At 40.5% G+C, this 144,179-nt stretch overlaps 1 protein-coding gene and 1 pseudogene across 7 annotated transcripts; one reads left to right on the forward strand and one right to left on the reverse strand.

The window, feature by feature from the left end:
- Positions 1-23,473: 23,473 nt before the first annotated feature.
- Positions 23,474-62,969, reverse strand: FAM204A (family with sequence similarity 204 member A). 6 transcript variants are annotated; one of them, XM_020786519.3, is made up of 8 exons: positions 62,855-62,969; positions 56,534-56,796; positions 48,341-48,434; positions 46,644-46,680; positions 45,855-45,954; positions 42,508-42,597; positions 26,829-26,935; positions 23,474-26,514 (listed from the first exon to the last, which is right to left on the reverse strand). In XM_020786519.3, the coding sequence occupies exons 2-8, from the start codon at positions 56,792-56,794 to the stop codon at positions 26,463-26,465; spliced, it is 741 nt and encodes a 246-aa protein (XP_020642178.3). In that variant the 5' UTR covers positions 56,795-56,796; positions 62,855-62,969; the 3' UTR covers positions 23,474-26,462. The 6 variants fall into 6 exon arrangements, with proteins under 6 accessions (XP_020642178.3, XP_020642177.3, XP_020642180.3 ...); XM_020786518.3 differs by having other exon boundaries at positions 62,830-62,965; XM_020786521.3 differs by having other exon boundaries at positions 62,847-62,905.
- A 24,279-nt stretch (positions 62,970-87,248) lies between these two features.
- Positions 87,249-88,444, forward strand: LOC144588116 (uncharacterized; annotated as a pseudogene). Its single transcript, XR_013543466.1, has one exon. The product of XR_013543466.1 is annotated as an uncharacterized LOC144588116 (transcript).
- Positions 88,445-144,179: the final 55,735 nt, after the last annotated feature.

The raw sequence follows: 144,179 nt of genomic DNA on the forward strand, positions 1-144,179 counted from the left end.
AGTTTAGCCAGAGTGAACAGGACCAAATATAAACAGTATGTGTGTGTTGATAGCTATAGGATTCCATGCTGCCATGAGATTCTGATGAAAGACTAACAGTTGTGTTCTGCTCTGGTATACTCTTTATGTTTGTATTGTGCCGGGGATAGCAGAGAGGTAAACGATAATTTTTTCCATGCAAGAGGTCAGAGGTTCAGTCCCAGAAATCTGCAGACAGGACTAGAAAACAGTATAAATGCCAGTGAATTGCTTCCCAATCTTGGGTCCCCAGGTGTTCTTGAACTAAAACTCCCACAAATCCTGGCAAGTGCAGGTAGTGATGAAGGCTTCTGGGAGTGTTAGCCCAAGAACATCTGGGGTCCCAAGGTTGGGAACCATTGTGCCAGAGCAGTGGTTCTTAAAATTGGGTCCCCAGATGTTCTTGGATTACAATTCTCAGAAGCCTTCACCACTTGTTGTGCTGGCCAGGATTTCTGGGAGTTGTAGTCCAAGAACATCTGAGGACCCAAGTTTGAGAACCACTAGAGCACTTGCCAGCCATTGAGACATTGAGAAGTGGCCTTTTAGAAGTTGCTGAACTGTAATTCTCCTTAATCCCAAATGGTGTAGCTAGTGGTTGGACACAAAAGACAAAGGAATCCAGTAACATCTGGAGGTTGTAGAGCTAGGTGCCATCAGCCAGCTGTATATGTTCCTATGAGAATAATTTGGGGCTCTTACACATGAAGCAAAGTTTACACACACACAAACACCGCTTTGTATCAATTCTTTGCAGAGGGTGATGGGGCTTGCTGAGAATCATGTCCAAACTTCTTTTAAAAGCTACTTAACTTCTCTTAAAGAAAACCTCTCTTTAGAACATTTTAAACGATTATTTTAAACATAGTAAAACATCAAAAACAACCATCTTCCTTTTCTCTGTTGGAGCCTTCTTTCTGGAATATTCCCTCCTACTTCCTTTTTTCTTTTGCTGTTTTGCCAAATTGAAAACATCAACTAGAAAGCTCTCACCAGATCGACTTTAAATGAACTGGGGGATGGAGGGGGAACCACCTTCCAGTTGGGACAGAAATTCTGGAAAGTCAAGGGAAAAGCCATTAGGCAAATTCTGAGAAATGTTACTTTGGCTGAAATTTTGTTGTCTAATGTAAGTCAAATTGTAACTTTCAGTCCATTTCTCCCTGGTAAACATTCCCCCTCCCAATTCTCAGCATGCATGCACGGATACACCAAGTCAGTGCATATGTGTGCCTTTCAAAATGACAGCAGGGACAATTTGTTTGCCACGGAGGCGAGCACCAAAAGTTATAATTTAGCTTATGCTAATCAACAGGATTTCAGTCTTCAGTGGAATCAACTTGGGCATTCTGTTCTAGTAACTGAGATTACAGAAAATAGTAGGAAAATAATATGACATGTAAATTAGCCTATAAATGTGACACAAACATGGGCCACTTCTGATAGCATGCACTTTGATTTTATCTGGGAATTATGGATCTCAGAATTCAACTACTCAATGTTTGTATTTGAGTGTGTTGAATGTAAGATGCTGTCTAAAAAATGGATGCAGATTCATGATACTGCCATCGTGTGCTTTTGGAATAGAGGAACATAAAACAGATCTTTGCTCACTCATTTGACTATTTCACTTGAATCATGGCAAGATGAAGTCTCATGCCATTTATGCAGTATGCAGTTTGAGGATAGCGGTAAGACTAAAGTGACCATCTTAAAGATGACTTGATTATACTTGGGAAAGTTGTTTTCCAGAATTATAAACAGAACTGCAGAACTCCAAAAGCAAATTAAACAACACCTGACTGTATTGATAGAGTTCCTTCATATAAATGGGGTGCAAAACAGACAGGCAGAACAATTTAGAGGACCTAAATTACTGATTTCCAGTATGATACTGTATAGTGGATAGAGTGATGGACTAGGACTCTCGAGAACAGGCTTCTAATCCCCACCTGGCCAGGGAAATTCACTGGGGGTATGAGATTAGTAAAGCCACTCCTTAAATATCTCACTTACCTTGAAAGCCCTATTAGGTATGAGTTGGTTGCTACCTGACAGCACAGAACACACACACAAATTACTGAGAACTGTCTCCTTTACAATATGCTTGTTTAAGGTAATTGCACTATATATGTCCTTCCTGTCGGCTTTTTAGAGAAGAATATTCATCACTCTTCACTACTGTCTCAAAAAATAAAAAGTAGGTAGATGTGTTTAGGAGAGACATGGGAAGTGCACCATGTTGAATATGTGTTTTACATATTAATTGCTTTCAGAGAGGGATAGGAGCCTGAAAGTTGGGACATGGTGACATAAACTTAATTTTAGCAAGTAACTGAAGTGGAGATTTCATGAATAGCTGAGACCTGAAGGAGATGCAGTCAGAGAAGATCTTCTTGCCCTTCTGTTGATAAACAGCTCTTTATTTGCATACAGTTGTTCCAGCCATTCACTTTCCCCTCCTCAAAATCTAAAACAAATTACTGTTTCATTTCTTCAGTTATGGAAAGGGAAGGCAATGGCTGAGAATCTAAAAAGAGATTTTGGAGTAATTAAATCTAGGCTGCCTAGAGAGATATGTCAAAATCTCTGCCACTGGGTTTCAAAGGGAAATGAAGTTGATCAGATTAACACACCACTTAACATGTAAACAGAGGGCTTTAACTTCTACAATCAGTGGTTGATACTTCAGAAACGGACCAAAAGACTTCTTTTGTTTTTGTGTTTGGACACTAGAGCTGGAAAATCCAGAACAAGGCACAAATGGAACAAACAGGTACTCCCCACTCACCCATCCCCATACCTCAAAATAATGATTTCAGAAAGCTTTTGTTTTTATGTCCACACAGAAAGCTTCCGGATATATAAATAAAACCATACATTTTCCACTCGAAAACTACTTAGAAGTTGATTTGAAATATATTGGTGTTGTAACTCTCTTCCTTTTCTCCTAATAAAATATTGCATCCAATTTGTATGTTATTCTGATGAAATGGTTGGGCAAAGAAAATGAGGAGTAAGAAAAATAAAGGAACGTTCCATAGAAGAAATGAAGTGCTATCACCGAAATCTTTATTTATGTGAAAAGAAAGAGCTAAAACATTACCTCAGAATTCAAGATTACAACATCAGTGGGACATAATGTAAATCCATTCTAGTGGCGAAACATCAGAAGCCATAATCCTTTTTCAAAGACCTTTTGTTATTTTAATGTCTGACAAATTATGCTTTTTAGGGGGAGACAGAGAGAGAGAGAGAGAGAGAGAGAGAGAGAGAGAAGAAAAACACTTACATTTAAGAGGTTTCTTTTACTTTAGCAAAAGTAGTTTCCCTGTTTAAAAAGTTTTAATTTTCTACATCCAATAGTATCTAGTAGCTTGCCTACATATTAACACAAGAGCAGGGTTATTTACTTTCAATAGTCTTCAGTACAAAGTTACCACCAAAGGTATTTTTGCAGCAAGTTGTTATGGCAACTCCAATTCAACAAACCACTTAAAATTTAACAAAACCGTTTGTTGCTTATAAATTTGGTAACTGGCTCTTCAGATTTGATTTGCTATTATAAAAAAAACATATTTACATGTATGTGCTTTGGATATGTACATTCAAAGAACTAGACATAATGTTTAAATAAATAGTAATGTGGAATAAGACAAAACTGTTCCCATTCTATGCAATGCCAAGTCAGTCTGTATTACCTACTCCGTTACATTTGAAGCAATGGAAGACTTTTAAAATTTGCTCCATTGTAGATTTGCTGGTTGGATAGCTCAGTGGCTTAGGTATCTGGCTGTGGAAACAGAGGTTGGGAATGTGATTCCCCCACTCTGCCTTCCATGAGCAAAGCCAGCCTGTGTGGCCTTGGACAAGTTGCACAGTCCCAGTGTGCCCCCAGAAGAAGGGAACATTAAACTACTTTTGAGTATTCTCTACCTCAAAAGCCCTGAAAAGGGTGACCATAAATTAGAATTGACTTGATGGCACAAGATTGTTATTATGGTTGTTGTTGTTGTTGTTTAGTCGTTAAGTCGTGTCTGACTCTTCGTGACCCCATGGACCAGAGCATGCCAGGCCCTCCTGTCTTCCACTGCCTCCCGGAGTTGGGTCAAATTCATGTTCGTAGCTTCGATGACACTGTCCAACCATCTCGTCCTCTGTCATACCCTTCTCCTCTTGTCTTCAAAGATGGATAGGAGCCTTCTCCTCTTGTTGGGGACACTTTCCCAATATCAGGGTCTTTTCCAGGGAGTCTTCTCTTCTCATGAGATGGCCAAAGTATTGGAACTTCAGCTTCAGGATCTGTCCTTCCAGTGAGCACTCAGGGTTGAATTATTATGGTAGAAGAGGTCTAATTCAAGCAAAACAAAGTGGTGCAGATGTATTTGTTTGGCAACCACCATTCCACCAATCAGCAATCAAAGGCAACAGGAATCAGGACCATGCCAACTTCCCTTCTAGAAGTTCAGGGTTTTCAGGCTCCTCCCTCAATTGTCACTAGGCAGCAGTCATCCCATCCAGTTGAGGAGGAAGATGGGAAATGGGGTGACCAGTTTTCCTAGATTCATCCTCCTTTCCTTTTACTGTTTCTCCTCTTTAGACCCTTGCCTGGCCTGGCTCATCAAACAACAGAATGGACCACCACAATAATTAATGGGTCTCTCCAGGAGGGCATGGTTCCCCCTGCCTTCAAGGAAACACTCATTAGGCCCATTAGAAAGAAACCTAATTTGGTGGCAGACAAAATTGGGAATTATACGCCCATCGCCAATGTTTCTTTCATAGTAAAGTGGTCGAGGGGGTGGTGGCTGATCAGCTCCAGGCCCTCCTGGAAGAAACTGATGCCCTTAATCCGTTCCAGTTGGACTTCAGGCTGTGACATGCTATGGAAACAGCATTAGTCACCCTGCAGGATGACCTCCTGAGGGAGGCCAACACGGGCAATATGTCCTTGTTGGTCCTCCTCTATATCTCAGCAGCCTCCTGGGGCGACTCTCCGAATTGGGAATTGGTGGTCTCACGTTGGCATGGCTCCGTTCCTTCTTGGAGGACCGTCCTCAGAGTACAGCTTGGTGAGATGACATCCACACCATGGATCCTCAATTGTGGGGTTCTGCAGGGGTCGATCATCTGGCCAATGCTATTTAATATCTATAAGAGGCCGCTGGGTGAGGTCATCCGGAGTTGTGGAGCTTGGTGCCACCAGTACACTGATGACACCCAGCTCTACCTCTCCTTTTCTCCAACTGCAGTGGATGCTGTTCTGTCCCTTGAACACTGCTTGGGGATCGTTCTGGGATGGATGAGGGCAAATGGACTGAGGCTGAATCCAGACAAGAAAGAAATCTTGCATGTGGGTGGCCCCAGCATCAGTGGCTTGGGAAACTCCCTCTCCTTTGGGGGACTGACTCTTCCCACGAAGAGTGAGGTTTGCAGCTTGGACATCTGCCTGGACCCGGATCTCACCATGAAAACCCAGATGGCATCTGTGGTCAGGGCAGCCCATTTCCATCTTTGGAGGATTGCCCAGCTGCATTCCTATCTAGATGTGGGGGCACTCACAATGCTGATTCATGCCCTCATAATCTCAAGAATAGACTGCTGCAGTGCTCTCTATGTGGGGCCACCCTTGAGGCTGATGCAGAGACTTCAACTGGTCCAGAATTTGGTGAGCATATTAATAACTGGGGTGAAGAAATTCCAGCACATCTCCCCCACTCTGGCCTCCCTTCATTGCTTACCAGTTCATTTCCACATCGACTTCAAGGTTATAATGATAACATTCAAAGCCCTAAACAGTTTAGTACCTCAGTACCTATCATAATGCCTGCTCACAGCCAGATCTGTCCGTAACACCTGTTCTTCACAGGCAGGGCAGTTGAAGGCCTTGACCCCGAAGGAGGCCCAGAGGGAAAGAACAAGAAACCGGGCCTTCTCAGTGGTTGCTCCCCACCTATGGAACAACCTGCCGACTGAGATCTGCCTGGCATTCTCGCTGGACGGATTCAAAAGAGCATTGCAGACCTGGCTCTTCCACTAGGCTTTCCTAGAGAACTAGGATCATGCCCTCCCTCTTTAGCATTCTTTTTTCTATCCTCTCCATCACCCTGTTTACCACCTTTACTGCCATCTGTTTTAATTTTCCTATTTGTTATGTATTAATTTATTTTTATCGTGCTTTTAATTTTTTCCTTATATTGTTGTTAGCCGCCCAGAGTGGCCTGGGTGCCAGATGGTGCAGGAAACAAACAAACAAACAAACAAACAAACAAACAAACAAACAAACAAATAAATAAATAAATAAATAAATAAATTTCTAACCCCACTGGTCATTTTTGCGAAGCATGGTATACCTTGCAATAATTACTGCCAAAGTTTTGTTTCCTCCTCATCCTTTTTGACTTTGGTCTAACACCTTTTTGACTCAAAACCAGGGGAAAGGGAGTAAGTTTCTCTTGTTTTGTTCACTGCGTGCAAACCACACTGGGAGTCTATCTTGCTGAAGAGCAAAATAAAAATGCTCTATGTTGATAAATATTTCATTCGGTGTTTGCCAATAATTTTTTTTAAAAAATAATTAATTAATTGCTATTATAAAGTGCTCAGCATTTCCCCAATAAATGACTCAAAAAATGAACATATGGCCTTGAGTTTGCAAGAACTGAATAAGACTGTTAATGATAGGACCTTTTGGAGATCACTCATTCATAAAATTGCTGTACTATACCGTGGCTGAAATCCTGTTGTGCAATTATGCAAACGGTGTAACTTTGAGAGGAGAAATGCTGGAGATTAAGAAATTTTCAAATACACTATCTCAATGTGCAACAGATAAGGCTATGGAGATTTCTTCACTTACGCTCTGTAAAAGGTAAAGGTAAAGGTTCCGCTTGACAATTTTTGTCCAGTCGTATTCGACTCTAGGGGGCAGTGCTCATCCCCATTTCCAAGCCATAGAGCCAGCGTTTTGTCCGAAGACAATCTTCCGTGGTCACATGGCCAGTGCGACTTAGACACGGAACGCTGTTACCTTCCCACCGAAGTGGTCCCTATTTATCTACTTGCATTTGCATGCTTTCGAACCGCTAGGTTGGCGGGAGCTGGGACAAGCAACGGGCACTCACTCCGTCGCGTGGATTCGATCTTATGACTGCTGGTCTTCTGACCCTGCAGCACAGACTTCTGCGGTTTAGCCCGCAGCGCCACCACATCCCCAAATTAAATCATACTATAACACTAATTATGAAAAATTCAAATTCATAGATAGATAGATAGATAGATAGATAGATAGATAGATAGATAGATAGATAGATAGATAGATAGATAGATAGATAGATAGATAGATAGATAGATAGATAGATAGATACATAGATACATAGATACATAGATACATAGATACATAGATACATAGATACATAGATACATAGATACATAGATAGATAGAATTGCCATGAGTTTAGACATCTCCATCGACATTATCTATTGCACACCGTGGATAATGTCTATGGAGATTTCTTTACTTATGGCAATTTGCTTCTAAAAGTTACATCATCTGCATACCTGTGCAAGAGGATTTCAGCCTATAGTACAGAGACAAAAATCCTTATAGCAAACGCAGCTTGCACACCCCCAAAAGAAACTGAAAATCCTAACCTAGTTTGCTGCAGGGCAAAGTTGTTTGAATAATTATGTTGTAAATCACCAAGAAAGCTGAAACAACCACCACCTCTGTTTCCTAAAATTGTTTGAGAGAAGCCAAATGACTTATTGATGGTCGGTCATGCATTCTTAAAGCTACAACAGAAAAGGGCTTTGAAACAGGTCTAGGTATCTATTCAACAGACCCACAAAGAAATTACAACTTTAGGAATTTTGTTTCAAATATTGCATAGCACTTATCCTCAAAACATAGTCCTAACTCAATACAGCCACTAGCTACATTTGTGGTCCTAGTAGCAAAACTAGCAGCTAGCTGGAGAGCTCAATGAGTTGAAGTATAGGATTAGGAATTTAATTCCTTGCTGTGGCTTTGGGAGAAAAGAGCCAATCTGTGAAACCTTAGACAAGCTGCACAATTCTAGAGGTACTGGTAAACCACTTCTGGCAAGATGGCATATAATTGTTATTTTTTTAAAAAAACAGGATGGCTCCAACTAGAAGAGTGATATTTCATATTTATTCCATGTTGCCTGACTTATGAGCCTCATGGTGCAGTGGTTAAACCGCTGTACTGCAGCCAAAACTGTGCTCACGACCTGGGGTTCAATCCCAGGTAGCTGGCTCAAGGTTGACTCAGCCTTCTATCCTTCAGAGGTTGATAAAATGAGTACCCAGCTTGCGGGGGGGGGCAATGTGTAGCTTGCATAATTAACTTTTAAATCACCCAGAGAGTGCTTGAAGCACTATGGGGCGGTATATAAGCAGCGCGCTTTGCTTTGCTTTGATTAGAGCACAAAATATTCGGTCAGCAGCTATACTCAAGGAAGCACTTATGGAATATAGTATATGTAGAACATAAACATTTTGGTCAAAGCTATGGTTTTTCCTGTAGTGATGTATGGAAGTGAGAGTGGACTATAAAGAAAGCTGACCGCCGAAGAATTGATGCTTTTGAATTGTGGTGCTGGAGGAGACTCTTGAGAGTCCCCTGGACTGCAAGGAGAACAAACCTATCCATTCTAAAGGAAATTAACCCTGACTGCTCACTGGAAGGACAGATCCTGAAACTGAGGCTCCAATACTTTGGCCATCTCATGAGAAGAGAAGACTCCTTGGAAAAGACCTTGATGTTAGGAAAATGTGAAGGCAAGAGGAGAAGGGGACAACAGAGGATGAGATGGTTGGACAGTGTCTGCGAAGCAACCAACATGAATTTGACCCAACTCCGGGAGGTCATGGAAGACAGGAGGGCCTGGCGTGCTCTGGTCCATGGGGGCACAAAGAGTCGGACATGACTAAACGACTAAACAACAACGTCTCCCCAAAAGATAAGATAAAAGGCAGAGAAGAGGGTGGCGATGTTGGCAGAGGAAAAGGAGGATTAAAGGAGTGGGGAAGATTAGGGGAGAACTCTGCAGTCAGTTGAAACACAATATTCTATGCTAAACCTCCCACCCCAAAAGGACATGTGAATCATACAACTGGTATGATCTGCAACCATGAAGACAGCGCTCATCAGTAGAGCTCACCCTGCTTGATCACACCCTTTGTTGAGATTCTCAGTAGATCTGTGACAGAAAATATTTTTAATACATATTATGTGCATAGCAGGCTTAGTTTTTTGGAGTGTTATTTTCAGTGCTCTTGGGAATGAAGATAATTTCCCTGGTATTCAACTTAAACTTGCCCATGTGGTAAAATAAAATAGAAGCATCCAATAAAAGCAGCTCTCTTGCTCTCATGCAATTTATTGCCTAATGCACAGCAGCCGGAGATTTAGAAGACACTCCAGAACTGTCTACATGTTTCCCCTTGTGGCAGATAGTAGATAACTGTTAATAGACTTGCTCACAAAGTTTATTTAAAGGGAGAACTTAGCTGTATTATTTTTTTCATGGAGGTGTGAACATTGCTAAGCTCCTTAAGTCTCCGTGTACGAGTATTATCAGATAGGTTCCTTAGGATGCTAATATGCATTAATATGAAACCTAGAAACCAGCTCGCACTGGTATTATGTAGATAGGGCTATTCTGTAAATAATGGCCTTTTCTGATATTAAAAGACTTCTGGGATTTTTGAATGTGTTATTCCTTCCAAGTATAATAATAGTAACAAAGTACGCCCTGCCTGTTGTCTTAATCACACACTTGTGAAATCATCAACGGTTCTACCTCACATTTGGCTTATGCTGTTGGCAAAGAGATGCTGTACCAAGTAGAAGTTGCACAGAAGTTGTGTAGAAGTTTTTTTCTAGACTTACCCGGAAATGTACATGGCAATGTTTGATCAATGATTTTACACTGTGGCTTTTTGCATCTGAAATGCCAACACATTATTCACTGTGAACTTTCTTGCAAAGTTGCATACTTTAGAAAGAAAGAGTCATGTCACATGTTCACAACACATTTATTATGGCATCAGTTTTTGGGGGAGAGGGTTTAAAGTCCATTTAATCAGATTCACAGGACACAACCATGGAGAGAGAGGAAGGGAACATACTATGATTCCATTAAAATGAGAAAAAATTTGAGAGGTGGTGGTAGATCATGTTTGAAATATTTATGGACTGTCCAGATGTTGTGGGATTTGCTGGAGGTAACCAGAAGCATTTTTAAAATAACACAATATGATACATTGCAAATAATTAGCTTGCTGGAGCAGGCCTGCTTCTAAAACAGGAGAAGTAAATCTGTAAATTTAATGGGCAATATCGAAATCAGATTGATTATATTCTCTGCAGCCAAAGATGGAGAAGCTCTATACAGTCAGCAAAAACAAGACCTGGAGCTGACTGCGGTTCTGATCATCAGCTTCTCATAGCAAAATTCAAGCTTAGACTGAAGAGATTAGGAAAAACCACTGGGCCACTCAGGTATAATCTAAACCAAATCCCTTATGAATACACAGTGGAAGTAAAGAACAGATTTAAGGAACTAGATTTGGTGGACAGAGTGCCTGAAGAACTTTGGATAGAGGCTCGTAACATTGTCCAGGAGGCAGCAACGAAAACCATCCCAAAGAAAAGGAAATGCAAGAAAGCAAAGTGGCTGTCCAACGAGGCCTTAGAAATAGCAGAGAGGAGAAGGGAAGCAAAATGCAAGGGAGATAGGGAAAGTTACAGAAACTTGAATTCAGACTTCCAAAGAATAGCAAGGAGAGACAAGAGGGCCTTCTTAAATGAACAATGCAAAGAAATAGAGGAAGATAACAGAAAAGGAAAGACCAGAGATCTGTTCAGGAAAATTGGACATATTAGAGGAACATTTTGCGCAAAGATGAACATGATAAAAGACAAAAATGGGAGGGACCTAACAGAAGCAGAAGACGTCAAGAAGAGGTGGCAAGAATACACGGAGGAATTATATCAGAAAGATGTGGATATCCCGGACAACCCAGACAATGTAGTTGCTGACCTTGAGCCAGACATCCTGGAGAGCGAAGTCAAGTGGGCCTTAGAAAGCCTGGCTAACAACAAGGCCAGTGGAGGTGATGGCATTCCAGTTGAACTATTTAAAATCTTGAAAGATGATGCTGTTAAGGTGCTACATTCAATATGCCAGCAAGTTTGGAAAACTCAACAGTGGCCAGAGGATTGGAAAAGATCAGTCTACATCCCAATCCCAAAGAAAGGCAGTGCCAAAGAATGCTCCAACTACCGTACAATTGCACTCATTTCGCACGCTAGCAAGGTTATGCTCAAAATCCTACAAGGTAGGCTTCAGCAGTATGTGGACCGAGAACTTCCAGAAGTACAAGCTGGATTCCGAAGAGGCAGAGGAACTCGAGACCAAATTGCTAACTTGCGCTGGATTATGGAGAAAGCCAGAGAGTTCCAGAAAAATATCTACTTCTGCTTCATTGACTATGCGAAAGCCTTTGACTGTGTGGACCACAGCAAACTATGGCAAGTTCTTAAAGAAATGGGAGTGCCTGACCACTTTATCTGTCTCCTGAGAAACCTATATGTGGGACAGGAAGCAACAGTTAGAACTGGTCATGGAACAACTGAGTGGTTCAAAATTGGGAAAGGAGTACGGCAAGGCTGTATATTGTCCCCCAGCTTATTTAACTTATATGCAGAATACATCATGCGGAAGGCTGGACTGGACGAAACCCAAGCCGGAATTAAGATTGCCGGAAGAAATATCAACAACCTCCGATATGCAGATGATACCACTCTGATGGCAGAAAGTGAGGAGGAATTAAAGAACCTTGTAATGAGAGTGAAAGAGGAGAGTGCAAAAAACGGTCTGAAACTCAACATCAAAAAAACTAAGATCATGGCCACTGGTCCCATCACCTCCTGGGAAATAGAAGGGGAAGATATGGAGGCAGTGTCAAATTTTATCTTCCTGGGCTCCATGATCACTGCAGATGGAGACAGCAGCCCTGAAATTAAAAGGCGCCTTCTTCTTGGGAGGAAAGCGATGACAAATCTGGACAGCATCTTGAAAAGCAGAGACATCACCTTGCCAACAAAAGTCCGAATAGTCAAAGCTATGGTTTTTCCTGTCGTGATGTATGGAAGTGAGAGCTGGACCATAAAGAAAGCAGACCGCCGAAGAATTGATGCCTTTGAATTGTGGTGCTGGAGGAGGCTCTTGAGAATCCCCTGGACTGCAAGGAGAACAAACCTATCAGTTCTAAAGGAAATCAACCCTGAGTGCTCACTGGAAGGACAGATCCTGAAGCTGAGGCTCCAGTACTTTGGCCATCTAATGAGAAGAAAAGACTCCCTGGAAAAGACCCTGATGTTGGGAAAGTGTGATGGCAAGAGGAGAAGGGGACGACCTGGTCCATGGGGTCACGAAGAGTCGGACACGACTAAACGACTAAACACACACAAACACAAATTTAAACTAGCAACTTGAAACAGAAAGATTTGTTTTCATAATTTTCAAGAATTACCCTTCATTTTTCTATTTATATAAGCAGTAGAGATGAAGGTCTAGTAAGTGGGAGGGACATAGAATGCACCCTAATAATTAAGGGCGTTGATCCCAGGTACAATGAGATGCCATTGTAGGATGTACAGGCCCCAAATATAAATCCCATTTTCTTTCTAACATCCATTTAAAACCATACTTCCATGTTAGAGGATATCCAGTGTGGTTTAGTGGATAGAGTGATGGTGGCAGTGACATGACACGTGACTTGTGCCCTTTGCTTGGTGAAACAACCAAGGGACCAGCGGGAATGTGACAGTCACATGTTTCAAGATACTAGGTTCCTGGAAGGAGCAGAATATCCCCGTGACAGTCATCTGATTAGTTGGCTGAGGGTATATTGAGCAAAGTCTGCTGCCTTTGAAGGCATAACACCACTTTGGATCAATTTTTCAGAGAGGGATAGGGGAATGGGGAACACTTTTTAAAGGTTGTAGAACAATTGTGTACTCAGTTCCTGTGAAATCACCCACAGTGAGAGCATAGGCTGAGAGTGCTGGAGAGGCAGGGTTCGGATAACGTTATGAAATATTTTGGTGAAAGCTAAGCACAAAGGTGAATACAGTGGTGCCTCACAAGACGAATGTAATTCGTTCCATGAGAATTGCTGTCTTGCGAGGTTCCCTATGGGAACCTCGCAAAATGAATGAAATTTATTCGTCTTGCAAGGCATCGGCCTTGGGGGAAAAACATCTTGCAAAGCATGGCCATAGAAGAAACCGTCTTGCAAGGCACCATAGCGATTGCAAAAAACAATCATCTTGTGGGTTTTTCATCCCGCGAGGCACCACTGTATGTGTATGTTAGGGGGAGACTGGTTAAATGCCTTGCTAAATAACATCCTTGAACTGGTTACCAATGAGTGAGAAAAATTAGATTCTCCCAGCTATATGGCATATAGTTTTAAGAGGCTTCCCTCTGAAACTGATATGGGACTTGTATGTCATTGATTCTACTGTGCACCAAACTTGTATATGCTTCTGAAAATCTCAGGGAAGTGATGCTGAAAAGGATGCCCCTACAAGTGTTATATCAGGCAGATGGAGGTATAGCATGGTGGGTGAGGTGAGATCGATCCTTGAATTCCAATCTCTGTTTTCATCCTTCCAACCTCTTCCAAGATAAAGGGCAACCCTCTGTCACCCTGACTTGGTGCTACTATTTAATAATAGATTGGTCCATAATGAAACAGCCACCATCTATCAGTTGATTGTGGATGAAGGGGCAACTGTATGTATCACTGAGTCCTGTGTGGGGTGTCCTCTCCAGATTTGTCCTCCTGGACACTTGGTGCAGCGTCAACCCAGATTAAAGGGCTAGTGGGGGAGGAATGGCTGTCACCCATAAGGATTCCATTACTCTCACAAGGAAGCACATCTACCTAGTATCAGTTTTGAGAGTTTGTAGCTTGTGCTGGGCTGAAGAATCCAAACAGGCTTGCTGCCAGTGTTCATCCACCTCACTGGCCTGAGTTGGCTTTAGAGGTGATATTGGATACCATAAGGACTCTAGTTCGTGGGGATTTCAACATTCACACTGAAGCTGTCAGGAGATGTCCACTAGCATTTTCCCCCAAGGCATGGGGAATAGTTCCATTATGACAATGAGATCATTACCTTATGAAGTCTGGTTTGACAGCACGGGGGGGGGGCAATTAAAATGCTTTGCCCCCAGAGTATTCAGGAATCTGAATAGAAGAGGTGTTTCAATTCAAGCTATGAGCAAGTGGCATGGTCTCACATTTGGGGGCAAGATGCTTGAGCATCTGATGGCTGAATACCTTCAGAAGTTCTTGTAGAAAACAGTTTATCTGGTCTGGTTGCAGACTGGAGTTTGGTACAAAAATAATGTTTATCGACATGACTGATGCCCTGATCCAGGGCAAAGACAGGGGGAGTGCAAGCCTCTTGATCCCTCTCTTGGAAGTTTTTGGTACCATGGAGCATAGCATATTCTTGTATCTGTTCTATGGAATTGGAGTAAGGACTACTGTGCCAGTTATTCCATTAATACCTATGGAACCAATTCTAGAGAATGTTTCTGAGGTCCTTCTATTCAGGCAATGACAAATAAGCTGTAGGATCCATTCCATCTCCCATTCTGTTTTGTATTTATACGAAGCCATTGGAAAAGATCATTAGAAATTAGAGATCTGTCTTTCACGACAAACACTTTGTATGAACAACTCACAGGTTTCCAGTCATGTCAATACATATTTTTAATTTTAAAAGTCCAAGCTTTCAATGACAATATCCTGTGCCATCTTCATTAGAACTGTGGGAGCTGGGTGTCACCAGTATGCTGATAACACAATTCTACGTATCTTTGCAGATGACATTGCAGCTGCTGGACTGTTGTCTGGATGCCATGATGGGTTGGATGGGGGGCTAGTGAAATGATGCTAAACCCTAACATAATGGAAGCATTGTCGTTCGCTACTTTCCACCCAGGAGCTAGGTAGGCAATCTATATGGGATGGGGTTGTGTTCTCTTCAAAGGAAGAGATATGTAGTTTGGGAGAACTCCAGGACCAATCTCTGCAATGTATTCTAGGTGGGGCTGTTTATGAAGATAACTCAGATAATGCAGAGAGCACAAGATGCATCAACAGGAACTCAAATGTCAAGTTTTGAAAGAAATGCACTGGCTGCCAGTCTGATTTCAAAGTGTAGGTGATGCCTTGCTAAGCCCTCAACAACTTGGGACTCCCATATGTGAGGGAGTGCTTCTCTCTCTTTCTCTCTATATAGCTGTCCAATCATTAAGTTCTACTACCCAGGTTCTTCTCTGTATTTCCCCTCCCACTACTGAGAATGATACACTATGCAGGGAAACAAAGTATCTTTTACCTGTCACTTTGGGCTCCTTCAAAAGAAAGTGAAGTTTTTGGCTACCCTTTTTGGTGTTGTCCCCCTTTTATTGGTCTAATAAAGGTATTCTCATGAATTGGAAATCGGAATTTCAGTGGCTGAAATCCTATTGCTTAACATAGCCAGTCTGAGTGGGCCCACTGAATCACTGGTGGGTATTTCGTAAGTCAACTCCGTAAGTTCCAATGATTGAAATGGGACTACACTAGTTGTAACCTACTATGCTAAAATACATGGGGAGAGAGTTAATTGGAAACATTCAAAAAGAAGTAACAATATGGCTCAGCAACAAATCTTGACCACTTACTTAGAAACAGATACTTTCAAAGCTTCATAGTATGAGTGTGTGTGTTATGATGTATTTTCAGATTCCTCTATTTGCTCACTTTGTTTATTTTGGAGACACAGTGGTTTTTACTATTAATACAAGTCTCTTGCTTTCCAGAATACACTCCTCTTCAGAACCATTCCTTGATCTCACTATCACAGGCTGCCTCTGAAGTGTGTTTCTTGAATGACATTTCTGTGCTCTTGTGCTCTTCGATCAGAGATAAATGAACCAAATACAATGCTGCATGTTATCTAAAAGGGTTCAGGTAGAAGTATCATGGCACAATCATAGTTATTTGAAAATTCTGTTTCTTCAGACAAAAAAAAGACTTTACCAAGATCCTTGGATTACACACAGAGGAAGTGCTGAGTCTTGAGGGAGGGAGGGAATGAGTCACAGAAATGTTTGAACATTCATACAGGATTAATTACTTTGTTGTGTTTTACTTTAATTTTAAGCGATTGTACTTCTCATGGAAGCAAAGGATGAAAGGCTCTGATACGAGCCAGACTTAGCAAAAGTATGTGTCAAGCCAGCATCTATACAGTAAGAATATTTAAAATCATTATATTTAGATTTACAAAGCATGAAGAGATCTGAAATTACTCCTAACTCACTTGCTTAGTGTAAAAATGCAACAACGATGCCTCAGCAGATTAGATTCTTAACAGGCCACGTCCAAGTGGAACCGGAAGATCAATGGTTCATCCAGTATAACATGCTACCAGTGGCCAAACAGATATCTTGGGAACTCCACCAGCAGGATATGAAGGCAACAGCCCTCTTGGCATTTTTTCACAGCTACTGCTATTTAGAGAATTCAGAAAATCGCTACAGCACAGCAGTAAACAATGTGTAGTCTGCAGGCATACATCCCACCAGGGTCCAAGTGCAGGGATCCAAAGATCCAAGGGTTAGGGTCAACATGTGTGGCCCATTAACATCCGGAAGCATGTATCTGCCATGGCAAAAATGCAGATTTATACACTAGATATACAAATTAGTTTGCAGCTCCAGATGAGAAGACTCTTAACACAAACAAAATTACTAAATTCCAAGTTCACAAAATTGTTACAACAATACAGCTTCTGGGGACAATGAAATCTTAAACTTGACATTTTACGGCTTCATCATGTCTTAATGCAATCCTGCTAGTAGCTGCTGTTAGTAGCTGGCAATAGATTTAGCCTCTCTGGTCTTGCAATACTGCAACTCCCAAAGCTGAGCAGCTTCAATCTAGTACAGTAGAAGGAAATCTGTGCATATGTTGTAGCGGGCCACTCTGAAGCCTCTGCCAACTCAGGCCTCCAGGAGTGCTCACTACTCTTCTTCTTCAACTGCTGCCACCAATTATAATCAATATCCAAAAAGGACAAGTGTTTCTTCCAAACAAAACTTGTTTATTGATTTAACAAAAGACAATGGGTAAATCACAGGTAGTTAATCAAGTTGTAAATCACTGTTTCTCATTCATTAAATCACACAGACTCTTCCCTCATTATTTGGCTCACAGGCCTACTAACATGCTAATCACTAACTCTCAATCTCTCCCTCTATCTCACACTTCACACACACCCTTTTATATTTCAGCTCCTCCCCTTCTGCACCACCCTCTGTCCCCTCATTGGCTGATGTTCCACTGCCCAGCTGTGACGGACAGGTGAGAGCAGGGCTGTATGTTACATATGTAAATGATTTAAAAATCTGCATTTCTCCCCTACATCAGTAGAAATGATGTGTTCTAAGGAAAGTTAACAGAAGCTAAATATTTTACACATTCTAATGCAAAAAAAATCATGCAGAGAGCTTATTTGCATGCATATTTCTATCTTTTGGGATGAAATTTATATAATTGGAGAGCTGGATCAGGACTATGGACTGAAAGGTGGAGGCTTAACAACCTCCCATGTGGTAGAAATCAGAATTCTGCCCAATGTCTGTATTTCCACAATGAGAGGGAAACTATCAATAAAGTCAACAGGAAGTTTTCTTCCAATGCAAACTACAGGTACTGGGAGGGGAATGCTGTCTGATTTCAGTTGGAACAGTAGCCAGGAAAAAACGTTTACAGTAAGGGCAAGAAGCAAAAGGTTTATTCTTTGTCATAATCCTCACCTGCCATAGTTGTGCAAATTTTTGTTTTTAAATACATTTGCTGTATTTGCACAGCTAAGAACAAACTATGTGAAACACACTTGTTGTTTGTCCTAAGTGTGACCAGAATTATTTCTGAAATTGTAACCCCAAAAGAAAACTCAAATCTAAGATTCACAGGGGCCCTTCCAGCTCTGCAGTTTTAAGATTATTATGAGATTATTATTCTTAAGAAACTAGTTAAATAAAGAGGCTTGCAACTTAGTGAGAGAGGGAAGAGGGATGAATACTTCTATTTCTGACTAATGAGCAAGCCATGTACCTCTAAAGCAGATGAGCTGGCTGAACCGCACTTCTTGCTGTATCTTTTGCAATGGGCTCTGGGTGCCAATTAGATACCATCCAGATTCAAGATGCTCTTCTTGACCTATAAAGCCCTAAATCAGTGGTTCTCAATTTTGGGTAACCTAGGTGTTCTTGGACTACAATTCCCAGAAACCCCAGCCAGTACAGGTGGTGGTGAAGGCTTCTGGGAACTGCAATCCAAGAACACCTGGGTTATCCAAGGTTGGGAACCACTGCCCTAAACAATTAAGTGCTCGATTATCTGAAAGCCCAGCTTCTTTCATATAGACAAGCATGGTATCCATATTTGGAAGGAGGGATACTTGCAGTATTTTGGGCCTAGTGAAGTTTAATTGTAGATTCATTATTATATTATATTATATTATATTATATTATATTATATTATATTATATTATATTATATTATATTATATTATATTATATTATACTATATTATATTAATCACATTGCTTTTCAGATATCTCCCCTTTGGAATGAGACAGGTTCCCAAGGAAGGATATTTCTGTCACTAGTTGAAAATGTTCACCCATATATTTTCCTGATCAAAAATCTAATCAGTTACTTCAGGTTATTTTACTACATTTCTATATTATTTTATCACCGCTATAACTTGAGTTTACTGAACTTTGACACACCAGTATTGCAAAACACTTTCTGATTTCTGGAATAAAAAGTGGTATAGAAATGCCATCCATCCATAAATATAATGGCTCAAAGTCAGGGATAAAGTAGAAATTATTCATTGTTCTTCCAAATATTCCTAATCCCACTGTCATAAGTGAAGCAAAGGGCATGGACAGTTTTGGTTTTTTAATCTTGACTCTAAAGGTAAAGGTAAAGGTTCCCCTTGACAATTTTTGTCCAGTCGTGTTTGACTCTAGGGGGCAGTGCTCATCCCCGTTTCCAAGCCATAGAGCCAGCGTTTTGTCCGAAGACAATCTTCCATTGTCACATGGCCAGTGCGACTTAGACATGGAACGCTGTTACCTTCCCACCGAGGTGGTCCCTATTGATCTACTTGCATTTACATGCTTTCGAACCGCTAGGCTGGCGGGAGCTGGGACAAGCGACGGGAGCTCACTCTGTCACGTGGATTCGATCTTACGACTGCTGGTCTTCTGACCCTGCAGCACGGAGGCTTCTACGGTTTAGCCCACAGTGCCACCACGTCCCTATAATCTTGACTCTACTCTATCAAATCATGGCCGCTTTGATCAGTTTCTGGTAAAGTATAAAATGCTCTTATCAAGTACTACATTAAGGTGGGAGAAACTTTGAATGTCTTGCACCACATACTTTGAGTTACAAAAGAGATAATGTTGCTTCCCTTTCTTGCTTGAGCTATGGAATCAGAAATGAAGGGTTAAACATAGTCATTCTCTGTTATTTCAGTCAACTGCATGGCCCAAAAATCATGCAACAAGGTGTGACAAAATTTTAAATGGCAGGTGTGGCTTCATACATAATTATTCTGGGCCTGATCTACATACATTTGCTTTTGTTTGGTGGCTTTAAATTGTCTTTTTACTAAGTGGCCAGGGTGTTAAAAGGTAAGTTTACTATTCAGTATAAGAAAACATACCTTACGCTTCCAACAAAGCTTCCACTGCACATTATAAATAGCAAATGAATGGTGTATTTTTAATGGTTTCTTTCTTGCTGTCTAAAGCAGACAGGCAATCCATCAAATGACAAATCTACATGTTAAAGAGTGTGAGGTCATTGGTCTCATTAACTGTCGACCATTTGAAGTCAACTGCAAAGCAATTCATCAAGGACAGATCAAAATGTACAGAAAGTCGCTGAAAGGGCAGAATTGCATGGAATGTGAAGAATAGTATGGATAAATACAAAAAGTAGAATGCCCTCAGTGTAGTCACACAAGAGACAAATCATTACTGCCACTAGTATTCTAGTAATTATTGCTACCAAACAAGTCAGACTTTGCCTTGCAAAAGATAGAATATTCCACACACCCCACTTTTCACATGCTTCCCTATTTCTTCAAATTAAACCTGCCTTTGAATTTTTCCTTAATGCCATCTGTACAATAGGAATGAAAGAGAACACTGCAAAACAAGATGCTTCTGTGTAAATCCTTAATTCATGGAAGGAAAAAAACCTAAGTTCAGATAAATACTTCCACTCATAATACAGAGTAAAACAAACAGAATGATTGTTTTCTAATATATTTTATAGGCATGACTCTATTTTCACTGCCACAGCACAAAGTTCTAACACAGTTCTCTTAGAGTCAGTGAAGAAAGATTACCAGCACACCTCTGAATAATTTCTTTAAAACTGGCTTGTTTCAATGACAACAGCAGACCCATAACCTTGAAATGATGCTGGCCCTCATGTACTAGGACATGAGGGTTCCTCATGTACTAGGATAAGTTACATATAATTCTCAAACACCTTAGCAGAAGTAACAACAGCTTTTGAGTATGGTCAGGTGCGAAGACACCTAATCATATCTAGGATATTTCTTTCCATACTAAACGTCAGTGATTCAAATTAGAAAGCTTCCAAAATCAGCTGTGCTTTATTTGCAAAGCTAGACCAAGTTACTCAAAAGCCTAAGAAGGTTTAAAATAAATTATAAGTTAGTCTAGAAAATATTGTCAAGTCATGTGTCTATTTTAGTACTATTTATCTTATAGACATAAGTTAGGTTATTAAAACTGAGCTTTCAAAAACGAGATGTTTGTGTTGCTTGAGCTTGGCTAGAACAATGGCAGGTACAGTCTAGGAACTTAAGAGAGGAACTATTAGGCTGCTCTTGTTTCATCAGCAGGATAATTAAGGACACTGAGTCACTCATTAATAAGAAATGGAAATTATTTGGTGCAAGTGAGTCACCAAAAAAAGACAAAAATGTCTTGACATACAGTGAGATAAAGACACCACTCAAACACACAATACTAGCAGTAATAGAAGCCCCCACTATCACAACAGAGACATGCTGCCAAGATTGACCACATGTATTTTCCTTTTCATCTGATTGCTTCCTTGTTCATCACATACTGATCATGAGAATAATCCATGCATCTGGATTTATCCACACCATTCTGGTGTTTAAATTTGTGCCATTGCATTTTGGAAGATCACCATAGCAAAATAGCTTCCTAGCAACAAGTGGTATATGTGAATGGAGACTAATTATTTTTCTCATGCAGTAACGATGCATACAAGTGAAATGCATAGGCTGCATGGTGCAGCCAATGCTCTTCAAATCATTAATTTGAAAGAGAATGGATTTTGACTCAATAAGAGGAACATTTGGGCACAGTCCTACCGATTCACTGACAGAACATATGGGCAGCAAATGAAAGGAACATTTTTACTGTTATTTGGCTTGTGTCTGTGATTTGCATATGCAGTATAGAAACACAGAACTTGTTTGATGAATGAAATTTAAAAACTTTGCTGCAAGCCTTCCTTTAAAATGTTATGTTGTCATAATATTGATTGATTATAGTTGAAGTCAAGGCCTCAGAAATTACTTCCTATAATCAGCATAACGTGTTTGGAAAGCATTGCAGAGAGAGAAAATTGACAATTTAGAATGCTGTTTTGCCTGTTTAACCACAACCACTACAGAAATAATTGTCAAGAATGCTGAAGTTCAATGACTCACGGCAGTCATTTGGGATTTTTTTTCCCCATGAAAGTTTCAAATTATCTGTTAAGAAGATAGAGATCAAATCAAGTCATGACAATTTTTACTGGGTGTCTGAAGCCACTAAAGTACTACACGTTCAGACACATGAACTTGCACAAATCAAGAAAACTGTAAAACAAATAATGTGGCATATGCAGCTCATTACACTTGCAATTTAAAAAAACCACATTTCTTAATCTTGGAACCTTTTCCAAAACTAAAATTTAAAACTCTAAAGCTTACGCATACCTAATGAAAAGTCTGTTGAGCTCAATGAGATTTACAGATTGATTAGTATGCATAGGATTATACTGTAAGTGCAATATTACTATAACAGTCCATCCATACTTAACGATATAGCTAACCAACCCTCCTATGAAGAGACCCTAAGAGCTTCTTTCCATATTTCTATACAGCAACATAGGATGGTATGTCTTCAATTACACTATGCCAGAAAGGAGAAACCTTAAAAATATAGAAAACTGTTAATGTGTCCTCTCTAGACTTAATCAAATGGAAGGGCTGCTACAAAATAAATATAAATAATACAAATCGTAAAAAGCTGATGACGCAATATGTTCAAGATAGGCAACTAGATTTGCTCAATGATTTTGTCAATAAACGGCCTTGCACCAAAAATACTTCTGAAAATTAGCTCCTTCTTAGTAATTTTTCTCACTTTGACCTCCTGAATTCTTATTCAAAAGATAATTATTTAGCTCTATTAAACAGAATGTACAGTGTGTAGAATCATCTAAAAATTGCAACTTCAGACAATAGTTTAATAGCGACTGAAATTCTTTTGTACAGCTTCATATAGTCAGTGGCAAATCACCACTGATTAAAGGCACATTGCTGCTGATTAAAGATGATATTGGGATGCATGCAACTAGTACACAGTACAAAGTTCTGTGTACTGTACACTGAAAATGCTAAAGGAAGATTTTGATCAATCGTGATTTCCTGTGGCTAATGATATTATCATTGTTTTGCATGTGGAGCTGCACAACAGGATTTCAGGCAATAAATCATATTCTGGCTAATACACAATATGGTTTTCCAGCTGCGGTAGAACAGAATGGTGACTACTTTGCCTGCAAACTGATTTGAAGAATGCACTGTGAAATATTTCAGTCCCCAACAAAATATATCTTCCCCAACTCTTAGTACCATATGATAACTGTGTAGAAAAAACTGTTAGAGAAATAAAGGTAAAAAAATCCTTACTTCTAGACAGTACCAGTCCTAAGTCTAACATTCATGTGCTTTCTACAAGCTGTTGGTTGGATGGGGGTTAACAGTCACCAAGGAAGGCGTGTTATAGTGACCTCTGTAACATACTGATTACTAGGCCACAGGCCAGGCTTTATTATCCTAAACAGAGAGATCAGAATATGTTGTTACTACACTAAAGTTTTTTCCATTACATGAATGCATCTCTAAAATGTTTCTAATTCTAATGTACGTTTAAATGTTTACATGGTCACGGAATTCCAAACCGAATACTCAAACATGACAAGGATATATATGGAAGAGAAAATCCTTTATACAATGCAATCAAGTATGTGATGTTTTATATATTACATAATGGCAAATATCCCATTGTGCAACTTTGCCTACATAAGGGGAATGACATCATGGGGTACCAAATTGCTGCTGCTGCAAGACTTTATTTTTGCAATTTCAGGGTGTGCACACCACATACACAATGCAGTGAAGTCACATGCACCGTGAAATTCCAGAAGGAAGCCTTTAACTGGTGGCTAACTGATGCAACCAATGACATCTTCCCTGTTGCACTGGAACCCCAACTAATAGGATTCTGGTCAAAGACACATATATAATATCTTTTTTTTTTTTTTGGCTTTCTATTATATAAATCTATTCATACTGATTTAACATTGTGCCACCAGGGTACAGCTTATAATCATTTTAAAACAACTACTACACACATTACGCTCCTAATCTATACAACATCCTTCTAACCATTGATAGAATAAGTTCCATGTTTGATAATATTTTGTATCTTCTTTTCCTTTGATTTTCAGTGTTAGTCTGTCCATTTCAGCGCAGTCCAATATCTTTTTAATTATTTCTTGATCCGTAGGTGTTCCTTCATTTTTCCAGTACTGTGCATAAATAATCCTCACAGCTGTTAGAATATGCAGTATTAAATGTACATTTTGTCTATCAACACTTTCCGGTATTATACCTATACGAGGGGATGCTGGTAAGTATTGAGCCTTTCCCAGAAAAAAATGAGCTAAGAAGCTATAAATTTCAGGGTGTATTGACCAATTTGTATGTATTCAATGGTGAAAAAAAAATCAACTACCTATGATTTTAACGTATCTTTCATGTTCAGGTCCAAAGTGATCATGGCAGCACCTCCAGAAAAGTTCAATGTGGAAGAGCACAGGGCCATAATCAAGTTCCCGTTTCTCCAAGGGAAAGATGCAAAGCAGATCCATGATGAAATGTCACAAACTATGGGTGACAGTGCCCCTTCATGTTCAACAGTTAAATGTTGGGTTGTCAATTTTTAAAGTGGCCATTTCGGTGTTGAAAGTGAGAAACCCAGTGGAAGGCCTGTTTCTGTCTCTGTGACTATAAATGTGAAAGCCATCCATGACATGATCATGGAGGACCGCCGAATATCAGCCAAAAGTACTGCTATATATCTGAGAATATCACGCGAGAGAGTTGGTGCCATTCTCAACGATGACTTGGAAATGAGAAATCTGGCAGCAAAGTGGATCCCCAAACTTTGGACAAACAAACAAAAGAGGAAACGTGTGGCTGTTTTGCAAAATTTTGCAAGAAATGAGTCAGAATTCCTGGGCAAACTGGTAACTGGTGATGAGACATGGATCTACTGTTATGATCCTGAGACAAAGAAACGGTCTAAGGAATGGAGGCACAGTGGTTCCCCCAGGCCAAAGAAGTTCTGAGTGCAAAGGTCGGGGTAGAAGCAAATGGCAACAGTTTTTGGGATAAGAAGGGAGTTCTTCTGGTGGACTACCTCCAACAGGGCTCAACCATCAATGCAAAATATTACTGTGCTTTATTGACAAAGTGGAGGCAAAACATCAAGGAAAAATGTCGAGGAAAGCTCTCCAAAACTTGTCATCCTGTTTCATGACAACGCCTCATCACACACTGCAGGTGAAACAATGGCAAAATTGACGTCCTTAGGCTTTCAAGTGATGGCCATCCACCCTATTCTCCCGACCTGGCTCCTTCTAACTATTATCTGTTTCCCAAACTCAAAAAACACCTAAAGGGACAACGATTTGGGAGTGTTCTGGAGGCAACTAATGCTGCAAATGAATGGTTACACCAGCAGATGGAAGAATTTTATTTTCAGGGACTTAAGAAGCTGCAGGACAGATGTCGCAAGTGAATTGACTTCCTGGGGGAATATGTAGGATAGTGTGGCAGTTACAGCTTCCTGGCTCAATTTTTTCTGGGAAAGGCTCAATACTTATCAGCACACTCTCGTTTATTTCTCTATGTGTTTGCATGGGTGACATTATAGAGCAGACAATATTTGCTTTTCCTCTTCACTACACAAAACCACTCCCCAAATAGTCTCTTAAATATCGACTAAAGACTTCATAGATTTATGATGTTGTGTGGTATATACCTGTTTGGCCAGTGATTTAAAGACTTTGCTGTGTATTTAACTGTCAATATAACTAATTGCAGTTAACTCTAGAATACTGTATTGAAAACTCTCATCTTTGTGAAATATAGTGTTAGATGGGGAGAGGGGCAGAATCAAATATCCTCTAGGCTACAAAACAAGAATGAACCATTCAATATGAAGATGGAAAACTTGGGACTTGTCGTAAGCCCTAAAATTACCATTTCTTGGCACGGTGTTTTAGTTTACAGTACTCAAATACAATAAATCACTATTAGGTTAATACCATACCTTGTCATTCAAACATTTCATCTTGCTTAACAGTAAATAAAATTTACCAGTTTAACTCTTACACAAGTGACAGACATTTGCAGGAGCTGCAGGAAAAACACTGCTAATTCTTCTCACTATTTTCTTTTGATGAAATATTATCATTACTTGATCCATTATCAAAAGATACAAGTATTTCAAATAATTTGTTTCATTTTTTAAACAAACAGTGTATTTTCATACAGTCCCCACCCTAAAATTATAATTGTAACAGTTGCATGAAAACCCCAATACTTGAGGATCTGTGAAATGGAATACACTGGAAATCTGTCAAGGGCCAAAAGAAGATTATCTGAGATATAACAAACAAAGTATGGAATGTAAACCTAAATTACTCCATAGTGATTCATCCAGCTGCACAAATAATGCATATAAAAACAAATGAAAATATCATTTATTTATCTTCAGGACTAACAAACCCTTCCCCTCAGCTTCAAACACACACACACACACACACACACACACACACACACACACACACACACACACACACACACACACACACAACACCCCTCTTCCTCCTTGCTAGGCACAACTAGCTACATATATCCCATGTTGCTTTTCGTTTCCCATCTTTTCTTGGCTTCAAATCTGAAAAGAAACACAAACATATGTCAGTATCTGCTGAAGTACACTTTGGGGAGTTTTCCAATCAAATTGCATTTAGCAGCAGTAGCTAAACTGCAACAAGGTTTTTAATACTCTACCAATCACAAAAGAGAAAGTATAAACATTTGAATAATGTATCAGTTGTAGTAAAGACTCTACATTAAACAGATGTACTACTCAAGGAAAAAGCCAAGGTCAGTGTAAACAAACAAGGATTAGTGCAAGTCAAATTGAAGGAAGAAAACATTTAGCTCAGAATCTCTATTAGTCTTAAATACAGAAGACCAATGACGCACCCCCAAGCAAGCTTCTTTTTCTTTTGGGCCTGTTGTGAAGCCTCTGCATCTTGCTTTGCTTTCACAAAATTTCGGCAAGCTACAGCTTTGGCAATCTTCACTCCAAGCTGAGAAGTAAACAAACACAAATGAATCCAAAGGAGGTATTTGAAAAGATAGCCAAGGCAGAAGTAACTTTACTTAAGATTTTTTTGAAAAGGTTACATGACTAACACTCGTCCCACATCCATCAGTAAGCAAGCGGAAATATGGTGAAGTCTGCCCCAATTTTTATGGAAGATATTTTCAATATTTTTCCAAGCAGAATAGGGTCACAATACATAAAACAAAACAAAACAAAACATCATTCAGATATATTGTTCAAGTGTCTACTACTGAAGTTATACTTAAAAAGCAGTATTTGTTTTGGGTACAGTCTGAAAATGAAGTAGAGATAAACTTGTGACAGCAACAACATACTCTATCTACTAAAGCTAAGGCTGCCCTTGAGTTCCTTCAAGAACAGTTCATCCAGAATTAGGCAGCATGACTGCTTTCAGATCTTCTTCAGTTAGTTAATCAAAAGGCTACACAGTACTTATAAAAGTCCACACACAAAATACTTGAAGAGACAAAATACTTTTTGTCCCCCCTCCCCCGCATTTAGACCAGAAGTAGGGAACATGTGGCTAATAGACCGTATGCAATCTCCTGATCCCCAAATGATCATTTCCTGTTTCTAAAAAAAGGGCCAGAACTTTTTCTAAATTAGCCAATAAATGGACAAACAGCAATTGGCCATTTGGTTCCTCCTCTTCATTATTACAGTGGTGCCCTGCATAGTGAGGTTAATCCGTTCTGGATTAACCGTCGCTATGGGGAAACATCGCTATCCGGAACGGAAAACACCATAGAAACACATTAAACTTAGTTTAATGCGTTCCTATGGCTCTTAAAACTCACCGTTCTGCAAAGATTCTCCATAGCGCCGCCATTTTTGCGCCCTTGGTAAGCGAGGGCAGGGCGCGAAAATGGTGCGGGCGGCCATTTTCTGCACCCGGCGGCCATTTTGGAACTGCCGATCAGCTGTTCCCAAAATGGCCGCCGGGTGCAGAAATGATCGCAATGCGATGTTTAGCCTATCTAAACATCGCAATGCGATCGCATTAGTGACCCAAAAAACCGGGTCACTATGCGGATTCTTCATTAAACGGTGCGCTCGTTAAGCAAGGCACCACTGTACAGTATTTTTATTGGTAGAGAGCACCTTGCAAAGTCTAAGGTAAGGCAGAAATGGCCCCTGGAACCAGCTGAGTTGCCCATTTCTGATTTCAACCAGGGATGAGAAATGTGTGACATACAGATGTTCTTCGACTTGAATCCCCATCATCCATCAACAATGGTTATATTTTCTAGGGCTGATGCTCTTGTAGTCCAATAACATCTGAAGGATTACAACATTCCCTACCCCTAACTTAAACATTTATTTAAACATTTACGCTCTTCCACCATTACCAGCCACGTTGCTATTACAACCAGCTTATATTTTCAAGTTAGTCATAATGAAAACAAAAACACAAAATAATAATTAAAATTGAAAGTCAAATAGTAATAGAGGATAAAAAAAAAATTTAACCCAGAAAAAAGATCCAATTACTAATCAATTTTCTCTTCGTTTTCTGATTTTCTTAGTCAAACATGAGGACTTCAAGATATTACATAACTATGTACTTTCTTCATCTAGCAGTAAACCACAAAAAATTAAATTCCCACCAAGGGGTTACAGGGATATGAGTGAAATAGCCTGAAATAGCTAGCTGGAATCCAAATTAAAGGTATAAGGAATTGAAAAGCTTTGATACTAACCAGTACCATCATGCAAGAACATAAACACAGATGTACTACACCAGACAAAAGTCCCAGCTAGATCCTCACTCTATTTCTCAAAGTGGCCAACCAGGTTATTCAGGAAATGATACAAACAGATTGTGAAGGCAGCAACTCTATTCCACTGTTGCCCTGAGTAAGTGGCATATAGTGGCATACTGCTGTTCCATTATCGTAATTGACATGGGCAGTCACTGTTAAACTTGTTCCCTAACAAAAAGCTACAGTGGAAACATAATATTATGGCCCCTTTTGAGCTCCAAAGACCACCTGTGTACATACCTAAGTTACTCATATCTGAAACAGTTATGGGGACTTTTGATTTTATTGTTTTTTTTTTTTAATCAAGGCCTCAAATGCAATTCCAGATTAAGGACACAATCCATCCAGAAATACTACTCTTAAATATACTTCAGTATATAGACAGAACTGACACAAGACTGCTTTTGCCATGTGTTTCAACAAACCTAAAAGTAACTTTTAAAAAAAGTGTTCTTCACTACTGAAAACAGAAATTGTGTCTTCAATAATACAAATACTAAGAAGAGTATAAAAGGTGACATGGGTACATGGCTTACAAACCACACAAGATGACAGTCAGCACCCACTATGCTGAGTATGTCACCTTTTCCTTGAAACCTTCTCAACCACCTGTCACATTCATCTACTCATTGACTTACTCATTAGATAAATCAATATATATTTATATTAAATACTGCAGGTGGGTACTGTCTGGCTCCCTTTACACCAACATGCTCCCATTGAGAAGTTTTTGATCTTTGTTTAATACTTATAAACCTCACTTTGGTTTGAAGGATAATGAATTAGTGATGCACTTCATTGATTTTGTGATATTCATGTCATACTTGACCTTAATAGGGTTTTCAAGGTACAGTGGGCCCTCTACTTACAAACTTAATCTGTTCTGGAAGGAAGTTTGTAAGTCAAAAAGTTTGTAAGTCGAATCAGCATTTCCCATAGGAATGCACTGAAAACCATTTAATCTGTTCCGCCTGTTTCTGGTTCTTAAGTCGAGCAGTGGTTTGTAACTCGAATCATTAGTTCCATAGGAACTAATGCAAAGTCAGTTAATCCGTTCCTACCACTAGGGGCAGAATTATTTTCTTTTTTTCCTTTTAACCTAAAAAGGAATGTCAAAAATAAAAAATTCGAATTTTTTTAAAAAGCAAAAAAGAAAAAAGAAAAAAGAATACTGTACTGTACTGTCTGTACAGCACTGTACCAGTACCAGGCAGTACCAGGCAGTCTGAAGACTGTCTATCCACTCTGTAAATGCTGGGAAGAGTGAGGAAGCAGACAACCACCCTCTGCGCTGGCCAACAGTTAACTGAAAGTTAAAATTTCGCTCCTTCCCTGCCTCCCTCACCATTTTTTTTAATTTGGTTTGTAACTCGAACCACAGGTTCGTAAGTAGGGCCCACTGTTTCTATTGATCGGGTTCGTAACTTGGGCAATGTTCGTAAGTAGGGCCTGCTGTTTTCTATGAGATTGGGTTCGTAACTTGAAACATTCGTAACTACGGCTGTTCGTAAGTAGAGGGCCCACTGTATGTGAGACACTGAAGAGATTCCACCCCTCTCTAGTGAGTCTTCATGAATGAACAGGGATTTTGACTCAGATCTCATGAATTTTCACTCCTCACTCTATCCACTACATCACACTGGTGTTGCGTTTTACTAGAGAACATTAAGCCTTCAGAATCTTACTGCTGATTTATCTTTAAATCAGAGAAATTCTGTAAGTCTTGAACTCATTGAGGAACTTGTTGCACTTCTGAGCAGGTATCCAACTGCATGATTGGGCACATGCTTAGGAACACAACCAGCAAGCAATTTCATCGTTTCACGGGGTAAGCGTCTAGCAGGGCACCACTGTATTTTAGTTACAAACCAGATAAGTAGCAATTAGGCTCAATATGCATACCAGCACAATTATATAATCCTATTAATGTCTACTCAGAAGTAAGTCCCTCTTAGCTCAATGTAGCTTACACTAAAGTACGTTGACACAGAACCATGGACTGAAAGATTTTTAAATTTAAAACATGTCTTTAAATTCTAGAATGCCAATGCAAATGCCAAGTACTTATAATGTCCCTAGATCATCTCTCTAGTTCTGAAACCTTGAGGACCTATGACTATAGTCCTTCTGTTAGTTTCCCACTATTAGTTGGTATGCACTTCTTTGCCCTCTATCTCCAACAATGAGACACACTTTTCTGGATTCCAGCCTTTTTCTGTAGACATCTGTGGAATAAAATAACCCTTGGCATAATACAAGTTTAGCCGCCTAAAGTGGTCGAAATGACTAGATAGGCGGGGTATAAATACTATTATTATTATTATTATTATTATTATTATTATTATTATTATTATTATTATTATTATTATTATTATTATTATTATTATTATTATTATTATTATTATTATTATTATTATTATTATAATAATAATAATAATAATAATAATAATAATAATAATAATAATAATAATAATAATAATAATAATAATAATAATAATAATAATAGATTAAATGACCCATATTATTGTTGAGGGAGCACTGAAAAATGCTTTGCTGCATTAATGTTAACGTCTAAAGATGGCATAAAATGTAGCACGCAACACTGAAAAGACAAATAGGCTGAGAAGAAACGAGACAGAACCATCTCATTCAGGCTAAATATTTTGCCCTCCCATAAACAACCTTCCGTACAGAGCCATTTTTTCTCCTAATAGAAGCCCCACAAATCTAGGTCAATGGGCCTTACATTTTTTCCAAAAAAATGTTTCAGGTCATCAGATTATAAAGCAAAATACAATGTTATAAGAAGCAATATAACATGAATAAAAATACATACAACAATTTCTCGTGTAGTCAAAGTATCAGCGTTTTCCATATAGAACATCCAATATTTTGCTGCATTTTAATTAAGGTGTCTAAACATTATCACAAAGAACTGCAAATTGGTCAGAGCACGCAGTAAGGAAAATTAAGCTCTAAAGGCTTTTTATCACCACATTTCAGGAACCAAGGGTGTAAAATGTTCTAATTTGGGATATATTAAAAGCCATAAAAGGTCTTTCAAAAAGATTAATGGTACTTTGCTTGGATTTAAGATAAGGGCTTTAGCTGGTTGGAAAAGCAGGGCCCTGGCTAGACCCTTGAGGCATTCATCTTTACAGCCACTTGGAAGATTTGTAAAAGCGTCTGCATAACCTCAAGCAAACGCACTGCGACATTTTTTTAAAATTCCTTTCAATTTTATAGGTTTAAAGTGTGTAAATCATATTGCGAAGTAATGTAGATATAACGGTTCATCCTTGTAACATAGTATAAAATTTTAAGACAAACTTTTTTAATCAAGTAAGTTTTCTAGGAGGCAAATATCACTCCTATTGAAGTTCAGAGATAATCGTTTCAAAAATCTTGCTCTTGCAGCTTAATACAGCATAACGGCAAACTTGTTATCCATTATTTTTCACATAAAAAATATGCAGAGCCATCAAGCATACCTGGTAACAAATGACTGAATCTTCATCTCTTTCCAAACAGTATAAAGGCATTTTTTAAAGCCAATTATCATACTTAAACTTTTTGGTGGAATAACAGGTTTCTATGAAAAATATTTATGCTATTCGCTTTTGTTCTTTAATTAAATGAAAACAGATGTTTTCTGAAGTAAAGCGGAACCATTACTGAAGTACTTAAAGTGCTAAGGTCTTTAATTTTTATATCAGTTTGGTCTACAATTCCTGATTGTCTTTACTCAAGCTCAACATTAATGTCAAGCAAGTTACCTAGGAGACGAAAGAGATCAAAGAGACAAAACCCCCTCAAATGTCTGATTAATCAAGCCTGCAAACAGCTTATTTCTTTTAGCCTGCATGCAAGTATGAAAATGAGATTCAGGGAGCCGTACATTGTGCAGATTTGTTCATTCTTATCAGAACAAAGCCAGCGGCAGCTTATTTCATGGATCATTGGCACTGTCATCAGTGCTACACAGAACGGGTGACAGCTCCTCATTTTGAGGCTTGAACAAAATTAGCAAAAAGTCGGCACAAATTAGCCTCTCATCTTTTTAGTAATATGACATTATTCATTTACTTTTTATCCAATTTTTAATTTTTTCCTCGTCAGCTATCCCTTTCTAGTGTTTCTTGCACAGCATCATAAAACCCTTTGAAAGTGCAAAGAAATGGCTATAGCTGAAATAGTAAACAAAGTTGGGGAGGTGAAAGGGGCACATAGGATCTTATTCCATTGCAAAAGATATTTAGTGCAACTTTTCTTTTTAAAAACAAAAACAAAAATCCTTTAATATTTTGTTGAATTGTTCAGAGGGGAACCATTTGTGATCCACCATCCATGTCCCTTGAAATTCAATGGAAATGCTTCCCTGGTAGTCACCAGGTATGAATCAAATTAGAACACTGAGTAAATGTGAGCTAGCCATCTCAGTTGTAACACTATGAAAACTATGGAACTCATTCCCTTTGGAAATGTCCATAAGTACCACTCTAGCTTACTACTTGGAGCAATGCAAAGCTATTTTGCTTAGGCTGACCTTTGGTGGCCAATGGCTGATAACTCTGTGTTGAGCTGTGCATTGGTTCTAGTGTGTTGCATTGTATTTTCTGGCTGGTCTTACAAATAACTTTCTTTTACCTTTTGAGCACCACCTTCAGCCTCCAGGCTGGCAATATAATATTAACCCTTCCCCCAAAAATGATAAGGATTTATTTCAAAGACCTGTTGTAAAATACATACTCTCTAGAAGATGAATAATGCGACAGAACATTCAAGGCTAGATTCAGAAATGTCACATATAGGTATCATCTATAAAAGGCTAAACCCAAAGGGGTTTTAACAGAACATCTCTATTCTAACAGGTCCTGAAGCATCCTGTGGTCTATCAGAGAAACCAAACAGGCTTTTAATACTATATTACAGTTTCTCATCAAATATGAATCTAGTTATTTCAGGTTCTGCCCAAGGCAATGATTTTCTCCTTTTATGTTATGGAATGTTATCCATTGCTGATGTATATTAAATATATAAAGCAAACAAGAATATTGAGTAGAATTTGAACTGAAAATGATCTGCTGTCAATGATTTGTTCAACTTCTACTGCAAAATACTTTATAATACCTTTGCTGGGATTTTATTGCTGGGTATTAAAACATCAAATTATGTATAAACAACACCGTTATGTAGCACAGACATGAAAATATTCTTATATTTGAGCTTTGTTTGAGACTCAAATATTTATATGCAAGTAAATTCTTCCATTCATAAAAACAGCATTAAAAATTAACCATAAGCTGTTAGATGTTTTACATAGTCCCCTTGTAAGGAAGGCTGTCTAAAAAAAAAAGAACTGTAGTACTGTTTTCAGCAATTTCTTTATCTCTGTTCTTCTAAGTAAGAAAGCTTATTAACAAGCTTTGAACTTAAAATCACATTTACAATAATGTGCCATCAACAGTTTTATAAGCTAATTAGAAAAAAAGATTAATTAATGACTGGCTGCTAATAAAATGGCAATCATGAAGAAAGAAACCAAGGGTGCTAAGCTTCAACTACCACCAATTAAGAGCTAATTACAAACAAATTATATATGTGTTTTGCTGTGGGCTTTAATTTACTAAAATGGTTTTAATTAAAAGAGAAAACATGCTGATTAATTGAACTGCAGAAAAAAAAATCTACAGTATAAACTGTGCTTTGTCTCTTTAATTAGACTTGTAACATCTGAAATCTTTTTTAAGGTTTGTTAAAAAGAAGATATACATAATTAAGAGAGCATATGAATATAATCCTAGATGATAACCTTTTCTATATGACAGGAGTTAAGAGAAAACAACCTCAATGAAGAGAAACACCTTCAGAAGGAGGTGAGAAAAATTAACAATACAGTGCATTTGTCCCTATTTTCCTCCCTGAACATAAATATTAAGAGGAATTTCCATGCTACATATGGGTTCTTCTACATTATTTTTCCTTTGAGCATCTAATATTAATTCAAATGTTGCATGTGATTTTAGAATTTACACCATTTGTAATGAGGACAATACAAGAATTCATTTTGGATACACCATTTATTTTGGCATCCTTCAGTCTCGAGAGACTATGGTAACGTGCTCTGTATGGAGGACTTGGAACAGTGAACTACCTTAAATGCGGCACAATGTTCTTCTAAAGGAAGTGCTATAGAAAAGGGTGTAGACTGCAGAATACTGTGCATTTACTTTCATATGGGTATTTCATATAGGAATTTCTGCTACATTTGAAAATTGTTAAAGGTGTATACTTTTTTTGAAAATTCAGAAATGAAATGTTTTACTACCACAGCCATAAATGTAGTGTGCACTGTCACCAACACTAAATTCCTTTTTTTAAAAGTATGATTGAAATTAGCATGACAGGTGGGGCAATAGATATCAATGGCACAAATTTACACTGATAAAAAATGCACATACCAGTTTGGCTAAAATACATGACTCCTAGATTTTTCAAAGTAGATTAGAAAGCATTGTTTTAAATGTTTCAAAAGGAATAAACAGGAAGAACTATAGCTTGTAAAACCTCTCATACCAAAGTGCCAGAAACCAGTAGACTAATATTTAAACAGTTTTGTTAGCACTGCTCTTATTCAGAGAATAACAATAGCTAATTTAGATTATAATCCTGTACTGTTTTCCAGGAAGTAAAGCTTAGTGATCAAAATAGAACTCAACTTAGGAGTAGATACTTCAAAGTTTCTTCTGATAGACAAATCAAATCTATTCAAGTCTTTCTCTCTTCAAGTGATTGCCTAAAGGCTAATACACTATTAGACAGTGCATAGTATTAATAAAGTCAGAAGCTAACCAGAAAACTTTAAATATAAAATAGTAAGCGTTTTTTTGCCATATGCTTTTTCAGAAATATTAAAGACACCCAATTTCCACAAGAAACCAGAAAACATCAACACATGATAATACAATTTATCTAACAATACTATAGGTAAAATTGTGCCTACTTAGGACTAGAAATATCAAATATTATAGAAAGAGAACAAAATAACAGTAGTGACACTGAAATATCATGCTTCCTGTGCAACCTGTAATTCACAAGGAGACCACCATACTTTCCCCCTGAATTGCTTCAGCTGCTCAGAAGGCTTATCAAGTGATTATGCATGCTTGCTGTTTGGAATCATGGGAAACCCAGTGCCCTTGGTTCCTAATGGCTCTACTAAAGATTCAGTGCCCTCAAACTATGACAATCTTCTCCACAAATACCTTTCTCTTTCTCAAATGTGTCCTGATAAAGGAGGCTCCTAGGCCTCTTAAGGAGCGGAAACACCAAGTTTAATTTCTGGACAGTTTTCGATTGCTGCCAGGAAAAGTGTAAACTATAGTTTCTACAGTTCTCTAGGATAAACCCATTAGCTTCCCTGCATCAGCTGCAGTACCTTTACAAGGATAAATTTGGAAAAAGAATACTGAAGCGCTCACAGGGGCAAAGTTCAAACTGGGTCACTAGCCCTTCTTGTGCTCCTGGAGGTATCATCTTAGCATGTCTAACATAATAATTATGAACCGCAATTTCCTCAGACAACAAATAATATTACTCACCTGTAGCAGGTATGGCCAATGTATGCATGATTGTGGGGCAAATTCTAGCTTCTGCAACCTTCTTCATTCTAAACCACTGAAAACTCATATTTTTAAAGGAAAACAAAATGAAACAGTATGTGCTCAAATAAAGCATATCTGCTTTTGATCCTTTTTTTGCAGAGAGGATGAGGGAACCTTTGAGGACAAGGCACCCAGTATGAAAACTAACATGTCTAGAGGCTTGTAGGAACAGAATTAGGTTTTTTTTTAATTAAATTTAATGAGGGTTCTAGTCACATATATTCTGTTGGCCACACTTAATCTATCTCTGATGTATAGCTTAGTCCCCAGCTTCAGGAAAAGCATGGTAGGTTTAATGTGTTATGTGTACTGTATTAAAATAAAATCACAAATATTCCACACCCAATTTCTGCAGTAGTTTCTAACCTAGAAAAGTTTCAAATACATTCATTTTTAAAGTAGCAGGATGATAACAGACTTGCTTTGAACACTATGCCTCTGTGGCAAATGGAAAATGCAGGAGATGAGGGAATGAGAAGGCTACTTAGTCCAAATCCTGGTGCTCAGTGTAGTAAATCATAGACAAGTAGGCCGACTGAATCAGCGGGGCTTTAATGCATCAACTCCTCTACAAATTCCACTGATTCAAGTAGGTCCACTGTAACTGCGACCTATTTCAGCATAGTAAGAGTAGGCACATTTAATCAATGGAACGCATGGAGGAGATGACTCACTAAATCCCCACTGGTCCAATGGGACCACTCTAGTGTGATTTACTACATTAAGCAACAGGATTTTGGCCTTTTGTTACAGATGTTCAGTGTTGTGTTGGTTTATGTGATTTCCTTCTTGCCTTAAGCTGAGACTTTACAGTGCTGTGTGTTCTGCTATTTCCTTTTACCCATCCTGCCTTCCTTGTACTGTATTTCTGCCTTTACCTGAGCAGATAAGAGTTGCCCGGTGAGGGTGCTGGCCTCTGTGGAGTTGCCAGCACAGCACAGGCTGGAGGTACTGTGCACACTGAGGGAAGGCAGGATGAAAAAGAAAAGCAGCAGAGAGGAAAAGTGAACTCCATGAGTCTATTCTAAGGAAGGGACAATGACCACTGAGAACACTACAGTACGTTATAAGGAAAAAACACATACAGGGAGACTTAAGATAGGGACAAGCAATAGATGATTGATCAGGCTTAGAATAGTGCTTGGGAAAGAGAAAATTAAGAACTACATAGATAGTGCTCCTGCCCACAGTTTTTGCAAATTAAGTCAGGATTACTTGTTAATGATTAAAAACGGAGATGAGCATGAACCACTGATTCAGTGCTTTGCACCGGTTTGTTTTTCAGCCAAACAAGTACCCAGCACTTCTCAGCTGCACCATCTCCAGTGAGTGCCCACTCTAAGCTAGCGATTTGTGTCCACCTCTAATTAAAAATAACAATAATTTTACACGTAATCATTAAATTTATATTTTTTTCTCCTCAATGTTAATGTCAAAAATTAAGGCTTGTTGGCCCCTTTTAAAAACAATTAACAAATTAGGCATTTTGCAGAAATCTTGCACATTCTGGCTTAGTTGAGCTTTTTGTCCATCAGCCTGGACAAAAATATACAGCTGTACAAGCTCGAGGCATTTCCACAAACAAAAGATGAGTCTAAGGTTTGCATTTGTTATTACTCCTCCGACAGTAGGGGTCCTCCATGCTTCATACTACCCTTTTCCAGAGAATGTCCCAAATCTCATGAATATCTTTTGGGAAAGGGCAGGAGGGTGGATGGGAAGGAGGGGAACTACCCCAGGGCTTAGCAAAAGGAAGGGCTAAGCAGCAGTCAAAATTTCAAATTTGGGGTTAGAATTTGGGGGGGGGGGGTCATCTTATACAGTACATCAAGTCGTCTTATAAATGGAAAAATATGAACCCAAAAATGAAATGCAGAGAACTATGTCCATGACTGTATCTGAAAACTGGTGAAAAGCATTCATAAAGTCAGAAGAACAAGCCTTACTGAGAAACTGCCAGTATGTTTTCCTTAAAAGAAATCTTGTTTCAGCATACTTTAAATGTTTCCAAACTACGCAGGGACAAACTAGTTTGTTACATACCAGACTACCAAAACAAATGTTGATGAAATCACTCATCAAGTTTACCACCGTTACATTATGTTGAAATTGGACACACCCATAAAAACATAAGCAAAACTTTCATTATTCTTACTTAATTTTCTATTGACACAAATAAATAAAATTAAGTCTAAATTCTAACTAGACACAGACAAAACACATTTCTATCCAGGGTATCCTGAACAAATTCATTTACTTTTCAAATGTTTTATCATTTTGGGGTGGTAGGGAGTAGGGTGGGAAAATTGAGCTCATCAGAATTAAATCTGAAGGGTCACAGGGAAGTTTATAACTGTTTAAAATCTTCAAGTACTAGCAAGTGAATGTAGTAGTCAGTGCAATCCTAGGGATATGAAGCATTTCTTAAGGTATGCTGTTTCATCAATGTAATAGTAGCCATCTTGAAAAATACAACAGTGCTAAAGCATAATACACTACATCAAGTGCTCCTTAGTCAAGAACCTTTCAAAATTGTCACTCATGCTTCAAGAATATATATTTCTCATTCTAGTCAGTCTCTCACCAGATAATATACATTCTTTAAGTCCATCTTCAATTCTAAGGCAATCTGATTCCACAAAAATTGCTTTTCCCTGTGACATAATGATAGTACATTGACAGCTATGTTTGGGATTCCCTAGCTTTTCAGAGTATGTTTTTATAGTTTCTTCTTAGCCATCTCTTTATTTTTGGCTTCACTTCTCTCCTAAATACTGATGCTGCTCTATCGGTTTCACAGGTTTATAAATGTTATACATGAAAAATTAGATTCACTTATTAAAGGAGGAGGCAGCTTTAAAAACTCAGGGATCTGTGCCTCAAAGCAAAGGCCTTATCAGCAGGTCCCAGTTACTGCTTCTCAAAAAAGGAAATAATACTGATCAAAAACCTATATACTGTACTTGATTTCTAAAATACCCATCCATTAAACACTCATTCTGACATAGTCTTAAAAAAATCTGCAACAACAGTTTTGTTAAATGTAAAAATATTAAGGGGTGATATCTTATAGTTACAAAGTAATCTTTCTTATGTTTTCTAAGTTTGAATTTTATTTGTGTTAGTTTTCTACACTGGACTTAAAAAATAGTCAAATGGATAAACAGATAATAAGAAACAAAACGATACTGAGCTCGTGAGGAATCTCACCTACTATTAAGCACTATATTTCCAAAGGAAAAGCATTTCAGGTACTCCGCAGATTAAGATAGGGACTTAGGAGAATCCTATGGTTTGAGAAGTGAATGGGCACCTCCTTTACTGTCTTTAAGAGACAAGCTTTAAAAGTTATAAATATTTTAATTGCTCTTTATGGACAATACAGTGGTGCCTCACTTAGCGATGTTAATTCGTTCCGGAAAAAACATCGCTAAGTGATTTAATCGCTAAGCGATTTAAAAAAGCCCATAAGAACATATTAAAACGTGTTTAATACATTCCTATGGGCTAAAAACTTACCCTAAAGCGAAATTCCTCCATAGCAGTGGCCATTTTAGGTGCCTCTACAGCGAGGCAAAACAGCGGTGGCCATTTTGTTTTTGCCGCGGCCATTTTGGAACCATCAATCAGCTGTTTAAAAAAGTTCCCTTTGCCATGATCGCTTCCCCGAATTTTAGTCATAGAGGACATTGCTAAGCGATCGCTCCAGAGATGGCCAAAAGTCCATCGCAAAGCGATTTCATCGCTCAACGGAGCGATCGCTAAGCGAGGCACCACTGTATATGGAAAGGTAGGGATAAAAGTGTTCTTAATAAACAAATTTGTTGGTCTGCTAAACAGTCAAGTGTTGGTCAGTGCCAACATACCCCCTAATTTTCCAACGCACTGTGCAAGAGCTCTGCCCCTTGTCTGCATGGTTTGGCAGCAACAGGAAGCAAATGGGCATTAACACGCGCACCTGCACGGCTTAAAGGCAACATTAAGCAGGGTGAATAAAAATCAATTATTGGCAGGATACTGACAGGGTGAATAAAAAATCAATTATTTATTGTAAAAGAGACCAAATTGCTAACATGCACTGGACTATGGAGAAAGCCAGAGAGTTCCAGAAAAATATCTACTTCTGCTTCATTGACTATGCAAAAGCCTTTGATTGTGTGGAACACAGCAAACTATGGCAAGTCCATAAAGATATGGGAGTGCCTGACTACCTTGTCTATCTCCTAAGAAAACTATATGTGGGACAGGAAGCAACAGTTAGAACTGGATTGGTTCAAAATTGGGAAAGGAGTACGACAAGGCTGTATATTGTCCCCCGGCTTATTTAACTTATATGCAGAATACATCATGCGGAAAGCTGGACTGGAGGAATCCCAAACCGGAATTAAGATTGCCGGAAGAAATATCAACAACCTCCGATATGCAGATGATACCACTCTGATAGCAGAAAGTGAGGAGGAATTATGGAACCTTGTAATGAGGGTGAAAGAGGAGAGTGCAAAAAATGGCCTGAAACTCAACATCAAAAAAACTAAGATCATGGCCACTGGTCCCATCACCTCCTGGGAAATTGAAGGGGAAGATATGGAGGCAGTGACAGATTTTACGTTTTTGGGCTCCATGATCACTCCAGATGGAGACAGCAGCCACAAAATTAAAAGACGCCTGCTTCTTGGGAGGAAAGCGATGACAAACCTTGACAGCATCTTAAAAAGCAGAGACATCACCTTGCCAACAAAAGTCCGCATAGTCAAAGCTATGGTCTCTCCTGTCGTGATGTATGGAAGTGAGAGCTGGACCATAAAGAAAGCAGACCGCCGAAGAATTGATGCCTTTGAATTGTGGTGCTGGAGGAGGCTCTTGTGAGTCCCCTGGACTCCAAGGAGAACAAACCTATCAATTCTAAAGGAAATCAAACCAGAGTGGTCACTGGAAGGACAGATCCTGAAGCTGAGGCTCCAGTACTTTGGCCATCTCATGAGAAGAGAAGACTCCTTGGAAAAGACCTTAATGTTAGGAAAGTGTGATGGCAAGAGGAGAAGGGGACGACAGAGGATGAGATGGCTGGATAATGTCTGTGAAGCAACCAACATGAAATTGACACAACTGCGGGAGGCAGTGGAAGATAGGAGGGCCTGGCGTGCTCTGGTCCATGGGGTCACGAAGAGTCGGACACGACTAAACGACGATTTATAGTAAATAAAAAATCAAATCCACCCTGCCTACTGGTCTCCTAAACAGTCCTTAAAAACACAGTCCTTCATTTTTACTTCAAACCAGATATCAACTCTACCCTTTCCAGATATTTCAGAAGCTTTTCCTGCATGTCTTACCAAATGCATACATAGCTTTCCACAGCTTTTGTTCTCATGAATCTTCACAACTCAGTCCATATTACTTTTCTTCAAGTAGTAAGCCTACAGCTTCAGTCATAAGTTACTAACAAGTGTATATTTTCTGTAACTTGGCCCATGATAGAACTCTCGTAACATTGGTTTATTTAATCTCCTGGTTCAGACTAAACCTAAACAGTATTTAAGCAATACAGGAATAAACCTCTCTAAACCTGCAGTGCTACCTCTTAATTTTTCCCTCACTTCAACAGCAAGCACCACCTAGTTTCTGATTAAATAAACCATGGTATGCTGTCATGTATAAATGTTGTTACATAAATCTAAACCACAGCTGGGCAACTTGTAATACTTGTGGCTCTCAACTGCTCCCCAGTTGTCCTGTGAAGCTCTATTTTCCTCACCACCCAGCCACCAACTTGGCAACAGCAAAAAGACTTCCATTTCAGTGCTGATGTCACTAACTCTGGGACACTGTTATGACTGGGAGTAGTGGGTAGAGCTTTTAATTCCCCTCTCCACTTAACTATGCCTACTGAACACTTTCACCCGTGTACAGCTTGGTTTACAACTGGAAATCAAGGTCTGCTCCAAAAACAGGATACGTTCACAACATTTCTCAAGGAACTACACTCTACAACCTATACTTGAAAATAAATGGTTGGATACAAAACAATAAAGGTTTAACAATCCGAGAATAACACATAGCTATATTTGTTATCTGTATCATAAAATACACAAAAACCCTAAACTTACCTCTCGAGTAGCAAATCTATCACTCAGTTCCTCAGCTTGTGCAATATCTCCTTCAGCTAAAGATCTGTCTATGCTGATTTCAAGACCAGACTGAAAGGATAAAATATATATATACATATATAAATAACAGTTCCTTCTAGAATATAAACAGAACATATAAACATGAGCCAAAGGAAATTTATTATATTCATTCACACAGCTATAATTTCTGTATCATATGCAGAAATATATTTTATATATTTTAAAGGTCAATACCACTAAATGCTTACAGAACAAATGTTATGTTCCACCTTATGTGTTAAATACTACACTTTAAAAAAATACATAGACTAGTTTATGCCTGCCACAATGAAATTTTATCTCAATATCTGACTTATCTATTCAATCCCTGAAGCTTCACTGAATAAAATATGATGTGTATGTGCCAAATAATATGAAGAATGGCAATTACCACTGTGTCTTTGCAATTCTTAGATCTTATCTTTATCCAAAAAGTGAATTCTGGCTTGCTGCCACTCCACTTCACTATATTACTGAATCCAAGCTTGTAAATTGTCAAGTGTAAAAGAAAAGAAGGCTAAATTTTTAATCTCTAAAAACAAGCAATAAGAAAGAACTTTAATAGCAGACAAATCCTGACTTGTCTTGACTTAACATTTACAAATGAAGGCCCACTAATGAATGCAATAATAATAATTCTGCCCTCAAACTCTAGGTTCATCCTTACTGAACACTCCACTTGTAATATATCGGAAGAATGGAGGGGAGGGGGGGAAGGAAACAGAATGTTGATTACATTTTGATATTGTCATTAAGACTTTACAAGCAGATTGTCATCTTTCAATTAATAAAAGTTGCTTGGTAGATCTGACATTTTGCTTTAGATATACTCATTCTGAAGGGACATGGTGGCGCTGCGGGCTAAACCGCAGAAGCCTGTGCTGCAGGGTCAGAAGACCAAGCAGTAAGATCGAATCCACGCGACGGAGTGAGCACCCGTTGCTTGTCCCAGCTCCCGCCAACCTAGCAGTTCGAAAGCATGCAAATGCAAGTAGATTAATAGGGACCACCTCAGTGGGAAGGTAACAGTGTTCCGTGTCTAAGTCGCACTGGCCATGTGACCACGGAAGATTGTCTTCGGACAAAAATGCTGGCTCTATGGCTTGGAAATGGGGATGAGCACCGCCCCCTAGAGTCGAACACGACTGGACAAAAATTGTCAAGGGGAAACTTTACCTTTACCTATACTCATTCAAATAGGCAGCAGATCACCCAATATACTTTTTAATGAAGCACCAAAGAAAAGTAAATCATTTTATTGGCTGTTAAAAAATAGTGGCCAGCATCCTACTGCATTACGCAATTGCATAGAAACAAAAATGCAAGCAAGATAAGTCAGTGTCCTAGCTGTATATCACATGCCCAACAGCCTCTCTAGCTGTGCAGTGCTATCTGGCATTTGTCAAAAACTGCACTAGATCCCTAGCATTAATGAGAACACAATATTCCAGGTCTTCTGACAGACAAGAAAAGCAAATAAAACAATACAAGTTTTATAGATAAAGGAAGTCTTCTTTTGCATCATGCTAGTGTAACTCAATAAATACTCCCACCCAAAACATATCAAATGGAAGCCTCCTCTTTTACAATTAATGAGCTGGATTCAGAGGAAGTGAGTTAGGCTTTAGTCTCATTAAAAAGAGAGAGACTGTTAGTTATTACCAATGTACCCTCTTAACTTTCAGCTTCGCTGGGTGGGGCTCTGGCTTTTCCTTGTGCACGACTCCGCCCCCCCCCCCCCCATGCAGGGTTCCATAGTGACCGGAACTTAACATGATCGCTGAGTGGAGGAGGAAGACAGATGTGTGGAGGGAGGCAGAGGTGTCCGCACACACATGCCCAGCTTAGAGGGACTACTGCATGTTGAATTGATCCAGTAGGACTAAAGCATGATTAATTTCCTCTGGATATTACCTAGTGCAACTTACTTTCAAGTAATACGCCTAGAACGGAGAAGTGGAGACATAAAAATATGCAGCTATGAAAACCTTATTTCTAATTTGTTTTTTTAAAAAAACACATCCTGGTTTGTTAGTTTGAATGTAGTGATTTTTCTCAATTTTTGTAACTTCAGTCCGTATCTTATTTCTAATTCATATCCCTAAGGTAAAGGTAAAGGTTCCCCTTGACATTTAGTCCAGTCGTGTCCGACTCAAGGGTGTGGTGCTCATCCCCATCTCCAAGCCACAGAGCCACCATTTGTCCGTAGGGAGTTTCCATGGTCATGTGGCAAGCGCGACTAGACACAGAACACCGTTACCTTCCCACCGTGGTGGTATCTATTTATCTACTTGCATTTAGATGCTTTCGAACTCCTAGGTTGGCAGGAGCTGGGACAAGCAACAGGAGCTCACTCTGTCGCGTGGATTCGATCTTACGACTGCTGGTCTTCTGACCCTGCAGCAGGGAGGCTTCTGCGGTTTAACCCACAGCACCACCACGTCCCTTCAAATCCCTAAAAGGTGCATTAAACTTTTTTCTAGAAGTCTTCTGAAATAATTTGGTGAGACACTTAGGGCTCTGCATTTTGATATCTCTAGTTATACACATAATTTTGGATCTATCTTGAGAATGTGGCTGAGGTCTAACCCTAACTTTCACCTCCAACAGTCAAAAATATTCCATGGGTATAGCCATGTTAGTTTGTAGCAGCAAAAGCAAGCAGGGATCTTGTAGCACCTTAAAGACAAAAACATTTTATTTGGCACAAGCTTTTGCTGGAGTGTTACTTTTACCAACCAGTGCTGATGCATCTTCAGATGAATCAATATTGTAACAAATGTCATAATGAGGATCACATACTAAAAAAAGGACAGTTTGTGGCATTGTCTGGGTATCAACTATGCCCATATTTTTCTTTTTAAAAGTGCAGTATTCGTATTTAAAGGACGAATTTGATTTTGCTCTAAAAAGTGAGGAATTAAAATACAGGCAAAACTTTCTGTATTGGGGTATGTACTGCCAGGGACTGCAAGGCTAAAACAACGCACATTCTGGCCTCTGGTATCAGTTGCATTCCGCAGATTCTAGGTAAACCACAATAGCAAATGCAAAGCAATCTGGCCCTTCCATCAACCAATTAAGAAGCAGCTGCAGAGCTTGCTTGCCTCCTCCCTAGAAGAATACTTGGATCTAATGATGAATATTCCTGAATTTGTAGAGTTGAAAGAGAGAACACTCTGGGCTCTGCCACAGGGCAGGGGACCAAGAGTTATTTCAATTGAAGACTGTCCATTTAATTGACGGGCAAGCTACAAATTTAAATTGATGAACGTATCACATGTCACCTTAGGAGGGGCTTCCTTGCTTGCAACTGGTTTAAACCTATCATTGATTCCAAAATACTGAGTGAGTTCTTTCAACTGGCTTTCCTGTACCGATTGTTGGCTGCAATGAAGAAAAGATAAAGCAGTTATATGGGATTATTATGTTAAGAGGAAAACAAAGTATTGACTATTTGAATGGCCAGAATCCAACTGAAGAATTATGTCAGCATAAGGCCATCAGTGTAAATTTCAGTGGCAAATTGCCACAAGTTAAGAAGTCAGTGTTTGCATTCGTTATTGATCAATAACATATAACTGCGGAGCACCAAATGCAAAGACCAACTTGACAATTAGCTGCTGAGATGTACACTGATGAACTTATGACTATAGTAATAAGTAAAAGGAATCTGGCCACCATGTATTAACATACTCTTACAATCAATACATTCAAATCCACAGATGTTTTCAGCACACTATGCTCTTCTATTTGTAAACTTCTCATGATATTAACAAGATGTTACTGTTTTAACATTGGATACATAAGTGCATATGATCCACTCAACTTCCACCTATCTATGTTTAATGGAAAGAGGAAAACATTTTATTTATTCTACAGTTCCAATTATTGCAACTGAATTTGGAAATAAAAATGCCTGACAGAGCCAACTAAGCCCTTTTGAGTATAAGACATATTACAACAAGTCAACAGGAATTACAGAGACTGAAAGGGGAAGAAGACTGAAAAATAAAAATGAATTCTGTAGGATAAAAATGAAAATAAATATATGATTATAGTAAATTTTGATATACCTTTCATTTATATTTTGATTGTTCTTTTTCAATTTAGCTAAAAAGGAGAAAAACACCTTAAGTTTAATATTTGTTAGAAATACTCTTAAATACAGTTTGAAATTTCAAGTCTAAGTTCAGTACAGCACTGAGCACCCAGCACTGAGTTCTCATAACAACATTTTGTTCCCCCAGAGTGCAAATACATGGATATATCATTTATGTTAACTTACATGCCTAGCTTTACATGGAAGGGAAGGCCATGCATACCTCCAATACCAAGCTGCTACACTGGTATGTATGGATGCACAGAGAGAATGAAGTCCAGGATATGTCTTTCTTGCACCCTGAGGTGGGGGGTCCGGCCCTTCAGATGATGGATTGCAACTCAAACTCTCCTTATTTCTTACAACTGATTATGCTGGCTAAGGCCGGTGGGAGTAGCACTCTAGTAACATCTGCAGCACCACAATTTGTCTCCAGTTTCCTATGGAAATCCTTCTGTGCTCAGTGATGCAACTGTGGTACATTGACCGAGACATTATTAGCTTAAGCACAAGATAAACAATAACTTTAATGGTAATCCTGGGAGTAAGACTACTAGACGTAACAAAATTACTTCCAAGAAAACCTACACAGGATTGTATTACAGATCATATATTAACAGAATGCTGCTGATCAAAGAACACATTTAAAATTAGCGTAATCTTTACACTGAAGTTAGTTCCAGTAGTTTAAATCGAGCATACAGTGGCCCCAATTCAAAGTGCTTCTTCTCAAGAGAGGGCAAAGGGTATACATGGACCACCTCTTTCTTTCACAACAGAAGCCCAGCTCTACTTGAACTGACAACACTGATCACTATCAGCATACTACTGAACAAAGAAGAAATGTAAAACCCATCAGCATCTTCTCTAATGGGGAGATCCCAAAGAGGTAACTGACACACAGAATCCTTATGGTGGAGCCAAGAGTGTTTGACAAGATGGTTCCTGGCAGAGAGCATCACAAAGCTAAATCATTTAAGAGTCTAAAATAATCCAAATGGTAGTTCAAATATCACCCTGAAAACTCATTAGTTATTTAAATTTTGAATAGTATTACAATCAAAATAAACAGGAGAACCACTGAAGTTCAATAAGTCATGTACAAAACCTAAATGTGGAAATTAAAACCTAGCTATGCTGCTATGATTAAAAACTTTGTGAGCATGTCACTATCTTTCACTTTAGTTTGCCAATAAAACTAGAATGACCTACGTAATAGAAAGAATAAATGACAAACACTGTAAAGCATATGGCATATAAAAGGCACTACATAAATGGACCAAGATTCAAAGCACTTTTTCAAGCATGCCCAAAGGCCTTTGACTTTCTCATTGAAGCACAGTCCCGCCTGCTTTATTATAAAATGCTTCTCAAATTCATGAGGCCCTGGGGTTGCTGGTCTAGAAACATGTCCAAACCCCTTAGGGCACCTGAAACTAGCCATGCAGCTCTTTGGATACTGACCACAGTATAATTGCATCTCTTTTTATACCTTTGGATCAGAACCAAATCACAGAAATCCTGAACTTCAATAAGCCACAAAATGTGTGTCTCTGCTGCCACCCAAACCTCATATTAAATCATTTTGGAACATGATTACACACAAGTGTTTTCAACCAACCCTTAACTAAAAGCATTTCCCAGCACTTGCATTAATTGAAAATGTAACACCTTTTCTGGAACGCTTTCTCTTTTGTCCCTTGTCTCTCTGATTTTTTACTTGGATTTTCATTTCAAAGTTTTTCTTCTGCAAGCGCTGAAATTTCTGTTGAAAGAGAAAATGCAAACTGAGAAGACTAGGCTGTTTTTGTTTGTCTACAATAAAGTTGTGTAATGTATAAAATAAATACCTTTCATTAAGCATTCAGCACCTACATTTTAAAAAGTATTTCCATTATATTGAAGTTATATTTATTGATCCCAAATCAAAATGATTAGAAACACATCCAAGCTCAGCAGACTCTGCAGAGTGGTGCAGAAATCCCCAAAGCACTGACTATTTTGTTTACTACAACTACTCCATAAATACAAACAAAACTTGCATAAAACATATGTGCCATTCATGACACAACAGTGAACACAAAAGCCTAGATACTGTATACATTGCATGCACCAGCTCAGCTCCCACACATACAAGAGGCCTCTGGGTTAAATTAATAGATTATTATACCCCCTGATAATTCCTGAAATTATGCAGGAATGCTCTTCAGACATCAGCTGCAAACTTTTACATAAAGGCTAAAGAGTTATTGTAGAATACAGTGGTGCCCCGCAAGACAATGATAATGTGTTCCATTGAAATCACTGTTTAGCGAAATCATTGTCTTGCGAAAAGAGTTTCCCCATTGGAATGCATTGAAACCCGTTTAATGCGTTCCAATGGGGAAAATAGTCGTCGTTGTGTGAAGATCGCCCATAGGAAAGCCATTTTAAATCGCTGTCTTCCGAAGCATCAGTGCCCAAAACACCCTAGGGAAGCCATTAAACTGAACAATGGCTGGCTGCCGCCGTCTAACAACAAGGGAACCTCCCCCTCCCGAGCTCCAGGCTAGGAAACCCCTGCTCAGTGCTGGAAGTTGTCATACGAATTCATCATTTTGCGAGGCCATCGTCTTGCGAGGTACCACTGTATCTAAAGATCCAAGTATGCTCATTGAAGTTTTACTCTTTTTTTCCTTTGAAAAAATAACATTTGATTATGCCACACCACTATTTTTGAATGCCTGCTTACAGTGCAACCTTGCATAGGAAAACCATATCATGCTGAGGTTGAAAGACTTGCAGTGGCTGCCAGTTACTTTCCAGGGTTAATTTGAGGTGCTAATTTTAATTTTAAAAGCCCTTAATAGTTCATAGCTTGGCTAAGGAAGTACCTCACTTTTTATCAACCAGTTTAGATGTTAACACCTTCAAGAGAGATCCTGTTGAGAAACCCAACATGTGTGGAGGGCTGCTTGGGTGATACTGGAGAGAACATTGTTTCTTTTGTGTTGCTCCTAGTTTGTGGAATGTAATTCCCTCAAATCTGTGATCAGGTCTCATTCTTGCTGCTTTGAAAAGGATACAACAACACTATCCTTTCTTTTAAACAAAGATGATGATGATTCGTTGATTTTAACAGTTTTGTTGTTTACTGTTTTTACTAATGTTTGTAGCTACACTTATAACCTATATAAGTGGAAAGGGATATACAGTGGTGCCTCACATAACGAGCGCACCGTTTAACGACGAATCTGCATAGCAATCTATTTTTTTAGATCGCTAATGCGATCGCATTGCGATGTTTTAATGGGCAAAACATCGCATTGCGATGATCGGTAAGTGTTTCGCTTACTGATCTTCGCATTGCGATGTTCCTAAAACATCTGATCGGCAGTTCCAAAATGGCCACTGTATGCCCAAAATGGCCGCTGCAACCATTTTCGCGCGGTTTTCTCACTTATCGAGGGTGCGAAAATGGCGGTGCTATGGAGGAACTTCGCTGAATGGTGAGTTTGGGCCCCATAGGAACGCATTAAACGAAGTTTAATGCGTTCCTATGGGGTTTTCCATTCCGTTTAGCGATATTTCCACATAGCGACGATTAATCCGGAATGGATTAACGTCGCTATGCGGGGCACCACTGTATATCATATGTGAATACATACATCCACCATATTTTTCAGTGTATAAGACGCCCCCATGTATAAGACCCCCTACTTTTCTAACCCAACATTTCTTAACTTGCAAAAAAGTGGAGGGGGAAGGCAGGTATCCAAACACTTTGATTCCTGCTTTCGTCCTCCACTTTACTGTGAAGAAAGTGCTTTCCCCTCCACTTTCTTTACAAAAAGCTGCTTTCCCCCTGTTACATAACAGCACTGATGTTACCTGTCTGTCATGGGTTTGGAGGGAAAGTTCCATCCTATGGGGAGTGGAAGGCGGGACATCAGGAGGAGGGGCTGTACTGTATAAATATGTGATGCCGGTGTGTGAGAGGGAGATGCTGAGACAGACTGTGAGACACTGGGTTGGGACGAAGCAGCAGCTGGGGAAGAAGAAGCTGTTGTGGGAGTCTGGGTGTCTGACAGGGTACTACTGTGTGTCAGAGTACCAGCCTGAAAGGTTCAGGGGTCTGTTGGTTAGCCAGAACTGATGGGTTCAGGGTCTGTGCTTTAAGTTAAAGGTTCTAGGTGAACCAAACTGTATGCTTGTGTGTGTGAGAATAAGCCACGTTACTTTATTTTATTCACCTGATTGTTTTATTTACCCTGTTTGTATTTAAAATAAACCTTATTCTTTTGTTGTTTAAAAATCCATCCCTGGTCTGTGTGACTTATTATAGGGAATGGTTGGTGGCAGCTTAGTAACTGTGTGATAGATCCCAGTAGGTCTGGGTTTGTCACATTGATTGGTGTCCAGCGTGTGGGATACGACTGGTCCAGTTGTCCAGCGGTCCAGCAAAGCCTTGGCAAGTGTGCCCAGAGCAAGGGGGGTCTAGTCAGGGACAGTCTGAGGCGCGTAGGTAATCTTCTAGGTGTACCTCACGGGGAGGTGCACTAGTAGAAGAACGTGCCAACTGGGGAGACTTAGATTAAGGTGCTCTGAGGCAGCCTAGTTTTGGCGGGAAAACGCTGAGGCAAAACTGCGTAGCAACAGCGAGCTAGCTTGCCAGCTGAGAGGCCCAGCAGAGGGGGGTAGGCTCTGACTTGATACTGTTACAAGTTTAGTGCTGAAGAACAGCAGCAATCTCTAGGGAGAGCTGGTTCTGAGGCAAGAAGGAAAAAAAGTGGTCGTTTTATTTTGAGGCTTGACTTTTTAAAGCAGCCTGTTCTGAGGGGGGGGGTTATGCCCTTGACTCGAAGCCAAGTAGCAGACATGAGTGAAGTGAAAGACCCCCAGATTGACCAAGGTTCTGAGGATGAATTTGGCTCAGTGCAGGGTGACAGCACGGGAGAACAGACCTTAGAACTCAGAAAAATGCTCCTAGCCCAACAGCATGAATTTAGAATGAGACAATTGGATAGGGAGGCCAGAGAAAGAGCTGAAATCAGTCAGGCAGAGGCAGATGCCAAGAAAAGGGGAATGGCCATGAGGATAGAAGAGATGGAACTGGAACACAGAGTTAGAATGGCACAATTAAAATTAACATTCCTAAATAAGAAAAATAACAACTTATCAGTTGAAGAAATTGCGGAAAGAGAAAAGTATGAGGCTCAGGTCAGACAAAGTGAGCAAGATCTTGAAAAATATAATCAGCAAAAAGACATTAAATTAAAAGAAATCAGAGATAAGACTGAAGAAAAAGTAAAAGAGATAAAAGCTAGGGCTGAGGAAGAAATTTTACAGATCAGGGCTGAGTTTGAGGCTAAGCGAAAGGAGCTGGATTTGAGAATAAAAGGGAAGAAATTGCAGCAAGGGGGAGGGGCCCATGGTGAAGGGAAGCCCTCAGATATGAAACCAAGACCTCAGATTTTGGAGGGAAAACCAAAACAAGATGAGAGAGAATCAAAATATACCAGAAAATGCTATTTCTGTCAGGGAAAGGGTCATCTAATCTCAGAGTGTGAGAAATTAAAGCAGCTAAAAGGAATGGTGCCTCAGAATTCTAGTGGGACCAAGCCAAAAGCTGTGTTCTGTGTCCAGAAAGAGCAAAGCTCATTGTCACAGAGGGAGCCTGTTGCCATGACTACTCAGTCTGGAACAGCTACCTCTGCTGATCAGGCTGAGGAAAATGGTCCTCTTGTGGAGGTAAAGCGCTGCTTGCTGATAAAAACAGATTCTCAGTTGTTTGAGACAGCTGGGGTGGACGTAGGAATACTTGACCGTCAGTATAGGGGGCTGCGGGACACTTGTTCCCAGGTAACCCTGTGCCATCCAGATATCATCCCTAGGGAGTTTATAATCCCAAATGAGAGCATGAAGGTGGCAGGGATTGAGGGGCAGATAATCTCTCTGCCAGTAGCAGAGGTACCTGTCAACTTTCAAGGCTGGAGGGGAGATTGGCGGATAGCGATTTCATCTACTCTGCCAGCAGCCGTGCTCGTGGGAAATGACCTGGCTGAACATGTGAAACGGGTGCTAGTGATTACACGCTCACAAGCCACCACAGGGACAGTTCAAGGGGGTAATGATGAGCCAGAGACGGAAGCAGAGGGGAGTTCAGAAGCTGTGGTGGAAACCTTAACCACAGACAGCAGATTTGGACAAGAGCAAAAGGCAGACGCCACTCTCCAAAAGTGTTTTGAACAGGTGACTGACGCCCAGCTAACACCTGAAACCCCAGTGAGATTTCTGGAGGAAAAGGGGATTTTATATAGAGAAACCCTGAGGAATATCTCAAAAGGGGGAGATGGGATCAGAAGTCAGCTGGTGGTACCTGAAAAGTATCGCCCCATGATCTTACAAAGGGGTCACTCTGACATGGTTGCTGCACACTTAAGGGTGAAAGGGCCCCTTGATTTGATCAAACAAAATTGGGAGCAGATCACCCAGGATGACCCACAAGACGTTGTGACTTACATAGACACCTTGATGAATGACCTAAGGAGAAATCTAGAGCTGGCAGCAGAAAACCTGCAAGCTCAGAAGGTCAGACAGAAAACATGGTATGACCACAAAGCTAGAGAGAGACACTTTGACCCAGGGGAGGAAGTGCTTTGGCTTAGGCCCTGCAGAGAGAATAAGCTGCAGCTCAAATGGGCAGGACCATATAGGGTCATTTCCAAAATGTCAGACCTGAACTACCTAATAGAGCAGGAGGAGAACCAAGCAAGGAGGGTGGTTCATGTGAATGCCCTAAAACCCTACTACAGAGGGGAACAGAGGGTTTTATTCGCGATAAAAGCAGCTGAGAGTGAGGAAGCTGAATTACCCTTCTGGGAGGGTAGAGGGGAAGTAAAATACAACCCAGAGGAGGTAAAGATCAGTCCTGCACTCACCCAAGACCAGCAGCAAGAACTAAAAATGCTGCTTAGTAAATATCAACAGGTGTTTTCCAACAAGCCGGGGATAGTGAAGGGAGTGATGCATCGGATCCACACAGGGGATGCACCCCCGCAGGCAGTATCCCCATACCGAGTAACGGGACCCTATAGGGACAAGGTGCGGAAGGAGCTGGACGAAATGCTGAGGGAGAACATAATCGTCCCCTCTTCTAGCCCTTGGTCCTCTCCAATAGTCCTTGTGGACAAGCCTGATGGGAGCATTAGGTTTTGTGTTGATTACAGGAAGTTAAACCGTGTAACCACTCCTGATGCCTACCCAATGCCCAGGCTAGACAACCTGATTGAAACCATAGGGGGTTGTCGGTTCATCTCATCATTGGACCTGGTAAAGGGATATTGGCAATTAAGAATTGATCCCAGGGATCAAGAAAAAACTGCCTTTTGCAGCCCTTTTGGTCTCTATGAGTTTCGAGTCCTGAGCTTTGGTCTCAGGAATGCACCAGCCACATTCCAAAGGCTGATGGACCAGACCTTGGCAGGGCTCAGTGACTTTACAGTGGCCTACATTGATGACATAGGGATCTTCAGTAATACCTGGGAAGATCACCTGATACACCTGGAGTTAGTGCTGCAGAGGTTAAGTGCAGCAGGGCTAACAGTAAAGGCCAGCAAGTGTCAGCTGGGTAGCCCAGAAATAAAATACTTAGGTCACATGGTAGGGGGAGGAATGATAAAACCCCTGGAGGCCAAAATAGAAGCTGTTCGAGATTGGCCTAGACCCACCACCAAGAGAAAAGTCAAATCATTTCTTGGGTTGGTGGGCTACTACAGAAAGTTCATCCCAAGGTTTAGCGAGATTGCGGCTCCGCTGACCGATCTGACGAGGAAGAAGGCTGATGACCGCATCCCGTGGACCAGCGACTGTGAGGCGGCGTTCCAGAGGTTGAAGGAGGCGTTAATCAACTATCCTGTCCTGCGTGCTCCAGACTTCGACCGGGAGTTTATCATCTACACCGATGCGTCTAACAGCGGGGTAGGAGCAGTTCTGTGCCAAGAGGATGAGAATGGTGACCAGCATCCAGTGTCCTACCTGAGTAGGAAACTTCAAAAAGGTGAGAGACATTTGGCAACCGTGGAGAAGGAGTGTTTGGCCATAGTCTACGCGATCCAGAAGGCCAAGCCTTACATCTGGGGAAGACATTTTGTTCTGTGTACTGACCATTCACCATTGCAATGGTTAAAGACAATGAAAACCCACAATAGCAAACTTATGAGGTGGGCTTTAAACCTACAGGACTATGACTTTGAAGTGAAGGTGGTCAGAGGGTCAGTGAACTGTGTTGCTGACGCCTTATCAAGAAGACCTGAAGACTGAAGACGGCGAAAGAACATGGACTATATGTATATAATGAAAACAAAAAGTTAAAATGTACCTGGTTTTAAATTGGTTTGTATTAATAAAGGTAAATTGATGTAATGTATATGGAAAATGTTTAAATGCATATTTGCTATGGTTAACTTGGAGTGTAAGTATATGTAAGTATTATATGGTATGTATAAATGTTGTTGTGTATTTTATGCAGGTTGTTTTTTTGGTGAAAAGCACTTTTAGCTTTCCCCCTACAAAACAACTTTTAAAGAGGGGAGGTGTTACATAACAGCACTGATGTTACCTGTCTGTCATGGGTTTGGAGGGAAAGTTCCATCCTATGGGGAGTGGAAGGCGGGACATCAGGAGGAGGGGCTGTACTGTATAAATATGTGATGCCGGTGTGTGAGAGGGAGATGCTGAGACAGACTGTGAGACACTGGGTTGGGACGAAGCAGCAGCTGGGGAAGAAGAAGCTGTTGTGGGAGTCTGGGTGTCTGACAGGGTACTACTGTGTGTCAGAGTACCAGCCTGAAAGGTTCAGGGGTCTGTTGGTTAGCCAGAACTGATGGGTTCAGGGTCTGTGCTTTAAGTTAAAGGTTCTAGGTGAACCAAACTGTATGCTTGTGTGTGTGAGAATAAGCCACGTTACTTTATTTTATTCACCTGATTGTTTTATTTACCCTGTTTGTATTTAAAATAAACCTTATTCTTTTGTTGTTTAAAAATCCATCCCTGGTCTGTGTGACTTATTATAGGGAATGGTTGGTGGCAGCTTAGTAACTGTGTGATAGATCCCAGTAGGTCTGGGTTTGTCACACCCCCTACACTTTTTGCAACAAAAGTGGAGGGGGAAAGTGATTCCTGCTTTGCCCCTATACTTTCGTTGAAAAGGTGTAGGGAGAAAGCAGCTTTTTGCAATGAAAGTGTAGGGAGAAAGTGATTCCTGCTTTGCCCCTACATTTTCATTGCAAAAAGATCCTTTCCCCCTACACTTTTTGCAATGAAAGTGTAGGGGCAAAGCAGGAATCGCTTTCCCCTTACACTTCTTTTGCAAAACGTGGAGGGGAAAACTAGGGATCAAAACACTTTGATCTCTCCCCCACTCCTTACTTCCATGTATAAAATGACCTTCAATTTTTCCTCTAATTATTTTAGGAAAAAGTGTCATTTTATACACGGAAAAATACAATACTTAGAAAGAAGTCTCCATGCATTTCTTGGGATATATACCCAAGAAAGCAAACACTCAACTGGAGCCTTACTGTGAAAGGGTGGTTTGCTGTACTAAGAAACTTTATTCCAAAGCTGCCTTGGACATGTAGAAGCAGTGCTACCTTCTGAACACAGAAAAGGTGTAAAACATAAAACATCTGCTATTAAACATGACAAAACCAAAAGATTTATGTTTCTTCTTCACAGCTAAATATCTTTCTATGGCACACTATGTTCCACTAACCTTGTTTCAACCATGTCTTATCAGAAAGATCACCTGTTTAAAAATTAGCTACAGGAATGACAGTACTACACTTCACTTTTTGTTATGTATGGAGTTGTAATCAAGCTTACATTCCACATATCTAAAGAAACTCCAGGAGGACATGCTTGGGATTCCTGTACTTCATCTGCCACTGCTGCAGAAGGAGGTTTTCTTTCAATGACATCCTCATCCCTCTGTGTCTTGGAGACAGAAGTCTGAAGCCTTCTGAAATCCCTTTCTTCTCTTTCTTTCTCTAACATAGGTCCAGGGCCATCCAAAGTTTCTTCATCATCAGAAATTGTGTCAACATCACTTTCATTTACACCAGGGGGTAACAGACCACTCCACATCTCTAAGTAATATAAAACATGAAATATTCATTATCATTATGAGAAAATCTTTAACCAAACAACCAGAACTGTCATTAGGCTCTTTTGCCTTTAATTTCTCATAATCTTACTTTTTAACTATTCATTCATCACTGTCAAGATGAATCAAACTACATTTCTTGTATTTTCTATCTTATAAGGAACCTAAATAAGAAAACAAATCCTTTGGACAAATGAAAATAATTTTAAAAATATATTACAAAAATAATCATCTCTCATTCAAAGTTCAAAGTTGCTTATAAGGGCTTATTAAAATTAGCACCCAGTAACTTAACATTATCAAACAGGCACTTTACACCATTACACAAAAGAACAATAATAATCTAAGTGTGTGTGAATTCTAATAAAAATGACTATATGCCAATTTTAAAGTGCAGGAGAACTAAAACTCAGACATAGTTGTGCTAACAATATTCATTAAAATATAACTATTCCTTAACAGTTCTTCAAATATACCAAATGTGATTCAGCAACATGTGATGATTTTACACATAATCTCTCTTCTGTAAATATATAGGAATTATCATTTATTTAGATCATATTTTTATTCTAACAATCAGCCAAAGTGACACACGTAAAATTAGGAAACATAACCAAAACTACAAGATTAAACTCTAATATAAAAACTACATTATATACCACTTAAAATAGGTGTAGTTCCCCCAAAAGACCAAATCAAACATTAAAAACATGTTGATTTTTTTTAAAAAAGTATTCAACACATTCTTAAAAACATTCAAAAGTGGAGTGCAGGTGTCCCCAAAAGGAGGACATTTCAGAGTTTTGACACCTTTAGTCGTGCCCGACTCTTCGTGACCCTATGGACCAGAGCACCCCAGGCCCTCGTGTCTTCCACTGCCTCCCGGAGTTGTGTCAGGTTCATGTTAGTAGCTTTGATGACACTGTCCAACCATCTCGTCCTCTGTCATCCCCTATCGTCCCCTTCTCCTCTTGCCTTCACATTTTTCTAACATCAGGGTCTTATGACAAACAAGAGGGCCTCTGAAAACGATCAGACTGCCAACACACAGATTTCCCATTTTGTTACATTAAAAATATTTTCTGTGTTGTAATTACACAGTGTATAAATTGTTACTTAGCCTTGAATATATCTTTCATCTTCCATAACAGAACAAATGTAAACATTGTTAAACATAGAATAATAGAATAATTGAGTTGGAAGGGGCCAATAAGGCCAAATCCCCCTACTCAATGTATATCTCACACTGAAATATATTTGTGGTTAATTAAAAAACAGCAACATGCTTCTCTGTTTAAGAAAGCTAGAATACCTAAAAGGATGGCACTGTGCTATATATTAGTGGCAAAACTTAACGTCGTAAGTTTCAGTAGAGTAGTATCAGTAGAGATTTGGTAAATCAACTCCTCCATAAATTGCATGGATTCAAATGGGCCTAGTCTAACTGGGATTTACTTAAACACAGTAAATTCCAGTTAGAGTAGACACATTTGAATCAGTGGAATTTATATAGGATATAACTCACAATTCAGAGCGCTTGAACCAAATTAAAATGCAATTCATACTTCCATAGCTGGGGATTCAATGAGCATTAAAAAGATTCACAATTCACAATTTGGTTCAAGCACTCACAATTCAGAGCGCTTGAACCAAATTAAGATGCAATTCATGCTTCCATAACTGGAGATTCAATGAGCAGATTAGGATTTAGACATTCAGAAAACTACCTTTTCTCATATGAACCAATCTGTGTTGAATCTGAGTTTCTTTTCTACATCACACCACTAGAAGAGGTTTGACAGGTAAGAATATAAGACAAGGCCTTTCCTAAAGTAGCACCAGATTATTATACTCCCTCTTAAGTAAGGTCACTTTCTGATCAGCAAAATCATTTTAAAAATTCAGTATAGCTTATAATGGTTATAAGAATTGACCTCTCTTCTTCCTAGTTTGAACATTATTTTAATTTTGTTATTGGTTTTTTTTTAATCACTAGATCACTTTTTTTAATCACTAGATCAAAATATGCTTTCAAAATGTTTTATAATGAATTTAGAAATGGAAGAGATGTGTTTTCTTTATACACACAGATTGGATGAAATAAGAAATTTTAGGTTTCTCAAATTCTGACACAATGAACATCCTCAAGTCACAAAAACACTACTTTATTATGAATCGGTTCAGCATCATCAGCTGGGAAAAAGCCATAAATATCTGTTCATTTAAATCAATCAGTCACAACCTTCTTTTGGCCACAACCACAAATACAATATGAACAAAATACAGGCCGAATCAGGATTGTATAAGTTACACAATGAACCTTATACAGTAAGGTGTTGTGTGAAGAATTGTTTTCAGTCTGTGACCCTCTTCAAATGTGCCAGGGCTCCCCAGGGAGTTAAATAGCTCCCCGCTGAGAATAGCTGATTTCCAGTTTAGACAAATAAGACAGCTTAATATGGCACCAGGAAAAGCTCTTCCATATTCTCACCATAAAGATTAGGACAGATCAAACTCAGCAGTCACCAAGTGGAGCATCCTCTGGGGAAAAAAAATTCTCTTCAAGAGCTGAGTTCATGTTCAAAGTTACTAATTCCTAAATTACTTTTTTTTAGATTTGTGGCCTAACCCACTCAATCATTCTGTTTCTGAACATGACTAGCAGAGACCTCTGGGATAACTGCAAACAGTATATGAAGACAGCAGTCATTCTCACTGTTGTTTCTCTGCAATTGCCATTTACTTACACTCTGTCTCTGACCACAGGATTCAGAGCATCTGTATACATGCCATATCTAAGCTAACAACCCTTGAAAAGCTTTCCCCTCATGAGCTTTTTAAACCATCTAGGTACTGACCATCAACACAGTTTGCTCTGGTGAATTCCACACAGTACACTCATGATACACTAGGTGAAGAAATTACTTTCTTTTGTTTGTTCTAGCTCCCTGTCAATCCAATTTGCTGGAGGACCCTATCACTGTCACAAGAGAGCAAAACTTCTCTCTATCCATTTTATTAACCTCATGCAAAATGTTAGAAACTCTTATAGCTCCTTTAGGTTTTTTTTAAGAAACTAGAGACAGAAAAGAAGCCTTTTCTTATTTTAGTAGCTTTTTTTTTTGCACCATGCCCAGCTCTACAAAAAAACTTTCTTTAATGAAGTAACCTGAGGTGTAAGAAGCATTCCAAATTTGGGTAAAGCTTGGCAGGCTTTATAAATGGATTGAGTGATTAACCTCAGTCTAAGCATTAATCAGTCTGCCTCAACAATATGTAAATATACTTTTACCTCATCTTCTCCAGAACAGCTCCCCATGACTACTATTCTTCCTTGTGCCAAGCAAAGCAAAGCAAAGTGTGCTAGTTATATACCGCCCCATAGAGCTTAAAGGAATCTCTGGGCAGTTTCTAATTATGCAGGGTAGACATTCCCACCTGCCCCCGCAAGCTGGGCATTCAATTTACCAACCTTGGTAAGATGGAAGGCTGAGTCAGTCCTGAGCCCTACTGCAGTTTCACCACTGTGCCACAAGGCTTTCTGTCTCAACAGTGCAGACAGAGCAGAATGATTCTCAAGCTTCTATGAGAGATCCTATACCCAGCATGGGACCAAGACTATTGTGAAATCTATACAAAATGTCTCTAATGTCTTTTTCCTTTATAAAGCCACGGGTAGACATGGCAAACTCAAACGTACAGGCCGACAGCCCTAAAAGTTTCTAAACAAATAATCTAATTCTTATGAAATGCAACAAGACAACCAAGTTTTAAATTCTAGGAATGTACAGAAATGTCCAAAACATTCTTCTGGTGATTTTGATTTACTCAAAATGAGAACACAGGAAGAGTCATGCTGCATCATTTGCCTATGGGAAGCTTGCAAGTTCAACTGCATACTGTCTTGCATTCTCCAGCAACTGATGCACAGAAATATACAACCTTTAATATTGGAGCTGATAATAGCCACCCTGACAAATAGCTATTAATGGCTCTTCAAATGCTTCCTAGAATTAAAAGTAATTCCCCCCTTCACAAACAAGTCCCTTCTGAATAAAATCCATATGATCTGATTGTTAGAAGAGAATCTTACTGAAGAAGCAGTGCCAACAATTTACTCAAATGTAAGCTACCTTCTGTATGTTTAGTCCTCCCATCCATTGCAGTTTGTACCCAGGAACCTCCTCAGTAAAAGGAGATTTCATGCTTTAAAAGTTGTAACAGAACTTTGGGTGCAATCTTAACTAGCCAAGATGACTGAGCTGATACCAAGCCAGCTGAGGCTGGGCTGAAACCAAACACCTCCCAGCCTAAGGTTGTTAGAAATTACTTAGGACTACCCAGCCTCTGGCCTTCACGTGTGCTGGCATAGTGGCTAGAAGACTGGGCATCCCTTCCCTCCCTTTTTGTATCTTCTACCAGATGATCTCAGCCATCATACCTTAACGATTGTGCCAGCAGATCCAAGATAACCTGGCACAAGAACTCTTATTTTCATTGAATATCTGGCATATCTTTAAGTTTGAATTGCACTATTCCTGCTCTTTAAAAACTGCATATGAAGAAATTACTATTTACTGTATAATTCAATTATTTATATCTCAATTACTATTTTTAAATTTATTGATTGATTGATTGTACTTATACCCCACCTATCTAGTCATTTCGACCACTCTAGGCGGCTTGCAACAAATGATAACAAGTTCTAAAAAATTTATAACAATTAATTAATTAGATGATTCTATAAGATGGGAAAAATAAAAATAAATCAAATAAAGAGAGAGAAAAAAGGAAAGAGGACAGGAATTAACTGGAAGGGAAGGCCTGCCTAAACATCCATGTTTTTAGATTTATTTATTTATAAGCAAAATATGAGAACTAGTAGCAGTAGTAAGCAAAACATAAGAATTAGTTGCCTTGAACATATCTGTACCATTTTGCTCATTATTTCCTGGTTTTGATGATTGATTTCTGATCTATAATTACTGTGCCCAGGTTTTGATCTCTATTAGTACATTAATTCATTAATTATTAGTACAAAAATGGAAACATGGTGTGTTTAAATTCAAATCTGCCACACCTAAGTAGAAAACAGGGGAGGTATTCTGAGCAAATGGGGACGCACAAGATAGGCATGCTAACTCAAGCCTACACTTTTATGCAGGAGTGTAGGGCAGGACTGCAGCCAGAATTTAAAGAGTCGGAGTGTTTCAAGAGCTACCTGCATTCCCATTTTACATCCCATCCCCACTTTTTACCTTGCTGAAGACAGTCCTGCTTTAAACACACAGATACCTCCTTAAAACTAACATAACATACTTTGATAAGAGCAAACCACATTTGGTGCCCAGTTCCCCAAAACTTGGGATGTATTTAAGCATCTAGGACTGTGCACCCCTAAATAAGCTAGATCTCTTTAGTCTGTTTTGCAAATACATTGACATCCATTTCTTAAGGCTGCCAAACATTGACTTCAGACTGACTCCATCCACATGGCTGTGTTACTTTACATCTGCAAAACAGTATGCTGTACAGTACTAAGAAATATCTTATACCAGGAGCATTGGAAAAATTGTGGGATTCACAAGCATTCTCACTCCTTTGGTTAAAGCAGAAGTGGTTGAAATTAAAGCACAAAAGGCACTTATAGAAAAAGCTTCTGCCCGAGGTCGATTTTCCCAGAAAAAGAGTATGGTTGCTACGAGTTTTTATTTTTTAAAATTCATATTCTGCCATAACCTTTGGAGAACAGGGCGGGGGGGGGGAACATTTCTTCGTGGGTAAGAGAAATATACTCAATTATAGGAGCAAGCACCATTGATCTCTATGGGATTCTGTATAAATTGCACTTGGTTCCCTTCTGAATAACTACTAAAACAGAGGGGAAAAAACCCACAGCCTCCCTCGCTCAGACTTTATTTCGCTATTTCCTCTCACCACTCAGCCTCTTCTTGCCTTGTTCTGTGGCACTCCTCCCGAAAGCTAGGCTCCTCAAAACACGACAAACAACACTCACCTTCCTGCCTGACTTACTCACTCACCGGCACTTGTTTACAACGCCGCCATCTTGAGGCTTTCCTCACGACCGGTGTTAGCACCACCCCTCAGCCAATCGACGGCGGCTAACGTCCCTTCTCGGCGGTCTCCATAGCAACTAGCCCCGGTTCAGTTTTGCTTTTAGAGGCACAGTAATAAGAGTTGCATATGAAAACTTCCGGCTCCTATTTACGGATGATCAAAGCCGTCATGCTCAGGAGAGAACCTGCGAATAACACCGACACAATTAGCACATGAAAATACAGCAAGTGAGGCCAAAGGCTTTATTTTCCTGCAGCGTTTTGGAAATGGTTGTGGTGTTTCCCCATAAAAGTTTTTTAAAAGGGCGTCTTGCGTTTTTGAATGTCTCCCGACTAGCAATCCAAAAACAAGAGTAGATGATACCTTTATTAGATTACAGAAATCTCTCAAATTCTATGAGACCATTCACATTTCACAGACAGAAGCTTGCTTTCGATTCCTGCAATCGTCAAGCTAGACGTTACAGAATTGGGAGTCATGCAGGAGAATCCTAAAACTTCTGCAATTAATGCCCAGATGTGCAGGCCAGGTTCTTTTGATTAAAGCAAATTCTAAAACACGCAGGGTAGAATAAGCTCAGGGGCCACAGGTTTCAAATCTCACCTTTGTTGATGTAGATTAGAATGCCCTTCCCAATCTTCAAAGGTAAGGGAGAGTGGTAGCTTTATTTAGACCACTAAAAATTACAATACAATGGCATCAAGAAGTTTATTGTCTGTGATCACCCTTTTCATGTTTTTATAGATAGAGAGTACTCAGAAGTGATTTTATCATTCCCTTCTTCTGGGAAGGGAATGGTACAACTGTGCAGCTTGCCCAAGACCATACAGACTGGCACTTCTGAATACCTAGTGTGGTGTGTTGTGTTGTGGATCGAATGATGGACTAGGACTGTAAAGACGAGGGTTCAAATCCTGATTTAGCCATGGATACTCACAGGGGAATGGAACTGACAAAACCACTCATCAACTCACAAGGCAGTTCTGACTTATCAGCATATAACTAACTAAAAAATTACAAACTGAAGCTAGCTGCCCATACAGAACTTCATCAGGTAGGCATCACAGACCTGTGCATGGAACTGAAAAAATATATGAAAGATTCAAAAATCATGGCCACATATCTGGGACAGGCATCTCTGCTTACAGCAGGTTTTAAAAAGGGAACCGCAGTCAAGTCAGAGATGTAAGTTTCAGATTGCACCTCTGGTAATGTGAATTTATTTTGGGTGAGCATGGAGGTACAGAGAAATAGAGTAAGCCTCTTATGAGAAGTTGAGATAAATTTTAGTCTAATTAAGGTAAGGTAAAGGTTCCCCTTGACATTTAGTCCAGTCGTGTCTGACTCTAGGGGGCAGTGTTCATCCCTGTTTCCAAGCCGTAGAGCCAGCGTTTGTCCGTGGACAGTTTCCATGGTCATTTGGCCAGCATGACTAGACACGGAATGCTGTTATCTTCCCATTGTGGTGGTACCTGTTTATCTACTTGCATTTTACATGCTTTTCAACTGTTAGGTTGGCAGGAGCTGGGACAAGCAATGGGAGCTCACTCCGTCACATGGATTCGATCTTACAACTGCTGGTCTTCTGACCGTGCAGCACAGAGGCTTCTGCAGTTTAACCTGCAGCGCCACCACGTCCCTATTAATAAAGGTATCACCCTACCAATCTTCTCAGACAAGGAGTTGCCAGTTACTCTGCACCTACACACCAGCACTGCCTTTTATTAAAACACACATTGATTGAAACCTTCCAGGAGATGACTCCAATCCATTAGTTCAGCTATGTGGCCAACACCTGGGTGAAGATCAAGATTCAGGAAGTACAGGTCTTTGCAGACCACATCAATGCGGTGGACCCAAATATTACCGTAAGTTCACCAGGGAGGACAGCAAAGAAAATTGGCTAGCATTCCTTGACTGTGCAGTCATCATACGATCCAATGGCAGTTTAGGAATAGAAATCTTTAGTCGTGTCCAACTCTTCATGACCCCATGGACCAGAGCACGCCAGGCCTTCCTATCTTCCACTGCCTCCCATAGTTGTGTCAAATTCATGTTGATTGCTTCGATGACACTGTCCAACCATCTCATTCTCTGTCATCCCCTTCTCCTCTTGCCATCACACTTTCCCAACATCAAGGTCTTTTCCAAGGAGTCTTCTCTTCTCATGAGATGGCCAAAGTACTGGAGCCTCAGCTTCAGGATCTGTCCTTCCAGTGAGCACTCTGGTTTGATTTCCTTTAGAATTGATAGGTTTGTTCTCCTTGCAGTCCAGGGGACTCTCAAGAGCCTCCTCCAGCACCACAATTCAAAGGCTGATAAATACCTGTGATTTGACTCTCGTCACCCATTACAACACAAACTAGGGGTCATGTGAACACAGCTGTAAGATATGTGGATATCCAAAATAAGCCTCTAATAAGGCAGTGTCCCAACCCAGCAGGACAATGGAATAGTCTGAGACCCAGAGCCAATGAAAGAACCTGGTCATTCCTTACATGGCTGGTGGGTCTGAAAAGCTCAGAAGGATTTTTGGTAAGCACCACATAACCATGCACTTCAAACCCACGAACACACTAAGGCAGAGACTCATCCACCAAAAAGACAGGACTCAGGATCACAATCAGCTGTGTTCCTTCATTTGAAGGAGACTCATTTGATGACCAAGTTATAGGAACCACAATCAGCAGTGTTCATTTGAAGGACAAAAGACACTCATTTGATGATCAATATGTATTCATATGTATTCATTTTGGATGGAGAAAGCAGGTAGTTTGAGAAAAGGGTCAGGGAGGTCATACATGTGAATATAGAAAATCCTTCACTCAACAGGGGTGAAGATACAATCTGTCTCCTATTTATCATGCTGCCCTTTCATCGTCCCCAGAAAGATCAGGACCACATACGCACCAGAAAGACCACTGTTAATGAGCCATGACAATGAGTAAAGAAGGACTGCAGCAGTGGGATTTTCACTCAACCCGCATCCATCCTTTGTCCATCTAGTCATCCAGGTTAGATTATCTGGAAATGGAACCATAGCAACTGGACTTCTTTCTTATTAGGTTGAAACCTTTCGCTACTCATCCAAGTAGCTTTTTCAGTCTGAGGTGAGTTTATAGGAGATCCTTGATATATCCTTTGTCCATCTAATTAGCCTATTCAGACCAGGGGAAAGTAAAACCAATGTGGAGAGTATATCAGGGGGTCTCCTACCAATTCTCCTCAGACTAAAGATGTTACTTGGATAAGTAACATAACATTTCAACCTAATAAGAAAGAAATCCAGTTGCCATGACCCAACAACCAGACAGCGTGGAGGATATATCAGAAAGAAGTCCAGTTGCCATGACTCAACTTCCAGATAACTTCACCTGATGACTGAGAATCATCACAGACATATTGAAATACATAGTTCCTTTTTGGCTGACAGAAGAAGCACACAGAAATGTGGCAAAACCCATATCAGAGAAATTGGTATAAAATTTCGTTTACATACTAAATAAGCTAGTTAAAGCCAGCATAAAAATATTGTGTAGTATTTAGAAGATGTCTCAGTTTGGAGTTCTGCTTGGGCAATGTTAAATGGTGTTCCTTGGTCATGGACACTGCCCAAAATTGACAGAAATTTGGGAGCTGTGTCAATGAGAGAGGCTACATCAATTCAACTTCTCCACAGGCCCTCTTTTAGAGAGGACAGCCCTCTACTGGAAGAGTTGCCAGTGTGCAATCCTCCTTCTGAAAGTGCTTTCTTTTTAAAGTGCTGTTTGGGTCAAATATGATCTAAAGATAAAGAAGCAGAAGGAGGGACATATGGACCTTGTTGTTTTCCACCCACAATCAGCTATACCTGACCAACGGGCTCACAGGTCACTTGTTTCCATTCTTTCCCACCTGAGTGAGGGAGTTATCAGATGAGCATTTGTCCCGTTTCTTGGTCTGATTTGGGGATGGTCTGGTTCACTCCTTTCACAAGTGACCACACAAAGTGCATGCCATTTGAACCAGCCCATCCCTGATCAATATCTACCTGCACTTTTTTGGGGGGGGGGTCCGTGTCAAGAGCTTCCATTTCCTCCCCATTCTTGTTTATCTAATTTAGCTGACTGATGGCCATAATAATAATAATAAAGTTGGAAGTTGAAATATATGATCAGTGCTCCCTGGCCAGATCGTATTATATAAAGGTGAAGTCTTCTAATTTCTTCTGCAAGTTGGCAAGAGAGACAGAAATTGAGACCTTACTCTCTTTCCCATCCTTTGTATGCAAATACTGCACCAGGAAAATAAGCTCTTAGAAATCTAGTTTTGTACCATGTTGCCCTTTCTAGCAAATGATGGGTATTCCCACATACCTGCATGTGTACTTTATGGCCTCCAGCACGCCTTCTTTTTGCAGCCCTCATACTGACCTCACACATTTGAGTTTCATTTTGTAATCAACAGAATACTACTGTTGTCAAACCAGTTACTTGAAGCTTTAAAGGTAAGCCCAGCGTTGTTTAAGGTTTCATTTGGAATTGCAGGGAAGGAGAATAAAAATGGATTTTTTTTTCTTGTTTTGAATTTTAATCTGAACTGGAAAAGAATTCAGCAATTAACACCACTCACCCCTTTTGTGAGATAAACTTTGTCATGTCAGAACTCATTTTTAAGGTGGAGTTTATGAAATGTTGCTGTTATCAAAGAGGTTAGTCTGTTTGAACAACAAAATAAAAGAAAAACAATGGGGCAACTTTAAAACTAACAAATTTATTTCCATGTGAGCTTTCATGGATTATAATCCTGTTCACCAAGAGCATCGTGTACAGTGTCTGGACCACATGTTTGTACACAGTGTACATAGTACAGTGGTGCCTCGACTTACAAAGTTAATCGGTTCTGGAACTCCAGTCGTAACTCAAGATGGTCATAACTTGAAGCATCATTGCCCATAGGAATGCACTGAAATGCAATTAATCCATTCCGGCCGAAGAAAAAAAATCACCCCCCCAAAAATCACTGGAAGACCTGTTGGAAATGCAATTAATCCATTCCAGCCAAAGGGGGGGGGGGAGCAAGCAAAGCATGCAAGACCCATCGGAAATGCAAAAAAAGCAAAGCAGAAAGCAAGCGAAGCGTGCAAGACCCCTCAGAAATGTGGGGAAAACCCAAAAAGCAAACAAACCCCCCAAGACCCATCGGAAGTGGGGGGGCAGAAAAGCAAGCAAACCCCCCAAGACCTCTCCGAAATGGGAAAAAACCCAAAAAGCAAACAACCCCCCAAGACCCATTAGAAATGGGAGGAACCCCCAAAAGCATGGAACCCTTCCAAGACCCATTGGAAATAGGGGAAAACCCCAAAAAGCAAGCAAACCCCCCAAGACCCATCAGAAATGGGGGGGAAAACAAGGAACTCCTCCAAGAACCATCGGAAATGGGGGGGAGGGAAATACCAAAAAGCAAACAACCCCCCCAAGACCCATCACAGCACAGAAACATAAGCCCCTCAGCCCAAAACCACACTGGAAAACCCACCCAGAACAGTTTTTAAAAAGCAGAAAGCAGCACCTTACCTTACCAGGCAGTCTGAAGCCTCATCCGATCACACTCACTCTAGCCGTTGGGGTGAAAGAGCTACAAAGAAGCAGCATCTTCACCTACCAACAGAAATGTGGGGAAAACCCAAAAAGCAAGCAACCCCCCCCCGAGACCCATCAGAAGTGGGGGGGCAGAAAAGCAAGCAAACCCCCCAGGACCCCTCCGAAATGGGGAAAAAACCCAAAAAGCAAACACCCCCCAAGACCCATCAGAAATGGAGGGAAACCCCCAAAAGCATGGAACCCCTCCAAGACCCATTGGAAATAGGGGAAAAAACCCCAAAAGCAAGCAAACCCCCCAAGACCCATCGGAAATGGGGGGAATACAAAGAACTCCTCCAAGAACCATCGGAAATGGGGGGAGGGAAATACCAAAAAGCAAACAACCCCCCCAAGACCCATCACAGCACAGAAACATGAGCCCCGCAGCCCAAAACCACACTGGAAAACCCACCCAGAACAGTTTTTAAAAAGCAGAAAGCAGCACCTTACCTTACCAGGCAGTCTGAAGCCTCATCCAATCACACTCACTCTAAACGTTGGGGTGAAAGAGCTACAAAGAAGCAGCATCTTCACCTACCAACAGTTAACAATTTGAATTCCCTGCCTTTTCTCCCTGCCTTTTTCTGTTCGTAACTGGAGGCTCCGGTCACAAGTCAAAGCAAAATTTTGCGGCCGGAGCTGGTCGTAACTCGAAATGGTTGTATGCCGGGATGGTCGAGGCACCACTGTATGTGAATTTTCATGGGATTGTGTGACATCAACTAAAATAGCAGTTACATGTTAACACCTGGCAATGAACTTCCAATACGATAATGGCATTATCAACACAAGTAATGAACATTTAGGGTGTTCATAACTTTCTGGCATTTGGTAGATGGCATATGGGAAATTAAAATTCCATCACTCTCCTCCACCAGGCCGCCTTTTTGTTCTTTGTACTGATAGTGGCCTGATTCAAGTGTATTTCTGGATCATCATAATTTGTTTTCCAGAAAAACTGACATGGGATTAAGAGTAATCCTATCTCTGCTCAAAGGGTGTTACTTAAGAAAAGGATTGTTGTTATGTGCTGTCCAGTTGGAACAGACTTATAGTGACCCTAAAAGGTCTTTCAAGGTAAGTGAGATGTTTAAGGAGGTGATTTTTTTTAAGCAGTTCAACACCACTCAGTGAGTTTCCATGGCTCAGCAAGGATTCAAACCCAGGGCTCCTGCGTCCAAGTCCATCACTCTCTCCACTATACCACACTAGGTATCAGGAATAAGACTACAGTGCAAATAAATGCATATGAAATAGCGCAGTTAGGAAAGTTGGTATACAGGAATCTATAAACATCCTATCTTTTAGTAGAAGAACTTCGTGACTGGGCCTTTATAAATAATTTGAGTGTGTAGGCATGGTACCATTTGTTAGCAAATGACTATATGGTCAACACACTCATCTTGCTAATGAAAGAGATTAGGTCAGATCGTGTTTTATTGCCCAGTTGCTCCATTGTATGTGTTTCTCACAACAGTAGTCTAGTTACTCTCTCTCAGAAATTGGACATCTGATTTATTTCCTGAAGTCAACAGAGCTAACTTTCTTTCTCACTTAAATTCTTGTCCTGGAGTTATTCCAAACAATAATTTATATGAATGGAAGAATCATGTGTGAGGAATTCTCCAGGACATAAAACAATTAAAGTTTAGACTGTAGAATTACGGGCGCTACGGCTGGGAAATTTAATGACATGAAGTATAAAAGAAGGATGTTGTGCAAATTATAAATCTGTGTCAGCATGCACCTGTGGACAATCTGAAATAGCACAGAGTGCTACCCCGGTCCTCTGAAGATGCTGACCACAGAGACTGGCAAAATGTTAGGAAGAACAACCTTCAGAACACGGCCAAAGGGCCCGAAAAACCCACAATAACTATTAGATCCCGGCCGTGAAAAACTTCACGAATACAAATCCGAAATAGCCTTTTTTGTTTGTTTTTGCCCCAAGCAAGTTAGTACCTTATCTTGTGTTATTTACATTTCTTTCCGTTGTGCCCACAAGTGCTGTGGCACTCATTAGCCTGATCAGCAGAAGTCTTCTGGAGTATCATTAATCAGCCGTCTCCATGCACTGTGATATCTTTCTCTAAAAATACACGTGACCACTTTCATTTTTTTTTACTACAGTATTTATAGTGGTGCATTATAAAGCAATATGGGAAATGTTGATGACTTAGGCAGCTTGTGACAGAACTGGTGGGGACATCACCTAGAAAAGCCTTGTGGGGTGTGGGGGAATGCCCCTCCCCAAGGTTGCTAAGCTGTTGTCTGCTCTTTAGTGTAGAGCAGTGGTCCCCAACCTTGGGCCTCCAGATGTTCTTGGACTTCAACTCCCAGAAATCCTGGCCAGCAGAGATAGTGGTGAAGGCTTCTCAGAGTTATAGTCTAAGAACATCTGGAGGCCCAAGGTTGGGACAACTGGTGTAGAGCACACTCTCCTGGATGTAACGCAGCCGCTTCTGAGAGGAGGCGTGGCTACCCATTCTTCCTCTTTCTCATAGAGATACAGAGCTAACTTCAAAGCCTTTCTTTGACCAATCTAATTGGCATTATGTAACCATGACCTTATCTGAACTCTGTCAACTATCTGTATACTGTCAACTATTTGTGAGCTTGTTAAAGTAATAAAAGGGAGTCCTCCTGGGGGCGTTGCCCATGACCGTAGTAGGCATCGAGGACTCTGCTGGCAGGCATCTCTGTGTGTGACTGGCTTCTTTAACTTCTCTCTCTAAGACTAATTGCTATCTTAATTACTTGTGATCACATAACCTATCAGCCTTCTCATTTCGTGACCACAATAGAGGGGCATGACACCCTGCCTGCTCAGTCCATAAGCTACTACTGGTTAATAGACCGAACAAAGTTGTGGCTTTATAAAAATCACAAGGTACATTGTTGCCATTCTTAAATGAGATGTCAAATTGCACCTCTGAAACAACCGGTGGCAGTTTTTTTTTTTAAAGGAAAGCAACTGCCCTTGAAAAAAATATTCAGAAGGTACAACTAGTGCAAAATGTAATGCCTCTTTGCTGCAGTATTTTTTTTTAAAGACGATGTAACACCATCCTTGAATTAACTGCCCTAGTTTCCTTTTTGCTTCTGAGCTGAGTTTTATAGTTTTGCTTTATAAAAACATAAGTGGCTTGAGTACAGGATAACTGAAAGACTGTTTTCTCCCATATGTACCAGTCAACAGTTTGAAGTCCTGTTATGTGGCCCACTACTCCTGAAAAACGAGGTTGGTGCATATGCAAGGTGGGGCTTTCTCGATAGAGACACCTAGTTTGTGAAAATCCATCCGAGATAGGTCAGGTGGCTCTACCACAGGTAAAACTTTGTGCTGTTCTGAAGGGCCGTTGGTCTCGAGAATTTTTTTTAACCCTCTTGTTTGGAGAATGTTCTAAATCTGGTTTTAAATGTTTTCTTGGAGTGTTTTTGTATTGAATGTTTCAAATATCTTTTCAAATATTTTAATTTGATTGTAATCACCTTGGCAGCCCTGAGAGGCATAAAGGCAAACAAACAAACAAACAAACAAAAAAACCAAGATTTTATAAAAATACACCTATAAATGCCAACAATATCAGGAAGTTTGCCCTGTTGAATATATTTTGCCTTTTTAGAACTTCAGCTTACACTTAAAATACTTAGGTCTCATTAAACATTTGGTTGAAATAGTGCTTGGGTACTTTACAGTTGGATAAAATCAACATTTTTCAGAATTTACATATGCACTTATTTGCACAAAAGAAAGCAAATTATATAATCCTGATGTTAAAATGTATATTTAAGATAAATTAACTAAATAATCACTCATCACTAGATGCTCTTGACAGTAGGTAGAAAGCAATGAATCTAAAGCTACTTTCACTCACAAATACGGGGGAAATATTAATTTTCTTCATTTTAGATAGTGTTTTGGAAATAAGTTAAAATAATCAAGAATTGAGTTCTTGTTTAAACATACTTTGAAGAACTTATTGTATTAGTAGATTACAGTCATTGTGTTAGTATAGTATCTACCCTGTATTCATTTTTGTGGACTTAATGGGAAATTCTCCAGCGTGATTGTGTTTTAATACAAAGAGGAAGAAAAAATTGCCAAAAAGGAATGCTAATGATTTTAGAAAGAGATGCAAAGACAATAAAATGACCTTTACATTTTTACTGCCCTTTTACGACATCCTTAACTTGACAGGTTTTATTTTGTATTAATCCACTGAAATAATAACTTTCAACTGAACATTTAAAGATAGCTTGAACAAAGACTTTATCCTCTTTAAGTCAATGTACTTTCTTTAATGTTTGTGACTGATATGTAAGAAGATTCTAATGTTATGGGTTTACCCACTGTACGAAAAATAATACATGGTAACAAAATACAATCAGATTACTGCAATTACAGTCAGATTTTAAGATTTGTTGTTTTGTAATGGCTAAACTCGAGGGAAGTGGTGGCGCTGTGGGCTAAACCGCAGACGCCTGTGCTGCAGAGTCAGAAGACCAGCAGTTGTAAGATCGAATCCACGTGACGGAGTGAGCTCCCGTCGCTTGTCCCAGCTCCCGCCAACCTAGCGGTTCTAAAGCATGCAAATGCAAGTAGATCAATAGGTACCACCTCGGTGGGAAGGTAACAGCGTTCCGTGTCTAAGTCGCACTGGCCATGTGACCACGGAAGATTGTCTTCGGACAAAACGCTGGCTCTATGGCTTGGAAACGGGGATGAGCACCACCCCCTAGAGTCAACCACGACTGGACAAAAAAAATTGTCAAGGGGAACCTTTACCTTTACCCTCAATGGCTAAACTATTTAACTTGTAGTCAAAATAAACATTAAGGAGAATGTCTATTTCCTATGAACAACCTGATTCCCTTCCCACAATAGGACTATCTTAGAGGCAGGGACTTCTAACATCGGACAGGCAAATTAAGCCTATGTCTACCTTTCACTGCCAATGCAGAAAACAGAGCACATTCAATAAGAGATATACAAGCGAGCAAAACAATGTGTTTTTAACAACTTGTGGAAACAGCTCTAATACTATGCTAAATATCTTGCAGTTTGGCTCTGACACTAAAGAGATCTAGATTTAAATTTCAGAGCAGCCATGGAGCTCTCTTGGTAACCTTAGGGCAGTCAACAGGAATAAGACTTTTGTATTTCTTGGACTTCAGCAGCCAGAATTCTGGTGGCTTTTGCCAATGAACTAAAGCCCTCAGAGGTGTTTTCCATTACAGGTGGAGAATACGGCTCCAGCAGCTATTATCTGCTTGGAGGATGAAAGAGATTGGGAGGAGCCAAGCTCTGCGGAAGACATCATGGGTTAGGAGACCTGTAGTTTTTTTGAGAGATACTCTGTGAAGAGCCTAATGAGAGAGACTACCAGTCCCCTAATCCCTTGCAGTTCCCACAGAATTGAGCCCTCCGCTGTGGGCTAAACCGCAGAAGCCTGTGCTGCAGGATCAGAAGACCCAGCAGTCGTAAGATCGAATCCACGCGACGGAGTGAGCGCCCGTCGCTTGTCCCAGCTCCCGCCAACCTAGTGGTTCGAAAGCATGCAAATGCAAGTAGATAAATAGGGACCACCTCAGTGGGAAGGTAACAGCGTTCCGTGTCTAAGTCGCACTGGCCATGTGACCATGGAAGATTGTCTTCGGACAAAACGCTGGCTCTATGGCTTGGAAACGGGGATGAGCACCGTCCCCTAGAGTCGAACACGACTGGACAAAAATTGTCAAGGGGAACCTTTACCTTTACCTTTAGCCATTTTTTTTCCTCCTCACAGGCAGATAATAACTGAAGAAGCTTCATTCTGTGTTTATCTAAAAACTCCTGTGCAGACCTTAATTTCTTAGCTAAAAATGCCAGAATTCTGGTTGGGAGAATTCATGGTGATTTCTGGGGGCTGAAGTCCAGGAAATACAAGTAATTACTAATACAGCTAATTAGGTTGCCAGTTCACAGACTTACATACCACAGAGTTTTGGTATGGATAAAATGGGAGTGATGATAATTGTAAACTGCCTTGAGTGCACTGAAGGGCACATGGAATAGAAATATAAAATAATATATAAAGACAATACAGAGATACCTCTACTTATGAACTTAATTCATTCCGGAATGGTGGCTATACTGTAAGTTGAAACATTTGTAAATGGAAGCACCATTTTCCATTGAAAACTGATTACAGTGGTGCCTCGCAAGACGAATTCCTCGCAGGACAAAAAACTCGCAAGACGAATGGTTTTGGCAATGGGGTTGATGACTTGCAAGACAAATGTTACTTTGGCCCTGCTTCACAAGATCAATGATTTCCGTTTTTTGTTCCTGCCTCATGTTTGCTGATTTTTAAATGTTTTTCTATGATTTTTAAAAAGTTAAAGTTTTTTGATTGAGATTTTTTAAATCATTTGCACAATATGTATGGCTTTAAAGAACACTTAATAAATCCTTTGTAAACCAAATCTGACTTTGTTCTGACTTTTTTTGCCTATAGGAACACATTAATTAGATTTCAATGCGTTCCTATGGGAAAACGCGTTTCACAAGATGAATTTTTTGCGAGACAACATTAACAGTGGAATGAATTAAATTCGTCTTCCAAGGCACCACTGTAATATGTTCCGGCTGAAGAAAAAAAAAACCAATGCAAGCCCCTGGGGCTGCAAAAAACAAAACAAATAAAAAACAAACATAACCCCACCATCCCAATCCCACCCTGCAAAAGCCACCCAAAACAGTTTTTAAAAAGCAACACCTTACGTCCACCGCCACAACCGCCAACGCCAGGAGGCCTCCCAGGCTCCAGCCACCGCTGCTGAGCCAGGGCTTCACCACCACTGGGTTCGCCGCAAGTGCCACCTTTCTCCCCTGCTCCGTGGCTTCTCCGCCGCCATGAGAGGCTTTCCCGGGGCTCACCACAAGCACCGCCCTTCTCTGCCGCCATCTGCATCCAAGCCAGTGTTTCCATGCCAACAATGCAGGCATTCCCGGGCTGGTAGACCAGCCCTACCAGGGGAGGTCTACCAGACTTGCCATAGTTTGCTGTGGTCCACACAGTCAAAGGCTTTTGCGTAGTCAATGAAGCAAAAGTAGATGTTTTTCTGGAACTCTCTGGCTTTCTCCATAATCCACGGCATGTTAGCAATTTGATCTGTAGTTCCTCTGCTCCTTCGAAATTGAGCTTGTACTTCTAGGAGTTTTTGGTTCACGTACTGCTGAAGCCTACCTTGTAGGATTTTGAGCATAACCTTGCTAGCGGCTAAAGCCCACTTGACTTCACTCTCCAGGATGTCTGGCTCAAGGTCAATAACCACACTATCTTGGTTGTCCGGGATTTTCAAATTTTTCTGGTATAATTCCTCTGTGTATTCTTGCCATCTCTTCTTGATGTCTTCTGCTTCTGTGAGGTACCTCCCATTGAAGTCAAGTGGGCCTTAGAAGGCATGGCTAACAACAAGGCCAGTGGAGGTGATGGCATTCCAGTTGAACTATTTAAAATCTTAAAAGATGACGCTGTTAAGGTGCCACACTCCATATTCCAGCAAGTTTGGAAAACTCAGGAGTGGCCAGAGGATTGGAAAAGATCAGTCTACATCCAATCCCAAAGAAGGGCAGTGCCAAAGAATGCTCCAACTACCGTACAATTGCACTCATGTCGCATGCTACCAAGGTCATGCTCAAAATTCTACAAGATAGGCTTCAGCAGTATGTGGACCGAGAACTCCCAGAAGTACAAGCTGGATTTCGAAGGGGCAGAGGAATTAGAGACGAAATTGCTAACATGCCCTGGATTATGGAGAAAGCCAAAGAGTTCCAGAAAAACATCTACTTCTGCTTCATTGACTATGCAAAAGCCTTTGACTGGGTGGACCACAACAAACTGTGGCAAGTCCTTAAATAAATGGGAGTGCCTGAGCACCTTATCTATCTCCTGAGAAATCTATATGTGGGATAGGAAGCAACAGATAGATGGATATGGAACAATTGAGTGGTTCAAAATTGGGAAAGGAGTACGACAAGGCTGTATATTGTCCCCCAGCTTATTTAACTTATATGCAGAATGCATCATGCAAAAGGCTGAACTGAAGAAAACCCAAGCCGGAATTAAGATTGCTGGAAGAAAGATCAGCAAACTCCGATATGCAGATGATACCACTCTGATGGCAGAAAGTGAGGAGGAATTAAAGAACCTCTTAATGAGGGTGAAAGAGGAGACCACAAAAAATAGTTTGAAGCTCAAAATCAAAAAAACCCTAAGCTCATGGCCACTGGACCCATCACCTCCTGGAAAATAGAAGGGGAAGATATGGAGGCAGTGACAGATTTTACTTTCTTGGGTTCCATGATCACTGCAGATGGTGACAGCAGCCCCGAAATTAAAAGACTCCTGCTTCTTGGAAGTAAAGCAATGACAAACCTTGATAGCATCTTAAAAAGCAGAGACATCACCTTGCCGACAAAGGTCCACATAGCCAAAGCTATGGTTTTTCCAGTAGTGATGTATGGAAGTGAGAGCTGGACCATAAAAAAGGCTGACCACCAAAGAATTGATGCTTTTGAATTGTGGTGCTGGAGGAGAATCTTGAGAGTCTCTTGGACTGCAAGAAGAACAAACCTATCCATTCTGAATTAAATCAACCCTGAGTGCTCACTGGAAGGACAGGTCCTGAAGCTGAGTCTCCAATACATCAGATTAGAACGGAAGACTCCCTGGAAAAGATCATGATATTGGGAAAGTGTGAGGGCAAGAGGAGAAGGGGACGACAGAGGATGAGATGGTTGGAGAATGTCATCGAATCTAACCAAACTCTGGGAGGCAGCGGAAGACAGGAGGGCCTGGCGTGCTCTGGTCCATGGGGTCACCAAGAGTCGGACAGGTCTTAACATCTAAACAACAACAATATAGCCCAGCACCTTTGCAGGAAACTAATTGAGCTGAGCTATGATGTGAAAATGTTTGCTTTGCAGTCTCAGCCATTGGGCCTAAAGCAGAATTTGAAATATAAGCGAGCACAAATCCATATTTTGCAAAGTGATAAAATTACTAATTCTGGTCAGGTAAATAAGCAATCTAGTATTTTGCAAATATGTCTAACTCAAAACATGTAGAATAGGATAATTAACATTCTCTTACACATACGGATCTATTTGGAAACATAGCAATATAGAGAATCTTAATATTTTTTCGCTAGCCATTTATTTAGGATGTTGTCTCAAGGAATTCCGATGCTCAAGAAGCTATCCTTTCATCCTAGATAGCCTACAAAGGGCAGAGGGTGGGGCTACTGAGGGCAAGGGGTAGAGTCTAAATTTTCTGCTTCTGGATTCCTGCAGGTCGGCAAGTATGTTTGCTGAGCTCAGAATACAGTTTTTCTGTGCTTTGGAGTCAGAGGTCACATGATTTTGGGATGTGTATCCAAAGATAATGCTACCTTCAGAAGACTCTACTTACAGGTAAGTAACTCTCCTTTAAAGGAGGTATCTTTGTGCGGCAGACTGTTTATGGGAGCAATTTGAATTGAACTTTAAATGAAAAAGGCATATCTCTGTAAGTGGTAATAATTTTAGTCATCTCACTGTGGCTAGGGGTTGTGGAATTCATTAGCACAGATTAACATATAAAGTGGGTGAGATATCTAATAGCAAACGTAGAGGTTTAGGGACCTTAATTCATCACTGAATGAACAGCGTGTACAGTATTAGGGACTATGAAATTTTTAATTTACACAAAGTGTCCAAGAATATAGGGAATAAATTTAAACCCAAAACAGATAATGGAGCTGTGCCCTGCCTCGCTGGCAAGTTGAATTGTTTTTACACTGAGTGAAGAAAGCTAATTATCCCAAGCACAAGGAGACTGCTAAAAATAATAAGATTATAAAGAATAATTTGCTGATATAATTACAACAAAATTGGGTACACACAATCGTCAGATACATGTATTGCTTGACCTGGGCGAGAAAGTGAAATAAATCCTTCCTCTATAGCCTTCGTAAATTTGTTTTTATCATCTCAAAGTGGTGTTTGCATAGGCAACACAATTTGCATGTGTAATGTGGCTGTACAAATTGACAACAAGTAAATTATTCAAGGAAATAGGCAGGTCGTGGGTCTGAACTATCTCCACAAAGCCTATTCATTTTGAAGAATCACTGAGACGTGAAGCTCATACATCAACCATTTTCTGACAATCCTCAGACTTATTGTCTCCTAAAATGTCATTATGGCTATTATTTATGAAGCTAATTCATTTATTAATATATATTTAACTCTGACTTGTCATGCACCTTAGCAGGCTTTCTGTGCACTGCATATTTTTGAATAGATGAAAGAGTTTTGCATGCTTTAATGATTACTCTAAGCTGCTATAGATTTATAGAATGCAGCTTTATTATCTACTTGCATTAATACCTTTTTATAACTTTTTCCCCTTAAGGCCATCAAATATAAATGGCAAATGACATATCCAAAAGATTGTGTAAAAAAGAGATTTCCTTGGAGTTTGCTGAATGTTAGAACAAAATGGGTTAGCTGACTGTTTAAAGCTCAGCTCATTTTTAAGAGTATACAACAATTATATTCGCCCCTTCCTCCAGCATTTCCACTAAAAAGAAAATGCAGAATATACAAAGACAAGTAGAAATATTCAAATTATTTTAAATTCCTTTCATCTTGGATAAAGCCCACCATATTGGGAAAAACTGAGGTCAAATGAAAACCAATTCTCTTTCATTTTTTTAAACCAGTTTCACCAGTAACACATAGTATCCTGTATTCTCAAAGGCTTTCGTGGCCGGGAACCGATGGTTGGTGTAGGTATTTCGGGCTGTTTCTCCAGAACACGACCAAACAGCCTGAAAAACCTACAACAACCACATAGTATCTTGCTTGGGTAGATTAGCAATTTAGCAGATATAAACAAAAGAATATTGGCGGGGTGAACAGATTTTTGCCACCCGAGTGCCTTCACTGTAAATATTTAAAGAAGCTTGCAATGAAGTATGGGAAAATTAGATGCTGTATTTGCCATAAGAATTGGTAAACAAGTTTAATTTGCTTGTAATGTGGGTTAGTGCCATACTGTTTCTGTTCAACTTGGGGTTCCCCTTCTGCATTTCAGGGGCTTCTGTGAATTCACTTCAATGATTGGGCAGGCCCCTCCTCTTCCAAAGTGAATGGAAGGACTTTTGGTGTATTTGCGATGTCTGTTCTTTCTGAATGGCTGGGATATGAGGGAGGCAGCTGCTGCCCAAGTTGGAGTTAGCATGTATTATGGCTTGATTGATGAAACAAATAAAGACATGAATATATCGACAAATATGCAAGGAAATACAAGCACAAACATGAATTCAGAATGAAGGGCTATAAATAATTAAATTCTCATGCTACCTTTGCCTCTCTCTCTCTCTCTCTCTCTCTCTCTCTCTCTCTTCTTGTAAGATACATTTCCTATGCATCGAGCTCAAATTATTGTGGCCAGCTATTTATTTATTACATTCAAGTTCTATCTTCCTTTACTTATAGAGCTCATGTAGGTGTATCTGGATTTTTCCACTGCCCATCCAGGCATTGTCCAGGCCAGACCTTGTTGAATTTCCCCAGAGATTTTTGCAGCATGCCTCTTCAGACCATGCTTGGGGCATGGTACAACATTTTGGCATTTCAAGAGACCCCATAGTCTTCAGGGATCCTATCCCTCCCCTTGTTGACTGTCTTGTGGAAGCGTATTTATTTTGAATGGAAAACATTCCAGCATGGAAGACTCTTGCTGCATTCTGAGGGATACAAGTCCAGAATGCAGACATCGTTGTAAAGTGATGATTAACCATGGAAAGAGGTGCTGTCAGTGTCTCCTAGTCAGCATATATACATATATGTCACAGCTCTGCACAAATGGCCTCTTGAAATCCCCTGTGTGCTTGCAGAAAAATTGAGAGGACAATTTTTTTCACATTTCTGCAAGGGGAAACAGTTTCTCAAAACTACTACAAAAATTAGTAGTGGCTGTAGGTGCGTTGCAAGATAGTGTTAGTGAGGAAAGACCAGACACACACACAGCCATTTCATAAGTAGGAACACGACATTTCAGCTGTGAGAATTCTTCAAAATTTATCTTTCTTTGTCATTCTTTTTTGTGAATAACTTTTGTGCCCAACCTAAAGAGATTGATCAAAAGTCTTATGGGAGAAACGTTCAGCATGGCATTAGCAGCGGTATAGCTGAGTCATGGGTATCAGAGATGAAGTCTCAGAACTTTTGGAACAGCAGAGACCATGACATCATCTGCCTCCCCCCCACCCCAGCTTCCATTTTGCTTTTGAACTTAGCTGCGTCCTCACAGAACCCAGGTGGCGGGAGATGGTTTTGTTGCAAGCTGTCCCTGTTGCGATGCAAAATATTTTAAGGGTCTCAAATGTGCAATTAAAAGCCATGGTATTGGCTGCCAAGACCAAGTCCAGTTTAAAGACAAAGAACCAAGGATCCTGAAGTTGCCCACCTCCAGCTTGCTCTTGGACAGTAGACTCCGGAGGCATACAAGTTACTTGGTCACTGTCCTGTCCTCTAATGTGAGATGCATTGTAGTTCTGCTTAAATTGTAGTAATAGTTTCTAATTTTGCACTAGTGTACACTGTTGTCCTTTTTTTGATGATGTTTACATGACCACCTGAAAAGACATTCCTGGCACCATAATTTAGTGAAACATATTCTCTCATTCTTTGGGCACAAAGATCTTCATATGTGGCAAATCTGCAGTTGATCCTTTTCCCCACATGCATCCAGCAGGCATTCCAGCACAGAGGGCATGAGGTGAGGAACAGTGCATTCCACCACTTCTGCTGAAAGGACAGTTGCTTTTTCCTTTGCAACCCTTTCCCCTTCAGTGCTGAGACGTTTTTACATTGCAAGCCTGAAGGCTGGAACTTTAAAGTGTCTCTATGTAAGCCCTTCCAAGAGTCTTTCATCCTGAGGGGTAAAAAGTATTTTAAATAAAATATATGCCTGGCTTGACATATATCCTACATGTCACATCAATTCTTCTGTGCAGACCAGGGAAATCTTTGGAGAAACAACTGGCAATTTGACTTTGCTCAACAGAGCATCAGCCTCTTGGCAAAACCTTTGAAATGTAAAATTTGAGGAAAGTGCATGGTAGGTTTAAACTACAGGTCATATTTCCATTTGTTCTACTACCAATCTTATGAACAATAGAGCTGCAGACTGTCTGAGTGTTGCCTGGAGTTTCAGGGCATTACTGTACAGTACTTCACCAGATCTCCAGATGAGAGGTCAAATTTGAGGGCAAGACATGTTGGAAGAGGATGGAGTTTGGTTGTATTTGTTGGAATATAGGAAATGTAGCATGCAAATGAATGCATTATCACCTGCGACAAAGTGCCTGTCTGCTAGATAGTTTGCATGTCAGTACTACGTAAACCATAATCCTTCAGGTTATGGGCTCAGACCAGCCACAAGGAGCAAGATCTACCCTAGCAAATATTATTCAGGTTTTTGCTGAAGTTTAAATGTTGCATTGCTGGCGCCACCCCAGTGCATTACCAGCTAGAGATAAAAGTATTGTGTGTAGTGACTTAATGATCGGTTGCCCCATATCCTTCCTGCAGGTGTCAGGATTTACTGAATAAGCACAAATGTGTTGTGCTGTTCATATAATATTTGCATAGGAGAGAGTGTAGGAATTCCATATTGTCTGTCTTCCTTTGTCTATCTGTCTGTCACTGAGCTCGGGGCCCACCTCCTGTGATATCAGTGACTCCTTATACTGTCTCAACTATTGCCTAAACCAATTGGCATTATCCAATGGTGTAAATTTCATTGGTGAATTTTTGCCAGAGAGGAAGCTGAAGCATTTTTTTTTTGTTGCACCAAGTCATGTGTCTAATAGGATTGGGGCCTTTATTCTGCCATTGTTACAGAAGAGCCTGCTTCCTGTGACCTCACAAGATCCCATTTCCTCTGGTATGGATGACTCCTGCACTGTGGATCTTGAAATCATAAGAACAGAAAGCTGCTGACCACACAATCCTGAAAAAAAATTGGCCAAATATTAGATTATTTAAAGGCCTAGGTAAAATTGTAATTTGTTTATTTTGCCCTAAGAACAACGAGGCATTTAACTTCAGTTGTTGAAACTTAAAAAGTTAGCTTCGTTTGTTTTGTATGATAGCAAAGAAGAACATGTGTGATAGGCAATTATGGATTGTATTGAATTGAATTTAGCTATTTTTTAAAAGTGTGTTTTTAACATGTAAGTCTGTTTAAAATTACCAGTGGTTCTGCTACAGGAGAGGTTTCCTTTTTTTCCTCACAAGAATACATTTGGATTATTTCAATTTTTTAAACTACTTCTTTAGAATAAGCACATTCCAAGTGAGATAGTGGTTATCAAGAACTAGTGTGCATAATTAAACCTTGGTCTGTATCATCTAAAGGAAAAAGAGGGAATGTAACTCCTTGATCCTTCGAAAGAAGCTATGCATTAATAATTACAAAGTAAAGGAGAAAGTACAGTATTGCACATTTCTTATGATGCTGTATAAATACTTTCCAGCATGTGTCAGTTGAGTTCATTATGAATGAAACTTCCAAAGGAATCACGTTAGCCAAAATCCTGTTACTTAATGTAGTAAACTGCACTAGAATAGGTCCATTGAATCAATGGAGGTCTTATGAGTCAACTCCTCCATAAGTTTCATTGATTCAGGTTGGCCTACTCTAACTGTGAATTACTTTGGCATAACAGGTCACAAAATAAGCTTGTTTGAATCAATGGAAATTATGAAGGAGCTGACTCACTAAATCCCCAATAATTCAATAGGCCATTAGATTAGGCATTCTTCAGTCTCGAGACACTATGGTAACATGCTCTGAATAGAGGACTTGGAACAGCGTCTAGTGTGTCTGAGAAGGTCAATATGAGAGTTAAAATCCCACACTGAAGAAAAATACAATCTGTCCCTTGTCCAGCTCCCTGATTTTTCTCCTTTCGGGACTGCCTCTTTGCCTCAGCCGGCGGAAAAAGTGTCTCTTGAAAATGGCAGAGGCCATGATGCAATGCCTGCCTCCAGGCTGAACACTCAGATGTCAGGGTTTCCCATCTGTTGAGGTCCATTCCTAAGGCCTTCAGATCCCACTTGCAGATGTCCTTGTATCACAGCTGTGGCCTCCCTCTGGGGTGATTTCCCTGCGCTAATTCTTCATACAGGAGATCTTTTGGAATCCGACTATCAGCCATTCTCATAACATGCCCAAGCCAATGTAGACATCGCTGTTTCAGTAATGTATACACACTCACTTGATCTTAGCCAAAAGGCCGAGAAGGACTACTTTATTTGGAACTTTGTCTTACCAGGTGATACCAAAAATACATCAGAGACAATGCATATGGAAGGTGTTCAGCTTCTTCTCCTGCCATGCACAAAGGATCCAGGACTCACTGCAGTACAGGAGTGTGCTCAGGACACAGGCTCTATAGACTTGGATCTTGGTATATGCCGTCAGCTTCTTATTAAGCCATAGTCCCTTTGTGAGTCTAGAGAACATGGTAGCAGCTTTGCCAATGTGTTTGTCCAGCTCGACATCTAGGGAGAGAGTGTCAGAGATCGTTGAGCCAAGGCACACAAAGTCATGAACAACCTCCAATTCTTGCATGGAGATGGTAATAGAGGGAGGTGCGTCCATGACCTGGCCCATAACTTGCATTTTCTTCAGGCTGACTGTTAATCCAAAGTCTTGGCAGGCCTTGCTAAAACATTTCATGAGTTGTTGGAGGTCTTCAAGAGAGTGGGCAACAACTGCTGCATCATCAGCGAAGAGGAAGTCCTGCATGCATTTCCGCTGGACTTTGGTCTTCGCTCTCAATCTAGAGAGATTAAAGAGCTTTCCACCTGATTTAGTCCAGAGACAGACACTTCCTGTTGCAGTTCCAAAAGCGTGCTTCAGCATGAGAGCAAAAAAGATCCCAAACAGAGTCGGTGCGAGGACACAGCCCTGTTTCACTCCACTTCAGATGTCAAAGGGATCTGATGCTATCAAAAACTACAGTGCCCTTCATTTACTCATGAAAGGGCCTGATTATGTTGAGGAGTCGAGCTAAACATCAATAGGCCCTGCCTAGTGCAATTTACTATGCTATGCAACAAGATGTTGGCTATTTGTTCATAAATGTTCAAAGTCCATCATCTTGTCCTGTTCCTGTTCAGATGGAAAGTGCTGCAAAAATGTTTTTAAAGGGACACTTGTGGGTGATCCTTTACTAATTTTTTAAAATTTGTATTTAATTTATAGTACAAATGAAAGAGGAAGAAAATACATAAGGCATCAGAATAGAGCATTAAATGATAAGGCTTATTTTAAGTGTTCTTAGTAATGCCTTGTATTTGCCCATTAACTTTATATACTGTAGCCAGAATCCTATTTATTCTCATGTAAGATTTGTGTAACTTGCCATGAGTAATTGCAGGTAACTCGTTAAAAGCAGGGGACAACTTGTCATGCACCTGGTTGCATCCATCGTTGTGCAATTGAGAACTGCCCTGGCACCCTCATTATTTAGCTGCAACAAGTTAACATAAACCTTATGCAAACATGAATATGATTCCAACTGTATCTCATGTAAAATACTAATAGCCCCAGGTGGCTATTATGACACTGAATGTCACCACTCACTATAAGGTGGCATGATTAAGATTTTGTGGAGGAAAATGCTTTGTATACAAGCCGTTCAGTATGATTTGGTTGCTGCCAATGGGTTCACTCTGCTGATGGACAGTTGTTGATCTCACAGAGGCTTGGTGCTGTGGTTTTTCCTCTCTGGCAGTCTCCTATGGATTGATCAGTCACATGACCCATGTCACAACCAGTGTGAAACTAGGTACCCAAAGGGGAGGCTACTTGAAAGGAGAGGAATGCTTATGCAGTTGCACCTTCTACAGGATTCTGGCCTTTAGAACTCTAATTAGGAATTGTAACACCTGGGGCAAGCTGCACCATCTTCCACTCAATGTGTCATAAGGCCTAAATACCAGTCTCCCCTCCCCTGAGGATGTGGTACCAGCCAAAAAGGAAGAAAAAGTCTACCCCTTCAAAAAAGAAGAGTGATTACAGCCAGGACATGCTGCTGTTTACTTTCTTTATGGGTCTTTCTAGATTTTGGTCCCCTGGGACAAAGCCTTAGTTGAGCTGCCCTAGTGAGGGCCGCCCTAGCCTTTGTTATCTTAACTGTATGAGTTTTTGTTGATTAATTGGGTTATCAATTAAATCTTCATTAATTTTCACTTAAAATACCCTCTAAAGGAAAAAAAAGGGCTTCATTCATAAACAGTGGATACATCTTTTAGCATGCTTTATCTTAGAAGAAGCATTTCTTGTTGTCTTCATAACAGCATGTGTCCCTTAACATAGAGCTTTCCATCTGGTGTTTTTAATGAGTACAAGTCGTAAACATTATGGTAAGGGGAGATATAAAATTCTGCATTCTGATTTCTGGGAAGCATTTGGTTAGATGATCAAAATGTTTTTTTTTTAAAAAAATAATTAATCCACTAAGTGTTTTTCCCCATCCCCAATAATAATTATTATTATTTCAGTGAGAAAAAGCGTGTCGTGCAGAGAATAATCTTCTTCCTATCACTTGAACATATGGAGAAGATTTAGGAACAGAGACAGATGGAAACATTTCAAAAGGAGTTTGCTGCACAATCCTGCTGCCCTGTTATTGTTGTTGTTTCCAGGCTATGCTAAGGAGAAAAGTGCCCCGTCGGAAGCTGCCTCCACAGCTCTTTTCAGCAGCTCCCGATGACACTAATCCACATCCCACTTCTAAGTTGGCTGCATCTCAGGGAAAACGCTGCCACTTCAACATCTTTCTCTGCTGATCCTACTTTACATTTTTGGAACAATCTACAGATTCTCACTTGCTCTTCTCTAACCCAGTGGAGTGAACACAGTCTCTTCTGTTCCACAGCTGTTAACAGTGAGATGTCATCCCTATTCAAGTGGAGAGGACTGGGGTGGGTGGGGGATATTATGGGTCTGAAGCCACGTGTGCCTCTAAAGTGGGTTTTTTTGGGGGGGCATCCATACCCTGAAGTCCCTTTTTCCAGTAGCAGCAAGGTGAATTGCCATTTCTGGAAGCCTCCAGGAGTGGTGGATGCTTCCTTTTAAGGAGCCACCAGCTTATTCTCCACTACCACCTTTAATATCAAAAATTACCTGTTTTCCAATAACAGAGGTATACTTACAGCCATGGGGGGGGGTGGATTATTATTGCAGTCCTTAGAGAGTTCTGTGTGCCAAAATATGGTTCCCAGACCTACCAGTGTTGCTCACTCCTTAAGTACATTAAGGAGCCAAGGAGAAGGAGCATGCTATGATCTTTCTGTCATCATTTCTGCTGCCCTCCAAATATAGTCAATGATTTCTGAAAAGGAGAGTCTCCTGTATGCATGCTTTCCCACAATGTTCCAGGAAAACACTGGAAAGTGTTCCTGAAACACGGCACGCACCTCTGTAAAAACAGGAATCTCCTTCCCACTCTAGAAAGTTGCCTTTCACACATAAAGGAAGACTGAGAGGAATGAAAAAAGGCCTAGGCTTGCAACCTCCCCCTCTTTCTAGTATGTATACGGTACACATTTCCTAAATATCTGAACTGGGTGAATGCTTCTGCATATTCTAGCCATACTGTATTGGTACAATAAACATCAACCCTTGTCGATGGCCTAAATTTTGCCATCACACCCAAACGGATCCCAGTTGCAGACTTCATGACAGCCACAGAATCGGCTATCCGGAACAACAATCTACCAGTGGCAGAAACTGAACAACTCCAGATGAAAGTTTCTGCAACACTTTCCAGTGCTCAACTGCTGCCATCCAACCTCACCAGACAGGAAAGAAGTGCTCTGACATCTCTCAGCAGGCATGAGACCATCACAGTACTGCCTGCGGACAAAGGAAGACACATTGTCATCCTCAACACTGCAGATTGCCATAGAAAAGGAAGCTCACTTTTGGAATACCAACACACCTATGAAAAACTGAAGCGGGATCCCACCAACATTTACAGGAGAAAAGCGATAGAACGCTTGAAACACTTGGAAAAGGACCATGCCATCGGCAGGGCGACCTACCACTAGATGTATCCTGGAGAGCCTCCCCCCCCCCACCTTTATAGACTTCCCAAGATACACAACGAAGGACTCCCCCCCCAAGACCCATTGTCAGCAGCATAAACTTGGTAACATACAACATTGCTAAGAACCTAGCCACCATCATAGCACCATTGGTTGGACCACCACATTCACAACTCAGAGGAGTTTGCGTCCAAGGTCAGGGAACTGAAACTTAATACTGATGAAACCATGGCATCCTTTGATGTCACGCCCCTCTTCAACGGCATTCCCACCCCCGATGCCCTAACAACTGTAAAAAGGAGACTGGAAAAAGACAAACACCCTGCCCACCAGAAGTGGTCTCAACCTGGACCAGATATGCCTGCTCCTGGACCTGTGTCCCCTTACTTCACATACAGAGGGGACTTTTACAGACAGAAAGATGGCTGTGCCATGGGTTCCCTGGTGTCGTCCATTGTTGCCAATTGATACATGGAAGAAGTGGAAAAGAAGGCACTAAATACCTTCCAGGGGGAGACTCCAACCCTTTGGTTCAGATATGTGGACAGGTAGACATCTGAGGACAGCACTTAAGGCCTGTGGATATCCAAAATACGACTTTAACACAGGAGGACAATGGAACAGTCTGAGACCCAGAGCCAACGGAAGAACGTGGTCATTCCTTACATGGTGGTGGGCCTGAAAAGCTGAAAAGGTATTTTGGTAAATACCACATAACCGTGCACTTCAAACCCATAAACACACTAAGACAGAGACTCATCCACCCAAAAGACTGGATACCAAAACACAACAGAAGCAATTAAGTACCATAATTTTCCGTTTATAACACACACCCATTTATAAGACACCCCCCCCCAATTTTCTAACCCAAAAATTAAGAAAACATAGCTTTGAGGATTCAGCCTCTGGGCTCCGAATGTCAGACATTTTAAGTCTCTTGAATCTTGAGCCTACAGGCTCCACTTCCAAGGAGGTGTGTTCTAATTGGTTTGTTCAGGATCAGCTGATGTCAGTTCAATAAGGCTCATGATTGGAGGAAGCTAAGTCTCCTGACTGTAGGAAACTAAGCCTTGTGGCTGAAGGAAGCCTGTTTTCAGAGGCAAGGTATGTGCCATTTTGTTCTCTCCTCAGCTATCTCGGCTTACTTCCATGTAAAAGACGCCCCTCAATTTTTAAGGAAAAGGATTTTAGGAAAAGTAGCGTCTTATAGATGGAAAAAATACGATATATGCGGTCCAATGCAAAGAGGAGTGTTTGGAGCTCTACATTGGAGAAAACAAACAGCCACTAACAGGAGAATGGCTCAGGACCACAATCAGCAATGTTCCTTCATTTGAAGGACAAAGGAATCTCATTTGAGGACCAAGATGTACTCTTTTTGGATTGAGAAGATAGGTGGTTTTTCAGGGAGGCCATACATGTGCATATAGAATATCCCTCACTCAACAGAAGTGGAGGCCTTAGATAGAGTCTCTCTCCTATTTATCATGCTGCCCTTTCATAGGCCCCCAGAAAGATTACACACAAGAAAGATCACCATTAATGACCATCAACAACCCATGACAATGGTTGGAAAAGGCCTGCAGAAGTAGATTATCCCTCACCCCCAGTCCTTTGTCCTTCTAATGAGCCTACCAACTCTCCTCAGACTGAAGAAGCTACTTGGATGAGTAGTGAAATGTTTCAACCTAACAAGAAGTCCAGTTGCCATGACTCAACTTCCAGATAACCTCACCTGGGCGACTGAGAATCTTCACAGATATATCAATCCTTGTGAATTGCAAATATGAGCAACTACATCATTTTTGCTGTTTTAGTAGCATTGGAATCAGTAGAATGAAGGCAAAAGAAGGAAAGTTAAAGTGCTCGATCCTTAGAACTCAAGAAGCATTAGACTCCATCATTACATCCTAAAAGCTAGGTTGTAAAGGTGCATTGCATATACCTGGGGGGCAGGAAAGTTTTAGGGGTAGGAGCATACTTCCACACTACAGTGGACCCTCGACTTACAGACGGCTCGACTTACAGACTTTTCGAGTTACAGACTTCTCTGGCCGCAAAATTTAGATTCGACTTGCAGCCAGAGAATCGACTTACAGACCAGAAAAAAACCAAAATGGAACAAAAATAGAATAAAAACTGCCAGTTATGGGATTAATTGGTTTTCAATGCATTGTAGGTCAATGGAGATTCGACCTACAGACTTTTCGACTTGCAGCCACCGTTCCAATATGGATTAATTCTGTAAGTAGAGGGTCCACTGTATTAGGGAGCAGGCTGGGTAGGTGGAGCTCATCAGCCTTGGAAGGCAGCCCATCTAGGAGAAGGAAAACTCTGATTTCAAACCTCCACTGTCTTGTGGCTATATCCACTCATGGAAAAGGCTTCAGGAGTTAACCTCGAGACAAATTCTGGAGCCGGAGTCCCGGAGGCAGTTCGTGTCATTCTGGCAACTCCTGCGACATCACTGGAACCAGTTGTATTGGCTCTTGCCTTTCCATTGGATTATTTCAGTGATGTGGAGAGGGGGGATTTGCTGCTTGGGTAACAGCCTATCCATATTATTTTACCCAGGCTTCATGCTCTGGAGACAACACTCCAGTTTCACATACAGCGTCGAAGCAAAGTCAGGCAGCTGGACAGGGGAAAGATTGTATTTGTCTTCAGTGTGGGAGGGATTGTACTCTGGAATTGGCCTTCTCAGCCACACTAGATGCTGTTCCACGTCCTCCATACAAAGCACGTTACCATAGTCTCTTGAGACTGAAGGATACCTACACACAAAGGTTGATCTGTAAATGGACTCATAGTTCTATCTTAAGAAATATGATTTAAGAAATGCCCCGTATTTAAACATCTGGAAGGCTGCAGTGTGCCCATCCCTGTTTTGTACTGTACAGTTTCTCTGGACTCAAATACTGATAGTTGCCTTTGCTGTCACAATGCAACAAGATGAATCCTGTATCTAGACAGAAAAAGCTGTTCCTAATGTAGTCCAGAATATCCAACATATACTCATTCCTCTGGACGTTGTATTGCAGGTCTTTCTTACACAGAAATTGGCAAGTGGTCTCCTTGGGTAGAGAGATGCAGCACTGCTTCTTAAGAGAGCTATGCAGGAAAACAGAAGAGAAAGAAAGAAAGCTCTTTTTTTCCTTAACTGGCTGAGGCTTTATTTTCTACAGATGGCTGGAGCAATAATCATCGACAACACACATGCAGCTGGGTGTGTTGGCAAATAAATATTTCTACTTAACCAGTGGCAGGGACCAGATTTGGGTAGCCATGCCCCACAGTCAGTGAAATGAACAAAGGAAAGAAAAAGGAACGGAGGCAACCCCCCCCCATATTTAGACATATTTAAAATAGATATATTGAAAACAATAGCATTTTCTTTGCAATCATGACCTTAAACTATTGCTTTTAATTGGGTCTGCTCTGATCCAACCCAGCATCTCTTATTCCCATGAGTCTTTTCTCAATTATCAAATTCTGTTAGTGATTATTGATGCAAAATAAATCTACTGAGATCACCATTTCCTATGAAAATAACCTCCCAGATTGGGCAGTGAGATGAGGTGCATCTCAAATGGAAATATTTACATGCCAAAGTTTGCACTGCTTTTTGAGGTAGAAAAGTACACACCGTTTTTTAAAATATATGCACAAAATTAAAATACATATGAATGTTAGTCAATGGAGAGGTGTATAAAATATTCATGTTTGAAAACTGGAGGGTTACATGTGTGCTTTGAGAAGAGTGCTTGCAACTTGTGCACAGATTTCCATGTGTAATTAGATATTCTTATGGGATGCCACAGGAATAGTGGCAGGGATTTTGAGAAGTGCAACACAAATAAAAAATGAAACCCACAAACACCAGCAGAGCTTCAACTAAAAAGAAGAATGTCTAAAACTCAACAAAGCCTAGCTCCCAGCACTGAAAAACACTGCCTGCGAAAGGTCAACGAACTCTACCCAGCCACAAGGACCAGTGATCACTGCACACAAAAGACCTGCTAATGACACCCATCAATCAGAGTGACAGATCATCTCTCCCCCTTATCACAACAATACACCCACAATGAAAAACATACTGATCATCATAATCATCTAATCTCCTGAAAAGGAAAAAAAAGATGATCCCACAGCTATAAATACTCAACTATCCCACAAACTGCAAGAGAGCACAGAGTTCTGACTCCTGTCCTTTGAAGATGCCAACCACAGAGACTGGTGAAAAATTAGGAAGAAAAACATCAAGAACACAGTCAGACAGCCCGAATAACCTACAACAACCATTGGATCCCGACTGTGAAAGCCTTCGAGAATACAAAAAAAAAAATCAAACATTTTCACATCTTTGTGTTGTAACACTGGGTAGGAAGGGTTTTAGAACCTAAGGGAGTTCTCTCCTTTCCTATTAACCAATTAGGAAAGTCTCCTCTTCCTGTTTCTTTCTGCTTCGCATTGTTTTTGTCCCTCTATCTTCCTTCCTGACTGTTGCCAAGAGCAGACATGTAAAACTGCCATGTGGCTGCAGTGGTGGACTGAGTCTCCCACAGGCTTAAAGGCTGGAGCTTCATTCTTTTTATCTTCCTTATTTATTTATTTATTTATTTATTTATTTATTTATTTATTTATTTATTTATTTATTTATTTATTTATTTATTTATTTATTTATTTATTTATTTATTTATTTAATACCCCGCCTATCTGTTCAAAATGACTGCTCTAGGCGGCTAAAGGTCCTTATTCTACTGATTTTAACTGAAGATCAACTGTAAGTAAAATGCTTTTCTTTTTTACTTATGTTACTTGTAGAGTGATTTTTTTTCTTTTCTATACAAAGGGCTAGTGAGAAAAGAAAGTGTTGGGTAGAAGCTGGGATATATTTGCAATTCTCTCTCCACATTTCTCCTGTGCTGCATCAGTGTTTGCGTTTTTATACTTTCTTAATAATTAAAAGGAAATTACCAAGTTTCCACAATATTCTTCATCTGGTGTGTAAGGACTTAGTGTTTCTCCACAATCATTATGCCACAGGTGCAACTAGTGCTTTTCAACATTTTCATCAACTTTTCATTTGTACCCCTCCTTGGTAGAATTTTAAAAACTATTATGTTCTTTTAAGGAGCTAATGGCCTGCCCTATGAGGTTTAAAAGAAATTCTAAAAGAACAAACTTCAAAACACAAATAAGAGTAATTAATGTGAACAGATATGAAAGAGGGCAGGACTACTCCTTCTCCAATGATTTGGTAGAAGAGATCGTTTCAACCAGCGTTGCTTGTCATGTTATCGTTTCTTTGAAAACAATAATGGCATTTTTATTTATTATACTTATAGCCTACTTTCCCCCCCTTGTTCCCTTCTTTAATTTTTATTTTTTCTTCAAGGAGCTCAAGATGAGGTACATGGTATGCCCAAATCCAATTTCATCATTATAACAACCTTACAAGATACGTTAAGTTAGGAGTTAGTGCCTGGGCTAAGGTCACACACCAAATTTTACGACAGAGTAAAGATTTGAACACAGGTACTTCATGACCAGGCAAGCCTCCTTCGCCCAAATGTCAGAGTGATATGCTCCCTTGCTACATGTTATGAGTCAAATCTAAATCCTCATCGCCTTGTCGCCTTCATCCAACACTCTGTTGTCACTCACACAGTTTGTTCTTTCAAGACATGTAAAGACACAACAGTTCTAGGCTACATAGTTACTGCCTGACTCAATAGATTTTAAACATGGATCCAGCACTGCACTTCTGATTATAATCCTTCTCTGCTTCATCTGTCAGTAGACTGGCTTTAGAGTCAGCTGGCATAGCCTTAAGGATCCACATTCTTTTCTTTTGAATGTGGGAATTTCACTGAGAACGCAACATTCCGTGCTTAGGTTAAAGTCTGTTTTTAAAACTGCCAAGAGGTGACGAATGAGACCTTTATTCAGAAGTGCAGCATCTGAGCACCCTCCTTCTGCCTTCGACTAGATTATGTCCTCTATGTTTTGAAGTGGATTGGTCTGGACCACGTAGCTGACCATATGCCAGTTTCCCTATATATGCCTCCCCTTGCTTCTCTGAAGATGATTGTGCCCCATGCTACACTTTGAGACAGATTATACTTTTGAGGAGTATAATCCAACCTCAAAAGAGGTAATCTTCTTTTTCCTCTACTACTTTCTGAAAAGTAGGGTCCCTGAGAAAATAAAAGCCATGCCTGTCACATTTCACATCTTAGCAACATTCTTTCTTAAGGAGGTAGTCCTGGTGTTTTTTTTTTTTAAAGCTATGCATTGTAGTAGCCATCTGTGTTTCAGGGGTAGTCGTGGAGAAAATGTTCTTGTCCCTGTGGCTTGAATTCAACACAAGCATTTCTAGAGACATGAAATATTAATAGTTCTTCTAGTAGTAAATATTAATAGTAATTCTAAGAGTAACAACAGAGATGCACTGAAGAAACAGGGTGAGCTTTTTGTTTTGTTTTTGTTATCTTAAAGCAGTCACCTACATAATCAGAGGCAGTGCATGGTATGTTTTTGTCTGAAGTAAACATCTTCTTATTCCATGTACAAAAGCTGTCTGAATCGGCAGCTGTGTTGCTATTCAGCACACTAGCAATGGCACAGGATCTTCTCCTGGTGTAAAGGTTCTCAGCTTCCAGCTCTTATTGTTGTACACTTCATCTCTTAGAAGTACCATCCAGAATGAGCACTGTTCAAGGAGATTCAGGGAGCTGACATCTGAAACACCTGGAAGACCAAATGTTCAGAACTGTTACACTACTGTACCTGAAGGCAGTGTGCTCCATAGGTTGCCTAAGACAGCTACACCTCGTCCTTGTCCATAGCTGGTCCTAGAACAGTGGCTTGATCCAACCCAGATAACCGTTTGTCATTTTAGGGTGCAATCAGATGGCAATAAAGAATCAGATCTGATTGTGCTGGAAAGGGTCACTTCGCTGGGAGCAATCTCCCTTGAAGCTAGCCTTTGGTATGCAGAGGAATCACTCCTGCCCAGCTCCAGAAAAGGTCCAGCTTGGGTACAGAGCAGGGACAGAGTGGTTCACAATCTCCTGCATGCCACAAGTGGACCAAAATGCAAGCTATTCCTCCATCTGATTGCACCTTTAGTTCCATGCCACAAAAAGTTTCGTGTGCTAGTTCCTGTGACCAGCATACAGTATATAAAGCAACAGGACTGAAATCTATCTAGATAATAATAGATAACACTCTGCAATTTTTTGGTAAAATTTGATCTTATGGGAAAGTAGTATTTAAAAAGGAATTATTCACTTAACATCTGTATAATTTATGCATTGATTTTGAAAGATCAGGCCAGATGTTTTTTGTTTGCTTTTGACTTGATGCAGTTCTAAAGGTGAATCCTCCTGTACCGGCTCCAGCTGTTACACTAATCCTTCAATCACCACTTAAACGTGGAGACAGATCAGAGATGTGTCAGAGGTGTTAGAATGTGAGAGGTTGGGGCACGTCCATCCCCTGTCCAGAATTCATGCGTGAATGCATCCAACACCATTGGATGTACATAAACAATGCCATGCCTTCCTGCCCTTTTCAGGAATAGTACCTTTTCGAAGAGTGCTTCATGCCAATTATGAATATGGCCCTGATTCAAGGACACCTCAGCTGCAGAGGTTTGGGGCTCATGTCTCAAAGATCTGCTGACAAAGTGGCAGAACTCTTTTGTTGTCTAAGATCCGCTGGCAAGAGAGCCAAAATAGGAAGATAGGCGGGGTAAGGCAAGAGGGAGCTGAGCTATGTCAGATCCAAACCTCCTGCATTCCAAGGGCACAGCCAGCAAACTGAGAAGGTTTGGTTCCACCGTAGCTTTGGCTGCTGCAGTGTCTGCTCAAATGTCCCTTAGCCATTTTGGCCAGTTAGAGTTGTAGCTTATTGCTGGGCCAAATTAAATTCTGGTTTTGGGACTCTTGATTTATTTATCTTCTGCTGTTCAGGGGCTATGGTTGAGTTTCGGTCAGCAATGGCTGGCTGGTGCCCACCACTCTTATATCCCAGGGGAACTATAGTTTAGCTCCCAGGCGTAATGTAGAAAATTAAAATGGTAAACACTGCTGAGAAAACACTGCTCTCATGGCCAGTAGGCCCTTTCTTTTAATACCCACAATTCAAAATGCCCCAAGTTTGCACCTGGTGTGATGAGGCACCAAAAATAGATATGCAGATTTCAAGTTAGCCCAGCAGAATAATTGAATTCAGTCCTATAGCCCTTGAACTTAGTGTTTATGGGTATTGCTTTTTGGAATAGTTAATTGCTTCCTTATAATCTCAAGGACACAGGATGGCTATTTTCATGATTGCATTAGTTTAAGACATTGCCCTGGGTCTTCCAGTATGATTCCTGATCAAAGAAAAACACACATACATATGTAAAGTGCTACATGTGGGGTTTGCACAGATAACTGAACATGTTTTGAGGAGCACACCTGTAAATGCAGTTTCATTCATTTTATTGTATCCCCATACCTAGTATAGTATGAATGAAGTGCTACCTTCTGAAGACCATCAATCAGTCTGCTTTTCCATAGACATCCTTGTACATGTATGGTACAGTTGTGCCTCGCTTGACGACGTTAAGCCATCCCAGCGAAATCGCTGTAGAGCAAAATTGTTGTCAAGCGGGGAAAAAACTATTGAATCACATTGAAAACTGCTCAATGCATTGCAATGGACTAAATCCCTAATCGTCCAGCGAAGATCCTCCATAGGGCGGCCATTTTCCGGTGCCTGTCTTGTGAAAAATCCATCCTAAAAACAGCGGGGAGCCATTTTGCACAGGGGGTGGCCATTTTGAGAGCCGCCGATCAGCTGTTTGAAAACCATTTTTAAGCGGAAAATCGGTTCCCGAAGCAGGGAACCGATCATCGTAAAGCAATTTTTCCCATTAAAACATCATTTTACGATCATAAAAGTGATCACAAAAATCACAAAAGCAATCACAAAAATCACAAAAGTGATCACAAAAACCTCATCGTCAAGCGGATTCGCAGTTTAACGAGGTAATCGTTAAGCGAGACACCACTGTATATGTTTCATTGTTTTAACCTAGGTTTGTGGTTCCCAACTTGGGACTCCAGAAGTGAATGGACGACAATTCCCAGAAACCCTAGCCACAACAACCAATGATTGGGGCTTCTGGGGTGTATAGTTTCAAAAGCATGTGAGGCCCCAATTTTGAGAACCACTGGCCTAGGCATATATCTTAGATACAAATTGCAGTAGAATAACTAGTACAGTGGTGCCCCGTATAGAGAGGTTAATCCGTTCCGGATTAACCCTCGCTATACGGAATCATCACTAAACGGGTAGGGGAAAGGTATTGGAACGCATTAAACTTCGTTTAATGCGTTCCAATACCTTCGTTACTTACCCGTTCAGCGAGGATTCCAGGTGCTGGCAGCCATTTTCGCGCCTTCGCTAAGCGAGGGCAGGGTGCAAAAACGGCTGCCGGCAGCCATTTCCAGGCTTCCGGCGGCCATTTTGGAACCGCCGATCAGCTGTTTGGCGGCTCCAAAATGGCCGCCGCAATACCCGATCTTCGCAATGTGGGTTTTCCTCATTGCGAAGATCGGGTATGTTTCCGTATAGCGATCCCGAAAAAGGGATCGCTATACGGAAACATCGCTATACGGTGCACTCGTTAAGCGAGGCACCACTGTAGTTGGAAATTGCTATTGGCTTGCTGGACATAAATTTTACTGCCACAAACACAAACTCTAAAACACAAATTCAATAAATTTAAAAAATAAAAATAAAATTATAAAAATAAATGTTATTGCAATTATTAAATATAAATAAAAATAGCAATTCCATTAGCAGTTAAAATGGCAGCATTAGTGTTAATGATAACATTTCTTGCTATAACTCTAAAACACAAACCTAAACAAAATTTGTTGTCAGGAAGGATGTGTCACACATAAATAAATGAGGACCTGTATATCATGGCTAAAGAAGGACACTGAAGAGAGTAACTTCTTTGTCATTGTTATGAAAACCACCTCTTTCCCCACACTTGTGTATACAGAATTGACTGGCGGCCACTGAATGTAATTTCAGGATTATCCGAAATTGCTTAATGCAGAGGAAAATAAGCTCCATGCCCTTTTCTCATCTACTCACCCCAGGTAATTGTTGAGTTCCACTGACATCATCAGTGGCAAACTGCTATAGTAAAAAAAAAAAACATAGCAATATCTCTTGATACCCCAAAAGTGAGGAATCAAATGTTCATCTGTAGTCAACTAGAAACAGTTTCCCTACATATGAATATGATGTTCAGTCTGCATGTGTACTCTTTTATATTCTCCTTTGGAAGTTAATAACATTGAAATCAACATAATATCTAATCAGTCTTCATTAGGACCTTGTCCTCTCCAGATGGACTAAGTAAGGGTTTAATCGACAAATGTGTTGGGGCCAGCGTTTCCTCTAAACTGTGTGATCATGCAGCACAGCATCAGTGCCATACAGCCCAGTCAGTGTTGCTGGCCTTTCGCTTTTGGTCATGGCTGGAGCCCCCCACACAGGGGGTCGAGGCTCCCACCCAGGAACTAATAGAAAATTAGAGGGAATGTTGGTTGGAGCACATAAGCAGTGCACTCATGATTACTAACTCCTCAGTTATTAATAAATTGTCAGTTACATACATTTTTCTAGCACAGTTCATTACTTTTTATATACTTGCAGCTGATCCCGATGTCTCCAAGTAAATGGTATAAATATACAGTATTTGCTTCTTAGACTAGGATCTGTAACATTCTGTCATGGAGATGAATAAGGCAAGAGACCTGTATTCTCAAACAGTTCAATCAGGTTTTCCACGCTGAACATAATTTATTTGCTCTTATCTTAATCTCCAGTAATTTGGGGTACAAACCTCAGAAAGTTTTAAAACTTTAATGTGATCCCATAATGCTGTTGCACCACTGCAGAAATTTGGAATGGAGAAAACTCTTTTGTTCTTAAACTTCAGAGAGAGTCATATTCTTAAGAGTATGCAGTGTAGATTCTGTAGGATTATCTAAATCTGACGTTTATCGGGTAAAGCCCAACACATAAAGTGTCATGGCTAATCACATGGTTTTATACTTTCATTTGCAAAAGAAAGAGCCGTGCAAGTGACACCCTCACAAATAACGCATAATCTGTACACGTGAAGTAATCTCTGGTGCTTTGTTAATTCAAGCATATACTGTAGATATCCTGCACAACTGAAACTTGGTATTGTTGTTAGCGTATTTGTGTTCATTAGAAAATAGTAAATCAATGATTACATTTAGTTTAAATAACATTGATTTGCATCCTTTCTGGATTATGAGAGATTGCATATCAGATGCCTTATTTAAAAGTCATGCCATTTATAGCCTGGCTTACTGTTGGCATTGTGCTGTATTTTCCACATCAGGAAGTCTGGCTGAGCTGATTTACAAGTCTAGCTATGTTGTCTAGAAAAGAGTACTGATTCTGTTTTTCTTGTCTGTTGTCCTGAGGCGTTGCTGGCACCCAACTGCCAATCTGATAGATCTTTCTTCTCCTTCATTCTCTCTCTGTGCTCCCTGGAATCACATCCAGAAGGTTTCCCGGCCCTCCAGAGCAAGTTTGAGTGGTGCATGGGGGGCTGCAGTGGGGAAAAGGTATCCTTCCCTGCCCATTTCCATGGATGGAAGCAGTTCAACCAGTGCACATACCTGGGTCCTGGCCCTTGTGTGTCATTGCTCTATTCCTTGGATTTTCAGATATGTGATCTGAAATTCTGTATTTACCCTCTATCCTTGCTTGTGAAACTGCCCCCCCTCCCACCTTTTAAATTACTTTTCTGATCTGGAAGGAAAATACATGGAAGACAGTTTCATTAAAGGTACATGGAAACAAGCATCACTCTGTAGTGTGTATGTGTGGCTTTGTTTTTTTTTTTAAATCAGAGCTTTCATTGATAAATTAGGCAAAGCAAAACAAAATCGAAAGTAATCTCCACTGCCTAATGTCAAAGCTAGAGAAGGGCATGAACCTTGGTTTGGAAGTTCATGCTGGTTCGTATGTATGGCACCTTCCGCAGTCACCAGCCAGCTTACACTCCTTTTTTCCTCCTGTTCAGATGTTTGACCAGTCTCTGGCAGGAGCATAGCTTCCCTGCCCTGCCTTCTTGTCTGAGTGCACTATCAAGCAAGAAGGCAGGACAGACAAACCCGTGCTTCTGCCAGCAATTGGTTGAGCATTCGAAGAGAAGGAGGAGAGGAGCGTGTTCTGACTGGTGAATGTCTTTGACATCAGCCTGTCTGCCTTCAGCCCTTCATCTGCCTTTTCTGAAGTCACCTGGGACCAGTGTGTTGGAACACCTTTACAGATACTCTCTGAATGCTTATTATGGCATCAGACACAAATATATTTATGTTTACATGTTAAAACCGTTTATATTTTCTGATTTAGAATGTTCTACATGTAACTAGTACTCTACATTTCAAATAAGATGACGCCCCAATAGCATCGTCATTTTCTTCAAAGGAGAATTGTTTGTGTCTTGACCTGTTGTAAGCTGGATTAAAGTCAAATCAAGATGTAGTTTCCTTTTATAGTGCAAAAATTAGGCAATGCAAAATAAAATGGCAGTTGAAGTAGGCTTGGGATGTGGTTACACTGGAAAGCTGAATTGGAGCGATTCATGTTTGCTGCGATTTGATTTGCAGCCTGTATTATGTTTGAAATCACAGTCAGTGCTCACGTAAGGGCCGCAGATTGATAACTGGATGTGATGTGATTATTATTCCAGCCCACAGCCTTCCTTTCATTCATTTCTTCCTCTGGTGTCATCTCTGGCATTTTTACAGGAAGTTAATGGAGCATAAATATGGGAAATAATCATAACAATGACCCGGTAATAAGGTGATAGGGTAATCTAGTGCTCATCTCATATATGTAAAAAAAAAGAAAAAATAATAAAAGTTTGGAGGGTGTTTGGGGGAAAGAAGGGGGTTTTTCCCCCAGTCCTGAACATCATGCCCTAACTGCCTATATCACTAAAACTGTCTATGTCACCATCTAAAGCAGTGGTCCCCAACTTTTTCCCAACCACGGACCAGTTGGTGGTGTGTGGCACACTCACAGGGGGTGGGGCGCGCTCCTCTGCATGCATGTGGAGGCACTCGCGTGCATGCGTGTGGCGGCACTCAGGGGCAGGAGATCTGTGTCTGCAGCCCAGTCCTGCCTGGGCCACAGACTGCTGCTGGGGCGTGGACCAGGGGTTGGGGACCCGTGATCTACAGTCTTGTCCTCCGCCTCCCACACACCTTATAAGAATGTGCCCCAACTAACCACCTGAGGAAAAGCCAATTTGCATTGTTATGGCTTTTAAAAGTAGCGTGTGGGGGGGGAACCCTGCAACTTTGGCAGCAAAAAGGACTGGACTGATTCAAGTCAGCCTTTCCATCATGTGGTCAGTAAAAAAGCAGTTCAAATTTGCCTATTTTATAAGCATAGCGAATTTAGCCAGATAGCCTTAGAACAGTGAACTCGTAGGTTTTTAAAAGCTTTAATATGTAGTCGTGCCTGTCCAGTGCTTCCCAGGAGGTGCATTGGACACAAAAAAAATGCACCAATGAAGAAGAATGCCTTTTTATGCCAGCTTTGTTTATTGATTATTTTTCCCCCAAGCATAAGGCTGCTTAGAGCAGCGGTCCCCAACCGTTTTGGGACCGCAAACCGGCTAAGCCTCTGAAAAAAGTGGAGGGGCAGGTGCACGCAGGTGCACGCGCTCTGTCGGACACATACATGAAGCATTGGGAGAGCGCCCACCCGCCAATGCCCCTGCTTGCACCTACCCCTTTGGGCAGGTGCTCGAGCACTTGGGCACATGTGTGAAGGGGTGGGGGAGCATGCAGGCTGGCAGGTGTGCTGTCACCCATGCACATGCGCGATGGGGTGGGGGAGTGCTCACACCAGCGCTGGAGCGTGCGCACGTCCATAAACCAGCTGTGGGGAGGCGGAGGTATGTCTTCGCGGCCCAGTCCGGGTCAGGCCACAGACCGGAGGTTGATGACCTCTGGCTTAGGGAAAGTAAAGCACTTGGTAAAACTCAGTTTAACCTCAGTTCCAGGTCAGGTGAACTCAGAACTTGGGAACGTTGTTTTCCTAAATATAGCACCCAGAATCCTGCTCTTTGGCCCTGCTGGCTAGAGTAATCTGGGAGCTGTTTAACAAACATTATTATAGGTAAAAGCAAAATAGAAATGCAAAAGACAAAAACTTGGTGGCACTTTAAAGACTAACTTATATATATTTTTAATGTAATCCTCTGTGGAGAAGTCCACATCATCAGACACTATTCTAAACTCTAGGTAAACCTGACCCCAAAACTGAAATAAATGATTCACCAAACTCATGAAGTGTTTCCCCTCAGTCAGCTGCTTGCTTTACTGGCGGAACAATCAGGCGCAAAGAAGCAAGCCATGCTTTTTATTGAATCTAGGTTAAGTGGCATGAAATAACAAGTCTGTTAGTTAAAATGGCAAAATTCTCAACAAGTTGTTTCTTACAAAGAGATCAGAGTTCATGCAAATGCTGTGCCAAAGTTTTCCCCCATGAGAATTTCAACCATTCTCATTCTGTTTTATAAAAAAGAAATTGCCTTCAACAAGAAGTTCAAAGGAGGAGAAATTTCAAAGAATTTCTTGTGGATTTTTTTTTTTTTTGGTTATCTTAACTTGATGAAATGGCTGAGGAGTGTGTGTTTACATGTTTCCATTGCCACGTCTTTCTGAGAGTCTTCAGCTGCACTCCAGTTTCTCACACTTCGGATAAAGCTCATCAAAGATGTGACAAGGTAACTCCTTCTTACAGAGCTTGTTTAGATCTGAACGTATGGGCAGTCGGGGAAGCCGCAGAATGATGAAGGAATGTGCAAAAGAGAGAACCAACGAGTGTAGCACCCGCAACTGCCATGAAATGTTCCAAGAATCTCTAAAATATAAACAAAAGAAATTCTAGAAGCCCAGAGAATGAGACAAACAAATGGAAGCTCCTTTCATGGAGAAATAAAACTTTTGGGAAATTGGAGAACATTATGGCACTGTGCTAGCTTAATCTTTTTCCTGGAGCTGAACACAACAATGTTCTCCCTCATATCTACTACAGGGCTTGCAGAGAAGCATTATACTCATCTGTAATTAATTATTTAGCAGAGACAAAACATATGTAGAATAACCTCTCTCAAATGTAAACTTTGGAAGCCTTGGAGAAGATTCTGAACCCTAAAGAAAGGGACATGCAGAGCCAAAATCAATTGGAAGACATTTCTCTGAGAAACATTCTGAAATGTTTCTTTATCTTAGCCTACTAGAAATTAGTCTTAGTCTACTATTCTATGGAAATACTTCCAAAATTTATTTATTTATTTATTTATTTATTTATTTATTTATTTATTTGATTTATATCCCGCCCATCTGATACATCTATACCACTCTGAGTATTGTTCCAGCAGGACAATACTCCAGTCTTACATAAACAATTTCAGAGTGTTACTTAGAGCCAGCCTGTGCGGACTAGCTGTACTATCACAGAATACCAGGGGAATGGTAAACCACTTCTGAGTACAGTGATGCCTCGCAAGACGAACGCTTCGTGGGATGAAAACCCTGCAAGACGAATGGTTTTTGTGATCCCTGTGGTGCCTCACAAGACGGCTTCTTCTATGGCCGTGCTTTGCAAGACGAATGTTGTTGGTTTTTTTTTTTGCAAGACCAATGCCTCACAAGACGAATGAATTATTTTCATCTTGCGAGATTCCCATAGGAATGCATTGCAATGCATTCCTATGAGAAACCGCTTTTCGCAAGACAAAAATTTCTCAAGACAGCGCTACTTGTGGAATGAATTACTTTTGTCTTGCGAGGCACCACTGTGTTCTCTACCTGGAAACCCTTAAAAAGGGTCACTATAAGTCAGGATTGACTTGACTGCACATGAACATTATTATACATCATTGTTTCACAACCTGGGGGTCATGACCCCCAAGGGGATGGCAAGGGGAGACTCTGGGGAGTCTCGGGTCGCCTTCTATGTGTTGTCGCCTTTGTCAAATAATTTTTTCCTTGACCTTTTGGAGTAGGATATTAAGGTTAGTGTGTACGTGCATGTATGAGAAATAGGCCTTTTGGAGAAGAATGGAGCCTCTGCTTTCTGAGAAGGGATGTTTGGGATACGTTTTTGCAAAAAAAAAAAAGAAAAGAAAAGCCAGCGTAAAGATGCATAATTGCTGCTTCCACAAGAAAGGGATTTTAACTATAACGCATGACTTCTGTAGAGCGTGAATAAGGGGGGGGGGAAGGAAAAAGAAGAAAACTACACATACAACAAACCTCCCAGCAGAGGAAAACACACACACACACACACACACACACACACACACACACACACACACACACACACACACACACACACACACACACACACACACACACACACACACACACACACACACACACACGGCCTGCCTCTTCTGCAGCAGGTGCAAGGAAAGCTCTGTGCCAGTTGCTGAGGGGTATCCTCTCTGTGTGAAGGCTTTTCTCCCTCCCTGGATACCTCCACTCGCTGCCCCATTTTTGAAGTCCTTTGCCTTCTCTTCTCCCTATCTTAAACCTCTCCCAGCCTGTTCCCTCCTCATTTTTGAAGCGGCAGCCATGGAGGAGTTGGTGGCAGGAGCAGTAGGAGGGCAAGCAGCAGTATTGATGATGCTGCCATGTCAGGGAACAACGACAGCCTATTTAAACAAATGTGGCAGGTGCTCACAGATTACTTGGCTATTATAAAAGAGGATCACTCAGAAATGTTGGGAACCACTGTTAATAGAGGAAGCAAAATTCTAGCCAGGCTGCCATCGTGGTTGCCGTTGCAGAAATACCAAAAATCTTTGGAAGAACAAGAATAAATAATGGTAAGCCCCACCGCTGAGAAAGATTTGGAGAATTTCTCCTTCCTCTGGAAACATTCAGTGAAATATTTTCTCCAATTTATCTTCCCACAGATAAGGTGAAGAATTTCAAAAAGCCATTTGTGTACAGCTGTCAAAAATACATTAAAATTGTTCTGCAGGTTGTTTGTCCTCTTCTGAAACTTCTGCAGCAATTGATCAGTTACTCTCACGGCTATTATACTGTAGTCTAACATGCTTCTTTTTAAAAAAAGAAGCATGTAGCCCCATCACAGAAAAATACAGAAATTCTGTATGATCAGTATATAGCCTATCTACACATTCTGAAGGGAACGGGCTGGATTGGGCTAATAAGTTCGCTGGGACATTTGGTATGCTCTTTGGTGCATATGCCTTGTGTTCAAATGACATATAAATCTCATGTGACTCTGTTTGGTCCACTGCCTTTGCCAGTATCTGGAAGTGGCAATTTAATCACTTCCTCAGCTCTGTGGAAAGGCCGAGGAAGTAAATTTTTTAATGCTGTGTATTAACTTGTTTCCTCTTCTCTTTAATATCCGGTCAAGAGCCTGCAGGCTCTCAACTGGTCTTTCAAAGGAAAAGTAAACAAAACTGTCCAGGAGGAAGCTTTCCATTTCTCCTTTAATATGTTTTTTAAAGTGATGCAGTGCATACCTACTGCCCTAATACAGAGTTTAAAGATTGTTTTTTTTTTCACTTCCTTGGTTCCTTTCATGGAGCCAAGACAATAATTAATTTACCATATTGCAAAGTGGCTGTAAGCCACTTCACCATATTGACAAATTAGGGGAAGGCTAGCTTTTGGCCCTTTTCCAGCAATCGCACATGCTGGAAATGGACCCAACCAGAACAGTCCAAAGAATAAGATGCCTTTGACAGGGGCCAGAGAAATGCAGGTAGGAATGTTCTGGGGACAATTTGGTTCACTCCAGCTATTCTATCATGTGATCACTGTCAAAAGGTGTAAACCAACCCAACCCCACAGAGGTCCAAACCATGGGCTAAATGCCTATCTGATGACTCCTAAACGTAATGAAAATAAGTGCCAGCACATACTGCCTAGTGTGCTGAACTCATGCCTGGACCTGATAATGGACTGGATGAGGGTTAATAAATTGAAACTCAATCCAGACAAGACTGAAGTGCTTTTAGTGTGTGCTTCGCCAGACAGGCTGGAGGGCCATTTCCCTGCCCTGAATGGGGTTACGCTCCCCCTAAGGGACAGGGTCCTCAGCCTGGGGGTGCCTCTGGACCCCAGTTTAACTCTGGAAGCCCAGGTGGACTCTGTGGCCAGGGGTGCTTTCCTTCAGCTGCGGAAATTATACTAGCTATGACCCTACCCGGATGAGCGGCATCTCATGACAGTTACACATGCACTGGTAACATCTCACATAGATTACTTCAATGCGCTCTATGTGGGGCTGCCTTTGAAGACGGTCTGGCGACTGCAACTGGTCCAGAATCGAGCTGTGCGGCTGGTGAGTGGTGGGGCTGCTAGGGAACACATCAAGCCGATTCTGTTTAAATTACATTGGCTACCAGTTGCTGCCCGGGCCCAATTCAAAGTGCTTGTTTTGACATACTGTATAAAGCCCTAAAGGGCTTGGGCCCGGATACCTGAAGGACTGCCTCCTTCCATATGAGCCTACCCGGCAGTTAAGATCTAGTCATAGAGCCCTTTTGAAAGAGCCGTCCCTCAAGGAAGTAAGAGGGACAGCTTGTAGAGAAAGGGCCTTTTCGGCATCTGCCCTCAGACTATGGAATGCCCTCCCGAGTGAAATTTGTCTGGCACTGACGCTGATGACATTTTGGTGCCAGGTCAAAACCTTCCTGTTCCAGAAGGCTTTTAATTCAAATAATATCAACTGTGGGTCCTGATGGCAATTTTTAGAGTATCTTATTTTAATTGTATTTTAATTGTTGTAAGCTGCGCAGAGACCTTTGGGTAGTGTGGGCAGCATATAAGATAAATAAAATAAAATAAAATAAATATAAATCACATCTGAGGTACACTTCAGCCAGAATATTCACATGAGCTTTTCCTAAAGTATGTAGGATGCTCTGGACCTTTATTAGCCTCCTTAAATTATGTGTTCAAATAACACCACGATACCTGGAATGGTAGAAACATCCCATTAAAGTTCCACCTATTATAAAAAGAAATTAGCCAGCCTACAATTTCAGGTTAATCTTCAATTTCATAATTGCATTGGTAATTAACATAATTAGGTGCTAACATTTAATTGAGAATTATTTATTCACGAATCTTGAGTATTGCAGGCTCCCCCTTGCCATGGCTCCAAGCCATTTTGTGCAGTGCTGTGCATCCAATATGCACAACCAGTTATTAAAATGACAATATGAATAGCTCTGCAGCTCAGTTTCTTTCTCTTCACTAGTTTTTACTACCTTAGCTAAAGTGTTTGCCACCCTTGATAAATATTACTGTCTGCTCCATTATAATTATATTAGAATACTACTAAATGTTTATAGAATCAATCCCTGTTACATCTTCCCTATATAATAGTGAACATACTGTATAAGCAAATGTTTTGTATATAATAGGATATAATAACATATTTGCAGAATAAGTTGGTGTGAATAATTTCCTTTTCTTGTTTGCAGTGTCCTTTTGTTGTATGTCAATTACTAGATCAATTTTCAACTATACAGCACCCATTATGAACATACACAGACCTAAGTTAATGTTCAAATGAATGGATGCCCATTCCCCTATGTATCCCAGACAGATGTGCACACATCATAATGAGGGTACAATAACCATTCCCTTTGCAAATATATACATGTGCACCCACACAAGTCAGTCTTTATGAATGTGGAAAGCACACTAGTTTCAAACTTACATAGGCAAACATGCCTTTAAGCAACTGGTATATAACATAGTCATGCATGTATCTAGACAGAAATAATGCAGAGACACTTATATACCTAATGGTCAAAAGGTCCTAATCCAGTGCATATTTACTCAAAGGTATACCCCACTATGAGTGAATAGAGTAGCACACCAAGTTGTTGGTTAACATGCCAAACGCATGCATTCCTGGAGATATCTGATCTGGTCACTGGATGCACTCTAGTTTTCTTCTATTTAGACTGATGTAATGCTCTCTAGCTGGGGCATCCTTTTTCTGGAAACTTTAACTGGTCCAAAATGCTGCAAACAGACTGTTGATGAGGAAAGTTGATAGAGGGAGAATCCAATCCCCTTGTAATGGCAGCTTCACTTCCTGCCAGTCCATTTTTGAGCACAACTTACACTCTAGGAAGGATTTTGTTGTTTAGTCATTTAGTCGTGTCCGACTGTTCGTGACCAGAGCATGCCAGGCCCTCCTGTCTTCCGCTGCCTTCCAGAGTTGGGTCAAATTCATGTTGGTAGTTTTGATGACACTGTCCAACCATCTCATCCTCTGTCATCCCATTCTCCTCTTGCCGTCACACTCTCCCAGCATCAGGGTCTTTTTCAGGGAGTCTTCTCTTCTCATGAGATGGCCAAAGTATTGAAGCCTCAGCTTCAGGACCTGTCCTTCCAGTGAGCACTCAGGGTTGATTTCCTTCAAAATGGATAGGTTTGTTCTCCTTGCAGTCCAGGGGACTCTCAAGAGCCTCCTCTAGCTCCACAGGAAGGATTTTAAATGCCTTATATATCTTGGAACCAGGCTATCTGAAGGATGGTTGCCCAAGTTTTGAAGCCTTTGAAAGATGCCTGTCTCTCAGTCCACCACCTTCAGAAGTATATATAGTGAGGACACAAGCCTTTCTCGATGGACACTATAGTGTGCTGGAACTTACTCCCTCTGGTGGCAAACCTGGCCCTCTCACACTGGTAACAAGAGTCAGTTGACCTCTTCCCCATGAAACTGAGTCAAATGATACATGCATATGCATACGCTTCTTTGAAAAGAATTCTGTCAAGGACCAGATAATCAACACACCTTTGAAAAACCTGTTGCTGGAAGAAAAATAATAAAAAAGGTGTTTGTCTATTTCTCCTGAAATATAAATTAATTATGACTCCATAAAACCCTTTTTACCATAGCTAATTAATCAGAATCTCCTCATAAACTTTGTGTCGACAGTGCTGTATGTCTAATTATCTTTTCCACTTCAGGATTGTGCTGTTGAATAATGAAGAAAAACATTACCTGATGAATTCTGTATTTGATGATGATATCTCTAGAGACGTAGAAGACAAAGGGACTTAAATGCCATCTTAAATTACATCTTGGTCATGGCCAGCTTTTCAGCTGGTTTCTATTTGCATGAAAACCATTCCGACAGACTTACGTTCCCAGAGAAACATAATGTAATGGAATAAGCAGAATAAATTACTGTACCTATTTAGGATGCCACTAAATCTAGATGTTGTGACCCTTTTCATATATGGTAAGTCACAAAAGAACTCTTAATACCCTGTCTGCCTGTTCTGTGAAAAGTTGGTTGGGCTGGGGAGACTTGATAGGGTCATTTTTATTAAAATATCTCTCCCCTCTTTTCTCCATCATGAACCACTCAAAAGTAATTCAAACCAGAAAGTCTACATATGTCTTACATGTCTCTTGAGGTGACTTTAATTTTTTAAAAAAAATTTTAAGTGCTTACCTCTAGGCATGACATCTTTCCTATTCAAACAGTTATTAATTAGAAAGCTTCCTAATGCAGTGTACTAATGCATACTGCAAACTGAAAGAAATCCTACACGCAGGTGTCATGCAGACATGCATGTGGAAGATGCCCTCTTTTTTCCACTTTGAGCTTGGTAATGTTCTGTGTGAACAATCCAAATTATCCACTTCATGTGTGGCATATTTCTTAGGATTTTCCTCTAGCAAAGATATGCTGTGTACTAATAATGAACTTGGGCTATGACCACACAGGCAATTTGAATCAATTTCTATTCAGACTTCTTAAAAATCAGGTTCCTGTCACATGGTATTTAATCTGGTGGCTGCATTTGCAGGCACTGAATGAAAATTGATTTATGTCTGGTGATTTAAACCAGTTTTGGTATCTACACTGCTGAAATTGACTCATTTCCATGAAACCGCATTGAACCTAATCAATTTTAGAAGTGAAGTACTGTATTTTAAAAAGCCCGTTGGCCAGTTGAAAAAACTCACTTTGCAGCCCATATAAATCAGTTTCACCCTTGCTTTGCATAAACAATAAGTTCTAGATTGATTTAAATGACACTTACATGTGGTGCCTCACTTTACGATTGCCCTGTATTACGACGAAACCGCTTAATGATGATCTGAATGGGGGAATTTCGCTTTGCGATGATCGGTTCCCAAAGCAGGGAACCGATTCTTCGCAAAAGGACAATTTTGTTTTATAGGGACAATTAAGCCGTTAGGCAGCTTTGATTGCTTTACTGGGGTTTGGTTTGTCATAACACTCACTTGGTTAGCTGAATATGTATTGCTTGGTGCTTTTGCATTGTTTTAAAGCTGTATGACTATCTTTTATTTTATTTTTTTACTTTTTTAATAATTTTTAATAAACTTTTTAATATTTACCAAGGTGTGATTCTTGGGGAGAAAAGGGGTATAGTGCCTAAAGAGAATGCTATGTTTATTATTTTTTGTTATTTTGGTGGCCTACCTAGTCTGGTTGGTGTGCTACTCTCAAAGTACACAATCAGGAGCTTTTCTGTCCCAAGAAAAGGTAGCAAGTAAAAAACCTAGTTCAGAAGCTTGCCCATAGTTGCTAATTCATGCACCCTCAGTGTTTCACCTTAGCCTAGGGTTCAAAGAATAGTGGAAGGTGGTGATAAAAATGGCTCCTTCACCTAGTGGAATACTCCTTTAGGGATAATTCCTTACAGGAGCTATGAAGGAACTAGAAAAGATCCTTAAGAATAAGGATGTACTGTTGACAACCAAGGCCAAGATCCAATGATATTTCTGTTATTCTATTTATGGATATGAAAGGTGGACAATGAAGAAAGCTAACAGGGGAAAAAAAGACTTGTTTGAAATGTAATGTTGGAAGAAAACTTTATGGATACTGGGGACTTTGAACATGAGAAGACAGGACTCACTGGGGAAAAACAATGTTACCAAAAGTTGAAGCCAAACTGAAAAGAGAAAGGCCAAAGTCCTGACAGATTGATGCCATGACCTACAGTCTACAAGACCTGAGCAGTGCAGTTAATCACAGAACTTTTTGGAGGCCATTAATTTATAGGATTGCCATAAGTTGGAAGTGACTTGGTAGCCCGTAACAACATAATAGTGAAAATGGGACATGGCTTAGATAGGAGACCTGCAACACTACAGCATAGTCTGTTCAGGAACTAGGGAGTTGTGATGGATAAAAAGTAGTTTAAGTTTAAGACTTTCTGTTCAACTGGCACCAAAGTCATAAAAAGTGGTAGATGTGATATATACAATGAAGGAAACAGAAGAACTTGAATATTCAGCACTTACTATGCAACCACTTAAAGTTACAGCCATCCAGATTCAGTGAAAATTTTCTTAACATTCCTGCTTTTCAGAGGGAGAAGTTGAAAATAGCAATGAATACTCTTGTATATAAAGTGATAAACTAGGACTCAGGACACCTGGGTTCAAGTTCCTGCTCAGCCATGGAAATTCACTGGGGTTGTGGAACTGATAAAACCTTAAATACCTCATTTACCTTAAAAGCCCTATTAAGATCCCTGTATTTTGGTTCCCATTGGATGGCACACAACAACAGAGATTATTTCAACATCCCTCCCTTAAACCACTGGGATTGGAGACCCTCCCAAAACCATTGGCTGCAATTAAAAGTTAGAGGTGCCAGTCACAAAATTATGGACTTTCCTCTCCCTCCCCCTTTTCTCCATTGTAGCCATAATAATAATAAAAAATCTTAGTTTGCTATGTTGCGTACATTTACCTAAGAATATAGTCATGCTCAGATGTTAGAAGTGCTCATTCTGTGAACATGGTTAGAAAAGTGCACGTGCATTGCACTGTGCCTGAAAGAGAGAAACTCCCACTTGTATGTAAGCTCTACACAAAGCAAGAAACAAATTTTCTAGGGTTTATAATACCTAGATAATTTATAATGCCTGAACAAGGCTTAATTCCCATTAAAATTTCTTAAGCATACTTCTGCATAAACATGATTTCACTGTTTGTTTCAAAAACTGCTTAATAGGAATACGTAATTGTCTCCAAATAAATTCCTCTAAATTATTATCACCAGAATCAGTAATACTTACAGACACATTCCCAATATTGTATTAAATGGATTTGTAAGTCAGGAATGATTTTGTTTGTCTAGTCAGTGCCATAAAAACATGCCAAAAGCTGGGGTTTTGCTTGAGTGCTCTCTGTTCTTATGAGGTAGATTCCACGTTGCACAGTTGGAGAGCTGTAAAAATGAACCATTTCAGTTCTTTCTAGTAATCATGATTCTTGGGTGATAAATGTACAGAATTTTTATTTTCAGTGAAGGCTGTTTTTGGACTTGAAAACATATGCATTACAGGAATACACTAGCCCGGTCCTACGCAGTTTTTCCATCATCCTCCATATGTGGATGGCATCTTTCTGAAGGAGAAAGCCTAGCCTGTCAGTGGGAGCCTTTCATGGTATTTGCACCCCAGGAAAACCAGCATTTGCAATTGCAAGGAGAGTCCCCAAACTTTACAGAGCTTGTTATGCTCAGAAACGTCACCTCCACGTTCCCATGCAGAAGTTAATGTAATAAATCTGATATTTACTAAACAGAAACATAATGGTGAAAGACTGCTGGATGTAGTTCTGAATTGTTAACCAACAACCAGTGTGGTATACTGGTTGCATGTTTGACTGGGACTTGAGAGATCAAGCTTCTTACGCTGTTGATGATGATTTGGACCTGTCACTCTCAACAGCTGGCATATCTCACAGGGTTGTTGTGAAGATCAAATGAAGAGAAGGAAACCTATGTAAGCCAATCTATCCTATTCTGACAGTGACCTGAACCAAGCTGTTAGTATGCCTACTCATGGGTCAGCCATGTGAAATGCTAAATAAAGCAGGACTTCGTTTATCCCTGCCTGGGGCAGATGGAGCATCAAGGCACTTCTGCCTCTGTAATATCTGCACTTTTTGTGAAGGTTTAATATATCACACATGCCTCTGCCACATAGACCCAAACCCTGTCATACAGCGGTTGGAGAGAACTGCTGAGAACCATGTGTCTTTACAGATCATAATGTCATCTATATTAAGATAACATTATAAGTCAAGTTGTTGGTTCCAGCTGGAGTAGACTCATTGAATCTAAAGAATATCAAAGTTAAAAAAATTAAAAACCAAAAGACATTACTTTTTTCAATTCAGCTTTCAAACAAGTAGCTGTGTCAGATTATGCAAGTATATTTAACAGAAAAAGAAAATTACTTTTAAAAAGTAAAAAAGAAAGAAAGGAAAACAAGATACAGAAAAGTTGTGGCTGTAGAACTAAGTGCTATATTTCAGTGTGAGCTTTTGTGGATCAAGTCCACTTCTTCAGACATTAGAGTGAGACTGTAACTGTTAAATTTATACATGGCACCATGACCAGGTGGAAATACAGATCATGGGCAAAGTTGCAGTGGTTTGTTAGTAAAAGAATAGAGCTATTGTGCTTTAAGTAGTTTCAGTTTTCTGTCTACATAGTAACAATAGTCTGAGGAACAGGACTACTTTGAAAGGGACAGGTGCCACATACTTCAAGGTGGTGTTTATAAATATTCCTTCCCCCAACAGGGTATTGGTGTGCTATTCAAGATTGCCCCAGGAAACACATTCCATCATTAGATGGGTCCCACCAACGATCTGTCAGAGGGGGCTTTTCACTCTATAATTCCTCTATAGATTGTGGATAAACGCACAAGTAGAGACTTCACGTTTTCATAGGGTGGCAGTACTGAGTGGTAGAATTGCACACCAGTGAATAATAGCTGTAATAAAAATGTTGCTAAAGAGAAAGAGTCTTCACCATTCATTTCTGTGGGTAATATAACATGGAGAACCGTCATCAGCCTCAATGATACAACTACAGCCACTGTGTAATAACTCCTAGAATGGCTGAAGCATGTCACTGATCTTCCTATGCATTCATTTCTGCTTTCATATAAACAACTACTGTAGAATGGCATCAGACATAGTTTTCAAGTTTGCAAGGCAGCGCCCAGAATCTTATTAGCATTAGTGCAGTTTGCACAACTTACTGCAACTATTTGACAATGTGGCTGAGTTGCATGTCTGGTCACACCAAGATGTGGCTGAGTTGCATGTCTGTTGTGCAACCAAGATGTGCCTTGGTGCTTTGTCAGTTAGCCACACTTAGCTGTGGCAAATTAAACAACCTTACATAAATGCCAGCAGATTCTGGCCAATGTCTGTATTGGTGTGTTTTGGTAAATAATATGAGTTTACTATGTATTTATTCTAATCAACTGATGCAAACTCTACTCCAAGTCATTTTGTTATCACTAGAGGGGTGTCATTGACATCTGAGAAAATCGGTGGTCTAGAGAAAAGTAATTTCAAGAGCAACTTAGAATGTTCCATTCCTCCTATAGCCAGCTCTGTTTTATTCGTCTCTGCACTACTCTTTTCCTTTTCCTATTTTTTACTACTACACCTTTTGTCAAATTAATAATCGCTGGGAAATATATGGCTTAGCTGTACTTGTACTTTTGCTTCAAGACTTTTTGAGAGAAAATGTTCGTAATGGGACTTGAGAAGGCTATGCTTGATTCTCTCCTAGTGCAAAAAATCAGTGTTGTGATCCAAAGTAGAAATGGGTGCTTGGTGTGCCTGACAGCTTTGTACGAAGCTGTCAGAGCGGCACCACAGCTGCTACACAGACCTTCTCTTCACCCCTGGGCCAGCTGGGCCACTTACCTGTCATTGTGTGTCACGGGGGTTCTTTTGCTCTGGCAGTGTGGCAATCTGGGCAGGAGCTCGGGTACCCTTCCCTGCCTTCTCAGACAACTGAGGACTTGTCAGCTGTATGGGGAGAATCCCCATCCCACCTCCTCAATGTAGTGGTCGGCTGTTGGAGGAGGCAGGGACAGGCACCCAGGCGCCTTCTTGGATTGGCACACTGCCAGAGCAGAAGGACCCCAGCAATGCACAACAACAGATAAGTGGCCCAGCTGGCCTGGGAAATAGGGAGAACATCTGTGTGGCAGCTGTCAGATGCACGAAGCACCCATCTCTAATACAAAGCGTTCCCGAGGAAAAGGGTGATATTTAATATTTGTGCTCCTTCTCACTTTTTTCCTTGCTGTACCTGCATCCTTCCCATCTTTCTCTTCATCCCTCCCTTTCTTTCATGCTCTCTCTTTCTCTGTGATTGACCACTGCACTATGTATATTTTAATTTGTCAGCACTGTATCCAAGCAGGATTTTCACGTGTATCTGTTTTCCTTCTGTGTTTGGCCTTAAGGTCCCTCTTTCTCAACAACTCCTTTAATAAAGTATTGTTAGGTGAACCTGGCTACTGCTTGTGCAATCAAGCTTTTCTTTCAACATTGGATATTAATTGATTTTTAATTGTTTTGCAATACAATTGCACATGTTTGGTTCTAAGTCCCATCTGGTGTCTGATTACTAATTCCTCCTCATAAAATTGTAACATTTCTGTGGTGTACCACTGACTCTACGTCATACATGCCAATACACATATTCCTTCTGTAGCTATGAACATTAACAGCAAGAAAATTGGTCAGTTTTAATTCCTTTTGCTCTCACTTTAACAAAACAACAACCTCTAATTTTTTCCATGAACTTTACAAATGACATGTAATATTTTGGCAACTTCATACACAAATAAATCAAATAAAATTCTTAGCTACCTGCACCAGTCAAATTCAATAAGTACAGTTATGGAGAGAACCATGTTTTGCCTTCCATACCTTATCTGCATTAAAAACGAAGCCTCCTTGGCAGAAAGAAATGATGGCAACCCTAATTTGGTACAAAACCAGTTGAATGCACAGTTATTCAAGGCTAGACTTTTAAGATTTAAATGCTCAAAGCTCAATGCCTGGATGGATGAATCTAACCATTCCAGTTTTGTCCACATTCATTAAAAAAAAGCAAACAAACAAGGTGTGTCCAATCTTACTCAAAGGAATCAAAAATGAACTGAAACTAAATTCTCATCCAAGCCTAGTGAACATCATACATGTAATTGAGGATGAGAAATTCTTCTGGAAAGCTCAGTGGTTTGGGTATCTGGCTGTGGAGGCAGAGGTCAGAAGTTTGATTCCCCACAGTGCCTCCTTGACAGGGGCTGGGCTCGATCCATAGGGTCCTTTCTAGCTCTGCAGCTCTAAGATTAAAAGGCAAAATATATTACATTTTAACACGAACAGTACAGTGCATGTTACCTACATGTAATACTAAATCATGTGATCCCTTTTTCAAAATGTTGAGTGTATTTTTGTTGGGTTTACAAGGGCCAGATCGCTTTCTCCTAGATACAGTAGCTACCCCGGAACTAGGGGCTAATAACACGTTAATCCCTCTAAATATACATCCCACAAACTTCCATGTTTGCAAAACCAGAGTTCCAACAGAGCCTGTTGTTCCTCTTCAGTGATCACTCATCAAATAAATGTAGGCTGAGTTGTAGTTGACAAGATAGTCACATAGAGGCTGAAATCCTGTTTGCAGAGCTATTCTGTGTAAGAGTGATGATGTCATCACAATGTTATTCCAGGGGAGACTCAGGACGATATGTGGAGTTGCAATTTCTTTTCTGTCTAAAAACCACCACAGTTGATGACACCATCAGCTTTACACAGCAGAGGTGCACAAATGGAATTTCAGCCATACTTGACTACTCAAGTGAGCTCTACTTCTCGAGAGTCCCAATCTTGCTCTAAAGGTTTCCACAAGTTATGCAGAGAACAATTAGGGGCACATGGCAGCTGTGTGAGGAAGATTTGAGCGGTCATTGGTATTCATTGGAAGGATAGTGTTGTGGACAGTTGAGAAACAGAGAGGCAAATGGATTGCTGAAATGCTTTTCTCCAAAGGATATTTTGTATGTCTCTGTGTCTGTATGTGTTTTAATGGTAAACATAAATGGAACAAATATCTTTAGTACTTGAAGGATCCCTGAGGAATCGTGGTGGAGCTTTTTCTCATTTAGTCATAGTTCTGTAGCTAAAATAGTCCAGGATTTCTATAGTATCCAGACATTTTCCTTGCCTTACAAACAGGAGACATGATAGAGCCACTTTGTTCTTTTCCTGGGCCTTTAAATACAAACATGGCCTTGAGATATTTACTACAGATATATGACCAAATGTTAAAGGTATGTGAATCAATCATGGGGGATGAAAGAGCTTGGTATTTAAAAGGAAAAGAGTTATTATGATCAGCAGTGGTTTACCAAGAGTAAAATCCTGTCAGTTCAATATGATGGTCTTTGAAGGAGTAGCAGACGAAACAAATGAAGAGAATGAAGAAGCCATAATTTATATAGGCTTTTGACAGAGGTAAAATTAGCTGTGTCAGAATTATACACATCCAGCTTGAGCCTTTGCCGTCTCCTGAAGCATTTGGTAATCTCCCAAACCAAACCTTCTGTTGCAGGCAATCCAGTCACTAACAGAGCCTTCACACAGAGATGTAGACGTAGTTGTTGTGCCTTGTAGAAGGCAGTTTTTCAAAACACCAGGGAACTCACTAGAACAAAAGCTGAAACAGGCCTGCAGTACTACTGCCTAGTTCATGAAGTCAAAAATGTTCTGGAACTCACTTGCTGAAGCTTCATTTGCCAAAGTAAACATGTGAACAGAAGTTTCAATAGTCAGAAACAGGTATCTGTCTTTTCTAGTTGGTCACAAAAAAATCTCAGTTTTAAGCTGCCCATATGTCCCAGCCTTCTTTCTATGTGCCCATTACAGAACTGTTACATATAAAAGATCTATAAAAGGTTTGCATTAATGAGCAGACATGATAATGTGCCTTACATATATACTGTATAGGGATAGAATGAATAATTGCCAGATTGTTTGTTCTCACTTATTTGGGCTCTCTTGAGATAAAAGACAGCCTGATGAAGAATTCTGAAGCTCTGATGAGAGCAAGACAGGGAGTTGTGCCCAATCCCACAAGGTATCTGCAATGTATACAAAACATTTCTAGTTACTTTTGGGAAGCAAGGCACAAACAGAGAAGAAGCACAGAAAGACTGGCTGATTCTTAGGGGCAAACAACCCATCCAGTACATCAAATTTTAAATCAGTTTAAGACTCCTTGTTTGGGGAATTTGAATGACTTGTATAATTTTTCACAACGTTTAACAGTTTTGTGCAAGAAAAGGAAAAACATTGTTTTCACCTATATAAGAACTATTGAGAACATCAAGGAAAATCCTCTATATCCTTGCTGGTATGAAAAGGAATTTTGCAGTCCCTCACTTCTGTTTTTGAGGAGAAGACAAGTAAGGATTTGCATCCTTATGTTATACTTCATACAATATTCATTATGTTTAATGATTAATTTTAATCATTCATGTCTGAATATTAATTATATACAAGCGAACTGACAGAGCTCTATTAAATGATGAATATGTACATAAAATCAATTTATCACATGGCTAATGTATGAAGTTTTGCCTGATTTTAAATGTGGGCTTAAATGCAAGAAATGAGTCAGTATGGACAGCCATGATGAAGATTTAGTAAATCAGTGGTTTTTGTTGCTGCCATTATGTTGTGATGATAGTTTTGTGGAGTTAACACACAGTCTCTTGACATCAGGTTGAGGTAAAACTGAAACTAACTCCTCCAATGGTAAACCTCCTTTCTCCAGTGGCATCTAGTGGCCCTACAGCTTACCGAACTGAAAATATATCTTCCTTTCTCATTTTCTGAGGGTAGCAAATAAATATACACAGATGAACTTATTAAATAATAGCACCTCCCCCAATGGAATATTAGCATATTTGTGAAGATCCAGGTTAGGATTTAAAAAAACAAAAACAAAACCTTCACTTCTTCATTGTCGCAGATCTAGACTGTCTTGCCTTGATGAGACACATTGGCAAGGAATGTTCACACCGTGAAGGTTTTCTGAACTTCAGGCAAGAATGAGGCAAAGACACTGACCACACATAGCATCTGTTCTGGCTTCCTTGTAGCCACAATATTAACCAGGAGCCACATTCCACCTAAAAAGATCTGAAACTGGTGTGGACAGAGTCAAAGCAGGACAAAAAAAATACCCTCCATACTTTTGTGCAGGTTGCACCACTATTGGGTAGTGGCATATTTTTGTTCTGGTTTGATCTGGTTTGCTCCAGTGCACAAGTTGCTTGCTTGGTAATGGTGGATGGATGGAAGTATGTATTTCAGAGTTTGGAATGTCTGGTTAAATTTACAGAGACCCACAGAGGATGATTGCTTCCTCAGATAGCCCACCCTTTCGCTTTAACTGGCACTTACAATCTCAATAACTCACTCAGACATTAGTGGTAGAAAAAAAAAGTAAAAAATTCATTGCTCACAGTTGTAAAAAGATTATAACAAACTAATCAGGAGACCAAACTGACTTCAACAGAAGAAAGAAAGTGGGGGAAACACACACAGCTGAGAAGTGGGAACCTCTTTGAATTCTGAGGCACGAATGAACAATTGATTAGTGCTGGATAGATTGACAGTCATTCCGACCCAGAAAGGACTCTCCCAGTCAAACAAACTACAGTCAGCACACGAGGTTGTAAAAACTCCAGAAGAAGGATGGGAAGAAGGAGACAAGAGTTAAGTGGGTGGGGTTAGGATGGAGGAAATAGGCAAAAGAGGAGGTGATTCATGCTTGGACAGAGGAATTGGGAAACAATTCCAAACCTGTGTGAACAGGTGTTCTCAGGGCAGCACATTATATATGAGTACTTCCAGCAATCATTAGCTTTCCCACATCTGGGTGCAAATACAGTAGGAACCCTGTATCCACAAGATCAGTATCCATGGTTTCACTTATCCACGGTCTGAAAATATTACAAACATTTAACGAAAGACAATCCAGAAAAAAAATATTTTCCCATGTATTACCAGAACTGACTGCTAGAGTGAGCCAGATACCATGATATGGATATTTTTCCCCTTTGAGAAGCAAATCAGAACATGGTTGGCTGATTCTTTCGAAAGATTCGGTCTCTTAAATTCTTAAAAGCAGCAACCATGGTCATTTTGCACAGTTTGCTTAATTTGGGCAAAAACAACCAAAAAACAAACAAACAAAAAACCAATTTCAGCTCCCTTGTCAACTGTATCCAAAGCTACATCAACTTTTTACAGGGCAAGAATAATGAATTTGTTCTGTGAGAGATGAGACAAGTGTGGATTTCCATCCAGAGTAGAGCACCTGAGCCTTCAGTCTCCTGTCAGAGATTATTCTGCCATTGTGACATTTAGTCACTACATATTTTCCTCTTCTGGAGCTCTGAATGTTAAAGAATATGTCAAGAGAAGGTTTTCAGTGGAGTTTTGTTAAAACTGGAGGCAGTCCATGTCTAAAACCATCAAGCACCTTTGCCTACACCATTTCTAAATTCTTAGCCAGCAGTGCACAGTGAAAATGTTAGAGGAATAGATATGGCTTCAATATTTATTTATTTTGCCCTGAAGAATATAAAATTGTGTTTGTAGTGGTGAGGAATTAAGACTCTCTCTATATATGTCTGTATCTCTTGGGTAATATGAGAGCATTTTGAGTTGTGACATAAACATCAGTACCCTTTTATGCCTCTCCAGAGCTTGGCTGAATCTCTAAGGACTCTGGAAGTTGATATGTCAGCTTAATGTTAGCTGTGGAGGTGGAGATGCTTCACCTTTATCAGCAGAAACAGTGGGAGCTGCCTGTAGAGCAAATGGAGAGCTTGATGTGGTAAATCTTTTTGTGGCACTTCCCCACCCCAGAAAATGAGACAACTCTTCCTAACCTGTCTCCAGCCATGCTCATCCTGATGCTCCCTGAGCTGGATATCTCCCATTCTGTTTATTTTGAGAAGAGCTATTTTTAAATTGTCAAACATTTTCAAGCAGCCTGTTTCAAAAGCTCTGGCTTTCAGAACTGGCCTGCTCAAATTTCAGAAGAAATTATTTTAATTACAAGTATAAACAATATCAACTGCCATGGACAGTGCTGTGTTATAATTAATTAGCAAAATATCTAGAGCTGCAAGGAACACATTGTGTATGACAGAAGGCTCTTATGTTGCATGGGGTTCCTGAGGAGAAGTGTACAATACACACTTTGTCCACCTAGTTGCATCACTTAAGACATTACGCCACATCGGGAGAAGCCTCACTCTGAGGGTCCCAATCACATTGTGAACTTCCATGCACAGATGAAGCTCTTGTCCTTTGACTGTTACTCTTTACCATAGAAAGTGATGATGGGGTGGGTGGGGTCTGCCATGCTACCCCCGTGATATAGTCAGATTCACCCTATTCTGAATGCTCAGAGGGTTTTAGTCAGCCTCTGTTCAGGGAAGGGAGAAGACATTGCACCGCCTCAGGCAGCAGAAGGTCTTGGTTGGTTCCTGCTTGTTAGACATGTTTATAAGCCATTATACTAAACAGTTTTCACCCTTTCCTGTCACATTGTCTCCAGTTGGTTGCGTTTGCATTTTCCATTCACTTCTATGGCAGCCATTCTATGGTGTTATTCTGGAGGAGTCGGTGGCTGTAAAGATTAGGTTTTGCCTATTTGTCAGCCATGTCCAAGACTATTGCCTGTTTACTTGGTTTGTGTTACTCAGGCCCAGATACACTTTAAACTATTGGTAATGCTATTATGTATAATTTTATTTGTATCCTTGTGCAAGTCACATGTCAGCCATCCACTTTGCCACCCCCATGCTTGTTCACCCTAGCTATATTGGCTAGGGTTGCTGGAAGATGCAGTCTAGCAATATCTGGAAGGGCTTGCTTTGCCCATTCTTGTATAATATTCATAGTGCATATATAACATCAAACAGAGTCCAGCATCCTGTTAATTATTTACCTAATCATGGCACCAACTATGGAAGTTTCTGTAGCTATCTGACAATCACTTGTGTGTAGACCCAGTAGACTGGGCTGCTGCAGCATGTTCCATAGCTAAAATTCTACACATGTAAATATTGAACAAAATACTGGTTCCAATCACGGAGATCCATGGTTTGGTAAGGGACCTAGAGTTCTCTTCCAAATATCTATAGCCCCCACCCCAGAACTACAGCAGAGAATTCTGTGTCTCTTACCCTCCTGTTAAAAGTGGACTAAAACTGCTATACAGTAATTGCGTGATTTAAATACAAATTAAATCTGAATTCAGATTAAATCTAATCAAATCTGAATTTGAGTTCAGATTTAATAAAGTCACACAACTAGATTGAGATGAAATAGGTTACCATTTAGGAACTTGCAATGTCAATATTGCTCAGAACTATATTAATTTCAATCTTTATGCTTTGTTTAACATATTTTTACATGCATACATTATTGTTTCAGCGATAATACTAAATAAAATGATGGTGGTGGGTTTATTTGTTTTTTGATGATAACTGATATTTCAGTTAACACTGCACCAAGTATTTTCTAAATGCAATTATCTAGTAAAAATAATAATTTTGGTGGGCCAGAAATATTTCCATGGTTAAATATTGTAATGGTGTGATTATAGTGATATAATGCAGTGTAATATATCAGTAATACAAAACATTACTCAGGATCACTCACATATTTGAAATGAATGGGTGGGGTTCCGGAGATGTGTTTTTAGCCACGGCTAGGTCTTCTTGGTTTATGCTTTCATGACTTGCCTGCAGAGAACAATAGAAGGAAAGGCAAAAGTAAGACAGAACTGTACTTGTATTGGGAGTGTTACATTGCAACCTGACATCTTCCTTTCTCATTTCGTTATAGAAGAAGCAGAGGTGAATATCATTAGCTACTTGCTGGACCCCATTAAGAAACCCAAAACACTTTCTATGAAGAACCGTTTTGTTTCAAATTCCCACAGACGTGTTGACCCAATAAAGAATGTGTGGGTAACCTTTTTTAGTTTTTGCCCCTGAGGACATGTGCAGTGGTGGGTTGGGGCTGGTAGTGACCGTGGTCAAAGCTGGCAGGCTATGTGGCTCTCCATTCATACATGTGCTGTATATTACAGAAGCTTTCTCTTCCTTTCTCTTTGTTTCATACACCTATAGTTATACAGATACACATACAGGGAGGACTAGCACTTGTGAGGGAGGGGAGTTAACACTCTTCTCTGTATTTATTCATCTTACCATGTAGATCAGTGTTTCTTCAGTGGCGCTGCTCTCAGTGGGCATGGTCACGGAGTATGGCTCCTCCTGTACAACACCTTCCCCAGTTCACACATACACATACACACATTCTGTCTCCCTTTCTCTCTCTCATACATACACATTCTCAGGGAGGACTGACATGAAGACATAGGAGAGTTAACTCTCGTGTCACTGTGCGTCATCCTCTGTGTGTAAATCATATTTCTCTCAGCCATTGAAATAGCACCCTTGTTAGATGGTGTGGAAAGCGATCTTCACGGAAAGAAGATGATGGGGTGGGCAGACACTGCAACTTCAGAGACCAAAATCCATCCCACATGTGTGTTTTTTTTTTCAAAAAAAGAGGACAAAGAGAACAGCACAGCTCCATACCAACCCATGGTACCTCGCCCTTTATCTACTGTGCAAAAGAATTCGTATGTGGTTAAGATTCTGGAGTTTTAAAGTAACTGGAGTACTTATCTTCCAGGAGAACAGAAGTCTTGTAATACCCCTCTCCCTCTTTCTGTGTAAAGCTTACAAAAACTGCCTCTAATCCAGTTTCAAAGATAAAGCCTGTCAGACAGCCATTTATCCGCAGTGCTGGTATTTGGTGGTTGTAGCAGGGCGTCACTGTTGACATGCTGAAAACAGTGAGAGTTCTGTGATCTACCTGCAACAGGGGGAGGCCACCCTTTATGAGATTCTTTTGTGTCTGCACAGAGCTGCAACATTAAATTGCCCTTTGATTTTTCAAAGCCTTCAGTTTATTTGTTTCTCTGGTACAAAGGAACATCTTAAGCAACAGTTAACATAATCTTTTTTTCTTATTATGGGTTTAGATGTTATCTCCACAGTATCTTTCTTCTCCTATAAGGCTAGAGAAATCTATCCTCACTTCATAATCAGCAAAGGGGGGGGGAATTCACCTTGATTAACTGTGCTTATGCTACATCATCTGTCTCAAGTCGCTTTGTAGGGCTTATTTCTAACAGAAGAATCTGGGACACCAGGGTGTACTAAAGCAATTTGTATGGCATTTAAGATTTGGTGTTTCAAGGTGTGTCAGCAGTTTCATCCGAAGGTGGAATTTATTTGCGTGTGCTTTGTTTTGGCTGAATTTTAACTGGGTCTCCCTTCCCTTCCACATACTCCACAGAAATGCTGCAGCTTGAAGACCCTTGTCTGAAGTTTTAAGTCCAGGCAAAATACGTTGTTCATCACTGGTCCATTTCAAATTCTTTACAAGGTTTTTCTACTCTGTGCATTTAAAATAATATCACTTGTGATTTATAGGAAGACTGTATCAAAGCATGAAATGAGCATGCTTTAAAAATGAACACTGATCCAGGATTCTTGAGGTGTTTGTTTGTGTGTAAAATATGCTGTAGAACATCTACATTTTAATGATAGATTTGTACCATCTTTCACTGATTTGTTACTACATGAACACAATCATACTTTGCCAGAACTGCAGGGCGTTATTCCCTCCCATCAAATAGATAAGCAAGCAATTGTTATTGTTGTATGCTAAAGTTTTTATGTTTTTTAATTGTTTTGATATTCTGTAAGCCGCCCAGAGTGGTAGAATATACCAGATGGGTGGGATATAAATCGAACAAATAAATAAATAAATAAACAAGCAAAAGCAACTGTCAGAATAGGTATACACGAAGGGTGAGTGGAATTTGGATTAGCAAATTTCAATTAGATAACCAGAAAAGAAAGAAGATAGATCAAGTTCTGTTCATTGCTCTCTCTCTCTCTCTCTCTCTCTCTCTCTCTCTCTCTCTCTCTGTTTAATTAAAGAAACAAAGAAAAGCTGATTTTTGTGTGTGCAGGCAAGACAGTGTAAAATGGACAAGAGAAATGTATGTGCAACAACAACAGATTATTAGACAAGTATTTGCAGTACCTATTGTCTGATTGATTTAATTAACATCTGTACCTCAAACAATGACCAGAGTCCTGTTAGTTACTGCCTCAGCTTAAATTTCAGCATAGGACTTGGTGTGTGACAGCAGATACTTTCACTGCCTAGTTAACCTGCAACAGTTTGCTCCTGCAATTCACTTTGATGTATTTATGCCAGTGTTAAGTGCAATAAGATTCCATCTAATATTTCAAAGTATTGCAGAAGAAACAATAATTAAAAATTAATTATCCTTAAAATACTAAATGATGTGTTATTATTAATTGAAACAATTAAAAATGAGTAAACCAAATACAGTCATTTAGGAGAAACTTGAATGAAGAAATAGGTCTTTAACTGATGCCTAGAATATAGCGGAATTTGTGCCTTCAGGATACTAAAGGAAGGGACATTCCAGAGAGTGGGTTCCATCACAGAGAAGGCTCACTTCTTGGTTGCCACTAGGCTGCAATTGACTGGATGTAGACCAAATGTGAAAGCCTCCTTTGATGATTACTCTGATTGAGGAAAATGATCTGCCACCTGATTACAAGTTGTACAGGTCTTATAGAACAGCAACAAGACTTTGGGTGGCAGCTAATGAACAAACAGGACAGCCAGTTCAGCACTTCATTTAGCATCTAAACTGTTGGCAATTGCAACAGCTTAAACCTGCACCAGATTTGGGATATTATGAATGAGAACTGGATCAGAAACATTTCCATTCTAGAAAAACCATAAAGGAAAGCACTATTTATGCTGCAAAGTGTCCTCTGCAGCTGGCATGGGGGCAGATTACACATTATGTTTACTGTGTAGCCACCCTTCCTTGGAAAAAGGGAACCTAAAAAAAGGTTTGAAACAGGTTGCAAAAACAGGAGCCTCTATTGACAGCAGAATTTTTTTTAAACTTCTGGAGTTTAAACATTTCCCCCTTCCAGGAAGGCTCTGGGGAATCAAGTGGATTAATGTCCTTGTGGGCTAAGCTCTTCCTCCATGCAGTAGTCCTGATCCAGACCAGTTCCACATGGGTGGTAGCAGGGATGTTGGCAAGTCTTCAGGCGCGAGTCCCAAGTCTGAGTCCAAGTCTTTGATACTAAGTCCCAAGTCCCAAACCTCGAGTCTAAGTCATTTGCCCCACCCCACCGTGTAGCTTGGGACTCTTGACTCCAACTCAAAAACTCGGAATGTGCATGTGCCAGCCAGCTGACAGGTCAGCACATGTACAGAGACAGCAGACCAACTTCCCTTCCTGGAGCAGTAGCCCAGCTCCTAGAAGGGAAGCCGGGCCTACTGGCTTTGAAAATGGCAGTGACAGCGCATAGGCCAATGGCAGCAGGGACAGATAGCAGGGCGGGCCCATAGGGACTCAACAACGCTACTCAGACAAATGGGTCCAAGTTGCCAGTCAAGTCTCAAGTCACCCCAGAAACCACCAAGTCAAGTTTCAGCAACTCACAACTCATGACTTGCAGCTCACGAGCTCCCATCCCTGGTGGTAGGTATGAAAGTATGGAAACATTTAGAATTTTTTCTCCCCTTCCTTTACTGTTGCAATTTAGCAAGATTTCTTTTGGTGTTTACACGTTGTATGGATTCCAATCTAACATTTCCAAACATGTGGTCTTGCAGGATGACATGTCACTTTTAACTTCTGGGTTTTGTTTTGTTTTTTTTAAATCTGATTCTCAGAACCTTATGGTTTTTAGCGTTAAAAAGAAGGTGGAGATGCCCGGAAGATTTTTAGCATTTTAACCCATGCAGTGGATGGCATTGAATTTCAGAAGGGACTGGGGGTTTACACCTCCTTTCTCAAATAGTGGCCCCAGTGCACTTTAAAATGTAAGCTGGACTGATCACTTATTATTAGGGTTTTTTTGTTTTCGTTTAGTTATCTCTATTTCAGGGGGTTGATTTTAGTTATTTTTATTTTGTTTTTTCAAGGAGCTTTCCTAAGTGTATTTTTAAAAAAGAAAGTAGTAGTATCCTGGTTCACAGAGTTGACTGGAGGTGCAATTACATTGGAAAACTGAACCAGAATGATTTGGCTTTGCTGTAATTTAGTTCTCAGCCTGTATTATGTTTAAAATTGCAAACAGTTTATTATATTATAAGCTTAATCTATGACCTTGAGTCATTGTTGTTTGCACTACGACTTGTGTGTGTGTGTGTGTGTGTGTGTGTGTGTGTGTGTGTGTGTGTGTGTGTGTGTGTGTGTGTGTGTGTGTGTTTCAATCGCTTCCTTTGAAGTTTTGGCCATGGGTTTCCTTGGGGAGAGAAAAGGGTATTTGCATATTCCTTCTGTCCCTAACTACAACTCTTTGACACGGTTTCCTTACATGTAGAGCTCTTCAGAGAATCCATGGTATATACCTCAAGCAGAAGTCTGGAGTTGCATCTGACAAGGGAAGGGGGAAGCCTCTCATTCCTCCACATTAAGTTCCTACCCAAAATGTCTCCCTGTACATATAAATAAGAGGGAGAGACCCTGCTCCAGATTACACAGTGAATGGATCATGTAGCCCATTCAAACATTTGAGTAGGTTGCAAAGCACCCACACAGCTCTGTATGAGCAGTGGAGGCAAACTTTTTCAGCCTAAGTGCCCAAAATGAGGGGGTGGGGAAGAAACCAGTGGTTGCCGTGCCACCCGGAAGACCAGAACCGGAACAGGAAGTGACAGTTTCAGGGGGAATCATGGGGATGGACAGGAAGTTAAAGGACCCAGCTGTGGCACGCGTGTCATAGGTTCGCCATCACTGGACTAGAGCTTCCCATTTCCTTATATGCAAGGGAATTTTCATAGACTCATGAACTGCTGGACAGCTCAGTGGCTTAAGGCATCTGATTGCAGAACCAAAGGTTGGAAGTTGGGAGTTTGATTCTCCACAGAGCCTCCTTGACAGAGGCTGGACTCGATGATCCATAGGGTCTCTTCCAACTCTGCAGTTCTAAGATGATGATGATGATGAAGTCGGAAGGGGCCTCTAAGGCCAACCTCCTGCTCAGTGCAGGAATACAAATCAAAGGATATCTGCCAAGTGGTTGTCTAAATTTCTCTTGAATGCCTCCATGTTCTTGTTGACTGCCTTAAACACTCGAGGCATTACAGTGAAAGAAAGAACATACTCTTCCTATAAATATCAGTGAATCTGTTGGATTTTCATGCAATTGCAGGTGTATGTAAATTGAAAAGATATCTTTGGATAGACACTGTTCAAGCTTCACCCACACAGGTTCTGTATTACTAAGAAAATGTACACCAAACAGTTTGGACCATAGTTTGCAGAATATCTCATCCAGCACAGCCATCTCTGCTCCTAGATTCCTCTCAATAGCAGGCAGAGGTTTTATTTTACAAACAGTGGAATCAGAATATATTTGTGTTTAATAAAATTGCTTAACATAGTACTTCCAACTAAAATTAATGTTGCAGTTGTTTTTCTCAGACCCTCTCCTCACCTTCTCTCCAGGGGCTCCACTCCACTGTTGTTGGGCCTCACTCTGTGTATTCCCCTCCATCCCTGGCAACCAGTTACACCCACACTGGAAAGCAACTTCCCATCTGACCACTCCTACACTAGGTTCACATTCACAACACATACCTTTCAGTCCAGAAGTTTCTGGCTGATGACATACACTGAATAAGCAACCAAAGTAAGACCACATCCAACTGATACCCATTCGCCAAAATGAGTGCAGAGGAAGTTAAGCAGAACACAATGTGAATCCTATTATATTGTGAGTATAGATGCCTCAGTGTTCTGTTGATTTCAGTTTCCAGCATGGATATCATAGTTCAAGCGGGCAGGCTAAGTTATCTTTAGCCTGTCAACTGTCTGTGTGCAGTTTACTTTCTATTAGAGAGGGAAATATTGGAAAAAGAGTTGGGTCACTTTAGGAAAGGCTTGGTTCCTTGATACATTATCCTTGTATCAGTAAGTAATGGAGCTCTTAATTTCACTGACATTACTAAGGTGTCTTCCATGCACAAAAAACATAGCTTTGGATTAGAATCAAACTCTGACTTCAGAAAACCAACTAGTTACAAAAAAGCAGGATATTAGGTGCAATCTCCTTGACTTTCAGAGCATAAAACTGCTTTTATTTGATCAGAAATCAGAAATTGGATGTACAGAAATCTGCCTTCATTCAACCAGGTACTCTTCTGCAGAGCTATGGATTACAGCATCCCATTCTTCCATTCACGTTTGGATGATGCCTGCAGGATCAGAAAAGAATCTGCATTGTAGGTGACATGAAACATAACTCTACATAATATATTTGAATAACCATGGATTGCTGAAGTTGGGAAATAATTTTGATGAAAAATTTGTGACCTGAATGCTTACTCCTACCTACCATATGGTTTGTTGTTTTGTGTGTGTGCACTGTATATGTGTGTGAACGTGTGCATGTATGTACCTCTTGATTTTGAATTTAAAAAGTCTTTCTTTAAAAGCACATTCCAAATGCTAAAAAAAAATAATTTTGTCTCTCATCTTGTCATTTGGCTTTCTTTGAAGTCACAATATTAAACCTCCTTAAAAATATTTATGTGTATTTAGTTAACAAAAGCTCCTGTAAGTTGAATCCATGCTGGCAAAAGGTTCAGGTAAGCTCTCTATATAAGCTTACAGACAATTGTGTAAATCTTCAGCCATTAAAGAGAAAGGAGAAAAAAGCCATCCTCATTACACTCCTGTCATTTACTCTTCATCTCCTGTCCTCTTTAGCAGCATTAAGATGGGATGTAAATTTGCCAGTTAATGCTGTTAGAAAATGGATGGTTCAAGAAGGGCAGGAATTAGAGATCAGTATTAGGTGCCGATAAGCTCCTTTCCCTCCGCAGTGGCAGCTGTTTAACATTCATGGGAAAATCATCATCAAACAACGTTATCACAGCTCTGTTGATGGCAGAGGAACTTCATCACTATGATAATTTTTTATAGCTGTGAGCCAAAAAGCTCCCTTTTATTTCTGCCGTCTATAACTGCAGTAGGAGCTTGTTTGTATGGGTAGGATGTTGCAAACCTAGAGCTCTTCAGCCAGGTTTGATGCCTTCCCCCCCCCCGCGCTGCCTCCCCACCCTCCGTTACTCTCCCTCCCGCCCGCCTTGTGTATGTTGCACTAAACAGTCATGCTGATAAAAACAAGGAGTGGTGCTCAAACAACCCTTCAAACCAGAACTGATATTTCTTTATGATCAGTAATTCAAAGTTTGACAAGAGATGCTGTTCTGTAATGAAACGGTCATCCATCTTCTTGGGAGCAAAGGGCTGGCATTCTAAAAAGGTGTATACTGGGCAGAAGGAAATATCTATGGCTATGTACCTGGGCCAAGAAAAAGCCTCTTCCAGACCTGGCATTGCACTGGCTCAGCATCCTAGCAGGATTTGACGTCAGGTTAGTTGACGTGTAAAGCCACAGAAGGCAGATAGTCCAGTGATAATGGCCTGGATAATCGTGTAGGATTTGAATACTTCATATTTATTACTCCAACCATTCCTACTAATATTGCTTAATTTATTCTGGCATAACAGATTTGAGAATTGTCACAAAAACAATAAGGCCTTGGCTTAGCAAGGTTTGTTCTTTTTACAGCTCACTTATTCCTCCACTTGCCCTAAGTTGGAAGTGACTTTATGGCGCATAACAACAGGAAAATCATGGGTATGTCTGTGATCAATAGCAGATATTAACATTGCATGCTGTAGAATGCCTGTTTGTAACACAGAAGGCTGTGCGTGGTGTAAGCAGGTACAAAGAACAGAGTTTTAATAACACCCCTTTAAAATTAAAGGATAGTTTAGCAGATTAGGAACTAAGGTGGTGAAAAAAATCAGGAACATTTGAAATTACAATCATCTTCAGGCATTCATGTTAGGAAATGCTCATTGCACATTCTGGCAGAGCATTTTAGGCCCATCCTCTTCCATCTCTGGTTTTATTGACATAAATTCGTGCAGGGCAATGACTGAGCATGACCATTGCTGAGAAGAACAAAGGTTCTCCACTATAAACTTCTTGACTTACAGATGTTTCTTGCAACAGAAGGAACAACACATTTCTGCAAATACATGGTAATCTGAACTCATGAACAGGGCTTCTCAGTTCTTAAAAAACTGTTTCAAATGCAAGATTCAGGGCTAAACATATTTCACTTAAAGGCTCAACTCATGTTCCACAATTTACATTGCATAAGGCCCATGATGTCATCAGCTGCAGCAATTTCTCTGAAAGAAAAAATATATATATTTCCCACCCCAAAGGTCTTATGGGAACCCTTTCATCATGGAAAAGTTTTCCTTTGGGGAAAAGGTAAGGTTCTCTTCCCACAATTGTGTTCTCAGAAGGAACTTTCCACCATATTTGTAATTATTTAAATCATTTATTGAATGATCTGGGACTGGTAATTATCTCTCATCCTAAACAAGGCCATGGATGCCTTCTTAAGCACTCCTGTAGCTCAGCTATAAATGCAGTTAGTATTTTGATTATTTCACTCTTCGGGTCATTGCTCATATGGAAGATTTAAACACTCTGTACCTAAATACAAACTGTTGAAATCAACAGCAGAAATTAAGTAAAAATTGCCCATGCCAAAATGCCTAACAGTGCTAGTGAAATGGAATAAACCACAATGGCATAAGAAAATGACTCCTCAAAGCAGACAGATGATAACACTTAAGGCACAACTAATACAACAAGAAAAAATACCTCACTACCCTTTTGGTGCTGGTGGTTTGTTGTGTTGTCAGGTTGGAACTGACTTCCAGCAACCCTAAGAGGGCTTTCTGGGTAAGTGAGATATGTAAGGAATGACTTTACGAGTCCCACACCCCCAGTGAGTTTCCACGGCCAAGTGGAAATTTGGACCAAGCCTGCAGAGTCCTAGTCTGTCACTCTATCCACTACACCACACTAGTGTGAGAGAAAGAAAAGAACTACCATTGGTTCTTATCAGTCTGGCATTCAGTTCAGGAGCATCATTTTATAACATTGTCATGTGTTGGTTGTTGTGGGTTTTTCGGGTTCTTTGGCCGTGTTCTGAAGGTTGTCCTTCCTCACGTTTTGCCAGTCTCTGTGGCCAGCATCTTCAGAGAACTGGAGTAGCTCCTGTCCTCTGAAGATGCCAGCCACAGAGACTGGCGAAACGTTAGGAAGAACAACCTTCAGAACACGGCCAAAGAACCCGAAAAACCCACAACCACCATTAGATCCAGGCCATGAAAGCCTTCGCAGATACATTATCATGTGTGTTTAAAGGAAGTACAATAGCATTGGAGCAAGAGGAGCAGCAACCACCAGAAGAACCAACAAACCTCTGTGAGTCTCTGTTTCAAAGAGATCTTGTTAAGTCAGGGTAGGGGGCTTAGAGTTGTTGCTCTTGTGCATTTGTTTCTTGTTGTTGTTTGGTGGTTTTTTGTAAGAATTGCATTGCAAAAATGCATGTGATATGTTTTGAATACTTGAAGGCCTATCATTGCTGCTGCTACTGCCACCAAGACTACTATTAGCTTTTAATTTTAAAAATCCTTCCTAGCATGCACACACACACACACACACACACACACACACACACACACACACACACACACACACACACATCTCACATCACGCCACTGTCATTTAAAAAACAGCTTTTGACATACACACAAAGGGTTGCATTTGCAGAATGGAGCTTTCGTCTTCTTTATTTTCTTTTTCTGGACAGGCAGAATCAGCCTGTCCACTTCTCTGGATTATAGGCTTTGTTTCTCTCTCTCTCTCTCTCTCTCTCTCTCTCTCTCTCTCTCTCTCTCTCTCTCTCTCTTTATTTTTAAGCATACTAAACAGGCCTTCCCCTCCCTTTCTCGGCTTTTGCAGCACCAGTTGTGCACATCAGTTGTGATGTTGCTACTTTGAATTCACTACTGATTGGATGACTTAAATAATTTACGTTTGACACAGGCTTGTTCCTTGTCTTTGCCAGCTGTGCAGGGACTTCCAAGTCATGCCAAGTTGTATTGAATGTATGTTTGGAGTTGAGAGATAAGGACTTTTGTCTACTAGAGTCTCGGCTTAGGCCACCAAACTCATTTCCCATAGGATGAGAACTTTAATCAAGACAAGCTCCTGGAGGTGAAAGGCTAGTGCTTCATAATTTAAATATTACCATATAAACATAAGTTTATGGGAGATACTGTATGGTTAAGGGAATACATTTTGCCTAGTGGAGTGGTTTTAAGCAGAAATGGCAAGGAGATGTTCTCAAAAGATCAGAGAGGCCTAAAGCCTTCTAAATTGGCTGGACCTGTCAGGTTTCTCATACCCTTGGGGGTCATCTCTTCACCGTAGGGAACCAGCTGAAAATTTCTTTGGGTAGCTGACGTCTTTTAGATCAGCCTCACAGATTTCTTCTAATTCTGATTGACTGAGGTGAAGGAGATTCTCTTAAAGGCCTTCCTAATGTCCTTATGCTAATGCTGAATTCTGACACAAATTGCAATGCGTTACAAACACACAGTCATAAAAGAAGTCATAACAATTTGGACCCAGGGCCTGTCAAGTGCAGCATCCTGTTTCTCACTGAGGCCAAGGAGATACTTTTGGAGCACCACAAGAAGGCAATGGCCTACTTCCAGTTCCCACTCCCTAGCAATTGGTAGTGAAATATGTAGTGCCTGTGAATTGGGAGACAGCGTGACTTGGAGTCATTGATAACCTCATCCTCTATCAGGTTGTCTGTTCTCCCTCACCCACACACTGCCAAGGGCTGAGTGGGTTGCTCCCCTCTGAATACAGAAATAGTGCAAGTCCAAAGGAAAGAGCAATAAACACTAGTGCTTGCTTCTGTTAACATAGGTATAGGATGCGGGTGAGGTCTTAGCACCGTTCGATATGATGACATTGAACATTTGGGTCCCATTTTGAACCTTTTGTTCTGCATCTGCTGCCAGGTGAGGTCTAGGATTCCTCCAGTCAATTTGACAGACCTCAGAGGACAACTCTTTATGGGATGCAACCTCGTTGGCTTTGCATGAACCCAAATGAACCGACAGGGTTTTCATGCAAAGCTAGCCCAAGCAATTTTGCTGCCTGAGGAAAATAGAAAGACAAGTTGATCCGTGTAAATAGTGATGATGCAGAGGAGAAAGCTGATGGAATTAAAAAAAAAAAGACAATAAGAACAGTGATTCACTACCTTTATGTTGCCATTTCTAAGTGGGGGTGGAAATAGTGCAGAATGGGGTACATAGGCTGCAACTGAAGGAAAAATGGTGGGAAATCCAGTGAGCATGCCTTTTCCTTCCACAGGGGGCTTTCTGGATCCTTCCTCATATGAAAGCAGAAAAAACGTGTGCCTCTCAACAACTGATACCTTTTTATTTCTAAAACCTAGGGTTCAATGTTCATAAATTCAGCAACCGAGTGTATGCCAGCACAGTCCCCCAGCATTTACAAAGAACATACTCCTGACCCATCTAAATCTAATGGACGATAGGACCCAGCCAATGGGGTTTTGTCCATTGAATGGTGTTCTGAGCTTACATTTTGTTATTGTGGCTAGGCTATGCAAAAAAAAAAAGTTTAATGAGAACAAAAAGCAGTAATTGTTGTTTGCTTTTGCCCTTTAGCCATGTGTGCAGCAGTTTTCTCATAGTCCTCAATCTTCCTTCCCTCTTTTTATCATTCTATCTAGTAGCAGCCTTAATTTTTTCAGAAATATTTAAATGATTAACCTTTCACTAATTAGTGACTGAAATTTTCCACTGCTAACACATTGTGTTACAATTATTAATAGACCCCCCCTTTCTCACTGTCTAAATTGTTGTGGTTTTTTTAATTTAAAAAAATCCTAGCATAGTTTTAACTCTGACCCAACAGATATGCTTAAAATTCCTTGAACGTTAGAAACAACCAAGAGAATAGGAAAAAAATGATAATAAAATGTAGGCTTGGACAAACATTTATATTCAGTACAGAGTGGGATACCTGTAAACTAGAGATGGGCATGAACCACTGGTTCGGTGGTTTGTTCTGGTTTGTTTTTTGACCGAACAGGTGTTTGGTGCTTCCCATCCCCACCTCCTCTGGTGAGTGCAAACTCCAAGGCAGCACCCTGGCTTGCCTCCTCCAGGCGCTGCCTTAGAGTGGGGCCCACTGGAAGAGGCAAGGCTGGGAAGCGCCGAAGACCTGTTTGGCCAAAAACAAACCACAGAACCAGGAGTTCATGCCCATCTTTATTGTAAACCCTGAAAGTAAGCCTGCAACTTCATTCAGGGTGGCATAATAGATAATGGAGTAGGACTGGCACCAGGAGACTTGGCATAAACTTTTGTAGATTGTAGATTATCCTCAGGGAAAGTATTGGATTACAATCCATGAAAGCTTGTGCAAAAGAAAACTTAGTCTTTTATGCGCTTAGTAATTGTAGGCCCAAACAGGAACCTTCCAGAGCTCTGGCCTGTGTCAGCCCATGTGGGTTGACAGTGGAGAAGGGGTGTGCCCCTTCTCCTTGCTCTCAGCAGCATCCCTGCCCACATGGATTCTATTTCTTAACACCTTAACCACTTAACAGAACCATTATTTACTGAAAATGTTACTGAGACATATTGCCCCTCTGCTTTGGAGCTCAAGGGGGTATAAGGCTTTGGTAGACTAATACACTTCTCCAGGGGGTTCCAGGTATATTTAGCTAGACAGAGACTGTTTAGAAATATATCTGTAACCTTTAGTAATTTGCTATGCATATCCACTCTTTCCTTTGTTACACTATCAATATTCTGCACAGCTACCAGTATTAATAAGAAGCCTTTTCACTGGTTTTCTTTGTTCTAGTTATCTAATCTCCTAATGAAAGTTTCTAATTAAATTCCTACAATCATTTTTTAAACCATGTTTTGCTGTGCTCTCGCACACACACCCCACACAATTTCTTCCTCTAGCTGCTATATATTCCCTCCCCCCCCCACTTCATTTCCGATATAAGGTAACGGGGCTTCCAACAGATAAAGGGCAGCCCTTTCTCAAAACCAGTTGTTCAAATGCATTGGTCTTGGTGGTCAACTGAAGCAAAGCCATCGCAATGCTCAAGTTAATAAAGAACCCTGAAAACTGGAATTGTGGTAGAGCAAAACTACACATTCTCATCAGAAATTGAAATGATGGAGGGGGTGTTTCCAGCCAAGTACTTGTTGTTATGTGCTGTCAAGTCAGAACCAACATATAGGAACCGAAAGAGGGTTTTCATGGTAAGTGAGATATTTAAGGAGGGTTTTACCAGCTCCACTCCCCCAGTCAGTTTCCATAGCTGAGTGTAAATGCATTCTAGAGATGTATTCTTTATGACACAATTCAGCCTGATCCTAATTACCTCTTTTTAAAGTCTGTGCGGATGGTAGCACCAAAATGGAACTGTGGGCAGCATTAATTGCAGTGACAACTCTGGAACATATTAGGTGGCTTATGACATTAAAAGGGAGGGTGGAGAAAACCACTCTTCTATTTTCATCTCTCTGTTTTTTTAATATTTCCCTAATTGATGCAGCAAAATTCTAATTGGGGTTAATGCATTGACATTTTGATATGCCACTTACTTTATTTAACCAAAAGAAAGAAAGAAAAAAGGAAAGTCACCCCAGTCCCCTGAATGACAGCTGCCAGAAAAGACAAGGAAGGGGGCTATCTTGACTCCATGGCCTTTGCCCAACAAGGAAGCATAGCCCCCCGCAGAGCTCAAGCTGAGGAGAAAGGGGGAGTTACCTCTCTTCTGTATCGCAACGTTTTCCCTTCACTCTGCAGTTGTCCTCAGCTGCTGTTGCTGCTCCTTCCTCCTTACTCAAGAGTAAACTGGTTAAATCTTGCTCTCAGTGGACCAGAGCATAAACTTCAGTGTGGGTGGATTGCTCAAGTGAGGGTTAAAAATAAATCGCACTTGAGATAAGAACCTTTAAAGTGTGGACTCGACCACACCAAATTTCTCAGTATGGACAAGCCCCCCAGTCTCAGTGATATGACCTTTGAATAAATGTGTAACCATTTCCATTCTCCACCCTCTCCATCATCCTCCATCCATTTCAAACACACTGTTTGAAAAAGAAATACTGCCTTAACTAAAGCTGCCAGGTCTCCGGGCACTGGCTGAAGTCTCAAGGAACTACTTTACTTTGGGTCTGGCCCTTTGACTAGCCCCAGCAGCAGGACAGGGTCTAGAAAAACACCTCAAATGTGCTGTCAGCCGGGAACAGTATGAGCTTCAGTGGGAATGGCAGCAAATGTGGCTGCTACTGAGTACATTTTGCTGCTTCTCCAGCCACTGAAAAAGATGCTGGTGGCATCTTGAGCAGCCACCATAGCTGGCTAGCTGAGTTTTACCCAAATTCCTCTTGTGCCACAATCAGCTGGTCCAGAAACAGGTTTGTGTCATCTTGTTTTCTCTGCTTTTGTGGCATCACAAGGGGCAACCCACTGATACCACATAAACTCATGACTGGTCTCAGATTTTGGCCCTAAATCATACAGAAGGGGATGGTGCTGATCTGGACACCCTAAGTTGATTTAATTATATTTTTATACAAGTGCACGATATAAATATATGAAATGTAATGTATACAGAACTGTATCCACATTCTGTTCTTATGAATGGCAATATACTTTTTTTATTTTTCCAGAGATGTCTTGGATCCTATGTGAATGCTCTACCAGTGCTTTTTATTTTGGGAAGGGGGGGAGGATGTTTTGAAAACTGTACAAACTTCATGGAGTTGAGTGCCAAGAAAATATAGTGCATGATAAGTTAATCAAGAAAGTGTGACAGTTACATGTTTATAAGAATACATGTTTATTTAATTAGGTAGATATCAATGCTGCTCATAATAACATATCAGGAAAAGAGTAAAGATATAGCACAAACTCTCAATTCCACGTTAGGCTCCCAGGGTAGGCACCTCCCACAATCAAAGTACTCCAATCACTTGGAAACAGTTTAAAATATATTTTGTTTTGCTTGTTTTTCAAAATGTTTTTTAATTACCATATTTCACTTGCTTCTGAGATAAAACCTGTTGTATCTGGGTGGCAGACTTCAAATAGTTGAATGTTCTGAATAAGTTAAAAAGAGAAGAATTCATTTCAAATACATATGTTTGTTTGAAGGATTCCTCTTTTTCTCTCGCTTTTCCCACTTGCTCTAAAGCAAGTTTATTTTTGCTTTGATTGTATACAAGGGGCTTAAAGAACAAAGTGGACAATTCAGAGGTGATTGATAATGGAAGGTGTGTGCACAACCACCCACCCTATAGGTGTACGTACATATATATACACACACACATTCACAAACACCTACACACAAGGTGGGTTTAAGAGGGTGGACTTAATAATAATGTGAATGGTTTAATAATTATTCAGCATCTTTAATAACAACAGTTTCTCACAGATACATCATCCATCCCAGGTACTGTTGTGGATCCCTGGGATGCTAGTATGATTTTCACAAAACAGGGAAATTACTATTTCCTATTCCTTTTCTTACTGATACAGCCAGTTGACTAGGCAACAAATGATTAAAATAATATTTTAATGCTCTCCTTACATTTTCATATAAACAGAATAGTTATTAGGTTTATTTGGATTTTGAAGACTCTGAATGGTTGGGATTGGAGTGCAATGAAAGCAAAGCCAAAAAAGTATTTAAAGAAATGTGAAAGTACAAGAACAACAATTTGCATTGCCTGCTTTTATAAGCTGAGAATTAATGGAGCAGCCTTAATTTACTGTCTGCCTTGGTGTGATTTCAGCATCCATGTGGAGGTGGAGATTTCTGGTTCGGCTCTTCAGTTCTTGGAAACCATGGGTTCCTTGGACATGTCCCAACATGTTCTCCACTGAGTGGAGTGTGGTCTGATGGTAACTGACCTTGTGTCAGTTCCTTTGTCATAGTCAGATCACCACCTAATAAAATGTAACCTCTCAGTGGCTGTCCCTCCCCGCAGGGAGCAAAGACCTATTTTAATGGTCCACCCTCGGAGGCTACTGGATCCTATACAATTCCAGTACTCCATGAGAGGGATTCCAGCTGATCTGTCTGGCACTCTTTTTGAGGCTCTGGTTGATGGCTGGCTTGCTGCTGCTACTAGGGCTGTTAACACAATTGCTTCTAAACGTCCTCTCTGTTGCAGAGCTCAGCCAGTGCCCTGGTTTAACCAGGAGCCGCGAGCTATGAAGCAAAACAAGAGAAGACTAGAGTGCATTTAGAGATGGTACCTGATGGATTATAATCTGAAAGCTGTCAGGATCACAACTAACCACTACCTTATTAAGGTGAGTGTTGCCAGTCGAGCTCATTTCGCTGTCTGGATAAGCAGAGCTTCAAATCAGCAGGCGGAACTTTTCTTTATAGTCCGCGATGTATCCAAAATTGGTCTAAGTGATGGGCCTCAAACTAGACTGAGGTCCTGAGGGTGGGTGGCCCCTCCATTGGTGGTTTGGAAAACTCCCTCTCTTTCGGAGGAGTGACTCTCACTGCGAAGAGTGAGGTTTGCAGCTTGGGGGTCCACCTAGATTCAGCGCTCACCATGGAAACCCAGGTGGCATCAGTGGTCCGCTCTGCCTATTTCCATCTGTGGTGGATTGCCCAGATGCATCCCTATCTTGATGTTGGGGCACTCACCACTCTGGTCCATGTGCTTGTAGTCTCGAGATTAGACTACTGTAATGCACTTTACGTGGGGCTACCTTTGAGATTGATGCGGAAGCTTCAAATGGTGCAGAATGCGGCAGCTAGATTTCTTACTGGGGTGTGAAAACATCAACATATCTCCCCCACTCTGGCTGTCTTGCATTGGCTGCCTGTTAGTTTCCGCATTGATTTCAAAGTGTTAATGATGGTATATAAAGTCCTAAATGGTTTAGGTCCTTGATATATAGTGGAACGCCTCCTCCCACCTAGATCTACCCGAATCACTTGTTCTAGCCAGGAAGGATAGCTGAGGGGCCTAACACCGAGGGAGGCCCAGAGGGAAAGAACAGGAAACCAGGCCTCCTCGCCAGTGGCCCGTCACCCTTGGAACAGTCTGCCCTCAGATATCTGTCTAGCTCCCTCGCTGGGTGTTTTTAAGAGCAAACTTAAGACCAGGCTCTTTAGGCAGGCTTTCCCTCCTGTCATCACTTGATTATTTTTCCCCATCTTGAACCATATTAATTCTATTTTTTAATTTTATTATATGTTTTTATTATATCTATTATTGCTAGCAACCCAGAGTAGATGGGTTTAGATGGGTGGGAAATAAACAAACAAACAAACAAACAAACAAACATTGATCGATCGATCGATCGATCGATCGATCAATCGATCAATAGATAGATAGATAGATAGATAGATAGATAGATAGATAGATAGATAGATAGATAGATAGATAGATAGATAGATAGATAGATAGATAGATAGATAAAAATATCATGAACTGGAACATAGTCTTTTACACTTTCCTCCAATGGGGTGGGGAGGGGCTTCCAATCTTCTAAAACGAAGGGATTACCATAACTAGAGTTTCATGGTCCTGGCTGCTCGGCCGGCGACCAGTCTTTAATCGTTGTTCCCATCTGTATAGGCAACAGGGGCATGGATGCATCTCTAAGGAAATCTTCCCACGTGGGACACCCCCTCGGGTTCCAGTGTCTCCCAGGCTCTCTCCAATCTGACTTCTTCTTCATCTCCCACAATCACCAGTCACTCCTCTCCCTTCTTGTTCTACTGTTTCTCTTTCCTCTCTTAAGTTCTTCCTCCACTCTCTTGCTTCTGCTTCCCCCCCCCCCAATTAGATGGTCCAAGGGGAATCACCGCCATTCTCCTATGGTCGGTCTCCTCCCTAGGCACCTTCAGTCTTTCCCACTTCTTGGTCCAAGTATCTTGTAACCAGATGCATTACCAACCTGCAGGTAAGGTCTCTTCTTTCTCTATTACCTCTCCTTCCCTTGCTTCTATCTCCTCCCTCTCCTTGCTTTTATTTCCTGCCCCTTTTAACTGTTCCTCTTTTACTCCCATCCTCCTCAAGCTCTGAAATAGTTCTTCCTCTTCTGCCCCCTGAAGGGACTCCTCTGAGGTTTCCTCTGGAGGCATCTTGAGTCCATATTCCCCTTCTCTCTCTGTCTCCTTTGCAGGAATGGATGGCGCTCCAGCAAGCGGTGATTCCACCTCACCTTCTGGCTCTCACACACATGCCCAGATTCAAGCATTGTAGGCACAGTTTAACACCATGTGAGCCTCCTCTCAGACAAGCTCTCCCCTATTTTTTAAAAAGGTGGGAGAATGCAAAGCCAGGGAAAGAATAAAAGGGTAGCTTTGTGGCTGAGAGCTGTAATGTCCACCCCATGAATGACTGTATCAGAACTTTCCAGGCACAATGCTTTTGGGAGGGACATGGAAATGAGGAGTCAGAAGTCATTCCCAGGTTTCCACTCTACTTTGTCAATTATCAAAAAAAACAGGACATCAGTTTTTCACATTGTTTGTGGACTCATTGGTGATGGTGTTTTGCTTATGTGACTTTTTCGCCGATCCAGACTGATCCTTTCCTCAGATTCCATGTTATATGTCCCTTTTAAATTGCCTAATTGGAAATGAACCAATTTGGTAATCACATTTGGTGATTTTCCCCTGTCAATGAGAAGATATCCAGACCTTTGGAAGATCTAAGTAGGGTGTAATATGGGCAAGATCTGGATGTTCCCTTGGAGACAAGTAAAATCTAATGAAAGAGCAGAATTCAGCAAAAGTGAGATAAAGGCAACCACTTCTTCCCACTGCAGCCCCCTCTTGTTCCTCAAAAATCTGTTCCAGAGTGCTGGAAAACCCTTTCTTTCTTTCTTTCTTTCTTTCTTTCTTTCTTTCTTTCTTTCTTTCTTTCTTTCTTTCTTTCTTTCTTTCTTTCTTTCTTTCTGTCTGTCTGTCTGTCTGTCTGTCTGTCTGTCTGTCTGTCTGTCTGTCTGTCTATTAATGTGCAGGTGAGATGGGAGGAAAAGAAAGAGCTAATAAAATTGATGATGCAGCGTAAAAGGAGCCAAAGAAGCCATTTCGCAGCCTAAGTGGCACCATGGAGGTATTATCTCTCATGCCCACCTGCTGCATCTCCAATAACGATCACAGAGGAGATTTTCAGAAGGAGAGTCACACAGATTCTCATGCCTCTACACACTATGTGTTTCAATGCTTTCCTTGTTAAACAATTTCATTCTCCTTCTGTGTGTAAATTTATCAAGTCATGGACAAAAGCTTTGACATACTAGCTTTCCATGTAGGGGAAGCTTTTTGTTTTTGTTTAACTGTGAATGTTTCCACACCTACAACCTCCACTTGCAGTGTGAAGCAATATGGCCCAGGAAGAAAGTTCTGGATGAGCAGTTTGTCTCTCTCTCTCTCTCTCTCTCTCTGATTCTCTTTCCCATTCAGAAAATGCAAACAATAAAAGCGGAACTAGATACTTTTAACACAGTCTTCATGATAGATGCACATATACACAATGCCAAACGATTAAAAGAAAAGCAAACCCTTTCGAATGAAATTCTTACTGTAAAGTTATCCATAGAGGATAACATTTAAAATAGGGGGTGGGGGGCTTTGCAGGCAAGCATGGCGAGTCTACAACAGGGAAGGAAAGTCTCTTTCCTCTGAACAATTTTACAAAAGAAATACAGTGGGAGTGTTATCTAATCACTCTCTGCTTTTCCACTCAGGTAGACAGACATTAAGGTGCATTAGTACTATCATTTGTAGGTCTATAAATATCCCATAAAGTCTGTTATTTGGCATTCACGCTGACACAATGGAGGAGGACGACGATCCTTTTCAGGAAATTTCACAGAGACATTCACAAACAAAAGTTCAGTAATTTAATCTTCTGAAAGCTCAATAACACCACACTCAAAATTGCAGGTTTGAAGCTAATGTACTTGATAAGTAATGATGACAGAATTTAAAAGGTCCATTATTTGGTAATCTAATATTCCCAATCCCAGTTATCTGTCAAAGAGTATACCCTCCCTTAAACAGTACTAATGTGTTCACATCTACATTAATCTCTCCTGGAGAAAAGGAGCATTCTTTATGGGCTTTATCAGTTTCCAATTGTCTGACTCCACAAGGAGCCAGTTTGCGCCACTGATGAGACTATGTAAATGATTCTAAGGACTTTATAGGGTAGGTGCTATTTTTTATGGACACACCTGATACTGTAGCCATGCAGAGCTCTAGCCTCATTTGATAACAGGCAACATCTCTTGAACCTCTTAGCCTTAACAATGCTCACTCAGGTATGTGCAAGGAGGGGGGGGTTCTATCCTGGCTCCCCCACCTTTCACACTCCCTCTGCATGAAGGGCAGACTTACAATTCAGTATACTGGGATCACAGGGAGAGGCTCCGTGTGCAGGAGAACGTCAGACAGTGTTTTCAAAACGTTGCAAAAAATGCACGATTTGCGTGGGAAGGCAGGGAGGGAAGAGGAAGGAGGAGAGGTGAATTTTGCTCACTGATAGCTTTGGCTTCCAATGTGGGGCAAAAATCTCAGCAGTATTCTCCAGTTACAGGGCTGGGGTGGAGAGTGCATTCTTCTCCTATATTGCTAGTTCTCATGTAGCAAGAGAAAGGTTTTGGAAAGCACTTTGTGAATGTCTGGTGGTAGATCTATATTTACTGTAACTTGTGCTTCTCCTTCCTGCAATTTACTAGTACCCCAAAGATCAGTCTCATCCTTCGTTATATCCATTGTTTATTACAGAGATTGATATTGATATTGATATTGATATTGTGAGAGGGGGGAGGTATTCTACTATACTTTTTATATGTGGCAGTTCCCTTATCCCTCAACCTCATTGATTTGTCTGTAAGTTTTTCTGAGATTAGGTTTGATCTTGATTTCCATCTGCCGAAAAATTGAATACATTGGCAAGTGTATTGGAAGGAGTTTCATGTTTTAGGTTTAAAAGTAGGTGATACAGTAAGCTCTGGACCTATGCATTCGAAATAGTGTAAGGTAAAGGTAAAGGTTCCCCTTAACATTTAGTCCAGTCATATCCGACTCTAGGAGGCAGTGCTCATCCCTGTTTCCAAGCCATAGAGACAGCATTTGTCCATAGACAATTTCCGTGGTTACGTGGCCAGCGTGACTAGACACGGAACATCATTACCTTCCCACTGTGGTGGTACCTATTTATCTACATGCTTTTGAACTGTTGGGACAAGCGACGGGAGCTCACTCCGCCGCGTGGATTCGATTTTACGATTGCTGGTCTTCTGACCTTGGTGCACAGAGGCTTCTGTGGTTTACCCACAGCGCCACTATGTC

The sequence above is a fragment of the Pogona vitticeps genome, chromosome 3, assembly GCF_051106095.1.
Source record: "Pogona vitticeps strain Pit_001003342236 chromosome 3, PviZW2.1, whole genome shotgun sequence".
Lineage (NCBI taxonomy): Eukaryota > Metazoa > Chordata > Lepidosauria > Squamata > Agamidae > Pogona > Pogona vitticeps.

Coding starts and splice junctions, on each gene's coding strand:
- FAM204A (XM_020786519.3), bottom strand. CDS start 56,794: ATGTGGAGTGGTCTGTTACCCCCTGGTGTAAATGAAAGTGATGTTGAC. Junction 42,598..45,854: donor GCAAGGAAGCCCCTCCTAAG/GTGACATGTGAT, acceptor TTATCCTTTCAG/TCTGGTCTTGAAATCAGCAT. Junction 26,515..26,828: donor AAAAAGAAGCTTGCTTGGGG/GTGCGTCATTGG, acceptor GTTTCTTTTCAG/ATTTGAAGCCAAGAAAAGAT.